The sequence below is a fragment of the Schistocerca gregaria genome, chromosome 7 (assembly GCF_023897955.1).
Source record: "Schistocerca gregaria isolate iqSchGreg1 chromosome 7, iqSchGreg1.2, whole genome shotgun sequence".
Taxonomy (NCBI): Eukaryota; Metazoa; Arthropoda; class Insecta; order Orthoptera; family Acrididae; genus Schistocerca; species Schistocerca gregaria.
This window is the reverse complement of record NC_064926.1, coordinates 147,082,707-147,226,885: the sequence shown is the minus strand read 5'-3', so window position 1 is coordinate 147,226,885 and position 144,179 is coordinate 147,082,707. Positions and strand designations below refer to the sequence as shown.

At 40.3% G+C, this 144,179-nt stretch overlaps 1 protein-coding gene across 1 annotated transcript; it reads right to left on the bottom strand.

The window, feature by feature from the left end:
• Positions 1-25,518: 25,518 nt before the first annotated feature.
• Positions 25,519-133,956, bottom strand: LOC126281924 (epoxide hydrolase 3-like). Its single transcript, XM_049981253.1, has 6 exons — positions 133,712-133,956; positions 75,657-75,781; positions 75,435-75,547; positions 47,741-47,897; positions 47,475-47,635; positions 25,519-25,921 (listed from the first exon to the last, which is right to left on the bottom strand). Exons 1-6 carry the CDS (start codon positions 133,898-133,900, stop codon positions 25,635-25,637), a joined length of 1,032 nt encoding a protein of 343 aa, XP_049837210.1. The 5' UTR covers positions 133,901-133,956; the 3' UTR covers positions 25,519-25,634.
• Between the last annotated feature and the right edge of the window lie 10,223 nt (positions 133,957-144,179).

Below are 144,179 nucleotides of genomic sequence, written 5' to 3'. Positions count from 1 at the left end.
GAGTAGTCCATGCGCAAGATAGGCAACCTCAAGGATACTGTGAGCTCCGGAGCACCGTGGTCCCGTGGTTAGCGTGAGCAACTGCGGAACAAGAGGTTCTTGGTTCAAGTCTTCCCTCGAGTGAGAAGTTTACTTTTTTTATTTTTGCAAAGTTATGATCTGTCCATTCGTTCCAATTTGGGTTTTCTTGTGGATGTGATAATCACACCCAAAAAAAAGTGATGAAAACATGAGTTTGTCACATAAACTGCAACAAATGAATGCAACAGTCTCACAGTCACACAGTTTTCCCAGTGCTCTGTCAAAACATCTGTTTTTAACGTTTTCAAATTTTTCCGTGTGTAGACCGTCAAATCCAGCATATGTCCAAGCAAATCTGAACATGTCCTGGAATTTTGGAGAGCGAAGTTGATTATGTGTGAGTGCCTGAACTTTGATAATTCTCTGAAAATAAAAAATTAAACTTTTCACTCAAGGGAAGAATTGAACCAAGGACCTCTTGTTCCACAGCTGCTCACACTAACCACGGGACCACGGTGCTCCTGAGCTCACATTATCCTGAATGATGCATATCTTGCACACGGACTACTCAGTTTGTATATTTTGCTTGTTTTTTTGCATAGTTCCACACAACTTCTTCCGGTTTTATCGAATGATCTGTGTTCAGTTTTTCAAGACCTATCCACTGTGCCTACTTATAACTAAATCTGAAGGGGGTGTAATGGGGAGGTTCCTTTGTAAGTAGAATTTTGTGATCCACACAATAAAATTCTTTGCCATGGCCACAGAATCTACCAACATGATAATTTTTCTTGTTTAGCTCCAGAGCATTTTAATAGTGATCTCTTGTATTGCTTTCTATGTGAAGACTCCTTTCCAAAAGACCAACTGAGAGCCAAGTCACAAGTTCTGTCCAGTTAAATGCATTAACATTCTATCTACACTACTTTCTCAAATAATTCTGAATAATCAGAGGTGATTATGCCCAGTTTTACCTCTACAGTGTATTGAAATCTGTCAGGAAATATTTCTAAAGTCATTTATTGATTACAAAGATAACTTAAGGATAATCCTGTCAACTAAGTGCAATATTTTAACATTATGCTAGAAACACCATTGTAGCTAGGAGAATTACTTCTTTTTAGTGATACAATGAATTCTGAATCCCCTTGGAGGGGGTATTTTTGAAACTAATGTCTGTTGATATACTACATCTGCATTTGGTTGTTTGCAACCACTCTGAGGAGGAAATCATTTAATCTGGTGCTCAATGATTTGAAAGTATCATAATTTCTAGGTGTTCAATTTTGCTGGTTATACTAGTTTGAATTGTTTATTTCTTATTTCATAATGTCCCAAATCATTTGTGCCTTATTCTTGGAGTATGAGACAAAGCAAGCTGGAATCTCCCATCTGCTCTAGTTTCATTCCTAATAATAATATATATACATAAAAACAAAGATGATGTGAATTACCAAACAAAAGTGCTGGCAGGTCGATAGACACACAAACAAACACAAATTGCGTGTATGTTTGTGTTTGTGTGTCTATCGACCTGCCAGCACTTTTGTTTGGTAAGTCACATCATCTTTGTTTTAGATATATTTTTCCCATGTGGAATGTTCTTTTCTGTCTCAGTGTTACTGGGTTCTGACTTCCATAACATACAAATGTGATGATGGCGTGAATCTGCCCATTTCTTATTTAGGTTGAATTCTATCCTATTTCATTATTATAGTTATAGTAGTGTTAAATAGTCTGATGTTACCTGCAATAGTCAGTCTGAAACCAGCTAGTAACCACATAATGTCTATGTGGAAGAGACCTGTTCAGGTGGCTAAACAAGTAATGGCTATGTCGAGTCTGCTTCCAGTGTTCACTCACACAACATCCACGTATTAGCATTTACAAGAATTCATTAATATTGGTGCCTAATAACTTACAAGTATTTTCAGGTTTGAGGATATTTTGAGTGAATAGTGTTGTGGCTGGTAGCAGGGTCGTACTTTCATTGTCATAGGAATGAGCAATTGTTGAGCATGTTGACTTTCATTAAGGACTGAACTAAGTGAACTGTTGCTGTAAGTTTTTTCTGATGAATTATTACAAGACAGCATGTGTATCGCATCATATAACGTAAGTATGGACTGTGTTCTGTGCTACAATTAATCATTTTGTTTATTGACTTGTTAGAGCTGCTGCTGATTCTTAGACAGTGTTTCTAAAACCTGTGCTTAAACAACTTTACAGTTTATCTGATGAATCCCGCCATTGGACTCTTGTTCATTTGTGAGCACAAACCTGATTTATGTGCTCTTTATCTACTGCTGGTCATCGACCCAGCAGTAGAACCTTGAGGATAATAAATGTGTGAAAAAGTAAAACCAAATTTGTGGTGTAGTGTATATTTTTGAGCAAACATCTTCTGATAATCATTAAAATTTTCAGCTTCGCAACTACAGACTGATGTACTGCTGAAGAGGCGACATAGAAGAGACTATGAAAATCAAGTTGGTTGACTTTCAATTGCTGTCCAGGTTTTGGAGCACTTTGTAGTACTCACATTGTGTTATAGACCTCATGCGGTGAAAGACAGTGACATGTAGCAAAATTAATGAACTGATTGACAGTGAAGTTAACATCAAAATTTCACAGCAGCAGTGAACTGTAAAATCATTTCAAGTACAAAATGCATGCGTAACTTGTGAACAAGACAGTGCAGTTAATACTGATACCAGAAAGAAAATTAATTACCCAGCCATTATTGAAGAATAATAACACTGCTACATTTTGAGGACTTCAGCCAAGCTGGGACGGAGAAATCAGCATCATTTGGGACAGCAGTCAATGAGAAACAAGCCAGGTGAGGGTTCAGGATGTTAACAATGCAACAAGTGGATGTGGGGACTATGAGCAGAAGCAGTAAGCAGATGGTAGTTGCAAGCAGAAGCAACAGCTGGCACTGGAATAATTTAACTGTAATTTGTTATTGCTGTTGAGTACAATTAACTGTTTGCCAAAATTAGTTACAAGGAAGGAGAAAACTATGTTTAGTGTTGAGGGACAGAAGGTAAAATTCAAAAGTGAACCTTGTAATAACAGTATGTTTGAAGATCAGGAGCAAGAACTAGAGTTTGGTGAATAAAAAGATGCAATAATTGAAATGAACTTGATGATGATAGTGAGGTAAAATTAGAAAAGTATACCTTTTAAGATGATCTTGGAAATTAGAAAACTACTTCAGCTGTATGAAAATCCTTTTTATTATCTACAATGAAAAGGCTTTTCAAACTGCTGAAGCAGTTTTCTAATTTCCGAGATACAGCTGTGGTTGCCCTGACTATGTTTATGATGAAGCTATTAGTAGTCAGATAATGAAATGAATGTTGAGGACTTCACCCACTGATTACAGTAGGAGGAAAAGAATAGTTCTAGGATAATGAGAGAAGTTAGGTTAAATGTGGGTTCTATGAGGGAAAATCAGAAGATACAAAGAAAAAATGACCTGGAAGACTTTCAGCTAGTAATGATAAAAGTTCATGGACAAGTTGAATTCAGGGATGGAAATACCAGAAAAGAACTTCTGTAGTAAAAGTGACATTAGTAAGTAGAGTTAAAAATGGATGAATGTCACAAAAAGATAGACTCTCTACAAAATTGTTCAGAAAATAAATTAGATGAAATGTGAAAGAGTTTGGAATCAACATTATATGCATGGATTCAGAATTTGCAAGATAGTACACACAAGCTTGAGAAACTATGTAATGAAGAAATGGAAGTTGAAGTTCTTGATTTTTGTCAGACTGAATTGACAAAAGAAATACAAAATTGTTCTTTTAATGACAGTAATGAAATTATTTTTGACCCAGGGAATGTACATACTGTTGATGTGCAGAATCTAGGGGTTGAGCAGGAAGTTGTTAATGTAAATACTGATCCACTGGATGGTTTTGAAACAGTGTGTATGAGTGTTAGTTGGAGAGGAACACCAAAGTTTTGTGAATAACAGTAGTGTAAATGATCTGCCGATAACTGAACATAATAAAAGTGAGGTTGATAGAGAATGCTTACTGGTACTAAATGAAAGTTTTGACAATGTTAGTGATATTGTTGATAACAAATGCAAAGCTTTGGTAATCAATAATAAAGCAAATAAAAAGCAACTAGTGAAAGTTGATGTAAGTGATGTTGTGATGAAGTGTTGTACCATTGAAAAGGAAAAGTTGGCAAAGTAAAGAAGTCTGTCATTGAGTTGTCAATAGCAACTGTGCCATGTTATTAGATGACAATGAGGTAAACAATGTGATGGATGTAGAAAGATTTTTGGGGTGGACAGTAAAGAAAACAATTAAAAAAAATGATTTTCAATGTAAATATGAAAAAAGTAAATCTCACTGTATAAGTAATTTTCAATGCCTGCGTCTTTAATGGTTGTCAGAGGTTCAAAATTTTTGTTGTGCTTTGCGGTGGAATGGCAAACATTCTGAAAAATAAATGTGGAATTTCACCCAGTATTACAAATTAGATGGAAGGGCAGTGGGACAATGTAATTGTGAACCTATCAACAGTTAGGGGGTTCACTGCTCTTTAATGAATACATTACATGGCGAGTAATATTTCTCCAGCTGACTAATTCTGTTCTTTCTTTCATATATCACTCATCTCCTCTAATTACCCTATCAATGGATTAAGAGGAATTGTATTCACATACATAAAAGTTTACTGTTTCAATGATTGTTTTTTTGTGTGACAGTAAATGGAAGTAGTGTATTGGAAGCATATGATGATTGAATATTGTGTCAGCTAAACTGTACGGAAAAAAATATCTATGCCATATTTGAATGCAGTAATGTTGAATAATTTGTGTAATTAATTCTAAATTTTTCCCAGCTTAATAATATATAAACTTGGTAATGCAATCAGCCAGTAAGGATAGTCTGTTATCAAATTCCTCAGTTCAAAATGGAAATAAAATTATTTTGTCATCGTAATGTGCCAATGGTCACAGGAGTATGTCAACATCTTGTCCACCAGGCTGAATAAATAATTGTAGGATAAAAAAAATAATGTTGCCTACAGTAATAATTAAGAAAGAGAAATGCTTGTCACAAGGAAGTCCTTCAAGCAGGTTAAGAAACAAATAAGTGTTTTTGAAGTGAAATAAGATCCTCATATAATATAAAAGAACAAGCTTTTATCTGGTGAGTAACAGAGAATAAAGTTTTATTAAATTATAATGGTCTGTTGTTGCAAACTGTTATTTTTAGTGTCATTTTTGTCAAAGAGAACAGAGGATGGATTTTCATGATTAAGTGAATATATGATGATGTATCAGGTGGTTGTAATTAAACTAATGGTGTTCCAAATGCTGAAGTGCAGGCTGTATACATCACAGGGTAGTGGAACATTGTAGGCATGTTCATTAATCAGTGTGGTCACAAAGTATGCTCAAAAAAATAATAGTACAACTTTGTGACACCAGGTGAAAATATAGCACAATAAGCAGTCAGAATGTTTGCTGTTTTGACAACAGTATGATGTTTATCGCTTTGCGACACTTGTTGACTGCTTTTGTGAAGTGATTGTTGGTGTAAAGGGTTAAAAAAAGTTGAAGTTGTGAATACAAAATGCAATAGCTGTTGAGAAGAAAGATTGCGCAAAGCTGGTAAAGTTGTTTTATCAGAACGGCACATAGTGGTGCTTGATTGCGGGAATATCGTAAACAGAATATAGTAAACAATAGTGAAAATACACTTTAAATCTTAACAACAAATAATCCTGAGCTAATAACAAGTATCAAATTGGATACATGGATTAGTGAACAGAGGGTTGTCGTTGCGAATCTGAATATTGTAACTCCCAAATCCAAAAATAATTGAAAACTATACCTATTCAAAACAGAAGATAAAAATTCACTTGACACCTTCCTGGAGACAAAGTACACTCCTTCAAAATTAACAGTGTACCAGTAAGTATAGACCAGATGTGGCTTGAACTCAAATAAATATTGTCGACAGCAATTGAGAGTTTTATACCAAATAAATTGACAAACAATGGAGTTGATCCCCCTTGGTTCACAAGCATGACAGCAAAATACAGGGTGTATCAAAAATAATCATCCGATTTAAACTAAATCAGAACTATAATGTTATTTGAGATATGTGCGTGAACAATGTACACTTAGAAAAAGCAAACTCACAAGTTTTACATGGATCCCACTAGGTAGCAACCGTGTGCTCCCAGTTCAGTTCTAGTAAAAATGGTGTCTGGACAACAGAAAGCATTTTGTGTTCCATGTTTTGTGCAGTGTTGGTCAGTAATAACTGTTAAACATGACTTTCATACTAGGTATGATGTGGATCCTCCTACAGCACAGAGCATCAGATGCTGGCATGAAGAATTCTGAGATACAGGTTATTTGTGTAAAGGCAATTTGCCGGGCTGTCCTAGAGTGTCTGACACAGACATAAAAAGCCATGCACCATAGCTACACAAGGAGTCCTCTGAAATCCACTCGCCGTGCAGTTCAACATGGCCCCGATGTCCATCTGGCATGTCTTGCATTGACATTAACACACAAATCCATACAAAATTCAGCTACTGCATGCTGTTCGTGAAGATGGAGGATGACAGTTTTCTTCCACAGTTTGTTGTTTAGTGATGAGAAAACATTCCATTTAAGTGGAAAGATGAACTATCATAATGTGAGAGTGTGGAGTACGGAAAAACCACATGAAGTTGTACAACATGAGAGGGATTCTCCATAATTTAATGTGTTTTATGCAGTTTCACAAGAGAAGGTGTATAGTTCATGTTTTTAGCCAGAAACAGTTACAGGAAGCACCCATCTCAATATGTTTGAGAACTTTTTTTTCTCACAGTTGGAGACTGATTCAAACGTCTTTATTTACCTATAGGATGGGGCACCACCACACTGGCATCTGGAAGTGCGGGAATTTTTAAATCAAAGGATTGCTGAATGATGGATTGGTTGCATTGGACCAAATGATTCAGCCTTCAAGGTCATCGGACCTGACTGTATTTGATTATTTCTTGTGGGGGTTTATAAAAGACTCTGTTTATGTGCCTCCTTTACGAAGAACAATGAATGAACTGAAACACTGCATAACAGCAGTTGTGGAAGCTGTAATACAAGACATGGTCGCTGCACTCTGGGAATAATTTGAATACTGCACTGACATATTTCAGGCATCTCAAGGGAGGGATATTGAAAACCGATGAAAAGGTATGAAAAATACTTTTGAGTTTCCCATTCATCAAATTCAGTGTATATGTTCATTAGTTTCAGAAATATAGATGTGGCAAATTAGATGATTCTTTTTGTTGCACCCTGTATTATTGTATATAAATATTCCAGAATTCAAATCAAGAATGGCTGCCAACATGAGTACCAGTAACTTAGAAGCAGATAATCCAAAGATTAATGAAGCCACTTAAATCGCTTAAAAAACGGAAGTCTTCCAGTCCAGGCTGTATACTAATTAGTTTCCTTTCAGAGTATGCTGATGCAATACAGGTAGCTCCATACTTAAAAATAATACACAACTCCTCGCTTGACGAAAGATCCATACCCAAAGACTGGAATTTTGCACAGGTGATGCCAATATTCAAGAAAGGCAGTAGGAGTAATCCACTAAATTACTGGCCCATATCGTTAATGTCGACTTGCAGCAGGTTGCATGCTTATAGAATATTGTCTCAGTTATGAGAATGGACTCATGATTTCAAGTAAGAGAGGTTCGTAGTAACTGATGGAAAGTCATTGAGTAAAACAGAAGTGATTTCTGGTCTTTGCCAAGGTAGTGTTACAAGCCTTCTGCTGTTCCTTATCTATATAAACGATTAAGGAGACAATCTGAGGAGCCATCTTAGATTGTTTGCAGATGCTGCTGACATTTATTGTCTAGTAAAGTTATCAGAAGATCAAAGCAAATTGCACAAAATGATTTAGAAAAGCTGTCCTTATGGCACAAAAATTGGGAGCTGACCCTAAATAATGAAAAGTGTGAGGTCATTCACAAGAGTACTAAAAAGAATCCATTAAACTTTGGTTACACAATAAATTAGTCAAATCTAAAGGCTGTGAATTCAACTAATACCTAGGAATTACAATTACAAACTTAAACTGGAAAGAACACATAGAAAATGTTGTAAATATGATGAACCAGAGATTGCATTTTATTCACAGAACACTTAGAAACTGTAACACGTCTACTAAAAAGACTGCCTACACTATGCTTGTCATACTCTTTTGGAGTACTGCTACATGGTCTGGGAACTTTACAAAATAGGATTAACTGAGTACATCAAGGAAGTTCAAAGAAGAGCAGCATGTTTTGTATTATCGAGAAATAGGGGAGAGTGTGTCACTGACATGATACAGGAATCGGGGTGGACACCATTAAAACAAAGGCATTTTTCGTTGCCGTGGAATCTTCTCATGATTTTTCAATCACCAACTTTCTCCTCTGAATCCAAAAATATTTTGTTGATGCTGACCTATACAGAAAAAAACAATCGTAATAAAAGAAAGGAAATCAGAGCTCACACAGAAAGATATAGGTGTTCATTTTTTCTCCTTGTTGTTCAAGATTGGGATAATAGAGAATTATTGTGAAGGTGGTTCAATGAATCCTTGCCAGGGACTTAAATGTGATTTCCAGAGTATCCATGCAGAGATAGGTGTAGGTGTAGAAACAACTGCGAAGAGGTCCCATGTCAATAAATAGGTTAAAGAACATGATTAAGAAATTTGAAGAAACCGGTGAAGTAGGCAGTGCAGCAGGGAGAGAGAGGCAGGCCATTCTCTAGGCAAATGTTGATGAAGTTGCAGTAGCTCAGCCGACTGTGCAGCACATGCCTCAAAGTCTGCAGCCAGTGCTGAAGCGGTGTCATGAGAATTGTCTCTCCCCAGTCAACAGTTCAAAAGATTTTTGCTGCACATTTTATGCTGCTATTGTTACAAGATTCAGATTGTACACCAAATGAAGCCCCAAACAGGCTACAATACTGTGACTTGGCGCTTCATTTTTGGTGCACATGGAAATGACATGTGGCCAGGGAACTAACGCCCTCCGTCACCCTTGCTCATCCAATCTCAGATGCTGAACTCTTCATCACCATCGATGCCAGTGACTCCACAGTAGGCGCAGTTCTACAACAATGTCACAACAACATGGTCATGCCACTTCAGTTCTTTTTGAAGGAACTTTCATGCCCAACAAAAACACTCAGCCCTCGACTGAGAACTTTTAACAGTTTATGAGGTGGTGAAACAACTTCTGTCATTACATTGAGGGCCAACATGTCCACATCCTGACTGATTATAAACCAGTACAGATGCCATACGCATCCCTCCTAACAACCCTCTCCTCGTCGCTTTCGGCATTTTGATTTCATCACTCAGTTATCTACTGACGTTCGTCATATCAAAGGTGCCGACAACATCTTTGCAGATTTCTTTTCCTGCATTAGCACCATCTCAATGGTCATTGACCTTTCTGACCTAGCGTCCCTACAGAACCAGGACAAGGATACACAGCAATTTCTCAACCACACCGCCACTTCATTGACTTTTACCAAAGCCAAATTCGCAGGCATCTGAGAGGAAGTCTGGTTTGACTCCTCCACTGGCACCCTCCAACCCCTCATCCCTACCCACCTCCGCAGTCCACTGTTTGTCACACTACATTCTCTATCTCACCCCAGAATTAAGTCATCAACATACCTGTCGCCAAATGATCCATGTGGCAAGACATGAAGTGCAATTGTCAGACCTGGGCCTGGAATTGCATCACCTGCCAGTGCAATAAAGTCACCAGGCACACTGTTCCACCTCTCTGCAAATTCGGCATTCCATCTGGCCCATTCTTCATGTACACGTGGACCTCGTCAGCCTCCGTCCGCCCTCAGAGGGTGTCCGTTATGTTCTTTTGCGCATCGATCATTTATCTTAGTGGGTAGAGACCGTACCTCTCATCAACATAAACACCAAAACTGTAGCTAAGGCTTTTGTTTCTTTCTGGATTTCCCACCCTGGTTGCCCCACAGCCATCACCACCAACCAGGGCCAGCAGTTTAAATTAGCACTCTTTGCCCAACTCAGCCAGATGTGTGGTATCAACAAATGTCACATGACTGCCTACCACCCCAAAGCAAAGGGACTGGCAGAACAGTGGCATCACACTTTTAAGACAGCACTCCAGTGTCACCACAGTCTTCAGACCAAGGCCCTTCCGTGTATACTCAACAGCCTATGGTCATCGTACAAACCTGATATTGAGTGCACCACAAGTGAGTTCATCTTGGTGAAAACCCTGTCCTCCCTGGGGAGCTGTTACAACCTACCTCCCTCGACAATCCCACCTCCCTACCCGACTTCGTAAGCCAGATCCGAATGCATTTTGCAAACACTTTCCTGGCCCTCCCATCTTGTCATACTCCCCCTTGCTCCTACATGCCCTCTGATCTCCTTTCATGCAAGTTTGTTTTCCCCCACGATGACATCATCCGGGCCTCACTTGCTTCACCAAATTCGAGCCCATACAATGTCACAAACGGCACTGCTGACACGATCGACATCTGGGTTAAAGGTTTGCCACTCACTCTTTCTCTCCAGCGAGTGAAACCGACACATCTTGACCCAGTGTCTTTCATGCCCAACAATGTTATGCAGCCTCCCAGTACTGAGGACTTGCGCTCGAGCTATGACCCTTCAGAGATGCTGAAGTAGCCCTCACCCGAACATACATCTGCATCCCCACCAACGCCGTTCCTCAGGTTCTACCCCTCTCTCTCTACCTCCTCTCCCCTACGCCCTCTAGTGGTTCTGCAGACCGACATCCTACCCGAAGGTGTGAAGGACGTCATTATCCTCATTGACAACAACCACAGCTTCATCCTGCTGTAAGACAACTCATCCCATCCGACTGGGGACCCAGTTCATCAGTCGAACACTGGCTGCTGCCTGCTACCGCACAGGGTTGACCACATGCTCCTCTTACCTATGGTAACCCCCTAGGGACGGTTACAGTTCGAACCTTGCCAGCTGATCATGTGAGGGACACAGTCACTCCCCACACAGTTCCATCCTCATGCGCAGACCAACACCTCATCCACGCACACCGTGTACAAGAGTTTCACATTGGTCTCCCAGCGTGGTCCCTGCTACACCTACCTCCAGAGATGGACATCCCCATGACATCACTGCCATCTCCCTCTCTGCTTTCACCACTGAACATGCCCCCCCTTTCACTACACTCTAGAACCGTGCTCCACACTGTGGGGGAGCCCCCCCCCCCCCCTCGACTCTGTGGCATTGACAAGTATGAATTATATATCTCCACTCTGTAACCTAATGGCCCACACCATCTTGCTTGTTCAGTTGGCTGTACGACTTATTGTAATGTGGACTCCTGTAATGAAACACACCGAGTCTTACAGGAATGAGTGTGTTTCCTTGGGCTGCAGCCCAACCCAAAATCCCACAAACTAAACACCTGGGCCGCTGGAGGTTGTGAACAGATCTTCTTTTGAAAGTACTTGTACTGCATGCAAAGTGTACTGTGAGTGTAAAATGCAAAATAACACTATTATTACCTGTACAGTTTTGTAGTAAAAGTACTTGTTGCAGCCAACAAACAAAAAATAAACTATATAAAGTGTAAAACTGCAACCATGAAGCATTTGTAAAAATTCTTCTTATCCAAGAAATTTGTTGGCTATGCACAGTGCCAGAAGGCACCTTTTCAACCATTTTTCCTTTCTGGCTCTAAGTGTAATTTGGCTCTGATTTCATTCTGTTTCATTATTACAGTTGTTCTCTCATATTATCTGACTACAAAAATGTAATCAATTTTGTTTAAAACCTTGTTTACTATAAACTATTTCTAATTAAAACTTCTGGTACAGTCTGAAATGGTGAAAACATCTTGTGCTAATTACAATATTATGAAAAGGATATAGTGGAGATGTTGAGTTGCACACAGCCACAACAGAAAGACTTGATACGTAAGCTTTCAGCCAAAAAAGCTTCTTTTGAATTACAGAAAACACACACACACACACACACACACACACACACACACACACACACACACACACCTACTGTCTCTGGCTACTGAGGTCAGACTCAATAGATAAAAAATTGATTTGATAGTGATGACACCATTCATTGCAAAGACTAGCCTCCAACTTTCCAATAACATAGTAAAATACCAGTGAACTACTTACCTTATGAAATAATTAACACTGAATATAAGAACATAGGCTTCCGTGGCCGGTGTCATAGTGATTAAAATTCTTCTAGGTATTATGCCACGTCATTGCTAAAAACTACCAACAATAATAAACTAAAATCGATGTTTCGGCCGAATTGCAATGGCCTTCCTCAGGGCACAATTAACACTGAAGTTCAGAAGTAGCCACATTTTCCATCCCAGATTCTGCATTAGTGGTTTTTTGATTCAAACCTTTTACAGTATATTTTTGTTAACCTAATTTTTGTGCACTTCATTAATTGATCATGCTATTAATTATGAAATATGCATGACTGATCATTATTTTCAGTATGGAAGCTTTGCTCGTAAACAGGTTATTCCTAATGTAGATGGATAAAATCGCTTCGTAAACTTTTCTGAATGTATAGATCATAAATATTCTGTAACCAAATTTATTGTCAACACTTATAGTCCATCCTGGGTGGCAAAATCTAACCTTGCAATTTTTCAAATAATCATGTAGTTTGTGAAGTAACAATTTGTTCATACTCCAGCCTTTTAATAGTCAGATGTCATCCAAAATATTAAGTTTTCTACTGGGAGGTAACTGCATAACATCATTGTGAAAGAGATTGTTGGTACAACCTCTTTGCCCAGCACTTTTCCCTACCTGTGGCATGCAGACATCTCTCGTCAGAAGACGATTTACTAATACCACAAGGCCGTTGCAAGTTATGGACACCATACTATATACAAACAGTCTGTCGACACACTGTTTGTTATTATTGGGGCCACTACAGGACACCAGCCACACTTCCGTGCAGTGAATGCATCAGGAAATCAGTGGTGTTGCTACTGAGAAAGGACCGCCCACATGTCACAAGGTCACAGGTATTCTTGTGCCTTCTGGATACTTAAGGTCAAGCACAGCCTCCAACAGGATTATTCAACTGGTTGCTCAGATCCAGGAGCCAGCTACACCCATAGATCATGAATCAGAACTCACTGAGACCAGCCAGGATGCTCTGCTGTACACTGCCCTTTCTCTGCACTGTGTCACAGTACTCCACATGATGTGGTCCCCTGGCTGTTCCACTCAGAATGAAGCTTCCCTCGGAGCTAGTATCTTGCAAGTGAACTCTGTTTCTATTACTTGCAAGCAATCACTAATGATCTGTCAGTTGTTGTTAGGACTTAACTTAAATATGAATATGGACTTTTCTACAATTTTATCCGATCATACAAAGGTACAGATGTCTGATTTGCAATTTGTAAGTGATATGAATGAATTTTTGTGCTGAAGGGCCTGTAGCTATGTTATTTCATTTAACAGCAAGCTTTGCAACAAAAATACAGTATTTATGTGTAGTCTATTGGTTATGGAGTACCTCAAGGTTATGCATTACTCCATCTCCTGTTCTTGAATTTTATAAATGATTTACAATAACTCTTGCCAACAGTAGAGGCAATGAAAGTACTCTCTGTGATTTCTCTCTTTCTCTGTTGTATCTCCCCTCTCTACCTACATCTCCACTTCATTGTGTGCAACACATCTCTTACTTCCCTGCGCCAAGGAGGGACTGAATGTGCCTTATTCCTATCCTGTTTTCTTCCTTCCAACATGTGCCAGTAATTATTCCCCCCTCCCACTCTCTCTCTCTCTCTCTCTCTCTCTCTCTCTCTCTCTCTCTCTCTCTCTGTGTGTGTGTGTGTGTGTGTGTGTGTGTGTGTGTGTGTGTGTGTGTGTGTGTGAGGGGGTTGTTTTTATTTTTTATTTATTTTCCTTCTTTCCCATAGGCTCTCTCCAAATGCTCAGCAATGATTTTAGCCTTATTTGTGTGGCTGTCAACTGGTCAACACATCAACTATACAGCATGTGGCTTACATTACTGTTTTGATTATCTGTATCCAGTTTAGATATATAGTGTGTTAAAAAAAATATTATTGTGGGCTAAATAAGTTGTTGAGTTTTTTACTCGATACAGGCATAAAGTCCTCAGTGTCATATAGATCTCTCACTTTTGTTGTTTCAAAATGTAACTTAAGGACACTAGAAAAGGCTCCATAAATGTCAAGGGATTTCCAAGTGCTTCAGAACTTTTTATTGATCTGTAATGGTGCAAACCTTTGTAAGAGGGCATTATGTAGTAAAACGACACTTGCCACAATCTGCTGGTACAGCATTATGATATGGCACCCACTGGGCGCCACCACTGTCTGCTAATCTGTGCCCAGCTAGTTATCAAAATGAAGAACACTTTGGAATGTGATGTACATGACGTTTATAGCAGCAGTACCACAACAAACCCCTTTTGGCGTGTAAATACTGGCCGTCCAGTCACGCAGGCCATCAAATCAGTCAGTTATTGGGTCATCATCTGTTGAATTGTTAATTTCCACCATGAGGTCACTACCACTCAACCATCATCCTGACAGAGTCTATCTGTGGGGGATCTAGCTCAGCCAGTAGAGCAGTTGCCTGCAAACGGAAAAGGTCCTTGGTTTGAGTTCCAGTGCAACAAACAGTTTTAATCTGCCAGAAAGTTTGGTATCAGTGCATTCCCTGATGCAGAGAAAAAATTCATTCTGGAAACATCCTCCAGGCTGTGGCTAACAAGGAGACACACAGCAATCTGACTTTCAGGCAGTTCTATGCAACTCTCAAAAATTCTCAACAAAATCAACTTTTTTATTTCTTGATTGTGTTTAATACCATAAGGTAGGGACACTTTTTAGACAGGCAGTGTGATATTCTGGTAGAACGCTCAACTGCGAACTGTCACATGGAAGACATGGGATCAATTCTCCTCAATTCTCAGCACATGTAAATTTATAAAGAAAGATAAGGGTTCCACGAGCATCTCCAAGAAGTGTAAAATATAAATTGGTACAGCCTGAAAGCCTAGTAATTGCTGGTCCAAGTCTCATGCCAGTCAATTTTTTTGTTCAGTTCAAATATCTACATCGTTTAAAAACAAAATTTGTCAAACATATGCTAACTAACACACATCAACGTAGGCAATGAAAACCTAACAACTCCATTTCATTGAATTTTACAGGTGGATGAAAAATGGTTTCTTAAAAAGTAATACAGTCAAACCTCTACAGATCGAACCTCGATATATCAAAGACCTGTCTATATGGAATTTTCCCACTCATTCCCTTCCCTTGGAAGTAAAAAATCTTGATATTTCAAAGAAAAACCGCCATTATATGGAAGTTTTTGGGAGGTTGAAGAAAGGCAGATTTTATCTCTATATATCGAAGTTCAGTGGACAAAAACTCTTTCTATTGAAGTCGCCTCTACATATCAAAGTCTTTTGTATGGAGCTCTCAATATTGAAGTGCATGCAAATAGGGGAATCCCAGCCCTCCCCTTTCTGCTTTGACATCTCAGTAAGATCTACATTGTATTGCAGTTCACGCACCTTCCATGTAGGTGTGATTTGAGGCACTGTTTGTTCTGAAAACAGAAATGTCTGACAGTTGCTGAAAAGCAAAAGCTAACTGATGAAGTGAAAGCAGCAGCAAAGATAAAGAAGGACACAGCTGCAGAGTATGGGAATCTGGCAAGAACACTGTCGACAATAATCAAGAATGAAGACTGCATGATTACCACGGATGAATGGGCAGATCGGAAATGACAACAAAAGGCTAAGTTTCCAGATTTAGAACAGTGTTTAGTGTTGTTGTTCCCACAACAGAGGAACAATAATATGAACATTGGTGGACTTATTTTTAAAGAAAAAGCAGATTATTTTGCAGCAGCATTGAGACATGTTTCGTAACAGATATTTATAAAATTTCAAGAAAAGACACAGTTTTGTTTTCCAAAACGTGGATGGGTAAAGTATCAGTGCACATAGCAAAATTTATTATGAGTGTAAGTCATAATTGCAGAGAATCTTTCAAGATTAGAAACATGTTTACATTTTTAATGCAGACGAACTTGGACTTTTGCACAAATGTCTTCCAGACAAACGTTTGACTTTCTGAGGATAAAAATGACACACGGGCAAGCTGTCAGCAGCAAATATGACTGGCACAGAACCATTATGCTTTTCCAGCTGGTAAAATGACTCTTGAAAATCGAAAAGTTGTGTTGGTTGTTGACAACTGCAGTTCACAAAATGCTATTCCCCTGTTAAAATCCATTACAGCACAATTTTTACAACCTAACAATACATCAAAATAGGCCAAGGAATAATCAAAAATGTCAAATAGCTATGAAGTGGTCTGTATGACAGTCCACAATATTGACGATGACAACTGTACAACTATCAACATTATAGATGCTACCAGAATGCTGGATAAAGCATGCAGAAACAGGAGGGAGAAAGGAATTGGCAAGTATTTCCAAATGTGGATTTTTGATGACAGATCAAAATGAGCAGTTGGTGGGTTCAATACTTAAGCATGTAAAATCTTAGATTGATTCTGACATTGGGAATTTGATTAGACATTTTATTATATACAGTGCTTGCAGAAGACACCCCATCAGTATCCTCTGGTCCAACTGGATGAAAGTGGTGAACATCGCTCACATTTGTTTTGAAGATTTCATGGATGTGGACAATGATGTCGCAATAGCAGGATCCGAACGAGAAAGAAGGCGGCCACAATGATGAAGACAAATGGGAAGAGGGGGAGGGGGCGGTGAGGATGCCTTGCAGGCCAAAGAGGCTCTCGAACACAATTGTAGGGTACATGGAGAAGTGTGAGGAGGTAAAGGACAGTGTGTTCTCAGACATTGTAATCATAGACAATAAAATAGATTCATGGGTGATCAAAAGTTTAAAGCAAGCCAAAATTATGGATAACTTTTAAAGCCAATGATTTCTGGTAATTTTTATGAATATACTGCATAATATTTACTGTATTTAATGTTTTTATGATGAAAGTATTTTAATTTAAACTTATAAATTGTTATCAATTTCAGAAGAAATAAAACAACATGTATAATAATCTAACTTGGTTTCTTTATTATATTGCCAAAACGAAACGTGGCCTTATATTGCACAAATGTGAAAAAAAAAACAGTACAATCATAAAAAAATGTAGGTTGTACTCTTCCCCCCCCCCCCCCCCCCAAATCCCCCTCCCTCCCCCCTACCCGGAAACTCCACCCCTCCACACATGGCAACAGCATATTATTGAACCCTCGATATATTGAATAAATTTTGCCTTCTCTACAAATTTGATATATTGAGGCTTGACAGTATAAAGTGATACGTTACTAGTTACAGGAATTATGAGTTTTCACAGACACATGGAGTTATATCCATTGCCTACCGTCAATATCTAATAGGCATTTTAAGAAAAACTCTCGTCTTTTAATTTCTAATTAAATATTACACACACAAATCTTGTTTTTGTTGCCAATATTATTTCTTAATATGTCGATTGCTGCTTACCTGGTGATGAGGCTCTTCTGTAGCTGCCAATGGCAACATGGCATCAGGCATGTAGTTCTGCTCTGATCCCAGCAGCCAGCAGCACTCATTGTGTTAATTATTGATTTTTTATTAAATGAGTCTTTAACTTAAAAAATTAAAATTAAAATTTTATTTCATCTTTATGTATTTCATACTTCCAGGAAATTTGCATATGAAGGTGTTGTTTAAAAATTTACATCACTGGATATCGAACCAAAGCCCCACCCCACATGGGAGTCAACCTTCCTACCACATAACCACGATGCCTGTCGAAAAATCAACAATATTTTAGAATATTAAAGCCACTCAGGAAACATCAAGGTCGATTTTCTTGAGGATTTTTGAGAGTTGCATTGAACTGCTCTGGGGGACTGATATCTGAGTTCTGAACTTCATGTACTACAAATATATTAAAGTACAAAAATATGATTGTCCTGTAAGCCATGTTTCCTCAGTATTCTTTCACAGGAGAACTTCCATGAAGCTTGGAATGTAGGAGCGGCAGAAGTAAAGCCATGAGGACGGGTTGTGAGCTGTGCTTGGTTAGCTCAAGCGGTAGAGCACTTGCGCACAAAAGGAAAAGGTTCTGGGTTTAAGTTTCAGTTTGACACAGTTTTTATATGCCAGAGGGTTGGGTTAGATTACACTACATGTACTTTTCATTCCAATAGATTCATAGTGAGGTGATCGTCTTGCATGTTGAACATGTCAGTAAAACAACAATACACAATAAATATTTACAAAGAGAAAAATGTGCTAATGTACCTTCCACAGGTCCCAGGTGAAATGAACTGCATGGCTGTGGAATCAGTAAACATATCTTAACATATTTGTAATGAACAGTTAAATAACTTGTCACAAAATACGTAAATGTTCAATGCACTGATTCTTTTTAAGCTGTCATAACCACACATTGATCAATAGAAAAATAATTTTAGAACAACGATTGCATTACTGAACAGAATTTGTACAGAAGTCAGATTGTATTAATACCCACCTTATTTGATATTATTAGCAACATATACACATCAGTTAGTTCTACTAAGAAATTCATTAACCAAGCAGAAAGAGTTGACCACCAATAAATCCTTTAAGCTCCTCTTAAACTGAACTTTATTAGTAGCTAAACATTTTATGGCTGGTGACAAGTTATTTAAAATGCATGCTCCTGAATAATGGACATCTTCTGGCCCAAAGTTAGTGGCTTCAAACCTTTGTGAAGATTATTCTTATTTCTAGTATTGGTCTGAAAGGGCTACATTTTTAATGAAAAATTTCATTAAGAAATAAATGTATGAAGAAGCAATATTTAGTATTCTTAGTTCCTTAAACAGGCCTCTGCAGGATGTTCTTGAGTTCACATTACAAATAATTATTATTAAATAATTTTGGACCTGGAGAACTTTAGCTTGTCTTTCCATTACACCAAAAAAGAATCCTGTATAACATTATGGAATAATGTTATAACATTTGCACTACAAATAGAGATTTGCTTAGGTGCTTCAGTGGTTCTGTCGTATGTTCCTCTGAGTTGAATTTATTATCAAACTGCAATCCCAAGAATATAACACTGTCAACTTCTTCTATCCATTTGTCCTTATATTTTAGGCATATACTGGAGGGAAAACTCTTACATGTCCTAAACGACATGCAAGTTTCAAGGTCTAGTGACAAAGAATTGGCTAGGAACCATTTATTAATCACCATGAATATTTCAGTAACTGATCTTTCTAGGACAAACAAGCTTCCAATTATATGATGTAGGAGTGAGTAATTTTGGGGTTCTAACATTTTCTTGAGAATTAGTTAACCTTATTCAGTTATCTGAGTGATGTAAGAGATAAGAGCTTAAAAGAATTTGTCTTCACAGTCATTCCAGTTCAGTTGTAGATACAATAAATAACAACTGGCTTTAATTTCTAGTGCTACCTTGACAGTCCTGTAGCTGTTCTCTTCAAGAGTTGATGACTCAATCTAAAAAAACACCAGCATTATTGTCTTCTGCGATACAGTTTTAGTTGTCTGTCAGTGTTCAAACCATGCTCTATCAAACATTGTGTTCAGGAAAAACACAAGTGTAAATTGCAGGGTGCACTGTTTTCACTTGGAATGAAATTAGAAGCAACAAAACTTATGGTAGGAAACTATTGAGTTGGTAGTATGTTTGCTGAAGCTATTCAAACTAATGGTTATGGAAAAAAATATAAATTTGTGGAACAGTTCTCATCCGTTTTCCATGATAAAAATTAATAGACAGCGGACTTGCCTGGAAACAGATAAGCCATTCACACTTGGTTTGGAAAGCAGTGTAATAGAAGTATGTGCACTTCAGATCCCATAATTATGAATAATGTGTAAGTGGCATCTGGAAAGTTTAGTGCTTCACAAAAATTATTGGCATGGTGAAAGGTGATGGGATATGGCAGTTAGAATTTCTGCAAAAACTTATCAGCAGACAACACAGCAGTTGTTCTGTTTAGTCAAAAATGCCACAATCTTGTAAAGAAAAAGGGTTACACACTCTATCATCCATACAGTGCACAACAAATAGGCTTAAATTTTAACACATTCCAGTCATTGCCTGTAGAAATTAAGGGCACGTTGTAATTTCCCTAACAGTCAGCACTCGAAGAATCTCTGAGTGCACCTTTCCTGGTTGCTATTTTGAAATGTACTATTTTTGAGCAGTGATGGCTTGAAGTCAGTTTTTGGGTCTTTTAGTACTTTTGGAGAGCTGGCAAATGGATGATCCTGCTTCCAAAAAGAGCTACGTGACTTGAAAAAATATATTACACACAAGGTCAGTTCCTGCACATTTGTTGCAGTGTGCTTCTGTAGTTGTCTTGACCGCAAAAGTTTGTCATAAAATGGGGGAAAGTTTGACTGATGAAAAAATTCTGAGGCTGCATGAAAAAATCTGTTTCCAAAATGGATGATAATCGTTTTGAAATCAATGACAGTATTTCTAAAACAGATCATAATATATTTTCCTCCTCCATCTAGTAAGTAGGAGCCACACAAGTGGAAAAAGTACTGCAGCAGTCACTGTGGCCCAACTGGAATGTGTTAAAATGTCGCTAGCAACATATTACTGTCATAAAATATCATGAGCATAGCAGGTGTTAAAGAACAAAGAGTGATTGACAGTAAAGGCATGCATTAATGCTTTGTGCAATCACTGTTTAGCACTTATGATAAGACATCTCTCAAGTCAAGTACATTCAAAAAAATTCCTCTGAAACTTTTCCTGTGTACTATAAAAATTATTGAAGTGTGAGGAAAAAATTACTAAGGTGTGAGGATGTGAGCAGATCTCTTTCATAATAGGTTTTACAACATATTTGTTCTTAAAGCTCAAAAATATCTTATGTCTAAGAGGTGTCCATAGATGGTTCGTCTATTGTTGGACAATGTTTAATCACACACACCAGAAACTTGCTTAAAAAGTGAGATGATAATTGAGAAGTACACCCCATGGACCAATGAGTAACTGAAACCATTAAATGACATTACTCAAAGCTGCTTGTGAATCACAGTGATGACATACCTTCACAAGAACAAATGTAGGTCACCAACACCAAGCATACTATACTCTGGGCTGCTGAAGCTTTGGGTATAGTTCAAGAAAATCCTTACGATGATGTCAAAACTGAGGATCTGACACAAGTGGATAACTCACTTTCAGGTTCAGTAAATTATATTTCTAAACTTGAAGAGTGAAGATATTAACCCTTTCACTGATACAGATACACTCCCTGCCTTCTATGCTGAGGCATCTTTTGTTATGGTTGTACTGCTCACCAAATGCTAGTGCATGTGCTGAGAGACACTGTTTTGGCTAATATGAAATACGTTTCATCCGATTTTTTGAAAAACATTACATGAAAAATTTGATTTTTGCACATCTCACATCTTCCCTCAATAAAGAACTCAATTTATTTTTGTTACCCACGATACTTACTGCAGTGCATAAAATTAAGCAAAACATAGTGTGAAATTTTAAAAATGTTGTAAAGGTTAAAACACATTGGGTAAACTTTGCATATGGTTGACTTTAGCTCATAAATTGCATGGAATGAAAAGTAGACGAGACACCAAAATTTCATTTAAAATTGAGAGGAGGGCAATATCTTACTTTGTTTTTGAGCTATGGTTTTTTATATCTGAAGGATGGTCGCACTGACAAGCCCATTCATGTACTTGAGCTTTATGAATCATGTGGTAATAATAAATGTCATATCTCAAATGACTCAAAATGTGGTCCTTTGCAAATAATAAATAATAATAATAATAATAATAATAATATTTATTCAACATTGAATAATCATATACAATCCCTAGAAATAATACAGTTTCAGGACATCATACAGATTATTCTTCTGAATGCATCAGTTTATATTTTACAAACTAAAGATTTGTTTGTATTAATAAATTTTACATTTTGATGCATTTTACATTTGATAGTATACAATCACAATATTACCAATACTGTTGTTATCAACATTATATTAGTTGTAGGCTACTTAAAATTATGACCTTGACATACTTACGAAGCACTTTTCATATAGATATAGTACTCATCTAGGGAATAAAAGGGGTTTTCACTTAGAATTCTTTTTAGTTAATCTTTTAATTTGTTAGTAGGAAGGGACTTTTTGGTAAGGCATTGGCTAGCTTGAGCCCAGCACGAAGTGCATTTTTTCCATATAAAGCTGTTCTGTGGCTATTTACATATCTGAACTTTTGTCTTGTATCATACTGGTGCAAGTCATAGTTGAAATTTGGATTTATTGCTTTCACGAGCAATATAACTTTCCATATGTATACACCTATAGTGGTAAGCACACCTAATTTTGGGAACAGATTCCAACACAATTCTCTAGGTTTGGCACCACAAATAATTCTGATAACTTTTTTCTGTAGTATTAATGATGTGCTTAGGTTGGCTTGAGTTGTTGCACCCCACATTTCTATGGCATAGTTTAAATTTGATGAGAATAGGGCATGATAAGCAGCTTTTAGTACACCCATATCCTTACAATATTTGCTAATCATATTTATAGCAAATACATTCTTCAACAGCTTACAGGCTAAGGAATCGATATGCAAGCCCCATCTGAGGTTGTCCCGGATTGTAATTCCAAAGAACTTTGTCCATTTTTCCTTTTTTACAATGTCATTTCCTATGTACAATTTCATGCCAAATACTATTTGTTTCCTTGTGTTTAATTTCATCATTGCAGTCTTTGAAGCACTTACATTTAGATGACTTTCGTTAAAATACTTGACTATTTCATTAGTTACACTGTTGCACAGCACCTCCAGACTGTCATAGTCTTCATGTTTACACACAATTGATGTATCATTTACATACAATATTTTTTTTTACAGTTAGGAGAACAATACTGTACCTCATTAACATAAATAAAGGAAAGAAGGGGTTCCAAGACAGAACCTTGAGGCACTCCATATTTGATATCAGTAATATAGATTTGAAAGATGCATTGTTTGTTTTAAGCAAGCCAAATTATTTTCTATTGCTCATATATGATTTTATTAGCTCATAGCCAGTTCCTCTAATACCCATGTTCCACAGCTTATCAAGTAATATGGTGATTTTGACACAATCAAAAGCTTTTTCCAGATCAAGGGACACTCCAGTTACATACTCCTTGTTCTCTATGGCAGTTATTGTTTTGTCTATTAATTGTGCTGCAGCTACTGAACTTGATTTGTTTTTCATATAGCCATTCTGAATTTCAAATATTAAATTGTGTTGACTCAGGAATGCCTTTAGTCTGGTATAAATAACTTTGTCAACTACATTAGAAAATGCAGGTAAGATTGAGATGGGACAGTAGTTTTAAATTTTAGATTTATCACCTTCCTTGTAAATCAGGGTTACTTGTACTATCTTTAGACTATCTGGGAAACAACTTGATGCTATTACATCATTTACTACTGTGACCATGGCATCAGATATGTTGTCTATGCATCTTTTCAGTGTACTGATAGACAATTCATCATAGCCTGCTGATTTTGTAATTTTTAATGACCTTACTATGTTTTCAATTTCCTTGCTATTGGTTGGAGCCAGGTATATGCTTTGTTTGATTGGAATGTCCTTATATCTATACTGAAGATTCTTAAAATGGTCGTTGACAGATTTTCCAACAGAAGAGAAGTACTCACTAAAAACATTTGCAATCTGACATTGACATTTCATGATATGCCCTTTACAGCTTATAGTAAAATCACTAGTTGATCTGTCTTTACAATCCCTAAAGCTATTTATTACTTTCCAAACAGCTAAACCAGTGTTAGTAGAGTTTCTTAACATTGTGGCTAGCAGCAGATCTTTATAATAATCACGATAGTTTTTAAATTCTACATTTATTCTATTATTATTGTTATTATTTACCATTGCATATTGGAAAAGTCTAACTTTCTCTTTTGCTGTTTTTGCTTCAGGATTTATCCAGTTATTTTTTTGTATCTTTTTGCAGTCATTTACTGTAAAGGTCATTTCTGGGCATGAGACATTGAAGCAATAATAAAAATTTGATGCAAATTCACTGAAAGTAATGCTGTTTTTTTTCACCCCATTGTAAGCTTTTCAGAAAATTGTTGAGATTTTTAACATTGTCATCACTGGTAATTTTTTTGTCACATATTGTTTCTCTTTGGTGGTCAGAGATGGCAAGCTTCAGAACTGATGCACTGCATGTAAAGTGGAACATGTTAGTTATAATGTTGTCAATGCATAATTTTATACTATTGACCTCTCTAGTGGGCTCGTTTATCAGAAATGTTAAGTTAAATTGAGCTAGTAGCATTAGTTTTTTAGATATAGAGTCATTGGACAGCAAGTCCATGTTTATATCACCAGTTAGTATTATGTTAACCCAGCCACTTTTATTTCAGTGTTTACTGTCAATGTCAATAAGCAGGTCATTAAAAACATCAAAGAAAATACCTAGGCTACCAGATGGAGGTCTGTATAGGCCTATAATAATTAAGTTCTCTTTCCCCCAATTGTAACTAACTGCTGCTAGTTCTATTACACCATCAATGGTGAAAGCACTTGCATCTATTACGTTATAATTACTACTGCTGGCTGCAAACATAGCTACCCCACCACCATGTTTCTCTTTTTTACTGAAGGCAGAGCAAAAGATCATGGAGAGTGGCTTACACACTGGTGCACAGATGAGCTCATAACTAAAACATCAGGGTTATCAATTGCTGCAGTGTTATCCGACTCATTGTGCTTATTGCTAAGTTCTGCTGAATTAATTTGAATGTGAATTTGAATTGTTGAACATTTGATGGACGTGTCACCCTACAAGACTGATTGTTTTTAAGACTACAAGGGTTCCGATGTATGATATTAGGGCTGAGTTTCTCCTGAGCACAATAAGGCACACAATAAGGCACATATATTGTATGGTAAATACTCAAAACGTTTTTATTCACTTGTCTGCAGCAATGAGGTCAGCAACTCAAGATGCATACAGACCTCCAGAACACAGTAGGATAACCAAAACAGCTCACTTATATATGTCCACAGCATCTGGCAAACAGTGTAGCGGGGCATGTACAGAGGCCTACAGCACCAAAATCATTAATAGGGTCCATTTTTTGTTGCCACAGCTATACCATTAATATATAACTCTCTCTTTATTTCTCCAAATATCTTTTCTTATTGTTTGTTTCATCTGTTACTTAGGAGTATGAAATGTGCACTTTATTAACCAACTTCATCTTAAGATAACATAACAGAGAAAGGGGAGAAGAACGTGGGACAGTTGGCATCCATAAGTTCAAACAGACAAGACACTATGTATTGCAACAACCAAGAATTTTTATTTTTTTTTACAAAAATAACAAGCTGAATACAACATATTCTCATGTAATATAAATCACTTGTCTCAAACTTAAAAGTATTTTTCCAATTAGTTTAAGAGGAACTTTTCAAGAACTCCCTCATAACATGATTGAGTTGTGTTGGTACTGACTGCTGGACAAAGTGGTTTCCTCCACTGACAATTTGAGTCTTCAGATTTGGAATCCATGACTTTGCAGTTTTGAGTAATGATTCTCCTTCCAAGTACCTGTCATTTTCTGCAAATAGAAATAGTCCAACAGGAAGATCAAACCTTGGTTCCGCTCGTTTTGGTTGGGGTTCACTGGTAGTTCTCTTCCGCATTGATGCTCTGTAATAGTTTATCGGAGCTGTGAAACCACCTGTAATGATAACAATCATAAAATTAATAATAATTTTGAAGCTTTTAGTAATGTTAAGACAGCAAATTCGGGGAGTTCTTGAGTTCTAATATCGAATATAAAAGTGTGACAACAACATTCAACTAACAAAAAGTCACAAAAGGCTTCATGCTTATCAAATATTAAAGTTTGCAATAGAAATGAAGAAGTTTATCAGTCATAACAGGAGTTATGGTTTCGTTCACATGCCTGCACAGAATTACGCATCACGTGTTTGATTTTTAGAAACGCATTCATTAATCTCTTCCTCTGGAGTTCATACTTTGCATAACATTAGCCTCCCTTGACTTTGTACACTTAAATACACCCTTTATTTCATTCTGTTTTGACTTAATTGCACCAATTTGCTGTTTCCTTTCAAGGACCTCCATTTTAAAATACTTATTAGTATAATTTTGGAAAAGGATTTCCTACAGACAATACCACTTATTACTTGACAAATACCTAATAGTACTAATCATGAAAAATTAATCTGTCATAGTAATATTGTATTCATGCAAGGTAATTCAGTTGTTTTCATGAGAAAATTATACTTGGGAAGCTATCATATTCTGCAATTAATAGACAGTCAAGGTAAACTGCCTGTTGCTACCAATAATAGAGATTAATAGTAATACATTAAATAAAATAGAATGCAATGCTGTATGTAAATTCCTTGTCGTTCAGTCAGTTAATTTGGAAGATTTTGTTCTTAAAGTATCACTCATTGTAACATTAAGTAAAGAGTGATAGCAAATTATAAATATTTATATCCCCTGTTGCGCTATGGAATCATCTGATGGAACAATCCCAGTATGTAAGTATTTATTCAGCAAATGTAAGAAATGTGTGCATTGAGTTAAATGTATAACTACACAGGCTGCACAGGCCTCTTAAACATTTCACATTCTTGAGCTTGCTTAGCAAGACCTTTACTCCCTAATGGGCTAATAACGAACATAATTTTGATTTAAACTGATTTATACACTATGAATATAAGACATAAAAATAAGTTTACCAAAGAAAATTAGCCCCCCACCTGCCGCCAAGGCATATCACACTAATACCATGTAAAATCGGTGCTTTCCCTGATAATGACCTTTATTCACTAACGAAGAGAGTACTTAAGTTTCAAACAATGGAAAATCCATTATGAAATAATGACCATTTGACCACAGTCTCTGGCTGTAGAGGCCACAATCTGGCAAGCGACCAGAGACTGTATTTTTTTTTTTTTAATGAGTGTGTGTTTTGTGTCAGATGATGGCCTTTCTGGTCTGATTATATCAAGTAAACCTACCATATTGCTGTGACATTGACTGCTATCACCCACTCCTCCAAATGTCCCAGTTATTTTATATGGAATTAAGATCACTTGGTTTAGTGGCATGGTCGAGGTGTGATAGTGTGCCTGAGTGTTTATGAAGCCAAGAATTTATGCATGCAGCATTATGGTGTCATATTGGAAGATGGAGAGTCCATAATGTACTCATCATTAAGATCCAAAACGAAGTAGAGTACTTGGTCACCGAGAATGGTGGCTTCTGTACACTATAATATTATGACAGTATATTCACTGTACATTTACCAAAGCATAATGGCGGTAAGGTCAAATGATAAACACCTTCTAAATAAAGATGTACACAAACACGGTACAAGAGGAAATGAAAATTACTACATGGGAAACAGAAATCTAAGGTTGTCTATAACTGCCCCTGAAGAAGCAAGCAAAAGTTTTTCAATAAAACTCCCCAAAATCATTAAAAAAGAAACAGACCTAAAATGTTTTAAAAATCATTTGAAACTACATGTTACAGAGAAATGTATATACAGTTTAAGTGAATGCTAAGATGGTGTTTAAATATGTTATATCATTACTGAAATATACCTTTAAAAAGTTTTATTTCTGTATGTTGTTTGCATTTGTGTGTATATATAATGTGAAACATGTAATACCTTTGTATGCTTATAGACTATTTCTGTTTAATTATTTGTTTCATTTATATATAATGAAATCAAGTCTGATGATAATAGCCTATTGTATGACACATCCAATACTCTCAGCTGGGGTCCATGGGCAAAGAATAAATAAATAAATAAATCTCAGACACTATAATAAGTTAAAATGTGCTACAGCAGAATAAAGATTCTGATGTGACTACAGTATCAGGTTCCAGTCTCTTAACTGTGGAGCAGAACATTGGGGGTTTAAAGGAACAAAAAGTCCAAGAAAAGACTGAATCATCTGTCAGTACAACATATTCATTAGCTGAGACAGATAGAATGGAGGTGGAGTTACAAAAGATCCAGGATGAATTTGCTAAAATGAAGGACAAGGTTAGTAAAAAGAGACTTAATCATAATTATGGATTTCCACTTGAACAGTATGGAATTGCACATAGAAAGCATAATCAATCTATCCACACAGTTTCCTAACTTTAAACCAGAAGATAGTGTTGATCCTAATTACATTTTAAGTGTATTTTCTAAATCCTTGCATAACTGTTGGGATAACTTCAAGAACATTGACATTATCCTCGATTATTTAAAAGGGGAACAGCTCATTTGGAAAAACTCTCTTCCTGGAGTGACTTTCTAGATAAATTTAAAAAGAAGTATTGGTCATCAAGAAGTCAGGAAAAGCTACTGCTTGAGTGACTAGACCTTAGATATTACAATAATAGTTGGGGTTAGCTATAAGATGTATAATGAATGACACCTAAGATTTAAATAGTTAGGTGATGCAATGAAGGGGTGTCATTTACTAAAAGTATCAGTTAGTTTAAATATGTGATAGCATTTGTAGATTTTAAAAAGGTGTACACTTTTATTGATAGAAATACACTACTCTAAATTTGAAAAAAGATTGGACTAAAGCAACTTTAACCAAGCCAACATCAAAAGTAAAATTTATGGGAGAATTGTTGGAAACTTTTGAAATAAAATCAGGAGTAAAACATGGCAATGGTCTTTGACCCCTACTTTTTAACAGTGCATTAAAAAAATAGTTAGAGAATGGAGGACGGCCATAAATATTAAGGGTATACAAGTAGGAAGTAGGACAAAAAAAATCTCTGTTGACTGTCTAGCATTTGCAGATGACATATCACTTTTTCAAACTCACCAAAAGTGCACAAGAAAAAATCACAGAATTACATCATACAGAAAAGGGGAACAAAAATATAGTCTGAAAAATCACAGTTCACCACAAATATCAGTAGTGTACTCAAAAGCATAAGGTAAATAACAATACAATAGCTGTAGTAGTCTGTTATGGATATTAAACAACATAAAGGAAGAGACAGCAATATATATTAGAATACATAAAATGGAGAGGGCCTTTCAAATAACAAGAAACATCTATACTAAAAAATCATTATACTGGGTCTCAAAACTGGAACATTATGAAACAGTGATCAGACCAGAAATACTGTATGCAACAGAAGCTCTTAATCTGGCTATGAAGGGAGTGCTCAAAAAACTAGAAAAAATTGAAAGAGGAATTGTAAGAATGATACTAGTGCCAAAAAGCAGCAGTGAGTCAGAATACAGATTAAGATCTAATACAGAACTGTGACTGAAAATTGAAAAGCTAACAGATATAGTGAGACAAAGGAGATTTAAATTCTGTGTGAACTTTCCTTTCTTCCAGCTCTTCATTTTTTTGCTGTCCTGGAAACCTGCCTGTGGCCACATAGGTAGGATGAATAATGACAGAATAACTAACCAAATCTTTGATGAAAATGGATACAAAGAGCGAAAAAACAACATTCTCAAAGAAAGAAGTACAGGCCTAAAGAAAACTGTAGTTGAAGTCAAGGAAGCAGAAAAATTACTGATACCCTCCAAAGGGCTATTCAGAAAAAATGTGTTGGTTCGTAGATTGCTGTAGCACATGACAAAAGACATATGGTATTGTGGTTGGTGAAGAGTAAATGAACTATTGACTTTCACAAAGGGATTAGACACTTTCCTCATCATTGTAAATCATTTGTTCATTTCCATTGTTTCATTCCCAGGTATTGAGGTTCCTGGGTATACAGTTTCAGGTAGTGGGTGGGGACCATAAAATTTTCTTTGTTTCTAGAATCATGTGAATGGACAAAATGGTTTCCCTCAAATAATTCACATCTGGTGTCCAAAAATACAATAATCTCATACATGTATAAGAATGGCAGAGGTTTCTAAATAATGGTTGACGTGGTTTTTTGTGGTTTGCAGTGTACATATTTCGAATGATTTCCCCCCCCCCCCCCCTCCCTGTGTTTGTAGTATCAACTCTATGTTTGTCGAGTTACCCCAAAAAAACAATACCATACCTAATAATGGATTCAAAGTAGCTTGTATATGCTACTTTTCATGTGTCCATGTCAGCTGCAGTTGATAATATTTGCACTGTGAATGTAAAGGTGCTCCATTTGTTTGCTAGGTATTTTTTCAATGTGTGCCTGCCAGCTCAAATTTTTATCTACATTTAAACCTAATAATCTGACTAAGTCAACTTCTTCTATATCTTGGATGTTGTGTACAATCTTAATATGCTCACATGTTGTCTGTATGGTTTTGAACTGCATCATGTGAGAGTTTAGATTCAACCCATTTAGCTGAATCAAGTTTCTAAGGTACTGAGTGCACTAATCACAAATTTGGGAATTTTTTCCAAATCATGATCTTCAACTAAGAGAGAAGTATCATCTACAAACACAACTGATGGGAAGCTGATATTTAATTGTAAGTAATTAAAATAGAAGAGAAATAGGACTGGCCCTAACATGGAGCCTTGAGGAACACCCTGAGATGATTTTTTTTTCCAGTAAGAAAAATAATATGCACCATTTGAAGAGATGCTTGCACCAATCATTGGAAAAGAAACATTCCAGAGCAAGAACAGGCAACAGGAAGTAACAACTTCACAGTAGGTTGTTAATGGGAAAAATTAGTAACTATCACTCATCCAATGTCTATGTGCAAATGATTACTTTAAGAGGGGAGTAGTAAAGATGAAAAAGAACAATTAACAGCAGCAGTGTCTAAAACATTTTTGGAACAAAATTGGAGATTCAGTTAGATTCTGATAGCAAAACATCTTTAATATCATGGTACTTAATGGTAACAATGAGAAACAAACATTTGTGTACAATACTACCTGCAAACGCAATTTAAGTTGTGAGCATAACAAGCAGTGAAGGGAAACAAATAAGGAAGAAATGAGGCTACCTATCACATTTGATAACATTGTGTTTTTTTTTCAAACATTTTCATTAGTCGCTAATCTAAACTTGATGTAGTTCTAGGTTTACAGTGGTTACTTGGCAGTGAAGTGTCACTCGATTTTACCAGGAATATAGTATTATGGGAAGGAGAGAATAGTTGACAGCATGTCTTTTAAAATAATTCAGTAAATTTTAAGCAAGAACAACTATTGGAAACACATGATTATTTGGTGTTTATGGCTAATATCATCACACTGGAGGAAAAGAACCAAGCAGGACAAGAGTTATTGGCGAGTATAAAATTAAAACCACAAGACTGTAGTATATTAAGTATGGAACAGAAGATACAATTACAAGGTATTTTATTAACATACAAGGGAATGTTCTTCAACAAACAAGGCATTATTAAGGTACACATGTTAAGGTATAGGTAAAGGAAGATAAACCTTTTGTTTTGTTCACCTTGCCTAACACCAAGGAGTCTCTGGCCTGCAGTAAAGGAAGAGATACATAAGATGATCAATAACAATATTACTGAAAATAGCTTAACTGATTGTACTAACACATTATAGGTAGTTAAAAAGCCTTGATGAGCTGTTCAATTAGTTCTAGATGCACAAACATTAAGTTTGATGCAGTTAACAGTTGGATACTGTGAAGCACTATTTCATACATAGTCAAGACGTTGCACAGCATTCTTATTTGAAGGTAAATCATATCAGCTTAAAGTACTGTCTTTTGGGTTGAACATATCTGTAGCTATTTCCATTTATGTTTGAGACAAATATTTGGGTAGTGAGTTAATTCAAGAACTAATAATGTACACATATGACCTATTACTAGTTTCTAATAGTTGGAAAGACCAGAGTGAACTACTGACATGAAAGCAAAAAGAATAACAATTAAGCTATCTAAGTAACATTTTGGGACACAAGAATTAATGTTTCTGGGCCATACGATGAGGATAAACAGGATACAACTTGATCTCGACATAATACTAGTTGCAAATGAATGCTCTGAATTGAGAAATGTAAAACAATTACATTTTCTTCTAGGACTAGCCGCTTTTTACTGATGGTTTATACACAGTCAAGCAATTAACAATCCACACTTATTGAGTTTACAGATCAAAGATCTAAGTGGATTTGGGATAAAGAAAACATTGATGTTTTTAATCATATTAAACCAGCACTCTTAATCCAAAAATTTTAGGTCATCCTAGGATGAAGGAAGTTGAAGTTATGAAGTACATGAAAGATGGTATATCCCATTGTACCCCCAATAATTTATTAAGGTTTTTTCCTATTACATTCATGTATGGAATGCGGGAAGAAATGATTGTATTAAAGCTTCAATACATGCTGAAATTAAACTAATATTGTCCTCACAATCCCTACAGAAGCAATATGTAGGTGGTTGTAGTATATTCATAGGTCATAATTTACAGCCAGCATCCTCATTATAGTTTATGTCTATCTTCAAGAATCTGCCTGTTCAGCTCTTTCAACATCTCTTTGACATCCTTCCAAGGTCAAACAAACCTGTGACAATTTGTGCTGCCTTTCTCTGTGTCTATGTTTAATATCCCCTGTTAGTCCTATTGGCACAAGTCCCACACACTTGAATAAGTTCTAGGATGTCTTAAATGGGTGAGCTGTAAGCAATTTCCTTTGTAGATGGATTTCATTTCTCCAGCATTCTTCCAGTAACCTAAAGCCTGCCACTTCCTTTACCTGTGATGGGTCTGTGTAATGATTTCATTTCACAATCCTACCAAGTATTACATCCACATATTTGTATGAGCTGACCTATTCCATCTGTGACACATTGACATTATCGTGAAAGGACACTACATTTTTTTCACTTTGTGACATTCACAATTTTATATCTCTGAACATTTAAAGCAAGTTGCCAGTCTTTCCACAACTTTGAAATCTTATCAAGACCTGAATGAATTATGCAGCTTGGTTCAGAAAGTACTTCATTATAACTGTATAACCTGCAAAAAGTTTGTGAGTACTATTGATATTGTTCACAAGATCATTAATATACAACATTAACAGCAAGGGTGCGACCCTTGATATCGGTTCCTGGCATGACTGTGAATGACTGAACACTAACTCTGGTGCCACTAACATCCTTTACATACAATCGGAATTTCTTTGGATTTCATGAATGCAGTAGTATCTGTTTCTTTAGAGGTTACTTCACAGTGACTGTACACCTTCCCATCACGAACCGTGCAACAAGGTCTGTGCAGGTCATGGTCAACTGTTCTTTTAAACCCAAGCCATATTTCTGCTACATGCTACTGTCCTGTGCTAAAAGTATATATTTCCTCATTGAGATATGACACTACTTTTTTTATCTGGTATACTGAACATACACATCTTTCTTCTTCTTGTAGTTGTCCTTTGTACTTTGGCAATTTTGTTGCCATAACCGTTGCATGGTCACTAATACCAGTTTTGATGTGAATATCCTCAAAGCGATCATTGTTGCCATTAGATCTAATATATTTCCATCATGATTGGAGTTACAAACTATATGTTCTGAACAGTTTTCAGGGAAGGTGTTTAGTAATGTTTCACAGGATGTCTTGTCACACCCACCACTCACAAACCTAATTTTTCAAGTTGATTGATGAATGATTGCAGTGTCCACTGTTGACTACAGTATGACTGGGGAACTTATGCACTAGCAAATTAAGGCTTTCTCTAAAGCTTTCAGTTACATCAGGAGGAGAATCTTGTGGCCAACAGGATCCAAATACATTTTTTTTCCCCACCCCTGATACTGAGACTTGTTAAACATTCTTGCATGCAGCTTCAATTTCTACTTTGGTGAAGTTAATATCTTGTCACAAAGCCTTAGCATTATTAACAGAGAGTAGGCCGTAATATAGTTGATTAATAACATGTTGTTGTTGTTGTTGCTGCTGATGTTTAAGTTGCGAATTAATTCCACTAAAGGTTCACTTAATGTAGTACCTAACACTTTCTTGATTACCATTAGATTAAAAGAGAGAGAGAGAGAGAGAGAGAGAGAGAGAGAGAGAGAGAGAGAGAGAGAGAGAGAAGAAGAAGAAGAAGAAGAAGAGTCCTTCAAGTAATCTTTAGAGATAACTTTATGTCTATGAATTATACTAATAATGAAGAACAATTATTAACTAAAACAGAAACAGAAGGATTTAAGTCTGATGAACAATTAAGTGATACTGTCACGTCTTGGGACCAAGGAACATTGTCAGAAAAAAAGAACAAGAAGCCGGTATGTGAAGACTCTTTCTGGAGGGTAAATGAGAATTTGAACAATTGGAAATTGTGTATTTCTCGTATAGACCTATAAGATCTAATCTGGTTTCTATACAAAGGTTATGAGGATTTTGGTATAAGAAAGTATTAAACATATTATTAAATTTTAAAACGAGTATTTCTGGAACATAGATATGGAAGTAACAAGGATCTTCTGAGCACATGACATATCAAAAGGTGATGGAACATAAGATTGCTGTAACTTATAAAATATATCTGGTAAATCCAATGGATTTAAATGATCTAACTGTTGCAGATTTATTTTGACCTCTACCTAAAGGTAAAAGTGGAGTATCTTCTGTATTTGTTGCAGATGGATACTGGTCAAAACACGTTAAGTTTATATCTTACAAAATTAGTGAACATGACCACTATAATTAACTGTTTAAGAGAATATATTGCAGATGTGGGAAAACTAGGGGCCGCTTACTGATAATGGTCCACAGTTTATAAGTTTTAAATAATTTCTGGTATGGGAAAGTGTACAACACCTTCCTATTTCCAAATACCATCCAATCCAACCTGTCTGGAACACAGAAAAGAAAGAGATTGGAAAACACTGTTGTACACATGAGTCAAGTAAAAATATCACTTGGTTCAGATGATACTGGAATTGCAACATTTATTAAATAAACTACTATATTTATTTACCAGACATTCTCTAATGGTAGCATCAAGCAGAAGATCTATCAGAGAATGGTTGTCAAGGTTGTTTAAGTGGCCTGATGGAGTAACTTGACAGTGATAATGTTCAGTAATTGTAAGAAAAGAAGGAATTAAATAGATGGAACAATGAATAAAGAAGCACAAGACAAATGCAGTAAGGCCAGGATCTGAGGTGGGCAACATGGTACTTATGAAGGCCTATTACACTATCTTAAATCTAAGGAAAGATATGAGTAAATTTTTTCATAAACATGAGTGTCCTTGCAAAGTGATAGACATACCACATCCAAAAGCAGTGTTCTTAATAGATCCAAATAATTAATGGAAAATCTCATATAAAGATGTAAAACAAATACTAACAAGAGATAGAGGGGCTGGCCAGTACTTACCTCAGCTCAGTACAGCCGATAGATACACAAAAAACAACCGAAAATTTACGTTCCTAGCTTTTGGAATAAATGTTCCTTCATCAGAGAGGAGAGAGGGGAAAGAAAGGGAAGAAGGGAAAGTGGATTTAGTTACTCACAATCGAGGTTATGAAGCGACAGGGAAAGGAAAACAGGGAGGGTAGCAAGGATGGAGGCATAGTTGTCAGAGGGAAGCCGAAGATATTCTACTGTAGGTACTGTGCCAGCTTCAAACCAAAGAGGATGCATACAAAAGTAAAGAGGTATATAGTATAAAGATGTAGGATGAAAAGATACATGAATGGCTAAAGAGGAAAGGGAAAGAGGAGAAGACTGAAGAGTAAATGGGAGTGAGGTTGTTTAACGTAGGTTCAGTCCAGGGGGATGGCGGGATGAAAGGATGTGTTGGAGTGCAAGTTCCCATCTCCGAAGTTCAGAGGGACTGGTGTTGGGTGGGAGAAGCCAAATGACACATACGGTGTAGCAGGTTCCTAGGTCCCTAGAATTATGCTGGAGGGCATGCTCTGCTACTGGGTATTGGACATCTCCTAGGCGGACAGTTCATCTGTGTCTGTTCACGCGCTCAGCCAGTTCAGTTGTTGTCATACCAATGTAAAAGGCTGTGCATTGCAGGCATGTTAGTTGACAAATGACATGTGTAGTTTCACACGTGGCCCTGCCTTGAATTGTGTATGTTTTACCAGTAGCGGGGCTGGAGTAGGTGGTTGTGGGGGGATGCATGGGGCAGGTTTTGCAGCGGGGTCGGTTACAGGGTTAGGAACCGCTGGGTAGAGAAGGTAGTCTGGGAATATTGTAGGGTTTAACAAGGATGTTACGGAGGTTAGAGGGGCGATGAAAGGCAACTCTGGGTGGTGTGGGGAGAATTTTGTCAAGGGATGATCTTATTTCAGGGGTTGACTTGAGAAAGTCATATCCCTGACGGAGTAATTTATTGGTGTATTCGAGGCCAGGATAATATTGGGTGACAAGGGGGATGCTTTTGTGTGGTCTGAGGGTAGGAACATTGTTGTTGCGAAAATTTACGTTCCTAGCTTTCGGAATAAATGTTCCTTCATCAGGGAGGAGAGAGGGGAAAGAAAGGGAAGAAGGGAAAGTGGATTTAGTTACTCACAACCCAGGTTATGAAGCAACAGGGAAAGGAAAACAGGGAGGGTAGCAAGGATGGAGGCATGACAACAATGTTCCAATGCATATAAAGAAATGTACTGAGAAAAGTTTCAGTATTGATTCAGTGATGTATATGTGCCATAATATATTTATTATAATGATTAAATGTCCAGGTAAACAGTATAAGGAAGTTAGCACACTCCATTAAAAAAAAAGGAAAAAAAAGAAAGAAAAGAAAAAGATCTCTTTGGTGAACACATGATCAACATGGTCCCAAGTAGCAGGGTGTTGACTACCACTTTTTGGAAACTGTGGAGGCACAGCTGGTGGTGTGTACTGTGTAGGGTCAATGACCGATAAATACTACCCTCTAACCCACTAGTGATGCACCTGCCAAAGAGGATATTCAGGGAGGGATTGGCAAGGGTGTCTGCCTTTGGGGCTGTCATTTTCCTTCTTAGGTCTCAACATTCCTGATCTTTAATTTCTTTCCTTATTTCCTTCTTTCAGGAATCAGTTTGATCCTCCATCTTTCCATATTCAATAGTCCTCATTGCTAGCGACCTATCTCTTTTCCTTGTGTTTGTTTCCAATCAAAATATGTTTATTCCTTTGGAGAAATTTTTCAGGGTTACAATTTCACAAACAGAGATGTTTACAAGAAGAAAGAATTGAAACACTACAATTAATACAAATTATTAAGAAGAACTAGTTAATTTTATCCATACCTATGAAGATATCTCTAAACAATCTATCACACACTTGAAAGACAATTAAAATGTTGACTATACATCAGAAGAACAACTGTATAATTTGAATATATTTATGCTATAGATTGCTGTGCACATGTTACCAACACTATGTCGAGGTGGGGAAGATGGGAAGAGTGAAAAGTATTGAATTTAAATTATGTTTGATGACTTGCTAACATCAAGCTTAAAGCCCAAAGGTATCAGGAACATCCATAGCAAGGAGAATTGGAATCAGTAATGAATAACTTAATACAGATTCCTAATAAATAACTGAATGTTCATACAATCAAATAAAAATAGGGTACTGATAAACAGATTACTAGTTACAACTGGGTATGGAGGAGAATTTAGAAACCCAGACAATTGGGCATGGATTCATAATAAGATAGGAAGAAGATCATCTCAAAATACATGAAGAGAGAGGTGTTTATGCATAACCAAGATTCTGTACCCTTATATGTGAGGTATGGGGTAGGTGTATGAAGGAAGGCTGATCTACAACAGAGCTGAAGAAATGGAGAAATATACGGGGTGTTTGTTTCAAGTTGGAACAGGTAAATATCTTGAAAAGCATACATCAGATGAAAAAAATGTTCTACATGAAAAATTAATATTTTCAAAACGGATATCTGTCTGTACTAAAACAGGCTACCGCCTAAACACCCACCCTCTACACAAGACAGAAGCTTTTTATTTTCAAATGGGAACCACACTCCTTTTCATTAGAGATCCAGAGTCTAAGCTAAAAAATACCTAGGGGGTTATCTGTCACAATTTTTTCCCAAGAGTTATGGTGGTTAGATGAAAAAACACAATGAAATCAGTCACCATGATATTGATATTCAATGGGACTCACTGAAATCAAGCATTGTCATGGTCTAAGGGCTCGCCGGAATCAACCCCAAAAGGAACAGAACACTTTATTGGATTAAATGTAGCTTATATGGCAGACCTAAATGACTAAACGTAAAAGTTGTATTGTGAAATCAAATTTGCAAAACTTAATTAAGTCTTTATCAATTGTTCAGGTAAAAAATTGAATTTTGTCAAATACAGTGCGATCTATTTTGAATGGAGAAAAAAAGTAGTCAAGCTCATTTATCTTGACTTAAGAAATTTAAGATTAAGCAGGAGGTGTAACTGGCTAACCAATACTCTCTTTGTTATTTTTGTTGTTGTTGTTGTTGTTGTTGTTGTTGTTGTGGTGGTCTTAAGTCCAAACACTGATTTGATGCAGCTCTCCATGCCACTCTATCCTGTGCGAGCCTCTTAAGCTCCAAATAACTACTGCAGTTTACATCCTCTCAGAATGTGTCCTATCAACTAATCCTCCTTTTGATCAAGTTGTGCCATAAATTTCTTGTCTCTCCAATTCTATTCTTTATTTCCTCATTAGTTATGTGAACAACCCATCTACCTTAAACACTCTTCTGTAGCACTACATTTTGAAAGTTTCTATTCACTTAGTTGTCTGAACTGTTTATCGTCCACATTTCACTTTCATAAATGGCTACACTTCAGGCAAATGCCTTCAGAAAAGACTTCCCAGCACTTAAATTTACATTCAGTGTTAACAAATGTCTCTTCGTCAGAAATGCTTTCCTTGTCATTGCCAGACTACATTTTATATCCTCTCTTCTCTGGCCATCAACAGTTACTTTGCTGTCCAAATAGCAAAACTCATCTACTACTTTAAGTACCTGTTTCTTAATATAATGCCCTTAGCATCACCTGATTTTGTTCAACTAGATTTCTTTACACTTGTTTTGCAATTGTTGATGTTCATCTTATATCTTCCTTTCAAGATACTGTCCATTCCATTCAACCGATCTTCCAAGTCCTTTGCTATATCTGACAGAATGACAATGTCATCAGCAAACCTCTAAGTTTCTATTTCTTCTCCTTGAGCTTAAATTCCTACTTCAAATTTTTCTTTGGTTTCATTTACTGCTTGATCATTGTACGTACAGACTGAAAATATCAGGGATAGGCTATAGCCCCATCTCGCTCCCTTCTCAACCACTGCTTTCTTTCCATGCCCCTCGACTCTTATTACTGCAATCTGGTTTCTGTAGAAGTTGTAAATACCCTTTTGCTTCCTGTATTTTACCCATACAACCTTCAGAATTTCAAAGAGAGTATTACAGTCAGCATTGTTGAAAGCTTTCTCGAAGTTTACATATGCTATTAATGTAGGTTTTTCTTTCCTTATCCTAACTTCTAAGATAAGTCTTAGGGTGATTATTGCCTCACATGTTGCCACATTTCTTCAGAATATAAACCGATCTTCCCCAGGGTTGGCTGCTATCAGTTTTTCCATCCGTCTACAAAGAATTTTTGTTAGTATTTCGCAACCATGACTTATTAAACTGATTGTTCAGTAATTTTCACAGCTGTCATCAACTGTTTTCTTTGGAATTGGAATTACTGCATTCTTCTTGAAGTGTGTGGGTATTTTGCCTGTCTCATACATCTTGCACACCAAATGGAAGAGTTTTGTCATAGATGGCTTTCCCAATGCTATCATTAGTTCTGATGAAATATTATCTACCCTCGGGGTCTTGTTTCAACTTAGAACTTTCAGAGCTCTAATAAATTCATCTCACAGTGTCATACTTCCCATCTCATCTTCATATATGTCTACGTCCCTTTCTATAATATTTCCTTTAATTTCATATCCTTTGTTAGACCCTTTACATACTCCTTCCACCTTTAAACTTTCCCTTCTTTGCTTAAGATTGGTTTTCCATCTGAGCTTCTGATATTCATACAGCTGCTCTCCTATCTCCAAAGGCCTCTTTAATTCTCCTATAGGTGTTATCTGTCTTTTCCCTAGTGAAATATCCTTCTAAACCCTTACATTTGTCCTCTAGCCATTCCAGCTGAACCATTTTGCACTGGTCAATCTCATTTTTAAATGTTTGTATTCCCTTTTGTCTGCTTCATTTGCTTCAGTTTTGTATTTTCTACTTTCAGCAATTAAATTCAACATCTCTTGTGTTATCTAAGGCCTTGCCTTCTGCAAGGCCTTGACTTTTTACCTGTTTGATCCTCTGCTGCAATCACTATTCATCTCTCAATGTTACTCATTCATCTTCTACTGTATTCCTTTCCCCTGTTCTAGTCATCTGTTGCCTAATGCTACCTCTGAAACTCTCAGCAACCACTGTTTCTTTCAACTTATCCAGGTCCATCTCCTTAATTTCCTACCTTTTTGCAATTTCTTCAGTTTTAATCTACAGTTCATAACCAATAAAATGTGATCAGAGTCCACATCTGCCCCTGGAACTGTCTTACAATTGAAATCTGGTTCCTACATTTCTTTCTAACCATTATACACTCAATCTGAAACCTTCGGGTATCTCCAGGTCTCTTCCACATGCACAACCTTCTTTTATGATTCTTAAACCAAGGGTTATCAATGATTAAATTATGCTCTGTGCTACCAGATGGCTTCCTTTTTCATTCCTTCCCCCCACTTCGTATTCACCAATTTCCCTTAATTTTTTTCTTCCTACTATTAAATTCCAGTCTCCCATCACAATAAAATTTCCACCTTCTTTAACTACCTCAATAATTTCGTTTATATCATCAAACATTTCTTCAATCTCTTCACTTTCTGCGGAGCTAGTTGGCACATGAACTTGTACTATTGTGGTAGACAGGGGCCTCATGTCTATATTGGCTATGATAGTTAGTTGTGCTAACACACATGAATAGTTCAAGTAACAAACAGATTCTTTTTTTGTTAAAATATTCTATGATTTTGCCACACTTAATGGATTTAAGAGTGGTTTACATGAGCAGCAATATTCAAGTGGCTTCTGGATGAAGCACTCCATGTTGGGATCACAAAAGAAAATAAGATTTTTCAATTCCATTTAAAATCAATAATAAACAGTATGGAAGATGTAGTAATAGAAAGGAAAAGAGTTAACTGCAGGAATTGCTGAATAATTATTTACATTTATGTAATGGTGGTAACATCATTCCTCTGAGCAGGTGGATACATGGTGTAATATATCACTCCAGCAGAGCAATGTGTAACTCATCTAGCCACTGAATGATGGTCAGATGGTTGAAAACACATATTAGTTAAATACTTAAGAAAAGAAAGCTCTTTGTGTGATATTTTTTTCATGTGTTTAAACAATGGAAACTCCATGTAGGAGTATCAGCAATGTAGGAGAAAATGCCACTCAGGCCTGAGCTGCTGGAACTGGTGGTCGCGTACGTGATGTTGCTTTATTGTGTGCCTGTTTGCAGCTTAAAATGTCTTCTTTATGGTAAATAGCAGTCTATCTTTCCCTACATTGTTGTTTTTCCATCTGTTTTGCACATGTTGCTTATACAGATGGATGCCACGTATCTTCAAAAAATGTCATTAATCTATGTGTGATCTCACATTGTACATATGAGCAATGTTCCCTGTAACTAAATATTGTCATACAATAAAAGATTCTTTCTTGGTATGCAATATAAATAGTTATTAAAAGAAAAAGGCTATCTTACTCCTTCTTATAAAGTTGAAAATTGGTGAGGTTTATTAAACACCAGGAACAGTAGAACTGCAGTGGTAACCAAATCCCTGAAGCTGCTACGGTACAGTCCAAGAAGAAAGTTTAATTACAAGTGCAGCAGTTCACAACTTCATGATGAAGACAAATTTGAATTTAATTGGGAAGACTGTGAGCTATATATCTGTGGTCTCCCTTGACCACTGCCAGCTAATGTCATTTGTGTCTTGCAAGCTACATACTCAACACATGCAGATTGAACACCTCGCTGGGATGTCGCACACTCAAAGGTTTTCATCACTGAAAATTGTGACTATTTGGATCACACTACATACTTCCAGTCAGCTACTGTGCAGTTTCCGTATTTGATACACTGAATATGAGCAGCTTTATGTGCCTGTCTCATGATCAATGATACTTCATAAGTTACCACACTCCAAATGTCCACTGCGTGGAGTTTCCTTCGCAATGTTTGATCAAAAACTCATTGAGATGAGTCTACATTCACTGACAGCAGCAGTTCCTGTTGGATTTGAAACCAATTGTCACTGACAAGTTGTGACACTCATGTCTGGTCCCTGTCAGTTGATATCATTTGAGACCATTATTCTTAAGGCACCATACATGACTGAATAATACACCATTCCTCATATGCAAATTGGGCAGTCCACACTGATATTCCCCCCCCCCCCCCCCCCTCCATGAAGCATGGACCTTGCTGTTGGTGGGGAGGCTTGCGTGCCTCAGCGATACAGATGGCCGTACCGTAGGTGCAACCACTACAGAGGGGTATCTGTTGAGAGGCCAGACAAATGTGTGGTTCCTGAAGAGGGGCAGCAGTCTTTTCAGTAGTTGCAGGGGCAACAGTCTGGATGATTGACTGATCTGGCCTTTTAACATTAACCAAAACAGCCTTGCTCTGCTGGTACTGCGAACGGCTGAAAGCAAGGGGAAACTACAGCCGTAATTTTTCCCGAGGGCATGCAGCTTTACTGTATGATTAAATGATGATGGCGTCCTCTTGGGTAAAATATTCCGGAGGTAAAATAGTCCCCCATTTGGATCTCAGGGCGGGGACTACTCAGGAGGACGTCGGTATCAGGAAAAAGAAAACTGGCGTTCTGCAGATCGGAGCGTGGAATGTCAGATCCCTTAATCGGGCAGGTAGGTTAGAAAATTTAAAAAGGGAAATGGATAGGTTAAAGTTAGATATAGTGAGAATTAGTGAAGTTCAGTGGCAGGCGGAACAAGACTTTTGGTCAGGTGAATACAGGGTTATAAATACGAAATCAAATAGGGGTAATGCAGGAGTAGCTTTAATAATGAATAGGAAAATAGGAGTAAGCTACTACAAACAGCATAGTGAACACATTATTGTGGCTAAGATAGACACGAAGCCCACACCTACTACAATAGTGAAAGTTTATATGCCAACTAGCTCTGCAGATGATGATGAAATTGATGCAGGGTATGATGAGATAAAAGAAATTATTCAGGTAGTGAAGGGAGAAGAAAATTTAATAGTCATGGGTGACTGGAATTCGAGAGTAGGAAAAGGGAGAGAAGGAAACATAGTAGGTGAATATGAATTGGGGGAAAGAAATGAAATAGGAAGCCGTCTGGTAGAATTTTGCACAGAGCACAACTTAATCATAGCTAACACTTGGTTCAAGAATCATAAAAGAAGGTTGTACACATGGAAGAATCCTGGAAATACTAGAAGGTATCAGATAGATTATATAATGGTAAGACAGAGATTTAGGAACCAGGTTTTAAATTGTAAGACATTTCCAGGGGCAGATGTGGACTCCGACCACAATCTATTGGTTATGAACTGTAGATTAAAACTGAAGAAACTGCAAAAAGGTGGGAATTTAAGGAGATGGGATCTGGGCATTTGAATTATGGTATCACATTTTCTAAGATTTAGCCATATAATATCTTCATTTTGAACAGAACAACTGTTTTTAGCCCCAGATTACAAACTGCACCAAAAGAGAATCAGTTAGCTGATCTTTCATCACTAACATATTTATCATTATGTTCATAATTTTTATTTTATGGTCACTTAAATTCCACAGACTCCAAATTCATTACTAATGTGAACACACTACATTAACTGCCAGACTTTTCACCTGGGACTCAGTTATCCATAAATAATAAATACATTTATCAACTGCCATTTATCAGTGTTTTTGTAATCTTTCACATTACTTCTTTGTTACATTTGTTTTTTTCTAGGAAAGCATACAGTATGATTTAGTATGAGTTAAACTATTAATTATCTATCAGTAATAGCTTCTAATGTTCCAGTTCCAACTAACCAATAGTTCTAGATGGCTCGCTAGATGGACTACTACTGAAATTAAAAATGCATGCCCCAAATAAGAAACTGACAATTCTTGTGGGAGATATGTTAACTGTTACTTCAAGGACAGTGCTAGACAAAAACAGCATCCGTGATTTACCATAAAAAATGAGCTTCCCCAATGATCAGTCCTAGCACTCTTGCTCTTCAACCTGTACACCAGTGACATTCCACACACTGCTAGCAAAATATCTTGCTATGCAGATGACCTAGCCATAGGCATGAAAAACAGCACACTAGAGGAAGGAGAAACTCTATTGTCTAGATACTTAGAAACCCATTAGCTGAATCTATGCTCCAGTGTGACATCACAGTACTCATACAAGGAAACTAGACATCCATCTGAATGAATCTATGAAAATTATTATGCTTGCACTAAAACCCACAACAATCCCTTGACTGCACACTGCCAGAAACATTCCATCATCTGAATTGCAATGCCTGAAGGCTACCAGTTGAAACTGGAGGAAGCTACATCACCTCAACTACTGCCAAGACCTAATTCTTACAGTCTTAAGTGACCCTCATCCAGATCACTTGATATCATGCTATGTACTGTGGCATAATGGAAGACACAACAAGAAGTTTAACAGTAAAAAGAGTGGTGTAAGGCAACTTGAATGCTGCAACAATAAAACATCAAGTGTTCAAGAAACATCTGCCAGCCTACCAGGATTTGACCTGACGATAAGTGAGTAGATGAGACTGAACAAGATAAAGAGCCTGGTGCAATGCTATAATGCACAAGTGGGGACTCCCAAACTCTACAGCCTGCAATTGTGGGGTCCAACAACAAACCACTGTCCTCTGAGAAAGTATCAGGAGCATTCAGTGACTGCTCCCTCTGTTATCAACTATCATCATTCACTAAATGCTGAACTCTGATTAAATGTATCTATTTTTAATTAAGCACTAATCTTATAGCTAAATGTTCTCCTTGTTACTAGTATTAAATTATTAATTTTCAGAATTTAAACATATTAGTTTTGTGTCTAAATTCTTAACTGTATTACTACAAATGATATGTATTTCATCATATAAAATAAATAAATAGTTCCAGAAAGCTATTAATTATTTACTAGGTCCGCTAGAGGCTGAAACCAGCAAAATAGTTTGAACTACTGTAGAAACGATTTTTCTAAGTATTTTATATGGTTCATTCTCAATTTTCATTTATTTAAGCTTCAAAACAGAGTATTCATATACCTTATGACAGAGCTAGAATGTCTTTGTTTCTTATCACTACAGTTTTTAATCCCTCAGTTTCTTTTTTTTTCTTTTGGGGCATTCAAGCATATAACAAGCAGAGTTCCACTTTGTTGGGATATACTGAATGAGCATTTTGGACTTAATCCCAGGCTTCTCTGAGCTGTTTTTCCACACACTACTTGTAGTAAGCACCTGATGTTTTTATGTTTTCTGTCAACAATTTCACCTTTTCAGTGCATCACCTGAGTTCATTTACTACTGCATTTTTCATGTTTGCCACATCATCAGTGATTACAGCCTAAATCTTATCTCAAAGACTGAACTACTAGTACTCTCTCTCTCTCTCTCCTCTCTCTCTCTCTCTCTCTCTCTCTCTCTCTCTCTCTCTCTCTCTCTCTCTCTCTCTCTCTCTCATGAGAATCCTCCATTTATGAACACTGTAGCAATACTCACTGGAGTTGAAAATCATATGTTATTAAATGTGTTGTCACAGCCACATAGCTTTCATCATCTTTAAACATTCATGTAGTATCAGTTTTCAAGGAGTTTCTTTCAGTTGTAATAAGGAGTTCTTGTGCAGCATCTATGCAATTTTTGTGTTCTGCTGCCGGAAGCATACTTCCACAAAATTGCCTTTCATCTTGGCAAACAATGTACTGGATTCAAACCTTTGACAACAGCAATAAAACCTTTGTCTTCAACAACTGAGAAAGACTGAAAATCTTCAGTGGATAATATGGAAGGAGATTAGCTAGTTTCTTTCTCGGTGTTTTGCACCTAACATCCCCCCCTGAAATGAAGTCACTAGAGTGTTTGCCAGACTTTCATATTACCTTTATAATTTGAATTTTTGAGGAATATGCCATAGGTTCATGTGACATAATCAACAATGTGTATAGATTAACTTTATGGCTGTTCATTATCTTGTCCATTTGACATCATCAATATTGTCATAAACAGCACTTCATTTAGTTGATGATGAATCCAGCACACTTTGCCGCTGAAATGATAACCTTATTGTTGGATGTTTCATTCTGTAAGTTTTCTCATGTTACTCACAGTTGTTTTGAAACATATTGTTTGACTACAAATACCACACTGTGCTATTATTTTACTGGCAGGTCTCAGAGAAAAAATTCCTCATAAATAATCAGGTTTTTATATTTTATTCATTGTTGACAACTGCAAGCAACTGAATATGAAATTTCTATACTTCAGTTTCCAACAGTATGTCATGTCTGCATAATATAACAGCAAAGGAAGGTCATGAATGCACAATACCCTTGTAGCTGTAAATGAGTCATGGATTTCAGGTTGGAAGTGCAGTGGAATGACTGAATTCTACAGTTGGGTCTCCCCCATTAAATGTTATAATGAAGGAACGAAAATGTTCCACTCCGGAGTTTAGACCATGCCCCTGTATACTTATTAATGAAATCATGACTAATGAAATGTTCCAACAGAACAAATATGTTACAGGTGTGCAAATAATATCTTGACCATATGTCGATATCTGTGCATAATCAGTTGCAAGTTAGTACCATATAACCTATTATAGAAACAAGGCATCAGTGGTACTGATTTGTTTAAAATTACTGAAATTTTACCAGCAAGAAGATAACTAGTTTTATCATTACCATCCAAAACCAAGTGAATGGTAGAAACTCACTTCTGTTGGTGACTCTTAATTTATTAAGAATTTAACTGGGTTCAGCAAAGAATGTATTATTTGCTAGACATCTACAATTCAGTTACACTGTTATTTTAATACTTACGTTAAATATTACCCAAACCCTCTACGACTATAAAAAATTATGACAGAAGAAAGTCACTAAAAGTATGCAAAAAATGTTGAGCAACAGACAGAATACACAGGCATGTTGGAAATTATAGCTCACTTTCTTAATTTGTGAAGATCTTCCAACCACATGTACATGAGACAAACCCAAACAAACACTTACCTTTATTTTGGAAAGTAAACTTATAAGCTTCAATATCTTCTTCAGTTATACCACCAGTCTCAACTGAACCATCATCTATAAATACTTTGGTGAAATTTTCCAGATCAAAAGATGAAGCAAACATCTCTGGAAGGTAAGGCATTTGGAAGAAAAATATGTACCTGTAAAAGAAAAGAAAAAATATATTTCAGAAAGAGCTACTTCTCCAAAATTTCTAATGACACCTTGAATATTAAGAAGATGATAAAAGAAGAAGATGAACATACCATGATTTAAAAAACTGTTTAAGTGAACTGAAGAACCCTTTTGGAAATCCAGTATCCATGATTATATATTTTTCAACCTTTTCTGGGTGTTTTAGCAAAAAGTGCCACGCTACCATGCCACCCCAATCATGGGCAACAAGAGTAATCTTTTGTTTTCCTAGAAACAAAAAAAGAGAACATAATATGGTGAAATTAAAAATACAGTAACAGTGACATAAATAATAACAATACTAACAAGTGAGCGAGTCATAAATGTTCAAAACATAGAAAATATTGCACTATAACATATCATAATTACAGGTATTTATAGAAAGAGCTGAAGAAATACAAAAACAACAGTTGCTTAGAGTCTGAATGTATTATTCATTGCACAACAAAAACATATTGTCCCTGAAAGAAGCTGCACAAATATTCAGTCAGCTCTTGATAACATTAAAAAGTGGTACCAAGAAGATGGTATCAGTGTTTCATCTCAACAACAAGATTGTCAAAAAAGAGTTTGTGGTCCATCTTGAAGGAAGATTTCTCAGACATTACATAAACCCAAAAAGAGAACAGCTGCCAAAGCCAAAACACAAAACAGCATCCTACAGAAACTCTGTGGCACATTGTGTGGATCAACTGCATCAACACTGTGTACTTCAGTCCTGGAATTGACTTACCTTGTTGTGGAACAATGTTCACCAGCCTGTATGAACAGTACTCACAGAAAGCTTGTTGATACATAGCTCATCCACACCACACATCTTAAAAATGGTACCATAAGACCTATAAATACTTTTTGTTACTCATACTCAACCACATATCACCTCCACCTCTGCAGTGGGAAAGTGCAATTGTACAGGAGTACAATAAACTACAGAAAAATCATAATCCTCCTGCTCATGCAGACATCCCAAGCATTAGCAAATGTAGGTTTTGCTCTCATAATCCATCCTTGGAAACAGAAAGAATGTTAGTTGAAAATGGCTTTAATACCAGTGTCACCTGATTTGAATCGCCACTCTAGATGTGGTCGGTTCTTAACTGAATAAGAACCAACACTGGAAGGTGTGCTGACTCTTTGCACCAGTGGAAGAAGATAACTTCACCATGTTGCAAATGTGGCACTCAAAGCAGACTGTTCACCGAATAGTTCAAGAATATCCTCAGAAAGCTTTCCCTAGCAATCCAACAGAGTTCCTTGTGATGAGAGAGTGATAACTACACTATATTCATGGCTTCAATATTAGTTGGCAATTTGAGCTAATTGTAATTTATTTTTTGTGATACAATAATATGCTAAATAAATAACATAAATAAGAGGTGCAAAGATTGGCAACTTGCTTAAATATTCAGAAACGTAAAATTATGCATTACACAAAATGAAAAACATAATATCTTATGACTATAACATCAATGAGTTACAGCTGATATCGATCAGCTCATACAAATACCTTGGTGTAAAGATCAGTAGGGAAATGAAATGGAATAATCACTTTGGAGAAAAATGAAATAGAATAATCACACAGACTGAGTCATAGAAAAAGCAGGTGGTAGACCTTGCTTTACTGGTAGAATATTAGAAAATTGCAATCAGTCTACAAAGGAGATAGATTTTCAAATCACTCATGCAATCCATATATAATTGCTCAGTTGTGTGTGACTTAAATCACATACAACTAACAGGGGATATTGAACTTATATAAAGGTAAGCATGAATGGTATCATATTTGTTTGGCCTATGGGAGTGTGTTGCAGAGATGCTGCAGCAACTGAAATGGCAGACTCTTGAAAACAAAGATACTCTATTCTGATAAAGCCTACTGCAAAGTTTCAAGATTTGGCTTTAAATAATGACTAGGAATTTACTACAACCTCCATAGTGATTGTGAGGACAGGACTACATTAACAGTGTGCACAGAGACATTTAAACATTATTTCTGTGCTCCATATGTGAATGAGATGGGAAAAAGCTCTTCTAACAGGTACAATGGGACATATTCTCTGCTGCACACTTCACAGTGGTTTGCAGGAGTGTAGATGCAGAACCAATAAATCTCAAGAGAAATATATATTAATTTTCCCAAAGTCCTTCTTAAAAGTTCATTTGATTGAAGACACGTACTACTCTTTTGTTGGGCATTGTATTGTATTGCATTGTATTTATTGGTCCAGTAAATCTTACATGTACAGTACAGCACATCAGATATTGGACAGGTCAAAGTATATCTTATAATTAAAACACTTTAGAAAATAGAAAATTATGTTCACAAAATTTTACAGCACTTCATATATTGGGCAAGTCAATGTGTAAGTTATAATTAAACCACATTAGAAACTTGAAGTTTACAACTGAACACATGTATAAGCCAATATTAACGATTACAGTATTTGCATGATCCTCACAAGCTCTAAGGATTTTTGAGGAACTCTTCTACACAATGAATTGACATGTACACTAGAGAATTACATTCAAAGAATTTTACTTCATATACTGGGCAAGTCGGTATACAACTTATACTTGGACCCCATTAGAAACTTGAGAATTACATCTGAATGTATTTATAGGCCAGTATTAATGGTTACAGTATTTGCATAATCATCACTTAGACTCTCGAGGATTTTGGAGGAACTCTTCCACGCTATAAAAGCAATGTGTCAACAGATATTCTTTTAATGCTGCTTTAAAATTTTTTACATCAGTCTTTACTTTAAATTCTCTTGGCAACTGATTGTAGATAATTTTTCCATGGTGTAATGTTCCTTTTTGGCACAAACTGGTTTTTGTATGGAGTACATGAAAGTCAGTTTTCTGTCTTGTATTATGATGAACATTTTCAGTTTTGGGGAGGATACTAGGATTTGTTATTGTATATTTCTTTACAAACATTGCCCTTTCAAACAGGAATGTATATTAGAATAGTAAACTGTCATTAGACAGTCCTTATGACAGCAGTTTTCTAGCACTCTCATTAAATAACACATGGTACTTAGCTTCTTTAATATTTTGTCAATTTGAGTTTCCCATCTAAGATTATCCTGTAGCCAGACCCCCAGAAATTTTGTATTAGGCACACTTGCAATATCTATGTCTGACATCTGAATTCTTATATCCTCTTCAGTGTTTCTCTTGACATTACGAAAATTTAATGCTACTGTTTTACTTTTATTTATTATTAGTTTGTTTTGGTTGAACCAGTTTACAATTCATCGTTGAGTAGAAAAGTATTCATTGCACAAAAACGTGTAATCAGAATAATTGCTGGAGCCCACCCACGGTCATCCTGCAGACATCTATTTAAGGATCTAGGGATCCTCACAGTAACCTCACAGTATATATATTCCCTTATGAAATTTGTTGATAATAATCCAACCCAATTCAAAAGTAATAGCAGTGTGCATACCTATAACACCAGGAGAAAGGATGATCTTCACTATGCAGGGTTAAATCTGACTTTGGCACAGAAAGGGGTAAATTATGCTGCCACAAAAGTCTTTGGGCACCTACCAAACAGCATCAAAAGCCTGACAGATAGCCAACTAACATTTAAAAATAAATTAAAAGAATTTCTGGATGACAACTCCTACTCATTGGCTGAATTTTTAGATATAAAGTAAGTAAAAAAAAAAAAAAAAAAAAAAAAAAAAAAAAAAAAAAAAAAAAAAAAAAAAAAACCCCTTAATCATTAGTGTCATGCAATATTTTGTGTAATGTAATTTCTTGTACAGACATCTTTTATTAACCTGACACGTTCCACATCATTACGAAGTGTCGTATTCATGATCTATGGAACAAGTATTAATCTAATCTAATCTAATCTAATCAACATTTGTTAATGCCTCAGACAGTCTTATCTGTAGTACCTCTGCAGTCTTTGCACTGACTAATATGGTTGTGTCATCTGCAAACTGGATAGTGCTATGGTACTGGTTGGTTGATGTTAGGTCATTTATATATATCAAAAATAGGATGGGGCCCAGTACCGAGCCCTGCAGTACTCCATATTTTACTGCTTTATAATCAGAATAGTGTCTTGTTGATTTATTTTCTTTGTGAAAATGTATTTCTACTACTTGCTTGCGGTCAGTAAGATATGATCTAAGCCAGCTGTTAGGCATACCTCTGATACCAATTCTTTCAAGCTTCTGCAGCAATAGGGTGTGGTCTATGATGTCGAAAGCCTTATACAGATCAAGGCATATGCCAGTTACTTTTTGTCCACTATCAATATTTTTCGAGTACTTCACCCAGAAATTCATATATTGCCGTTTCTGTTGATCGACCTTTCTGGAAGCCATGTTGGGTTGTGGATAATATTTTGCACTTTTCTAGAAAATCTAGCAACCTCTTATGAAAATTTTTTTCTAGTATTTTCGAAAATTTAGATAGCAAGGCAATAGGTCTATAATTGGCTATGTCTTCTTTCTTACCCTTTTTGAACAATGGTTTGAGTTTTACTGTCTTTAAGCAGGAAGGAAAGACTCCATTTGTTAATGAACTGTTGAAAATGTGGGCTAATGGTATTGCAATGAGGTCACCCATATTTTTAATGACATAATCTGGAATCTCATCCACACCTGTTGAAAATTTTGTTTTTAACTCTCTAACTGATAGTATACTTTCCTTAGGATTGGGTGGACTAAGAAATAGGGAGTTGCAGTTTCCATTTTGATTTGATGGTGTTGTAGCAGGATTTTTATTTGAAGAGTTTATGTCAGAGAGTAATTTTTCACTAATATTTGCAAAGTATGTATTAAAAGCATTGGATACTACTTCTGGATTTGTAATTTTTTTGCAATCTTGGATTACCTGGAGATTTACATTTCGGGAGGTCTCATTTCCTACTTGTACTCTGACTATCTTCCACATGGCTTTCATTTTGTTCCTGGCCATTTTTATATGGTGATCACTTGTTTTTTAGCTTCTTTTATGACTTTGTGAAGCACTCTCTTATAATTCTTGAAATACACTAGAAATTCTTCTGTAACATTGTTTTTTTTGAGATTTCATAAAGTCTCCTCTTTTCAGCACATGATATTTTAATGCCTTTTGACAGCCATGTAACATTTCTTTTTTTAGTTTTTAATGTTTGGTTTTTAACTGGAAAAGAAATATTGAAATAATGGGAGAATATTTCCATGAACATGTCAAACTTTTTACATGTGTCCTCATAGTTGTCTATATCATTCCATGTTTCTTTTTTTTAGTAAGTGCCTGAAGTGTTCTAGGTTGTGCTAGCTAAAATTTCTACCTTTCCTTGTCATTTGTTGTTCAGTTTTTCCTGCAGTCTCTACTGGAAATTCAATAAACTGTGCATAATGATCACTGAAACCTGTATTCAGATTTCCAGATTTGTATAAATATTTATCTGTGTTTATTAGTATCTGATCTATAGCACTGCTCGACGATTTGGTGACTCTGGTGGGGGATTTGATAGTTGTATGTATATTATAGGTTTTTAATAAGGCCTCAAGGTTTAATCTGTCTTTTGAGTTCTTGTTGAAATCTATATTAAAGTCACCACATATGATGGTTGTTTTACTAACTATTTTTATAAGAATAAGAATCTTTATTAGCCGTTCAGTATTTTCTTATACAATGGGCTTCGTCAATAAGTTCAATTACAGTATAAAGATCGTTATATTCTCATAACAATGTATAAATAAATCGTGAAATTTAGTGTAGTACAATAGCACACATTTGGAATTTTATATATTATTAATTTTACAATAAAAAGGAAAACATTATACAGATTTATATTAAGCAGGGAGTATTCACGTTGATGACACTATGTCATTGTCATATACATGTTGGTAACACTATGTCACTATCCTAAGCTGTTGATACTAATTTATACTGTTAAGTGCCTTCTCGAGATTTTCAATGAAAGTACTTACATTTTCATCTGGGCTTCTATATATGCAAATAACAATTATATTTAAATTTGTCAGTTGTGTAGCAGAAATTTTGAAGTTTTGCTCTTCCCCTAGCTGGTTAGTGAACTATAAATTTTCGTGTTTGACGTCCTCTCTAACATATATGCATGTTCCTCCATGCATGGAGGTTTTTCTAAAAAAAAAAAAAAAAAAAAAAAAAAAAAAAGAAAGGGTAAAGCCCTCTATCCTTGTGTGGTGTAACATATTTTCTGATAACCAGTGCTCACTAACACATATCACAGACACTTCTTTTAGTTCATCTGATAATATTTCTATCTCACTAACTTTATTTGATAAGAATTGTACATTTTGGCACAGGAGCATAAATTTCGACGATGACTTATTTACTAGGTTGTTTTGGCCTACCTTATGTTCGACAGCTGCACATGACATATCATTTTTAACACTTTTACAATTGAAGTTTTCTTTCCAGAGCGATGTTTTAGAAGATGAAATCAACATTTCACTGGAATCACTTGCCATAAAAAACGTTGTGGCTCTTTCCTGTTTCGTGTTGGGCGAGTTAACTCTTAGTGTTGGCATTTCTGCTGTAATTTTTGGAGTTGTAATTTGAGGAACTGCAACTAGGCTAGATGGGGATCCTCTTCTTGCCGCTTCAACACTACCTGAAGTCACTGAAGTAATATGCTCTTCATTTGAAATTGGTGATTCCATTGCTGCTGCTGCTACAATTGGAGGCTGCACTAAGCCTGGCTGATTTCGGTTTAATTGTTCCATGATTGCATCGCACAGTGCTACTTTCCTTTTCATGTTTCTATGCAATCCATGGGTAGTGAAAGCATCTATTTATTTTGAACCAGAACCACAGAGATCTTTACAGCACTCACAATGTGGATGGTCATTAACCCATTGTTAATAAAATTACCACCTTGTTGGATACTGTATCTGCTTACATAAGTAGCATTAAAATTAATTTTATGCCAGCCATAGTAGCTATTCTTGGCAAAATTGAGGCAGTGAAATGAATGGAAAACTTGATAATAATGTCTGTCCACTAACTTTTCAGTAGTGTTTTACTTTTCCAATGTACATTTCAAACACAGCTTCAATATCAGCACTTCAATTGCTATCAAAGAACCTTCAATGTAATGTCAAAACAGCAGAAATGCATGTTAGTGTGTATTACAGATTTCTACAACGTAGGAAAAGATAGATGGATCATTAAGTTACAGAAAAGCACAATTAAAATACACTTACACATAAACATTCACCAACAGCCTTTGTCAGAAAAAGAGAAACACACACCATTCATTTACACAAGCAAGCATATCACACACACATGATCACGAACTCTGGCAGCTCAGGCCAGAACTCAACTCAGTGTAGGGGTGGAGGGAGAGATGAGAGCTGTCTGGCAGACTATGCATGGACTAGAATGCCAACAGGCACAACATCAGGGGGGTTGTGGAGCTGCGATTGGAAGCTGCCCCTTGCCACATGGATCATATCTCTGTGGAAGATCCAGGTACAAGACCTGCCCAATCCACCCATCCAGCACTTCCTACTCCAATCCTGTCACAGATTTATCCTACCCCATCAGGGGCCAGATCACTTAAGAAAGCAGTTCTGCTGCAATCATTGCACAGCTTTTTATATTGGTAAGGCAACCATCTGTCTGTCCACCGGGATGAATAGCCACCACCAAACTAGCCAGGAGCAAAACAGACCACCCTGTGGCATAACATGCTGCTGAACATAAAATGCTCAATTTCAATGGCTGCTTCACTACCCAAGCCATCTGGATCCTCCATTCTGCTACCAGGTTTTCTGAAGTGTACAGATGGGAGTTATCCTTACAATATATTCTCCGCTCCCATAATTACTCCGGCCTCAACCTACAGTAACATACAGTTCCCACATCCTGCACCCAACAGCTTACACCCCCTCTGTCCTATCACTTCCTTGCCATTCTTGTCTCCCAAACTATGTTTGTTGCTCTGTCCAAGTATTTGTCCATTTTTCTCTGCTCCTCTCCTTTTTATATCTTTTTTTCCCTATCTCTCTGCCCCACAACCTCCTGATGTTGCAAACTGTTGGCATTCTAGTCCCTGCACACTCCATGAGACAGTGCTCCTCTCTCCCACCACCCCTACACCAGTATACCTCCCTGTCCCTTCCAGACTGCTGCTTCCATCCCATGTGATGGTTGCATTCTGGTCCAAATTGCTAGAGTTGGTGGTTATGTGTGTGTGAGGTGTGTTTGCTTGTGTGAATGAATGGTATGTTTCTCTCTTTCTGATAAAGGCAGTGACCAAAAGCTTTTTTAACAGTGCCTGTCTGAAACTTAACATGCTATCTTTATGGTAAGTAGCATTATATCTTTCCCTACATTGTAGATATACCAGCTGGAGTTTCCATTACTACTGGTGTCTGTTGAGTATGACATCATAATGAAGTAACACCCACAAAGTGTTTACACAGTTACATTGAAATACATAGTTTTAAAAGATGATGCTATTAGTTTAAAAAAGTTGCAATTTGCAATGTTCTTTAAAATGTTTGGTGTTATCTGTGAAAACTGTGGCAACTTCATGAAGATCTTCTGATAAAAACTGAAGCCCTGATGATGAAGCTGTGTTTGAAAGTAAAACTGCTACTATAAAGATTTTAATAATTACACAACTTAATAATAAACTGAAGTTTAAGAAAATCTATTACTCTAGGAATAAAGATATCTTGCAGAACCAACTGGAAACTACATTTGTCAATATGAATAACTCAGATATTTCATGCTGGAGCAGTATATGGTGTTTCTGCATACACACATGGCATTCTGCAGGCAGTAAAGCTAATAGATTAATTATGTACATTATGAAAGTAAAATGGACATAGAAGGAAAAATAAATAAATATCAACATTGCTGAACACGGTAAAAATTTAAAGGATGTATGGCACTGTTGGCTGGGTATACCACAGTGTGGGTTCAAACAGCATAATCAGAAAGTTTTCTTCCTCTGGGCACATTGGTCCTCTTCCTTTGCAGGTATATGAGAGTAGTGTCAGTTGACTATTTGTAGAGTGTAGATAAGTGTAATGGATGTTTGTATAGTGCAGTGTTATGTGTTGCATAATGATGATGATGACACAAGAAAGGAGAAGGTGAAACCTGATGTGAGCACGTAGTGTACTCCTTTCAAATAGCACCAACAGAACTGCCAAGCTTAATGTCCCCATCTGACAGAAGATCACTATCAACAGTGTTGCATACCTTCACTTCATGAGGCACTGTGGAAAGATTTGGAATTTAACCAAAACATTGTTGCAAAGACAGGTGATCAGTAACACCTCTCCTCCCTTTGCTGACCAAATACTAGCAGTGAAAATTTCATCCACCACCACAATTTGAACCGGCTTACCTCCAGGTTGAGCACCACCTCATAGGCATGCATCATTGATCTCATGTATGGAAGTGGGTTGGAATATGGTGTTGCAGGAGAAAGGAAGGTAAAATTGGAGATGGTTAGCAGATAACTAATCTAAATCTCTTTAGCAAGCACATTACACCTGTTACCAAAACATAAAGTTGTCAGTTTAAATAAATGCTGTCCTGGAATACATCAGACCCACCATAACCAATGACTTCAGAACATGAATACAACACCTCACCAAAAATTAGTATCATCCTCCACAAAATCTTCAAATTAAATTATAATAATGACATTCTAGTAGTCACAGTCAAATAACAAATCAGTTTGAAAAAGTAAAACCATTCTTGTTCAATAACTTCTTACATTACTCAGATAATAACTCATTGATCACTAGAACATATCCCCTGTTCACTAAAGTATGCTGAAATTAAGGGAATCCAGACATCATAAATATTTCTTCATTCTCAAAAAATTTAGAAAATGTTCATGTACACAGTTTGTTACCCATCTGACACATACATTGACAAAAAAAGGAAAGCATCACACCATGACCAATCTAATATTCAAACTTTGTGGAAATGTTCATCACATAAAAGATATTAAATGATTAAACTTCCATTCCATTACGAATTGATGTTCATCACCAACATCAGTATATGGTGTAACTCTCAAAGGCACAAATACACCCCTGTGTTTGTTGTGCCATGCAAGCAAACAGCCTCTGAATATCATTTTTAAGAATTTCTTGCCATGCCTGAAACACCTGCAGTGACAGTTCATGAAGACTGGCAGCTACAGGCTGTTATGGAAGTACACATCCTACCATCACATCCTAGACATGCCCTATGGGTGATTTTGTAGAAGTTGATCTATGTACACTACCCAAAGAGACTTGTACCAGTCATTCACAACAAGAGATACATATAGATTGTTCCTCAGAAATAGTGCAAGCTAACTGAAGTCCACATTGCAAATCGAAGTCCAGTCCACAATGTATTAGAATTCTGCTAATAACAAATGGAGACCAGAATATAAACATCTTAACCAAACTGATGGCATACTCATTATGCATTCCTTGGGTCATAGTACAACTAACTCGGACTGGCAAGAGTCTGGTGTGGTCCCACTGGAGGGCAATCCTAAATATACCACCTGGGTAATGGCACCATGGTGGTTGACAGTAATGTTGTGCCAACTACACAGTTTCTACTGGACACTGGGTGGGAACATTACATCCCTTACTCTTCCTCAGCAGCAATCACTTTGGGAGAAAAATACAGGTGGTGCGTCATCCAGAGGAGCAGCTGTCAGGAGGGATTGCAGTTCATTGACCATGAGAACCACTGCGAAATGCTGGGGAAGGGTCAGGTTTGTGGAAGTTGCACGAGTCACCCTGGACCTAGAGGGTCCACTAGGGGGTGGAGAAACAGGCAGCTGCTCACTAGGATGGCAGAGGCAACATTTATTTTGTTGGTCTCACTGAAGTCCATGTGTGGAGCCCATTGTACACTCCTGGAAATGGAAAAAAGAACATATTGACACCGGTGTGTCAGACCCACCATACTTGCTCCGGACACTGCGAGAGGGCTGTACAAGCAATGATCACATGCACGGCGCAGCGGACACACCAGGAACCGCAGTGTTGGCCGTCGAATGGCGCTAGCTGCGCAGCATTTGTGCACCGCCGCCGTCAGTGTCAGCCAGTTTGCCGTGGCATATGGAGCTCCAGCGCAGTCTTTAACACTGGTAGCATGCCGCGACAGCGTGGACGTGAACCGTATGTGCAGTTGAAGGACTTTGAGCGAGGGCGTATAGTGGGCATGCGGGAGGCCGGGTGGACGTACCGCCGAATTGCTCAACATGTGGGGCGTGAGGTCTCCACGGTACATCGATGTTGTCGCCAGTGGTCGGCGGAAGGTGCACGTGCCCGTCGACCTGGGACCGGACCGCAGCGACGCACGGATGCACGCCAAGACCGTAGGATCCTACGCAGTGCCGTAGGGGACCGCACCGCCACTTCCCAGCAAATTAGGGACACTGTTGCTCCTGGGATATCGGCGAGGACCATTCGCAACCGTCTCCATGAAGCTGGGCTACGGTCCCGCACACCGTTAGGCCGTCTTCCACTCACGCCCCAACATCATGCAGCCCGCCTCCAGTGGTGTCGCGACAGGCGTGAATGGAGGGACGAATGGAGACGTGTCGTTTTCAGCAACGAGAGTCGCTTCTGCCTTGGTGCCAATGATGGTCGTATGCATGTTTGGCGCCATGTAGGTGAGCGCCACAATCAGTACTGCATACGACCGAGGCACACAGGGCCAACACCCGGCATCATGGTGTGGGGAGCGATCTCCTACACTGGCCGTACACCTCTGGTGATCGTCGAGGGGACACTGAATAGTGCACGGTACATCCAAACCGTCATCGAACCCATCGATCTACCATTCCTAGACCGGCAAGGGAACTTGCTGTTCCAACAGGACAATGCACGTCCGCATGTATCCCGTGCCACTCAACGTGCTCTAGAAGGTGTAAGTCCACTACCCTGGCCAGCAAGATCTCCGGATCTGTCCCCCATTGAGCATGTTTGGGACTGGATGAAGCGTCGTCTCACGCGGTCTGCACGTCCAGCACGAACGCTGGTCCAAGTGAGGCGCCAGGTGGAAATGGCATGGCAAGCCGTTCCACACGACTACATCCAGCATCTCTACGATCGTCTCCATAGGAGAATAGCAGCCTGCATTGCTGCGAAAGGTGGATATACACTGTACTAGTGCCGACATTGTGCATGCTCTGTTGCCTGTGTCTATGTGCCTGTGGTTCTGTCAGTGTGATCATGTGATGTATCTGACCCCAGGAATGTGTCAATAAAGTTTCCCCTTTCTGGGACAATGAATTCACGGTGTTCTTATTTCAATTTCCAGGAGTGTATATATCATGGATCTGTGATCAACGGAAATCATCCCACGGCTCCAGGTTGAGAGGCATCTGAACTTGTAGGACCATGCTTGGGATGCACACCTAGTAAGAAGAGGTCTCGACAATGACATGTGCTGGATGCAACACATCTGAGTGGGTGTGCGGAAGATAGTCACATGAAACTACTTTGCCGGGCAGTGGCTTTCGATCTGGGTAGTCATAAGTGCAGTGTTGGACAGCATTTCCTTGCAAGTGGAAGCTGTGACATAATCTTCTGTCTGTTCGAGTTTATTGCCCGAGAGATTGAACCCCAACCCTACCCCAGATGGTTGCATGAAAAAAACACTTATGCAGGTTGCATTTTAGTCCTTTTGCCGACAGCCTGTGGAACAGGAACTCTGGTAGTGGCAGTATAGAATATCCTGTAGTGAATCAGCAATTAAAAATTGTTATATGGCAGGGACTGAACAGATTTCAAAAGGTATTTAATGGCACTTATCATATGGCACACTGACACCTAGGTAACTTCATGATGCAGCATCCTAGGGAGTTTGAAAATATGCCTCTGCAAGATCAATTTTACAAATAAGACGCTGAGGCTTAATCTTGCAAAGATTTAATTCATGTTTCCAATTTAGCTTGGATGCTTATCATTACTTAAAGTTCACCACAAAATCCTACAATACTGTAGGGTTTCTGTGACTGTTCCGAGAAACATTGTCCTTTTTGGGCCAAGCTACCATCAGAAAATTTATTCAGTGAGTGACTTGGTTGTGAGTACGTAAAACTGAAACCCTCCCACAAAAACTAAAACATAACTCCTGCTGTGTATGTGGCAAAGGAAACAATGGTTGGTTGGGTGTGGGATTGAAGGGACCAGACTGCTAAGGTCATCGGTCCCTTGTTCCACGATAAAATCACACGAAATAAAAACTGTCAGTCGTTAAAAACGGAGAACTGAGAGAAGGGACGACACAATACAAGAAAGGCAGACAAAGACCAGACAAACGGAACTAAAATCGCACCGATAGTGAAGGTGGTTGGCCGACCATGAAAATAAGGAAAAGCCAACCACCAAATGACATTAAAACCCACAGTTTAAAACCACAGGCCAAAGGCCCAAGTCAATACAGGAAATAAAAGGACAAACACTCAAATCATACGATAAAAACCCCCTGCCCGAATAAAACTCAACACGAGGTCCGCCATAGCATCGTCATCACATAAAAGGGCAGGGAGGGTATCAGGCAGCGCAAACGTCTGCCTGAGTCCTGTTAAAAGCGGGCAGTCCACCAAAATGTGGACCACCGTCAGAGCTGCCCCGCAGCGACATAGCGGTGGGTCCTCCCGGCGCAACAAATGGCCGTGCGTCAGCCACGTGTGGCCAACGCGCAGCCGGCAGAGGACGACAGAGTCCTTCCGAGAGGCACGCATGGAGGAGCGCCACACACGGGTTGTCTCCTTCACCGCCCGAAGTTTGTTGGGCGTGGGCAGGGTGCGCCACTCGTCACCCCAGGCACCAAGCACTTTCTGGCGCAAAAGCGACAGGAGATCACACTCCATAAGGCCGAGTTCCAGAGCCGGTGAACTCACTGCCTGTTTAGCCAGCGTGTCAACCCGCTCATTGCCCGGGATGCCGACATGACCTGGGGTCCAAACAAAGACCACGGAGCGGCCGCAACGGGCAAGAGCATGGAGCGACTCGTGGATGGCCATCACCAGACGGGAACGAGGAAAGCACTGGTCAAGAGCTCGTAAACCACTCAGGGAGTCACTACAGATGACAAAGGACTCACCTGAGCGGGAGCGGATATACTCTAGGGCGCGATAGATGGCAACCAACTCGGCAGTGTATACACTGTTCCCAGGTGCCAGCGACCGTTGCTCACAATGATCCTCTAGAGTAAGAGCGTAACCAGTGCGACCAGAGACCATCGAACCGTCGGTATAGGTCACGGCAGATCCGGGAAACTCGGCAAGGAGAGCAACAAAGCGGCGGCGGAGGGCCGGAGGAGGGACCGAGTCTTTCGGACCCTGTGCCAAATCCAGCCGAATGCATGGTCGGCGCACACACCAAGGGGGCAGACGGAGATTGGCCCGGAAAACAGGCGGGAGAGGAAAAAACTCAATCCCACACAGTAGAGCCCGGATGCGAACCGCGATCGTACACCCTGACCGGGGCCGCCTGTCTGGAAGATGGACGATCGAGTGCGGGAACAGGAGACGGTAGTTGGGATGTCCTGGCAAGCTACAAACGTGGGCAGCATAAGCGGCCAGAAGTCGGTCGCGCCGGATCCGCAATGGAGGAACACCAGCCTCCACAAGTAAGCTGTCAACAGGGCTTGTCCGAAATGCTCCTGTGGCGAGTCGGATCCCGCAGTGATGGATGGGATCCAGCAATTGCAACGCTGATGGCGACGCCTAACCATAAGCCACACACCCATAATCAAGGCGGGACTGGATCAGCGCTTGATACAGCCGGAGAAGGGTGGACCGATCGGCACCCCATCCGGTGTGGCTAAGGCAACGGAGAGCGTTTAAATGCCGCCAGCATGTTTGTTTAAGCTGCCTAATATGAGGCAGCCAAGTCAACCGGGCATCAAATACCAGTCCCAAGAACCGATGCGTCTCTACCACAGCAAGAGGTTCACCGTCAAGGTAAAGGCGTGGCTCAGGGTGAACCGTGCGACGCCGGCAGAAATGCACAACGCAGGTCTTAGCGGCCGAAAACTGGAAGCCGTGCGCTACAGCCCACGACTGCGCCTTGCGGATAGCGCCCTGCAGCTGGCGCTCAGCAACTGCAATGCTAGCGGAGCTGTAGTAGAGGCAGAAATCGTCTGCATACAACGAAGCTGCGACGGACGATCCCACCGCCTCAGCGAGCCCATTGATCGCAATTAAAAACAGGGAGACACTGAGGACAGACCCCTGTGGGACCCCGTTCTCCTGGACCCGGGAGGAACTATGGGACGCAGCAACTTGCACGCGGAAGGAACGAGACGACAGAAAATTCTGAATAAAAATCGGGAGCGGGCCCCTAAGACCCCACCCATGAAGTGTGGCCAGGATGTGATATCGCCAAGTCGTATCGTACGCCTTCCGCATGTCGAAGAAGACGGCAACCAGATGTTGGCGGCGTGCAAAGGCTGTACGGACGGCAGACTCTAGGGAGACCAGATTATCGACGGCAGAGCGGCCTTTGCGGAACCCACCCTGAGACGGAGCCAGAAGGCCTCGAGACTCGAGGAGCCAACTCAACCTCCGGCTCACCATACGTTCTAGCAACTTGCAAAGAACGTTGGTGAGGATTATGCGGCGGTAGCTGTCCACCTCCAGCGGGTTCTTGCCAGGTTTCAACACGGGGAGGACGATGCTTTCTCGCCATCGAGACGGGAACACACCCTCAACCCAGATGCGGTTGAAAACATCTAGGAGGCGTCGCTTGCAATTCACAGAGAGGTGTTTCAGCATCTGGCTGTGGATGCGGTCTGGCCCAGGAGCCGTATCAGGGCAAGCAGATAGGGCACTCTGGAATTCCCAGTCGCTGAAAGGAGCATTGTACGACTCCGCGTGGCGCGTGTGAAAGGAAAGCCTCCAACTTTCCAACCGCTCTTTCCGGGAGCGGAAGGCCAGTGGGTAATTCGTAGATGCGGAACACTGAGCAAAATGCGCTGCTAACCGGTCCGCAATCATGTCGGAGTCAGTACACACCACTCCATTCAGCGAAAGCCCAGGGACAGAGACAGGCGGCCGATAGCCATGGAGTCGCCTAATCTTAGCCCAAACCTGCGATGCAGAGGTACGGACGCCAATGGTGGAAACATACCGTTCCCAGCACTCCTGCTTCCGTTGGCGAATAAGGCGTCGGGCACGGGCATGGAGCTGTTTAAAAACGATGAGGTTCTCCAAGGACGGGTGCCACTTATGGCGTTGAAGAGCCCGCCGGCGATCTCTAATCGCCTCTGCGATCTCGGGCGCCCACCAAGGCACAGTCCTCCTCCGAGGGGACCCGGATGAACAGGGAATCGCAGATGCCGCCGCAGAAACGATGCCGGTGGTGACCGACTGAACCACCGCATCAATGGTGTCAGGGGAAGGAGGTGTGATAGTGGCGAGAGAGGAGAACAAGCCCCAATCAGCCTTATTCAGAGCCCATCTGGAGGGGCGTTCAGAAGAGTGACGCTGTGGTAGTGACAGAAAGATGGGGAAATGGTCACTACCACATAAGTCGTCATGGACACTCCAGTGGATGGATGGTGAAAGTCCGGGGCTGCAGATAGAAAGGTCGATGGCCGAAAATGTGCCATGGACGACGCTGAAATGTGTCGGCTCTCCCGTGTTTAAGAGGCAGAGGTCAAGCTGCGAGAGAAGAGTCTCGACATCTCTACCCCGGCCAGTAATCGCGGCGCTACCCCACAGGGGGTTATGGGCGTTAAAGTCGCCCAGTAACACAAAAGGAGGAGGCAGTTGTGCTATCAATGCAGCCAACACATGACGCGAGACATCACCATCTGGCGGAAGATACAAACTGCAGACAGTAATAGGCTGAGGCGTCCACATCCTTACAGCGACAGCCTCTAAAGGTGTGTGAAGAGGTACACATTCGCTGTAGACAGAGTTAAGGATGTAGACGCAGACTCCACCAGATACCCTCTCATAAGCTGCCCGGTTCTTGTAATAACCCCGATACCCACGTAGGGCAGGGGTCCGCATTGCCGGAAACCAAGTTTCCTGTAGGGCAATGCAGAGGAAAGGGTGACTGCTGATGAGTTGGCGAAGCTCAGCAAGGTGGTGGAAAAAAGCGCTGCAGTTCCACTGGAGTATTGCTTTGTCCATGTCCGAAAAAGGCGTGAAGGGGCCGAGGAGGCAGATCACGCCACTGGGTCACCTGCTGCCACTGATGGAGGACCAGTACAATCTGCTTCCATGGCGTCTGAGGGTCCGGCGAGATCCAGGTCCTCAGCGGACGCCCGGATCTCCACCTTATCCCCGGACGCAGAGCCTGTAGGGAGCAGTGGGGTGGATGCCACCGCGTGGTCCTTGGCCTTAGAGGTCTTCTTCTTCGTCTTGTCTCTCTGGTCCTTGGGTTTCATTGGCTGGGAGGGCTCCAGCGAGTCAGTCTCCGGGACGGAGGAGGAGCGGGAAGCCCTGCGATCAGCCGCTGGTCTGCTTTTCTTCCATTGGCTGACGTCACCCTTCCCAGAGGCGGAAACCTGGGAAGGAAGGGACCCAAGGGACCCTTTCCGTGCTATTCGAGCAGGGGAAGTTTGAGGCTTCCCCAGCTTAGAAGTGGGGACTGATGTCCCCGATGGTTGGGGGGTTGCTGCTCCTGAGGCAGGTAGTGCAGGAGCAGCAGGGAGTGAAGTGCCCCCCACCATCAAGGGGGCAGGCGTAGCATTCCGGCTCTGAGAAGTGGCAGTCTGAGGGAGAGCTAATGGGGCCATAACAGTAGTAGCCGCGGCGTAAGAGGCAGGCATTCGAACAGGATGGAGGCGTTCGAACTTCTGCCTGGCCTCAGTGTATGTCAGGTGGTCCAGGGTCTTATACTCCATGATTTTGCGCTCTTTCTGGTAGATCCTGCAGTCCGGCAAGCAAGGTGAGTGGTGCTCTCCGCAGTTTACACAGATGGGAGGCGGAGCACATGGAGTATCGGGATGTGATGGGCGTCCACAATCTCGACATGTGAGGCCGGAAGTACAGCGGGAAGACATATGCCAGAACTTCCAGCACTTAAAGCACCGCATCGGGGGAGGGATATATGGCTTGACGTCACAACGATAGACCATCACCTTGACCTTCTCAGGTAAAGTATCACCCTCGAAGGCCAAGATGAAGGCACCGGTGGCAACCTGCTTATCCCTTGGACCACGATGTACACGCCGGACGAAGTGAACACCTCGCCGCTCTAAATTGGCGCGAAGCTCGTCATCGGACTGCAATAGAAGGTCCCGATGGAATATTATGCCCTGGACCATATTAAGACTCTTATGGGGCGTGATTGTAACCGGAACATCCCCCAGCTTGTTACAATCGAGTAACCGGCGGGACTGGGCGGAGGACGCCGATTTGATCAAAACCGAGCCCGAGCGCATTTTGGACAAGCCCTCCACCTCCCCGAACTTGTCCTCTAAGTGCTCGACGAAGAACTGAGGCTTCATGGATGTAAAGGATTCACCATCAGCTCTCGTACACACCAGGTAGCGGGGCGAGTATGGTTCGCTGGCATCCTTAGTCTTTCGTTCCTCCCATGGTGTAGCCAGGGAGGGGAACGATTTGGGGTCATATGTAGTTGCGTTGTATTGAGCCCTGGAACGCTTAGAGACTGCTGGCGGCTGGCCACCAGCAAGAGATGATGTACCACGCTTCATTGCGGGTCATCCGCCCTGATGCCACCTACTCCGACCAAGGGCCCTCCCCACGGGCACCACCCAGCCTCAGCAATGACCACCTGGCAGGATGGCCATTGCCGGGAGTCCCAATGCCCCAAGGAGATAGGCATCTACTCCTTGGCATACGTGGGGAGTTAACGGCGCTGGCATCAGCAGAGCGATCCCTGTGTAGTCAGGGGGCTACAACCAACAGGGTACATGGCGGCCCCACCACAACGGACTGGCTACCGTGCTGGATTTCAGGTGATGTAGTCCAATATCGTCATTGGCGCATAAAGCGGCACAGCACAGCAGACTGCAAGAAACCGCACCCAAGAACAAATCCACGCCCAAGAGATGGTAGGTGAGTGGGACTGCTAAGCGATGACGACAAACCTGGCTAGTGATGGTAATGCTGGATGGACACATCGCTCCTTGTAAGGCGCCCTTCCCCAATCGGCTCGCTCTTCGGAAAATTTAGAAGGATGGAGGTCAAACCCGTTAGGGGACCATCTCACAAGGCCAAAACGTTTGAGACTCCTTTTAGTCGCCTCTTACGACAGGCAGGAATACCGTGGGCCTATTCTTACCCCCGAACCCACAGGGGGCAAAGGAAACAATGCTTAATGGTGGGCAACAGTACTGTTGCTGATGTGACCCATAATTGCTGGTATATTTGTTCACAAAGTTATCCACATATATGTGAGGGCCCCACCCAGAGTGATGTGTAGAGAGCTGCAACATCATATTTCATTGTAAACAAACTTTGCGCTGTGTGGGCAGTTTTGTGGGATTGAGCAATTCACATTACTTTTATTAAAGAAAGATCAGATTTCCTCAATAATGTGGTTTCTTTCTTCTAAGTTATGTGTAAACTGCACTATAATGACCCTGAGTAAAGAGTTCACATAACTATGCCCAAACAAAAATTCTTTCTTAACCCTTGTAAGTCAGTCGCTCAGTGCGTATAAGCCTTTTTTAGCTGCCAAAATTCTACCTGGAGTGCAATAACTTGTCCTTTTGTTGAGAAATGTCCCTTTAATTAAGGGAAATATTTAAGATGACTCAAGTTCTGCTAGATTTGTTAATGGCTCCAATTTCTGAGTTAGGTGATACAGTTCAGGATTTCCTGGCAATAACATCACCTTTTGTCTTTGCAAGTCAAACATTTGCCAAAACCACAAAACATAATTTTGTCAGTGCTGAGAGTCCCAATCTTCAAGTTGTTCATTAAGTGGTGGGAAATCATAATCACAGGTGCTATGGGAGACATTTCTGCTAAATTCACTAGTGCTTGCAATGCCTGTAATATAGCTGTCATCAGCTTCGGACAACCCTGTGCTATTTGCATTTTAATGGTTGTAAATGATCCATCATTGAAAACTCACATTACCAGCTAATTACAAAAATGCTGAATATTCAATCTGCATGTGCCAGTCCTCATCAGCATTTTTATAAAAGGCAATTTCTGCTGGAGGTGGGATATCCACATATACTAAGGCTGCAGGCAAAGAGCATTTTGATGTGGATTGGGAACAAATATCAAAATGGAGGTTCTGCAATTTTTTAGTGGCTTTGATATGGATAAATGTTTTTAGGCATACTTCAGACACATGGAGGGCAACGTTCAGCTACTTTAATTGCAAATGTCATTTATCTAGGCTACCTTCAGCTGTTCAGTTTTATTTCTCTTAAGATGAAGTCTTTATTGAAAGTTATGCAGGAATAGATCATTTTATGTATCACTGAAAGTAGCTAGATTTACAAGCCAAGTATCAATACATATTTCAGCACCCTGTCATAAGGAATTTCACTGTGGGATATAAAAGGCAACAGCTGGATATCAGTCATTACTATCTGACATGAAATCAACACTGAAATCTTGACACATCTATTCCAAAGCGTCATGGTACTAGAGCAAGGAGCCTGGTATTGGATGAAGTGACAACTGTCATTTGATAATCACAAAACAAGCAAATACCACTTTGAGGGGTACAGTGCATACTGTCAACAGTAAACTTCAATAACAGTCAAGGTTGCAAGACCAGTAGCTCACTATTCAATCGAAGAAAGCAAGTGTTCCTTAGTTCTCTTAACTAATCAGATGCTGCCACATGATCAATGTAGATATTACAGTTATCTCTGAGAAGGTCTTACCATGAATGCACAAAATACTTTTTTCATAATACACAATGACAACAATGATTTCACATTTCACTATTGAATACTGCAAAAATAAACTGTAATGCTACAGTGGTATACAACTGCAATTTTCTCATTTGAGAATTCAAAGCAGTTCTGATCATGTTTAATGATTCAGTGTACATAAGATGATTCAGAATTACATGATGTGACAAATGAATGTCAAATATAGAGTGAGCTTTGTTAGATATAAGTTAAGTGTACATGTAGAATTTTCACAGGTTTATGGAGGTTGATTATGATGATCAACTTTCTGCCAACAGAAGGATTGTGACTCTGCCAGTTGTTTGTTTGTTTTTTTTTAATCCCAAATGAAATACTTTTCCATTAAGATGCTAATTTACAGATTCTTTAACAGAAAATGAAAAAAGACAAGTGCCTTTGACAAACAATATAGTTTCTTGCACTTGATAACAGCTGCTGGTGCTGCCTCCAGAAGTTGTTGCTCACAGTTGCATCTTTATGGTATTTTGTACTGAATACATTTACCATATCCCTGAAAGTTCTCCTTTATAATGGACACTACATAAAATTATGTAAGAAGACTGAGTGAAACCCTCAAGGTCTTGCTTGGATGTCAGGTCACAGTTAAGTGTGATTTTTAAAACAAGAATGTTGTTATTTTTTCACTAGGATAAAAAAGTGTTTTAAAGCTTTTGACAATGTTACTCTCGTAGATGCCTTTCTGTCCAATCACCAAGTTATAGCGTATTCTTTAACATGACAAAATCCAGTTTTGCCTCCACATTTTGGACAAAAATTTTGATCAGTTACCAAACTGAATATTAGAGCAATTAACTTTTCCGTTCATTCTAATTTGGAAAATAGCTTCTGCAGACAATAAATATTCCTTTCAAGTGCCCAAAAATGTAACTAGGAGGGAACAGTTGAGCTTCAGTTCCCTCAGCCAGTATTGGAACACTTCCCTATGGACCAACTATTACGTCTTTTCAGCATGATAATTATTGGCTTTGTCAATATTAGCGGTAGAGTGCAGCCACATTCCCTTCCTGTGCCCCCAAACCCCCATCTGCCCAGGACAGAATTTCGTAACTGGTGTACCTCATCTTTCTGAATTACTGTTATCCCATGTGAAAGTGTGTGCAAGTTTTCTAAATGTTTGAGAACTGTGTAACTGATATAGGATATGGGTTATATGTGGGAAATACTCTATAATTCACATCCAGGCTGGCCAGCACACTGGTCATCATTAATCCACCTGGTGGATTCGATGTGGGACTGACATATTTTCCCAAATCCCAGAAGAGGCATGTTAATGCATGTAGCCATCTGAGCAAGCCATGGAGCATATCTTATGTCACTTATAATAATGGGGCAAAGAGGAGTTTTGAGGAGTATATGCTGTCAAACTAGACATAATTTTCCCTGGAAATGTAATTCCTAAAGCAAATGTTTGAAGAACAATCATTGTGTGACTTGACAAAGAAGGAAAATTTAAAGTTACATTGATAATGGGGTATCAGAGTGAGCATGGAGATTAGGGAAGGAAATCAATCATGTTCTTTTCAAAGGAACTATTCTTGGAGCTGCCATTCACAGAAACCACGGAGAATCTGTATCTGCATGGCGTTTCTGATTCACTGCAAATGTATCAGAGTTTAAAAACTTAATGATCTTCCTGCACCTTGTATTGGACGAATCAGTTAAGTAATACAAGTGAAGGACCTTAAATAGACTTAAAGGTACCAAACATATGTAAATACATTATTAAAAGGTTTAGTATTTTGCATATTTGATGAGCAAGGTTTTATGATTTATTTCCTTTACCTGGAGAAAGTGCATAAAATACAATGAAATGATAAAACATGGACACTCAAGTCTTAAATTCACCAATTTGTCTGGTGCCTTCTTAGTAAGTCTAATCTTCTTCCAGTGATTGTTAAGCTACATGGAGTGGCTGCGCGGTCTGAGGTGCCATGCCACAAATTGCACAGCCCCTCCCGCCGGAGATTCAAGTCCTCCCTTGGGGATGGGTGTGTGTGTTGTTCTTAGCATAAGTTAATTTAAGTAGTATGTAAGTCTAGGGACTGATGATCTCAGCACTTTGGCCCCTTAGAAATTCACACACTTTTGAACATTTAATTATTAAGTTATACAAACAATTAATGATGAAGCAATACATCACAGGCTATTTTGATTTTTTGATTCTTTTCTTATTTATAGTTACTCAATACTTAACATGAACAGCTTGCCAGTAATATGATGTAGATTTCACACCACAGATCAGTTAAGTTACTTATATTACCAATTGTTTGACAGGATTTTTACATAGTAAATACACAGAGCTGCCATAGAAGTTTGCAAGTTTACAGCTGGATCTAGAGCAATTAACATAGATATTCATATTTCCACTGCCTGTTACTGACTAACTGACATTTTAATTAACAGGATCATCACCACTCAATAACAGACTGAAATTTATATGATGAAACATTAAACACAGAAGTTTTTGAGTTCACTATTGAGCCTGTATAGAGGTGCAAGCAGTACATATATTACAAATTGGTAAGAATTTACATTTTAGATATTAACATAAAAGATAGAAAAAGTAAAAACTATAGTAGGCATTAAACTAAATTTGCTCCACCAAATTTCCGAGACATCACAGTATAAAAATGAGAGGCGTCTTGAAATCCTATCTTGATACTTTTGAATTACAGAAATTTAAGATAATTTAATTACATTCTCTGAATCAAGAACAACCATTCTACAAAACTAAGTTCTTGATTCAAGAGGTTGTTAGTTCTTAAGCTTCAGTTTTATCACATATATTTTTGCATAGTAATGAATTTATGATGTCTTCAATTATGATACCTCCTGACCTAATTAGTTTTATGTGAAAACTGCCCCCAATGTTCTGGGTCAGTAAATCATATACATAATAATAGTAGTAGTAGTAATAATAATAATAATAATAATAATAATAATAATAATAATAATAATATGAAATCCTTCACCAATTTGTGAAGTTGATAAATGTGTGTACACTTATGGTGCAATCATGATTCTATTAGTTATGATAACGAGATAATGATGGTTGGCTGTAGCTTGTTAAATGGTGGAATTAAAATGTTACATTTCAGAGGCAAATGATCAGATGAATTTCACTTTTGCACACGAAAGTGTCCTGTAGAAAATTTGATGACAATATAAAAGTGCGAAGGCAGAGTTGGGCAAATGGGTAAAAAAACAGCAGCCTATATTCTCTCTAAAATTTGCTACGAGTTCATTACCAACAGATCAGTCGTAGAATGCACAAATTTGAAATTTTCCCGGCGAATCAATTGTTCAAATAGATTTCGGGCTTGCAGCCGGTCGTTGTAAACTTCTTCACCCGATATTTCGGCTGGACAGCCATCTTCAGGTGAGCCGAACGAGGACTGACACCAAGTGCAGTACCTCTTATTAGTTTTGTAAGTGGTGTTGAACAAGCTGTACGTCGCCTTCCTTTGGACACTGCTGAAGAAATAAGAAGGGAAACTAGTCAGGTTCTTCTGAAAGCGCCTCCCCAACGCAGTAATATAACCGCTCAAGAAAGGGCTGCACTACGGAACCTTCGAGAAGATCTGGAAGTAGTGGTGCTGAAGGCTGATAAAGGTAATTCTACCATTTTGTTACCTCGTGGGTTGTATTTAGAGAAGATGTATAGTCTACTGAGTGATACCATGTACAGGAAGATTGATCACGACCCAACAGCACGTGTGCAACGGAAGACGTGTGCACTTTTAAACTCTTCATCGTTGGCTCCAGAGGCCATCAAGTGGTTAAGACCACATGGCAGCGTACCACCGAGACTGTATGGTCTTTCTAAAGTGCATAAAGAAGGTCTGCCTTTACGACCTATAGTGAGTAATATTGATGCACCCACGTATGATTTAGCCAAACATCTAGCTTCCTTGCTGAGACCATTTGCGGGCAAATGTTCACATCATATACGGAACTCTGCTGATTTTATCGATAGACTGGGGTCTCTCCACTTAAGTAGTTCGGATCTTCTAGTGAGTTTTGATGTAGTTTCCCTTTTCACAAAAGTACCTCTTGGGGATTCCTTGTTTCTAATTGGTCAACAGTTTGAATCGGACATCACTGCTTTGTTTCGACATGCTCTTTCCTCAACTTATTTTTTGTTTAACCAGGAATTTTTTGAACAGTCTGACGGTGTCGCCATGGGCCGCCCTCTGTCCCCTCTGGTGGCTAACCTTTTCATGGAGGATTTTGAAGAGAGAGCACTTGAATCAGCGGTTTGTAAACCAACTGTTTTCTGGAGGTACGTCGATGATACTTTCATAGTCTGGCCCCACGGAGAAGAAAAGTTAATGGAGTTTTTTCATCATCTTAACTCCATCCATCAGAATATTTACCTTGGAACTAGAGAAAGATGGTGTCCTTCCATTCCTGGATGTTCTGGTTAAACGGAAGAGTGACGGCTCGTTGGGACACTCTGTTTACCGTAAGCCGACTCACACTGATTTGTACCTGCATTCTTCCAGTTGCCATCACCCATCCCAAACCATGAGTGTACTTAAAACCCTTGTGCACAGAGCACACATGGTGTCGGATGCAGAAAATTTGCCTAAGGAACTTGCACATTTAAGAATGGTGTTCAGGGACAATGGTTACTCGACCCGGCAAATTAACAGGGCCTTCGCAACTAGAGCCAGGAACCGGGAAGTGGATAAAGAAGAGAGTGCGCCAGCCAAGTCTCTAGCATTTCTTCCCTTCGTTGGTAATATCTCTTTTAAAATAGCAAGGATTCTAAATACTTTTCATGTGAAAGTTGTTTTTCATCCGCCTTCTAAGATTTCAGATTTGCTGGGTTCGGTGAAGGATGATCTGTTGCTGCAGAAGGCGGGAATTTACAAAATACCGTGTCAATGTCGTATGGCCTATATAGGACAGACAACATGTACTGTGGAAGAGCGTTGTACAGAACATCAACGTTGCACCCGTCTACTGCAACCCAGTAAATCTGCAGTTGCGGAACATTGTATTTCTAACGGACATTCAATGGAGTACGACAAAACTTCGATTTTGGCCACAGCAACAACTTTTTGGGACTCCACAGTGGTTACCAATTGAATAATGCATGGAATCCCGTCATCACAGAAATTTTCTCGAGACGAAGACGCCAGAAGACATCGATACCTGCAGCCAGCGACAATACCGACGGCACCTGAGTTTCGCATTTCCACTAGCGAGGGCGCTGTTGCTGGGCAGTGTGGTTCTTCTGTCTCCGCGACTGCAACGCATGCGCGGCAGTACTATCAGCGCACTATATAAGACGGAACGGAGAACATCTTCGTCAGTCCTCGTTCGGCTCACTTGAAGATGGCTGGCAGTTGTCCAGCCGAAATATCGTGCGAAGAAGTTTACGATGACCGGCTGCAACCCCGAAATCGATTTGAACAATGCATAAATTAACCAATCTCTCGTGACTTATTCCTTTTCACATCTGACAAGCACTGCAGCCCAACTGCAGTGAAGATCTTACTAAGGCTATAAAGGAATAAATTGTCAACAATAAAAGTTCTATCAATTACCTCTTCTCCCCCCATAAGCATGACATCTCTACTGCTCACTCAGTCTACACAATTTGTGAAAAAGGTGTGAAAGAACCAAATATGGTAATTGAAGTAACATCACCACAAAAGATCTACATTTACATCCACACTCTGCAAGCCACCTGAAGGTGTGTCGCAGAGGGTGGCTTGAGCACCTCTATTGGTTCTCCCTTCTATTCCAGCCTTGTATTGTTTGTGTAAAGAAGGATTGTCGATATGCCTCTGTGTGGGCTCTAATCTCTCTGATTTTATCCTCATGGTCTCTTTGTGAGATATACGTAGGAGAGAGCAATATACTGTTTGAATTCTCGGTGAAGGTATGTTCTCAAAACTTCAACAAAAGCCCGTACCGAGCTACTGAGCATCTCTCCTGCAGAGTCTTCCACTGGACTTTATCTGTCATCTCCGTAGATGTCCTAGTAACTTCAAACCATTTCTTCCTTTTCTCAGCTAGGCACCTGCATGCACGCCATTAATTTATACCCTTCCCCTGACACATACACCATTTCTCTGCTATTGCTCTTGAAATTACTAGGCATACACATTTCATTTCAAGTTTTGTCAGCCTCAACTTAAATTATGTTCAAATAAGTCTTCCTGTAGCTGTTTCAGGGACAAATCTGGAATCATTCTTGAAAGACATATACCTGATTGCTGTAAGGAAAAATTTCTTTCTCCCATGTTAAATTCCTGCGATACTCAAAGCAGCTCTGCCTCTAGTGTTACATAGTTTACTGATTTTTGATGAGTTCTTTCTGAAAATAGTTACTTTAAAATTACTTTTTTCTATTTCCTTAAGTCTTTAGTATTGTTTCCATTTTGCCTCCTTTAGTAATCTACTTTTGATCTTCTTTGCTTCTACAACAGATTGGGTGTACTGATTTTTTTATCAACCTTCTGAAATATTCATATACTGTGCCTCAATGCATTCACTTCCATCTTCAATATTGTCATCGCGTCTAGTACAGTATATATATTTCACTTTATCAATGAGATACCACTCCATTCTTGCTTATTTATTTATTTTGTCCTTGTATTTTTAGCACACAGGTGTAACATCCTGAAGCCTTCCCAATTATTCAAAACTTACTTGTCGCCAATAACATTACTTGCCCCAAAATGGAGAAATTATTCAAAAAACACACCCTCATTTTTAAAAAATTGAAGCTGCAGGGTGAACAACTTATCTACTTACCTTGTAATTTGGTCCCTGCTAATTGTAAAATATTTGCAAGTAAAAGACACACACAAGGATAAGCAATTACACTGAGAGACATGTGTCATAAATTTTAAGGAATAATACGTCAAAACATACCAAAATATTCTACAAGCTGTTTCACATCATCTACAAGTAAATCCATTGAATAACTGCTTACAGACTCAGGTTTTTCTGAGTCCCCATATCCCCGCATATCGTATGCAACAACCCTGTAATAGAATATATAGTAAATTTTTTAAGCTGAGCTTTAATAGCTTGTTTGTTCTATTACTTCTGTATATAGATCTAATTCATATACCAATGTTTTTAAGTTCATACCAGTAATCCTTTGAAAATTCCTTTATTTGATGCCGCCAAGAATACCAAAATTCAGGGAAACCATGGATGAAGAGCATAAGAGGTTTCGAGTGATCGCCTTTCTCGACATAATGCAGTTGGATTCCCTGAAAATATTACTACATGTTACTACTTGAGAAATTTCTCCAGCACTGAGAGCCAAGAAGCACTGCAATAAAAACATTAAAAAAGAAACACATTTTAAATTATTTTTAACTGGTGTACAATGACAATTTTTTGAGCTGCACAATGCTAAAATCAGTATATATGCTTTTGTTGTCTGTGTTTTCACTCCTGCATAAATCATGTTTCATGTGCATGAGAAGACAACAATTTTGGCACTAATTGTCATTGTGTGAAACAGTAATACTGATGATTCCACATTTCAAAATGTACCTTCTTCACTGTTATATCACTGCAGTAGATCTGTAACTCCATCTGAGATGTTCTATTTTCACAAAGAGAGTGAAAAGAATGGCAAGTCTGTCAATATGAAGAAGTATATATGAAATCATGTAGAAAGTTATTTTTGTTAGAAGTTATGAACTGCAGTGAGAAAGGTGAGCATGCTGGTGAAATTTGCACAATCTGTAACATTTTGAATAAACTATGAAAACCACTGACGGCAATGTACAATCAGTTCAAAAAACAAGAAAGTTGATTATGAAGTAGATGGCAGAGGTCCTGCGGATATTAGACACAGAAGTAGCAATTTCTGAACACTATGATTCTGACAGGCAGAGAGGCATGAAGATGAAGAGATATGCTTGACATGCTCTAAAATGCTGCAAAAACTTGCACAGAAATTAAAGAAAAAATAATAGTTTATTTAAAGTTTCTACAGACAAGAAAATCAGAGCTGGTAAACATACAAAATAAAAAGGAATGTTACAAAACAAATAGTACACAATGCACACCAAGAGTCATGGGTGTCATTCGTAAGCATCTTAGAACACAATACACATGGTAGGCAGCAACGTGTGTACAAAGTCAGGAAAGCCCTCAACAAAGGAGAAAAAGTGACTGACTGACTGAACATTATGCCCCATAAACAACAGGTAAGTCATTGTACAGGCTTGTGGTATATACAGAAGACCAAAGATAATGCTTGAGGAAACATGTACAATGAAACAGTAGATCCAGTTCTTATGGAGAATCTATAAGTACAAGAGGTTTCGAAAGGCATGAAGAATAGAAAACCTACTGGGATGGATGGAATAAATGCAGAACTAATTAAATATGGAGGATTACCACTAGATAAAAGATTTTACAATTAATAAATGATTATTGGATGACCTGCAAGATCACAGACCCTTGGTATACAGCACAAGAAAACTCAATTCCAAAAAGGGAAATGTCATGATTGTAAAAATTATTGTGGCATGCGTCTTATAAATACTGGATGCAAACTATACTCAAATATAATCAATAACTGCATGAAGAATATCATAGAAGCTGTTATTTCTGAAGAGCAAAACGGATGTAGATCAGGTCATTCATTCACAGACAATGTGGTTGGAATTAAAAACATTATAGAAAAACACAGAATTTAATATAGAAACCCATATGCCCTTTATTGACATTGAGAAGGCTTTTGGCCATGTGAGCCATGTTAGTCTGTAGAAGATTATGTCTGAATGTGGATATTCATATTATGTAAAAGAGGTAGTGCAAAGTCTTTACAAAACTACATGCATTGTTATAAAGACATGTAGAAATTGATTAGAAGAATACACTGACTTCATTCTTTGCAAATGGAAATGTGAGGTATGTAAAGGAATTAAGGTAACAAATGAGGAATACCTGAAGTTTTTTTGTTTGTTTTGTTTGTTTGATGATGACATCATTATTATTCAAAAGAATGAATATGACCTCCAAAGATTGTAATATTAGCTGCATGAAATTTGCAAATTTCTAGTAACAAAACAAAAATAATGGCAATCTGAGGAAAATTTACCGTCAGATCAAAAACTGTTTTCTATGATTCACTTTTAGAACAATTGTATCAAATCTGTTATTTAGGCTGTGCTATAAGTTTTGATTCCAAGCTGTCTGTGGTACCATTAGCAGAACATTGGCTGTAAAGAACAAAAACAGACTATCACGAAATTCTATAAACTAATGGTGGTTCCTGTGTTATCCTAAGGAGGCAAAATCCGGGTTAAAAAAAAAAAAAAAAAAAAAAAAAAAAAAAAAAAAAAAAAAAAAAAAAGCACAAGGAAATAAAATATAAAATTCAAACAACAGACACGAGGTTCCCAAAAAGAAAAAGGACTGTGCACAAGAAGAGAGATGATGAGAAATGAAGACATTAGAAAATAAATATTTCGTAATACGAAAAAATTCGAAAATATCATGAAGAATGGAGATAACATCTCATGAGAATGCCAGGTCACACAATTCCGCAGAAGATGCTGAACTACAAGCTGAATGGGAAAACAGATATTGGAAGACCTCGTAAAAGAGGAAGACGGTGGCGTAATTTCCTTCCTCTATGTGACAATAATCCTTAGTCATGAATAGTGGATGTAATCTTTATTCTACATGTTTTAATTATAGTTAAAAGGCAAACTTTGCAAGGAAGTAAATAAATTGTGACAGTAGTGGTAGTATGCCCAGCTGCTTGAACAGATGCCAACAGTGAGATGTAACAGATATAACATGGTGCTAATGAACTGCCTAATACGTATTGTGAAATGTGCGATACCTGAGCGTGCAAAATCTGAAACACTGCTTTTTCTTAAATAACTAAGTAATGTAGTAGTCAGGATTAATGAGTGCTAGATGGTTGATCAATGTGGATATAAAAGGGTACATAACTTTGATTTGAAATTTGAAAACACAATTTTTTGTATTGTATGTGAACAATGATGATACTTTGATGATGTATGGTTCATTGTTCTATGTCATAATATTCTCTATGCTTTATGCAAAATGTGATGTTTAGCAAAGCTGAGACGTACCAAGATAAATTTTGTTACATTATGTATAAATGAAGGCAAGTGCTAGAGCTAAATACCAGTAGCAAAATGTGTAAAAGAATACCGGAGTGTGATAAATAAGGGAAAAAGACTTCTGACAAGAATAAGAATTTTTCATTAATGGTTGTAATATTATTGATTATAGATAAATTGATTTGCAAAGTGAAAAACTTTGTAAAATAATTATGATGTACTGAAATTAATTATGAGTGATTTTGCAATAAAGAAATATACAGTGTTGAATGTAATAAAGCTATAAATGTACACATGGCAGAGGCAGTGAAGGAATGTTTTTGTGGATACTGATTTTATGAGTAAACTACACTTTTTGTCTTACATATTTATTGAATAAAGGAAAATTACCAGTTACGTTAATTTTATGTATAGTAAATCCTGCACTAGTTCATCCTGCATAAAAGATGTGTATCTAGATCTAATTGTAACTTTGCAATTTAACAACTACCACTTTCACTAACATGTGTTGCTGGGATATTGATAACAGTTAAATATAGACAAGGCACAGGAGTACGGCCAACAGAGATTTTGACCATGGAAGACAACAAAAGGGGTTATTATGGAGGCTGAGATGTGGGACAGATCCAGGGTTGGTTCAAGAACATTTTTCCACACAAATGACTTATTATTTGGCATGCCCCCTACCCCCTTTTACCTCATACACTCTCACTCCTATCAGTTTTGGCTACTAATTGTGATACACACTATACACAAATTTTATACTTTAGTGCCCCTCTCAGCTTGGCACACCAAGTGGCAGCTTGTGTTGCTTGGGCTTTATAGCAGCCCTGGGAGTGGCAGGAGCTATAGAATTCCCATCAACATTCTCTTCTAGTCCCTGTCCTCCACTTGTCACTACATCCCTTTTCCTGCTTGGCTTCCAGCGTCATACACATTTTCAACCACCCCAGTGCACCAGCAAAGCCCTTCATGTTTTCTTGCTGCACCACCCCCCCCCCCCCTCCCCAAAGTGCAGCCTCCTGTGCAGCACCCAGCAGCCCAACCCACTGTCCTATCCTCAGCATGCCCCTGAATACTCCTATAGGCGGCACTACAGCATATTCCCCGCAGCTACACTGCTATCTCTTCCCATACACTCCCACACCTGTTCTGTGCCCCAGTACCTATCCCAGAACAGATCATATATGTGGGGGGGGGGGGGGGGGTGCGCACATGTTTACACATGGATGTGTGTGGGTGCATACGCGAGTGCACGCATGTCTGCTCTCTGATGCCATTGAGAAGCAATCCCTGGGATAATGGGATAGGCAGTGGGGGTACAGAAGAGGTGTGTGTGGAGGAGAGAGAGAGAGAGAGAGAGAGAGAGAGAGAGAGAGAGAGAGAGAGAGAGCATGGTAGGGGGGGGGAGATGCTGTAGTGTGCAGGGTCACGGCGGGACAGGATGGTGGGTGTTCTTGGGTGGGGTAGGGAGGGGGGATGAGGCTGCAGTGGAATTAGGGAAAGGGGATATAGCATATAGTTCTAAACTGTGGCTCACTATTGCATTTTCAGCTATCTCTGTGCAAAATTTTTTTAATATGGTTATTCTTGTGTTTCCTGCAAGAGCGTTTGAATTCATTTTTCACTTTTTTCATAAGCGGTTCTTGTTGTTCTGAATCTGTGTCTGTGTTGGATATTGTCTTTCAATCAAAGCCAAAGTTTCATTAGACATACAGTATTATCGCTTCACCATGGTGTTCGTGTTTGGGATATTGCTTACTGCATCTGTGAGCCATTTTCCTATCGTCAACCAAGCTATGTCGCAATTTCCCTCTAGGTAAGGTGTTCCAGTGCTTCAAAGTACTTCTTGGAAGATAATTCATTCAAAGGCTGTCAGCCTTTTTCACTTTATTTTTCCCATGGGTTTACTCAGCTTAATTTTAATGTAGGCCCACAGTAGACAGTGATCATATTCACATTTGGGACTCTGTTTTCTTTCCGCATTGCAGAAAGAGGTTCTATATCTCTTACCAACAATGATGTAGCCAATGTGGTTCTTGCAATGTCTCTCTCGGGAAATCCATGTAAAGAGATGATGTTTGTGATGTTTGAATATGGTATTCATAATGGAAAAGTTGTTGTCAGATGCATACTGTAGCAACTGTTTACCTTGCCCATTGCTTATTACACGGCCATATTGTTCCACAATCTCTAACAAGTCGTCGTTCTTCGAAGTGGTTGCAACTGTCACACTGAAATCTCCCAATATGGCCATAATTTCTCTTGGTTTTAGGGCTGTAATGGTATCCTTTAAGTTTGCATAGAAGTCTTCAATTTCTTGGTCATCTGCAACAATGGTGGGTAGATATATCTGGATATGATGTAATTTATATTCTTTGGTCTTTAGTGTGAATATCAATATTGTCTCCTTGATAGATCTGTATACCTCAACATATTGGGCTGTATGCTTGCTGATAAATAACACCTCTTTATGCCTCAACATATTGGCCGTACACTTGTTGACAAGAAACATGACACCATTCCTACCCGTAACATCTACCCTGGCGATGCATGTTACATGGTTATCAGTATCAAAATGTCCACAGCCTTTCCAGAGTGTTTCTTATAAGTTGTAAATGTCAATTTGATGTTTCTTTAATTCTCGTTCCCCAATGTGAAGTTTCCTGGTCTGAAGTAAATCTCTTACATTCCATGTACGTATTGTTTTATCTTTATGTAGTTGGTCTGGCTTTGGCTGATCAGTAGCAAATTAACCACGCAAAGCCTGATCGTTCACCTTTGCACACCTGGCTACACATTTCACATCATTTGGCCCAGGCCCAAATAAAGCTATGAAAGATAGCTTGCCAACACTTCCAACTTCGAACTTTATGCTGGGATGAGATCACTGGGGAGTTTCTTCAGAAACTGATTAAGAGCAACCACACCATGTGGCCAGACCACTGGAGTGTCATCCACATATCTCCCAAAATGGATTAGTTTCAAAGCTGACGTCCTCAGAAACCTGTCATCAAATCTCTCAAAATAAGTTGTAGACTACTGCTGCTGCTGTTTTTGTTGTTGTTGTCTACAGTCCAAAGACTGGTTTGATGCTGCTCTCCACACTACTCTAACCTGTGCAAGCTTCTTCATCTCTGTGCAACTGCTGCGACCTATATCCATCTGCTTCTCATTTTACAATCCCACCCAACTCCCATACTTTTCTCCAATACCAAATAAATGATTTCTTGATGTCTCAGAACATGTCCTATCAAATGATCCCTTCTTATAGTCATGCTGTTCCACAGGGTTCTTCCATCCCCAATTCCACACAGTATTTCCTCATTAGTTATACATTCAACACATCCTATTTTCAATATTTTTCAGTGGCACCACATTTCAAAAGCTTATATTCTCTTCTTGTCTGAACTGCTTATCGTCCATGTTTTACTTCTGCATAACGTCATGTGTCACACTCCAGACAAGAACCTTCAGAAACGATTCCCAAACATCCCTAATATTTGATGTTAACAGATCTCTCTTCTTCGGAAAACCTTTTTTGTCCATTGTCAGTCTACATTTTGTATCCTCTCTATTTCGGCTATCATCACTTATTTTACTGCTTAAATAGCAAAACTCATCTGCTCCTTTTGGTGTCTCATTTCCTAATATAACTGCCTCAGAATCGCCTGATTTAATTCGATTACAGCACCCTTGTTTTGCTTTTTTTTTTATTTTCACCTTATATCCTCCTTTCAAGACGCTGTCCATTCCATTCAACTGCTTTTCCAAGTTTTTGCTATCTCTGACAGAATTAAAATGTCCTCAGCAAACCTTAAAGTTTTCATTTCTTTCTCCCTGATCTGTAATTTCTTCTCCAAATTTTTCTTTGGATTCCTTTATTGCTTGCTTAGTGTACAGGTTGAATACACTGTGGATAGGCTACAACCCTATCTCACTCTCTTTTTGAATATGGGTGATAAATGACAAATCATAGCCACTCCATCAGTCTGTACAAAAACTGGTCTTTGAATAAAATATGCGTTGAAAACAGTACTTGACAGGAGAGCTTCTTCGTTTCCAGATCCAGCTCTTCACTGATTAAGTTCAAGGACTCTTCAGATGGAATCAACGTAAGGACTCATGAATTCTACAGAGTTAGAAACACACTCTACCACAGAAAATAAATGATTACAATATCAGAAAAATTGGATGATTTATTCAAGAGAAACAATTTCATAAATTGAGCAAGTCAGTAATGTGTTGGTCTACCTCTAGCCGTTAAGCAAGCAATTATTTGTCTTGGCATTGATTCACCGAGTTGTTGGATGTCCTCCTGAGGGATATCATGCCAAATTCTACCAAACTGGCGCGCGTTACATAATCAAAGTACCGAGACAATAGAAGCGCACTACTTATAATACTCCAAATGTTCTCAATTGGGGAGAGATCCGATGATCTAGCTCGCGAAGGTGGTGTCTGACAAGCACGAAAACAAGCAGTAGGAACTCTAGCCATGTGCGGGCAGGCATAATCTTCCTGAAATATAAGACAGTATGGTCTCATGAAGGGCAACAAAATGGGGCGTAGAATATTGTCGAAGTACAGCTGTGCTGTGAGGGTGCTGTGAATGGAAACCAAAGCGGTCCTGCTATGAAAAGAAATGGGGCCCTAGACCACCATGCTACGGTCGCAGGTTCGAATCCTGCCTCGGACATGGATGTGTGTTATGTCCTTAGGTTAGTTAGGTTTAAGTAGTTCTAAGTTCTAGGGGACTGATGACCTCAGATGTTAAGTCCCATAGTGCTCAGAGCCATTTTGAACCTAGAACATCACTCCTGGTTGTCGTACCATATGACCAGCGACATTCAGCTTTGTATTCCACCGCCATTCGGCGCTTCTCCAGACACGTCTACGACCTGTAACTCATTGACTAGTGTCCAGTTGCCTTTAGTGACGAGTCCCGCTTCAAACTGTGCCCGATTACCTGGGAAGACCTGTGTGAAGATGCCCTGGACAGTGGTGGGATACCAGTCTGACTGTAGCCCACCATATGGCCTAACAAGCAGCTGTGGTGGTCTGAGGTGCCATTTCATTTCATAGTAGAATCCGTTTGGTTGTCATCCGCGGCAACCTTACAACACAGCGTTACACCGACGATATTCTACGCCCTGTGTTCTTGCCCTTCGTGGCAAGCCATCCTGGGCTTACATTTCAGCAAGACAATGTCCGCTCACAAACGGCGAGAGTTTCTACTGCTTATCTTAATGCTTACCAAACCACATTATGGCCAGCAAGGTCGCCGTATGTCACCCCAACTGATAACGTTTGGAGCGTTATGGGGACCTCCTATCATCTCGGAATTTCGACAATTTAATGTGCCAATAGGACAGAATTTGGCACGATATCACTCAGGAGGACATCCAACAACTATCAATCAATGCCAATCCGAATAACTACTTGCAAAGCTCTTTCTTTTGAATAAATCATCCAATTTTTCTGAAGTTGTAATCATTTGTTTGCCTGTACATGGATATAACTTCCGAGACAAGGGTATCGTCAGGATAGCCCCAGGGAAGTGCGATAGGGCCGCTATTATTCTCTATACAGGGCGGACCATTGATAGTGACCGGGCCAAATATCTACGGAATAAGCGTCAAACGAAAAAACTACAAAGAACGAAAATCGTCTACCTTGAAGGAGGAAACCAAGTGGCGCTACGGTTGGCCCGCTAGATGGCGCTGCCATAGGTCAAACGGATATCAACTGCGTTTTTTTAAAAAATAGGAACCCTCATTTTTTATTACATATTTGTGTAGTACGTAAAGATATATGAATGTTTTAGTTGGAACACTTTTTTTGCTTTGTGATAGATGGCGCTGTAATTGTCATAAAAATATGGCTCATAGTTTTAGACGAACAGTTGGTAACAGGCAGGTTCAAACTAAAATACAGAACGTAGGTACGTTTGAATATTTTATTTCGGTTGTTCCAATGTGATACATGTACCTTCGTGAGCTTATCATTTATGAGAATGCATGCTGTTACAGCGTGATTAGCTGTAAATAACACAGTAATGCAATAAATGCTCAAAATGATGTCCGTCAACCTCAATGCATTTGGCAATACGTGTAACGACATTCCTTTCAACAGCGAGTAGTTCGCCTTCCGTAATGTTCGAATATGCATTGACAATGCGCTGACGCATGTTGTCAGGCGTTGTCGGTGGATCACGATAGCAAATATCCTCTAACTTTCCCCACAGACAGAAATTCTGGGACGTCAGATCCGGTGAACGTGCGGGTCATGGTGTGGTGCTTTGAGGACCAATCCACCTGTCATGAAATATGCTATTCAATACCGCTTCAACCGCACGCGAGTTATGTGCTGGACATCCATCATGTTGGAAGTACATCGCCATTCTGTCATGCACTGAAACATCTTGTAGAAACATCGGTAGAACATTACGTAGGAAATCAGCATACATTGCACCATTTAAGTTGCCACAGATAAAATGGGGGCCAATTATCCTTCCTCTCATAATGCCGCACCACACATTAACCCGCCAAGGTCACTAATGTTCCACTTGTCGCAGCCATCGTGTATTTTCCGTTGCCCAATAGTGCATATTATGCCGGTTTACGTTACGGCTGTTGGTGAATGATGCTTCGTCGCTAAATAGAACGCGTCCAAAAAGTCTGTCATCGTCCCGTAATTTCTCTTGTGCCCAGTGGCAGAACTGTACACGACGTTCAGAGTCGTCGCCATGCAATTCCTGGTGCATATAAATATGGTACGGGTGCAATCGATGATGATGTAGCATTCTCAACACGGACGTTTTTGAGATTCCCGATTCTCGCGCAATTTGTCTGCTACTGATGTGCTGATTAGCCGTGACAGCAGCTGAAACGCCTACTTGGGCATCATTTGTTGCAGGTCGTGGACGTTTTTGAGATTCCCGATTCTCGCGCAATTTGTCTGCTACTGATGTGCTGATTAGCCGTGACAGCAGCTGAAACGCCTACTTGGGCATCATTTGTTGCAGGTCGTGGACGTTTCACATGTGGCTGAATACTTCCTGTTTCCTTAAATAACGTAACTATCCGGCGAACGGGTCGCACACTTGGATGACGTCGTCCAGGATACCGAGCAGCATACATAGCACACGCTCGTTGGGCATTTTGATCACAATAGCCACACATCAACACGATATCGACCTTTTCCGCAATTGGTAAACGGTCCATTTTAATACGAATAATGTTTCACGAAGCAAATACCGTCCGCACTGGCTGAATGTTACGTGATACCAGGTTTGTGACTATTACAGCGCCATCTATCACAAAGCGAAAAAACTGGTCCAACTACTTTATGTACTACACGAATATTTAAAAAAACGTAGCCGATATCCGTTTGACCTATGGCAGCGCCATCTAGCGGGGCAACCATAGAGCAATTTGGTTTCCCCTTCAAGCTAGACAAGTTTCGTTCTTTGTAGTTTTTTCGTTTGATGCTTATTTCGTGAGATGTTTGGCCCGGTCACGATCAATGGACCACCCTGTATATGCCAACGACCTGACGTGCAGGGTGAGTAGCAATTTACAATTGATTGCTGATGACGCTGTGGTGTACGCGAACGTTTCATCGTTGTAGGAGGATACGATATGACTTAGAAATTCTAGTTGGTATGATGAATGGCAGCTAGCTCTAAATGTAGAAAAGTTAATGCGGATGAGTGGAGAAAATAATCCTGTAGCGTTCGAACACAGCCTGTGCTTCTTGGTACAGTCAAATCGATTAAATATACTAGCGTAACGTTGCAAAGCGATATGAAATCGTACGGGCACGTCAGGTTGGCAGTAGGGAAGGCGAATGCTCGACTTCGTTTTATTGGGAAAGTATAGCTCAACTACAAAGAGGCGGGGTATAGAAAGCTAGTGCGACCAATTCTTGGTTACTGTTGGAGTGTTGACCCCACCCAGATTGGATTAAAGCAAGGCATGGCAGCAACTTATTGGCGTGCTGCTCGATTTGTTACTGGTAGGTTCGACCAGCACCCAAGTACTATGGAGACATTCCGTGAACTCAAATGGGAATTCCCGGAAGGAAAAGTCACTCTTTTCGCGTAGCAATATTGGGGAAATTTAGATAATCGACATTTGAGGCCGAGCGCAGAACGATTCAACTGCCGTTAACGTACATTTCACTTAAGGACCATGAAAATTTGTGAGTGGAACACGAAAGGAAATGATTAGTAATGGTACTTGGTACTGCTTGTGGAGTATATAACTAGATGTACAGTAGACGTGTTACAATGAGGATGCGTGATTGGGGCTCGTTTGTCTATGCACAGCGCGGTTGTGTAGTTTTGTTTTGTTTCGTTTCCCTTCGTCCACAGTGATTTATAACTTTACGTTAAATTTTATAATTATTATTCAGGGAGTACTAATCACTCTCACAAATGAAACCGAGCCCGGAGTTGCCATTTATATTAAGAATGGATACTAATATAATGACTTTGACACCTTCCGATTTTGCTGTCAGCTGTATCCTGAAGCTTGTGCTGTAGACACAGAATTTATAGGGAATTCATGGAAATAGAGACGATCTACTTGGGCCCCATCACTGCCTCATACACTTTATAACTAGAGTTATGGAAATCAGTAGTATTACTATTTCTAACATCTCGTATTCGGACGACGACTTTTCAAGTCACCGTCCAGCCATTCATATCTAGGTTTTCCGTAATTTCCCTAAATCTCTCCAGGCAAATGCCGGGATGGCTCTCTTGAAAAAGACACGGCCTACTTCCTTCCTCATTTTTTTTTTTTTTTTCCGTAATCTGAGCTTTAGCGCCGTCTCTAATGACCTCGCTGTCGTCGAGACGTTACACTATAACCTTCCTTCCTTTCTTCGTTTTTATTTACCACATTTCTATAGACACACCGAGAGGGCATAGTGCAAATACTTTCGATTAACTTACAATACTAATGAATGAAAAGGAGTGAGGATTAATAAGCAAAAAACCAAATGTATTAGCGCACTGGAAACATGTGCCCAATCATCTTGGCGTCAATGAATAAAAATTCTATGAAGTAATACACAGTTGCCAAGAGATATGTTTCAAAACAAGTTATTAAATTACGATTTTAGTTTTTTATTAACTTTTTGAATGTATTCCTGTAGATACGGAGATCAACTGCCATAGCTGCTAAACATAGTAGTTCATTTAGCATAGCAGAACTTCGACACAACTGCGTTTTTAATACTGGTTGAAATTGCTTGGTAAATCGCTCGTGTGTGGCGAGGTCGAAGCGAGGACCGATTGCAGCCGATATCACAGGCAATATCGCCAGATATCCGTCGAAAGTGTGTGCGGTCCTTAAGCGGCAGATGGGATACAGCACTTTAGTTATCACTATCCGCCTTCTCCGGCAGAATCAGGAAACCTCGAACGGGCGAGTTTCACGGAATAGCGGAAAATGCTGAAAAAAAAAAAAACCTCCATGAACACTGGAACTCTTGAAAAATCTGTAAATTCTGCTATAAACAGAGACTCAAAAACAAGCAGTATCGATGACTGATACTATCCACACAGGCACGTATCGACAAGCCATTAAGTTCACACTGATTTTCTCTCTCTCTCTCTCTCTCTCTCTCTCTCTCTCTCTCTCTCTCTCTCTCTGTGTGTGTGTGTGTGTGTGTGTGTGTGTGTGTGTGTGTGTGTGTGTGTGTGGAAGCTCTTATGATGCGTGCTTCCCAGGTGACGTGACAAAAAATCGTAACAATGTTATACATCCTCCTCAGGCCCACCTCGACGTATTTGCAGAAGTCAGAGCTTCTCCTGCTAGCTCGTGCAGAGCGCGGGTGACACGAATTTGCCTGCGCGAGAGCGCGTTTTCTCCCAGCATCTGGGACACTTCCCGCTTAAAGGCAGATTCACACTGGGCGTCAGCGGAGAGGAAAGCGACGTCAGCGTCAAATAGTGTTGTGTTCACACTAGACGGAACGCCAACGTAGTCTCAGTTTGGACCAGTATTGCAAGGTGAAAGTGAGGTTATAAAATACTACTCGTAATGTACTAGGTCGGAATGTAGTTTAAGAATTAACGAATCGGCAATTATTTATTAACCCTCCGTAGCTCGCACGGATGACGCTAATCATCCACATGACTTTCCCGCTCAGTTTTGTCTGACAGGGCTGGACTGTAGAGTTGTGACGATTCGTAAATGAGTCGTTCATTTGAACGACTCTAAATAAAAAACCATAAGAATCGAATCGTGATACGGACGAATCGTCGTTCAAAAGAATCGTAAGAACGATTGCATGTTTCCGAGTCGTGACGATTCCAACGATTCATCGATTCTTACTACGGTATACTTCGAAGGCAACTTCCGAATCATACCGAGTCGTGCCGAATGTTTACGACCGCCAAATGACAGTCAAGTGGAGGATGCGTGTGAACAAAGGAAGCTCGGAACGAACAAACGAAGTTTGTAATATTACTCGTGAAAACAATAGATGCAATCAAATCAAATGTGACCTTTCATCAATCATATCTTATGACACAGTTCGATTCTAACCCCACTGACAATTTCAGACATGTCCTGCCATCTATGAGTAAGATGTAGAACTTTTTGCATCCCGTAAGAATAGTGCCATCGCAAACTAGAAATGAATGAATCGTGGGAATCGATTCGCAATGTGAGATTGAATCGTAGGAATCAAATCGGGAAAGAGAATCGTGTTGCCCAACTACTGGACTGAGTTAGCGCCATTTTCAGTACCTTTCTGTTAACTCTCCAGCTGTTAGCTCTGATCATTGTTGGCTTTCAGTTGTTTATGAAACATTATTATAGTCTAGAGGACACATGTCTTCCGCGCGAGCTTTGCTGCCACAATCTGAAACAAAGTAGGCCTGTATTACTTTATTGCTTTCCTAGATTCAATCGATCTTTCACGTGCGTAAATTTAGACGTATTGAAACTGATAGCAGTTACCTTCCATGTTACCTAGTATTCTCTTTATTTTTAAATTGTGGAAGAAATGTCAAAGGGAAGAAACCTCGGGCAGAGTTTAGTATAGATCCTAATGTATGGTTAGAATGGTTCAATGAGCTAGTGATGAAGATGTTCACAGTGATAACGCTGACTCAGAGACTGAGGATTCTGTTCATGAAAGCTGTCATAATTAAGGAACAGAACAAGAAGTGTCAGAAAATTATGAAGATTAATCACAGGAAGAAGTAACTCAACAGGATGCATTTTTTTTTCTTTTAGGGAAAGATAAGTTGGCAGCTATCAGAGAGGTACTTGAACTATTCACGAACAATTGCCCAAAAATATTTTTCATCTAATGAACATCTTACCGTTGACAAACAGCTTTTGGCATTTAGAGGAAACTGTCCGTTCAGTCAATATATTCCTAGCAAACCAGCAAAGTATAGGTTAAAAGTGTTTGCTTTGGTTGGTGTAAAAACAGCATACACTTTGAATTTAGAACCGTAGATCAGTAAGAAACAGGAGGGACCACTTACTGCCAGTAATTCAGCTGAAGATATTGTTCTTCGAATGGTCAAACTGTTTCAATCGTTAGAATATATTATACTGTGTGCAAATATTAAATGTGTTATATTTAGATTTAATAAAAAAATCATCAAACCAGCCATAAAGATCGTTGCAAGTACACAAATAGACCGCTTGCTTTGTGGATGACACCAGTCATCCGCGCGATTAACGTAGGGTTAACAGCCAAAACAGAATTCATAACGCAAGTTGCTGAGAAGTGAAACAACAGGAAAGACGTCGTCTAAACTTTTCAAAACTTCGACATTTATTTGCCACTGTGCCTTATCAGTGTTTTCTTCTTTCTTTCGAACAAGGGAATTACCAGAGCTCGAACAGCTACATCGGAATTGAAATGATTTTAAAATATGGACATGTGTTTGTTCTATCACTCATCACCGTATTTCATCTGTAAAACTCAGAATTTTTATTTAATCAAAATTTGAAGTTCGACAAATCTAAAAACTAGAAAAGCCAAAGTCAATGAAGAAACAATACCATTTAGCAGACTATTATAGCCAGCAGTCACAAGCCGTAAATTAGGTATTATCTGGCAAAATATAAACATCTGCTTGAAACAATATATATTAACTCAACTAGTACATAGAGAGTCATATTTCCAAAAATAGAAGTTTCTGTGTAATGGTGTGCTCTCCCCCTTTCCGTCAGCCTGGTGGAAAGGCAGAGTATCAAAGTGAATTGAAGCACAGCAGAACAGAACAGCTTGTGGTAAAGATGTGTATAATGTTATCATTGTGGCTTTTGATAAAGCAGTGTTGCACTGCAGGAAACGACAAAGTATATCTCTTGGTTTCCCTTGTTAAGTATGCATATTGTACCATATATTTTAACCACTTCACGGGAACTCTACATCTGCGTTTTGGTGGCGAATAAGGGAAAACTTCTATTTTGAGAAAAGTGAACCTGCATGTACGAGATGTGTTCAAAGCGTATGGTGATTATATAAAGTGGTTCAAATGGCTTTGAGCACTATGAGACTTAACTTCTGAGGTCATCAGTCCCATAGAACTTGGAACTACTTAAACCTAACTAACCTAAGGACATCACACACATCCATGCCCGAAGCAGGATTCGAACCTGCGACCGCCGCGGTCGCGCGGCTTCAGACTGTAGCGCCTAGAACCGCTCGACCAGGTGATTTTATATTTTTGTGTAAAAATATTTATTTATTGATCAATATTCATGTTGTCCCCTTCAGAGTAATCCCCCTCAGATACAACACACTTGTGCCAACGCTTCTTCCAATCCTCCAAACACTTTTTATTAGCGCTTTTTGGTGTAGCCTTCAGTAATTCCAGCGAAAAAAGTCGCAGTGAGCCAAACCCGGTGAATATGGTGGCTGAGACATGACATTCGTGTGTTTTTGGCCAAAAAATCTGCCACAAGCAACGAAGAGTGAGCACTTGCATTATCGTGATGAAAAAGCCATGAATTGTTTTTACACAAATCTGGGAGTTTTTTGAGTATTGCTTTCCGCAAACGGCGCATAACCTCACGTTAATACTCCTTATTGACCGTACGATCTTGAGGAAAAAATTCAAGATGCACTACGCCACAGTAATTAAAAAGAACAGTGAGCAAAACTCTGAGATTTGATCGAAGCTGGCTTGGTTTTTCGGTCTTGGCTCTCTGGCATGCTTTCATTGGGACGATTGAGCTTTGGTGTCGACGCCATAACTGTAAACTCATGTTTCGTCACCAGTTATGACCCTTTTGACCAATTCAGGATCATCATTGACGCCATTCAAGAGCTCCTGAGCGATGCTCATGTGACTGTGGTTCTGATTAAAACTGAGAAGTTTTGGAACAAACTTCGTTGACAAACGTCTCATGCCCAAAACATCCGAAAAAAATTACATGACACGAGCTGAACGATATGCCAACATCCTCAGCAACTTCTCTTACAGTAATTCGACGATTTTTGAAAATAGTTTTCTTCACTGCTTCGACGTTATTATCTGCTGTTATTGTGCTGGGGCGTCCAGAGTGAGGTTCGTCACTGGCATCTTCTCGGCCATCTTGGAAGAGCTTGTACAACTTGTAAACTTTTTTTTTCCTAGAGCAGACTCACCGTTTGCCACTGTCAACATTTCAAGCGTTTAAGAGCACTTTATTCCATTTCTCACACAAAATTTGATGCAAATTCTTTGCTAAATTTTTTGATTGTGTGAATCATGAAATTCTTCTAGATAAGCTTACGTATTGTGGTATGAGTGGGACAGTGCACAAATGATTTAATTCATTTGTAACTGTAAGAATGCAGAAGGTTGAAATTAGCAGTACAGATACTCTACAAAAACCAGCAGAGTCCTCTAACTGGGGAGGTATCAAGAATGGTGTCCCACAGGGTTCAATCTTGGGTCCCTTATTGTTCTTAATATATATTAACGACTTGCCACTCTATATTCAAGAAGATGCAAAGTTAGTTCTTTTTACTGATGATAAAAGTATAGTAATTACACCCAAGAAGCAAGAATCAGCTGAGAAAATTGCAAATAATGGCTTCCAGAAAATTATTAAGTGGTTCTCTGCAAATGGACTCTCACTAAAGTTAGAGAAAGCACAGTTTATACAATTCTGTACAGTAAATGGCATAACACCATTCATAAATACAGACTATGAACAGAAGTCCGTTGCTAAGGCAGAATACTCAACATTTCTGGGCATGTGCACTGATGAGTAATTGAATTGGAAAAAACACATCGATGATCTGCTGAAACGGTTAGGTTCAGCTACTTATGCTATTAGGGTTATTGCAAATTTTGGTGATAAACATATCAGTAAATTAGCCTACTATGCCTATTTTCATTCAGTGCTTTCATATGGCATCATATTTTGGGGCAATTCGTCATTATGAGAGAAAGTATTCATTGCACAAAAGCATGTAATCAGAATAATAGCTGAAGCCCACCCAAGACCACCTTGCAGGCATTTATTTAAGGAACTCGGGATATTTACAATACCTTCGCAATACATATATTCACTTATGTAATTTGTCATTAATAACCCATCCCAATTCAAAAATAACAGCAAAGCGCATAGCTACAACACTAGAAGAAAGGATGATATTCACTATTCTTGATTAAATCGCACTTTGGCGCAGAAAAGCGTGAATTATGCTGCCACAAAAATCTTTGGTCATCTGCCAAATACTATTGAAAGTCGGACAGATATCGAACGAACACTGAAAAGCAAATTAAAAGAATTTCTGAATGACAACTCTTTCTACTCAATAGATGAATTCTTAGATATGAAGTAGTAACTGTAAAAAAAATTAATTTGTGTAAAGAAAACTTACGTTAAAGTGACACGTTCCACATCATGTATTATGTTCTATGGAACAAGAATTAATGTATGTATGTGTGTATGTATGTATGTATGTATGTATGTATGTATGTATGTATGTATAATAGTCGAAAATCGCCAAGCACACTAAAACACGTCTAACCTTCCTGTCTATCAAAAACAAATGTTCAGGACATGCGTACCATCAGAACACAAAAAATGATCGGTTGTCGAATGTACGTTGCCTGTGAAATTTGAAAAGTCATCTTACTTTTTGAACAGCGCTTGTATTCCATATTATCATGTATGTTGTTTCAGGCTAATGCTTAGCTTTTTGCCAAATGATATCTTATTTATCGCTCATGTGAATCTGGTGCTCATATACCATTAATGTCTTTTAGACAGTAATGTTTCTTCTGCGACTTACGCTTCTCTAGTCTTTAGTTAACCATCAAACATCGATCGTATACAGATGTTGCGTTTTCCAGATGAATGATCTTGATAGTTGATAGAACAGATACATCTATGTATTTAAAATAATTTTTTTCTCAGTTTCAAACGTCCGAGTTTGGGTACTTTCCTAGTAAGTACTAAATAACGTCAAAAGCAATTTATTTTGCTGCTTCAATAGACGTTCTCTGAGTTAAAAAATGTTATTTAATGAAAACTGTTTCTACCAGTTTCAAACGGCAGGCTTTTTCTTGTTCAGTTACTACATAACCTAAATTAAGTAGTGACGGGACCTTTGCAATATGTCACGAAAACAAAGCAAAGACTACGAAGACACAAACTCCTATGAGCGCGGCAAGAATGGGCAAACTTTCGATGTTGGAAATCGATAGCACCGCTGCCCCACCAACGTCAAAACTTTCTTCGCGTAACCTTGACTTTGACGCCTCGTCCTGGTGACGGTCTGCGTGAAAGCAGGCATTTGAGACGCAATGTTTTGACGTTCCGTTCCGTCAAGTGTTAATCGACCTTAAGCTGTAAGAGGCGCCGTGGGTCCACTTCAGAGAACACGCGCCGCACGTACTGATAGTTGAAATTGTTATTCTTTCTGTATGCAGCCACGATACCTTTATCGTTTAAAAATGCAGTGGCAGTTTGGAGCGCTGACACTGACGAAGAAACTACAACTTACGTACAACCAGCTTCGTCTTGCAAGAGGTCAGAAATCCTAAAAAAAATCTCCATATCTTATAAAAATGTATGTATCTAGGACAAGGAGGGGGAATGGCACGTACTTAACTTTGAACCTCAGTTAAAGCTGTCCGTTTGCGACGGAATGATACAACATCAAGGTTACATTTAAGTAATAAAGCACAAATCATACCGTAGTGAAAACCAGTACAAAGGTAGGGATTCTACAAATGTAATTTACAATCTCTGAAGCACATTTTATCGAATTTATTATGAAAGTAGTAGATACATATGAAAGAAGCTATGTAAATTTGCCATGACTGTTCGTGTCTTATAACACGTGTAAATAAGGCGTTCGCACTTCCTGGACGGAGACTGGTATAGAGGCACTCAGTGTCCTTTTGCATTATTATATTGTAAGTTGTGAAAATTACCGAACTCTAGTAAGTCACGTTTGCAAAATAGTAACACGGATTCTTTACAGAGGAATCGAAAAACTGGTAGAATCAGACCTTCGGGAAGATCAGTTTGGATTCCGCAGTAATGTAGAAACACACGAGGCAGTACTGGCCCTACGACTTCTCATAGAAGATAGATTAAGGAAAGGCAGACCTACGTTTATAGCATTTGCAGACTTAGAGAAAGCTTTTGGCACTGTTGACTAGAATAAGTTCTTTCAAATTCTAAACGTGGTAGGGTTCAAATACAGGGAGCGAAAGGCTATTTTTGCAGATGACAGTTATAAGATGCGAAAGCCACGAAAGGAAAGCAGTGATTGACAAGTGTGTGACACAGGGTTTTAGCATGTCTCTGATATTATCTGTATACTGAGCCAGCAGTGAAGGAAACCAAAGAAAAATTTGGAGTAGGAATTAAAGTCCAGAGAGAAGAAACAAAAGTTTGAGATTTGCCGATGACATTGTAATTCTGTCAGAGACAGCAAATGACATAGAAGAGCAGTTGAACGAACGGAGAGTATCTGAGAAGAATATAAGATGAACGTCAACAAAAGCAAAACGAGATCAGTGGAATGTAGGCGAGTTAAATCAGGCGATGCTGAGGAAATTACATTAGGGAATAAGACACTTAAAGCAGTAGATGAGTTTTGCTATTTGATGATGGTCGAAGTAGAGAGGATATAAAATGTAGAGTGACTATGCCAAGAAACGCATATCTGAAGAATTGTGTCAGGAAGTCGTTCCTGCATGTATTTGTATGGAGTGTAGCCATGTATGGAAGTGAAACATACACGATAAACAGTTTAGACAAGCTTTTGAAATGTGGTGCTACAGAAAGCAGAAGCTTAGGTGGGTATATCACGTAACTAATGAGGAGGTGCTGAACAGAATTGGCGATAAGAGAAATTTGTGACAACTTGACTAGGTTGGACACATTCTGAGATATCAAGGGATCCATTTAGTACTGGAGGGAAGCGTGAGGGGTGATAAACGTAGAGGGAGACCAAGAGATGAACACAGTAAGCTGATTCAGAAGGATGTAGGTTGCAGCAGTTACCCGTACATTAAGAGGTTTGCACAGGATACAGTAGCCTGGAGAGCTGTTCAAACCAGTCTTTGGACTGAAAACCACAACAACGGTACTTTTTCCAACCTCCGTTCCTCCAATTACTCAAAAATTTTAATCAGTATTGATTTTGTTAGGTTTTGTACTTCTTTCGTCCACTCTTCTCGTACCTTTTTTTTCAGTTCACACACGGTTTCAAACTGCCTTCCATTGTAATAAACTCGCCTTGGAAGTATTCCTCATAGGTTTTCCTCTGGGTTCGAATCCGGGCGACGTGCAGGCCTTTATAGAGTTCGCTGTACAGTTCATTGAAGCAATGAGTGATTTACCTCGCGCAGAAGGCTAGCAAAATCATAACTCTTCCACCACCATAAATTCTGCTCGTTCTTACCTGCTGCTCTTTATCAGGTCATGCCAGTAATATTGAAGTCCATCCACCCACCCCAATTAAACTTCTTCTTATCATTGAAGATACCTCTATCTCATTCTGAAGTAAATGACATACCTTTTTCAGCAAACTCCAATATACCCTGTTTATGTTCGAATGTTAGAGCAGGTTTCTGCAGCCGTTTCTTGAATGCCAGATATTTGTCACGTGACAAAATCTGTCTTACATGTCTGGCAGTAACTGGCAGCTGTAAATCAGCAACAAGTCTGTGGTCCCTGCATTGCGGGAAAGTAACCGTTTCCATTCATTAGATAATTTTCTGCGTTGCCCACATTTTACTTTCTGCCCATATCGTGCTCCCAATCTAACGAAATTATTAACCACTGTAGCTGAATGGTTCAGCTTCTTGACGATTTGATGATTAGAGAATCCTATTTCCTTGTACGTACCGGTTTTTGCTTTTTCGTCACATGAAAACTGTTTACCGAGTGGCATTGTCAGAATCGTGGTATATATACACAACATACTCCGTCTTCAGGCCACGAGTGGCCTACCGGGACCATCCGACCGCCATGTCATCCTCAGCGGAGGATGCAGATAGGAGGGCTGTGGGGTCAGCACACCGATCTCCCGGTCGTTATGATGGTATTCTTGACCGAAGCCGCTACTATTCGGTCGAGTAGCTCCTCAACTGGCATCACGAGGCTGAGTGCACCCAGAAAAATGGCAACAGCGCATTGCGGCCAGGATGGTCACCCATCCAAGTGACGACCACGCCCGACAGAGCTTAACTTCGGTGATCTCACGCGAACCGGTGTATCCACTGCGGCAAGGCCGTTGCCCATACCCAACATACACTGTCACTAATGGTGTCTGTTTCGTGTCTGCAGTACAGACAAATACGCACACACTAAACATCGCACACAGCCGACTGCCTTTATACCGATCTCCAACCTCTACCACCTGAATCGTTGATGACTCGTTATATACTGCACTACTAACATCAAACGTGATACCATTTGACTGCATTTGTCGCTGTACTGGATCTCATACTACTGCATATACACTGTGCAGAAGTACTGCAACCGACAAACCCGTGCCTTTATACTGATTTCGACTACTGCATACGTGCCTCTCAGTACAATTACAGCGCTATACACAGGTTGGCCGTGCGGTCTAACGTACGGTTTTTCGGGCGGGAAGGAGCGCCGGTCCCCGGCACGAATGCGCCCGGCGGATTTGTGTCGAGGTCCGGTGAACCGGCCAGTCTGTGGATGGTTTTTAGGCGGTTTTCCATCTGCCTCGGCGAATGCGGGCTGGTTCCCCTTATTCCGCCTCAGCTACACTATATCGGCGACTGCTGCGCAAACAGGTTCACGTACGCGTACACCACCATTACTCTACCGCGCAAACATAGGGGTACATTTGTCTGGTGTGAGACGTTCCCTGGGGGGTCCATCGGGGGCCGAACTGCGCTATAACCCTGGGTTCGGTGTGGGGAGGCGAATAGGTGAGGAGGACTCCGGTAGTCGTCGTGGGGTTGTGGGCCACTGCGGCTGCGGCGGGGGCGGAGCCTCTCCATCGTTTCTAGGTCCCCGTTAACTTAACATAACATAAATCATTCTTCCCCCGTGTGGGGTGAGAATTATTTTCAGTTAATTATTTTATGATCCACATATCACACACTGAAATCATACATAAATGCAATGCTGGAAGAACAGAATCCAAGAAAATCCTATCTATGACACCAACGAAAACTTATTAATAACTTGAGCTTATATAAAATACGGTTTTCATAAATGAAATGCAATGCAATGCTAGTTAGAAATCCTGAATATATTTTCAAATTTAATTATTACTAAGGTAACAGTCACATTTGACGTTTGCTGCGGAGTTGACTGCACAACAGTCTGCATGAATCCATTCAGAAAACAGGATGCATTGATGTCACAGTTCTCTTTCATGACTAAATTGTCCACAGAAAAGGCACACCTCCGATGTGTCATTTGTCTGGGACACAATGGTGACTAATCCATGAGTGTCAACACCGCCCAAATCACCATCTTGATACAGTTCCGCTTCGTTATCCATTACATGCGACGAACTGCTATCGAAAAAGAAGTCTTTCTTCGTATTCTGTTTGCTGCATTAGCAGAACTTTATTGTCCTTCTTCACTTGCGCTTCTTCCCAAATCCTTTTCCTTGTAGTGGACATTACAATTTCTGAACGATGTTTAGGACTTGGTTTACTTGATCCTAACCAGCTCATCATCTTAGGTATTAGAGAAATGTTTAGAATAGACACCATTGCTCTGCTACGACAAGGTTCACCATCTGCGTTTGATTCGGCTCCTCTTTCAGCCGTCTATACATTTCATTGAAATGAAGTCCTCTGAGAACACATCTGGATTGAGAGGAAAGATTCCTGTCTTTTTTTATCAGCTGTTTCTACCTTTGTGTAAGCAGCATTAAATAACACAGAGACATCTGCCTTGCAGATCCTTTGATATGGATGACTTCCCATAAACAGTGGTCCATAGCAACAAATATCTAACGGCTGCAATCGACGGGAAGTGTGCGGTGGCAAGGAGACCACTACAGTGCCATTTTCTTTGCAAAAATTGTAACTCATTAGGGATTTGTGATAAGAATGACTGTCCGTGAACAGAACGGTCTGACATGCAAGTGAAACCTGTGTACGATCTGCGACATGTATCTAATTACTAAAATTATCCTTTTTGATATAAAAGAGTAGGTTAAATTCGAGATATGCAGTGCAACAAGAACTTAATTTTATATGTGACACAAAAAACTTCTTATACCCCAGGGAACTGATTGTTATACACTCACTTTCAGAAGTGTACAATAATTCTGGAACTATGTACTTCAGATTCCATGAAGGAAGAGGGGGGTCGGTAGGAAGTGGCCTCTCTTACCCCCCCTCCTTTCCCCTTGCGCTATTAAGAACTATGAAGATGGTAATAATGTTCCAGCTCATCAGTGTATGTTAAGGCACGCAGGAAAACTTCTGTGACGCAAGAGGGGAAGACAGAGATTCGAATATATCCAACAAATAATTAAGGATATTGAATGTGTGTGCTATGAAACGAGGGCGCAGAAGAGGAACTCGTGGCGGATAGCTTCCCCAGATGGCAGATACAAAAACACATTTGGTCTGTATTATCGCATTGGTGCTTCAAGTCTCAACGGCGGTACGTTCAAGACCAAATTATCATTCCATTCGAGACGGTGTAGAAAGAACTTAATCCGTGCTTTGCTAAAACTGTTCACATTCACGTACAGGAAACTGTTACGCCTAAGAAAGCAAGCCACCTTCCAGCAGCAAAAGGTGACTGCAGTTTAGTATCCGCCGTGTAATGGTAACGAAATTTCGTCTACAGTTATATAGGCATAACAAGCCACAAATACTTTGGGTTGCATGTCTGCTGTTACAAACACTGGTACTTTTAAGTCTGTGACCCTTACACGGTTGGATCAACAAAAGATCAAACGAAGAGTTGCGTTTTGCCACGCGTGCGTTTAGTAACCCCTTGTGCGTCAAAGCGATTAAAAAAATGGCTCTGAGCACTATGGGACTTAACATCTGACGTCATCAGTCCCCTAGACTTAGAACTACTTAAACCTAACTAACTTAAGGACATCACACACATCCATGCGCGAGGCAGGATTCGAACCCGCGACCGTAGCAGCAGCGCGGTTCCGGACTGAAGCGCCTAGAACCGCACGGCTATAGCGGCCGGCAAAACGATTAAAAAATCGAGTCAAATTTACGGAGAATTTGTCAGTATGATCCCAATTATCAGTATGATTTTGCACTCGCCTTGGGTTGGATGCATGCACTGATTCGATAGGAAAGGTGTTATAAAAGCCGTTATATCCTCTCCTGAGAAAAGCTGGCGTGCAACTGGTCCTTGGTATCACGGATATTACGATGAGACGGAGTCGATGTCCGAGTTGGTTCCAACGATGTTCTATCAGGGACAGATCTGGGGATTTCATTGGCCACAGGAGTACCTCAACACCACGCAGGCTGTTCACAGAGACATCTGCCGCGTGTGGAGGAACACTGTTCTATTAAAAACAGCGCCATGACAGTCGCATGAGAAGTAAGACAGGAGACAAAGGTGTCTGTGACGTTGTGCCGTCAGAGTTCCCTTAGTCCCTACTAGCCATGATCTAAACTCATGTCCAATGGCTCCCCACACCATGACTCGAGGAGTAACATCTTTGTGCATCTCCAGAGCATTGGAAGAATGGGACGTCTCTGCAGATCGCTGCCATATTCGTCGACGATGGTCATCCAGCGTAGTTCGGAACCACTATGCACTCCTGAAAACGATGCGATGTCTTTCATCAACAGTCCATGCTTCCCAGTTATGGCACCATTGTAGACGCAATCTATTGTGTTGTATTGTTCACAGAAGTCTGCGCACTGGATGGTAGTTCCCTATCCCGGCTGCTGCTAATCACCTACCAATGGGGCAGGACGCCACTGAATGTCGGAAGGAATCCGTTACTTGTTCTCCGATTCCAGCCACTTTTGTGAAAGGGTTACAATTGGTGTACAATACGGCGATCCTCACTTCTGGTGGTGAAACAAGATCGACCTGAACCTTGATGGTGAGTACGCATGCCCTCATGTTCCCATGCAACCCAACATTGGGCACTGTTACATCAGAGTGCCCTACAACTCTGGATATTGCATGATTCGACTGGCCAGCGTTGTCAGTTGCTGACAACGCTGTCTCAGATGAGTATGCCATATCTTTTTGTCATTCGCAATGGTCACTCAACATCTGACACTTCACTCTCATTGCATACCCTACTAGGATTGGTAGCAACACTAAAAATGAACAACGCTAATGCAGTCTGGTGGCATTATACCTGTCTGAGTGAATTGTAGCTATAATGATTTACATACCTGCTAATGATGCAAACGTGTATGAAGTTACATTTTCTTCTGTCCATTCTTCTGGGTGCTACACTTGTTTTGTCATGCAGTGTGTACCTTGAGAAATGACCGTGACGTGATCAGAGAAATTAGAGCTCATCCGGAAGTTTTTTAACGCTCGTTGTTACAACATTTACATTCACACTCTGCCAACAATTGTGAAGTAATGTTTGCGTGTTATGACATGTCTGGAGATCGAAAATCTCCTTGTAGGATCAACGATCGTGTGAAAGTCAGCCTACTCCGTTCATTCACGAGACCCAGAAGGCTGTAGATACCAACGTCCAGGTGTATCCTGTGTGTGCCACAAAAGAGTCTCATACGAGCTGTGCGAGAAAAGCAATGAGACTAACAACACTGCGACCGATCTGGCAACGCCGTGCTGTTTTACTTGTGGAGTGTTCATCCATTCCAGATGAGCTCCGTACAGCCATAACGCGATTTTTGAGAGCACCATCAGTGAAGTTGTGTTTTTGTTGTGTGTTACGAAAATGAAACAGTGGAATTTAGAGCAACGTTATGCCGTTAGGTTTAGTGTTAAACTTGTGGAATCCGCAAGTGTGACCTTTGAAAAGCAGAAAAAACTCTACGGGGAATATTTATTATCAAGAGCACAAGCTTTTTGCTGGCACAAATCATTTTGGGAAGGTCCAGAACAACTTCAAAAACCTTCGAAAAAGTCGAATGTGTGTATGCTCTTGTGAGATCAGATAAAGTTTAACAATAGGGATGTTGGATGACTTGTTAAACACTTTCACTCTATATTAAATTTTGACCAGAGTAGTTTTGCACATGCGTAAGGTTTGCGCCAAGAGGGTGCCGAAAAACCTCACAAAAGAGCAGAAGGGCAATTTAAGAAACGTGTGCATTGATCTTGAGGGAGACTGCCAATAAGCATGAATGGTTCAAACTTTATGTGACGGTAGTATCTGTTCCCGAAAGAACAGTTACCGTAGATGACCATGCAGCTTTGCTAGAAATGAAATGCTAACTAAATGGCCACCCTAGCTGCAAACAGGCGTTGATGCACTTCATTGGGGACATGTTGAAAATGTGTGCCCCGACCGGGACTCGAACCCCAATGAAGTACACCAACGCCTGTTTACAACTAGGATGGCCATTTAATTATCATTTCATTTCTATCAAAGCTGCATGGTCATCTACGGTAACTGTTCTTTCGGGAACAGATGCTACCGTCACATATAGTTAAAATATGGCTTCCCGGCCATTGACCTTGTGCAAACGCACACACTGTGCCCGATCTCGTACGGGACTTGGTAGATTAATCTGCCACGAGTAATGAGTATGATGGGCAAACATCTCTTAGGCGCACTACGAATGTAGTGGTGTGGACTTTTTGGGAATGTGGGTCTCACGGGGAGCGTGCAAGGGATAAGTCCGTGCAGGCGCACTACCCTTTGTGTCCTCGGTAGCTCGGATGGACAGAGCGTCTGCGATGCAAGCAGGAGACGCCGGGTTCGAGTCCCGGTCGGGGCACACATTTTCAACATGTCCCCAATGAAGTAGATCAACGCCTGTTTACAGACAGGGTGTCCATTTAATTATCATTTCACGAAATGGTTTAGTCGTGTGATCACAGGTGATGAATGCTGGATTTTATAGTACAATCCTGAGAAACAGACAATGGAAGGAGTAGCACACTGAGACATCCTCTCAACCGAAAAAAGCTCAAATAAGCAAATCAGGGCAAACAACTCCAGCGGTAGAAGCTACAAGACAGGCGTTCTGGGTCATGGTGTGGTTCGTTGTTAAAGTTCCGAGAGCGTGCCTCTCTAAAAAGACAACAAATACACTGATCAGCTAGAACATTATGACAACCGAGCTACTACCGATATAAACAAGTCCAGGCGATAGCAGCGTCACCTAGCGAGGAATGACACACACACACACACACACACACACACAAACACGGCCCATCTCGTATCAGTGAGCGTGCTTTCCGTGTGTAGAATGGGGAAGGCACGCGCTTTGAGTTTGACCAAGGGCAGAGTGTGATGGCCTGGACGCTCGGCACGAGCATTTCGGAAACTGCACAACTTGTCAGGTGTGTGAGAAGGGCTGTGGTGAGTGTCTCGTGGCGAAACCAAGGTGAAACTACGTCCAGACGTCGCGGGGTTAGGCGGGCCATCACTCATTACAGAGATCGGACATGGCTGGGAGACTGGTAAAACAGAACAGGCGACGAACTGTGGCGGAACTAACATCAGACTTGAATGCGTCGAGTACAAATGTGTCTCAACACACAGTGCACTGAGCACTTCTCTAACTGTGGGCATCCGCAGCCGACGACCCATACGTGTATCATTGTTGACACCACGACACTGGCAGCTACGACAGAAATGGGCACTGGACGTTGACAAAGCGTCGAATGGTCTGATGAATCCAGGTACCTTCTTCATCATGCCGATGGGAGTGAGCGAATCCGTCGTCTTCCTGGGGAACAGCCCCTTGACACCCGCACGGCTGGACGGAGACAAGCTGGTAGCGGCTCCGTTATGCTCTGGGGAACATTCATTTGGGCATCCATGGATCCACTGGAGCTCGTGCAAGGCACCATGACGTCGAAGGCGTATCGTACATCGGTTGCAGCCCACGTACACCCCTTCATATCGATTATGTTTCTCGACGGCTGTAGCATTTTTCAACAGGATACCGCGCCTTGTCACAAGGCCAGGGTGTGATGGAATACACAGTGGCGAGTTCCAGTTGATGTACTGGTCCCAAATCGCCACATTTGAAACGGAATGAACATACATGCGGTGTGACTGAACGTGGCGACAGAGCTCATCGTCCCCTCCCTGGAATTTATGAGAATGAGGTGCCTTCTTTATACAGATGTGATGCCAACGCCCTCCAGCTGCTAAGGCCTCACTGCTTCCACGCTACGACGCGTCGCCACTTTTATCCGTGCCAAATGTGGACATACCGGCTATTAGGTAGGTGGTCATATAATGTTCTGGTTAATCTGCGTATATTGCTTCCTCCTATGTGTACCTCGCGGAAAGACCAAGAAGATAAAAGCAGAGATACTAGAATCCACAGGAAGGCTTAGCGGCTACCGTTTCTACCCGCGAACCATTCGCGACCGAGACTGGAAGGGTAGGAAGTTACAGTGGTACACAAACTACCCTCCGCCACACACCGCAAGGTGGTTTGCTGATTATGTACGTAGATATGTAGAGCACGGGAAGAATTATTACTTAAACGGTTGTGTGCACGTTGTAATTAGTCTAAACTAGTCTTAGCGATCCCTGCGGGAGTGGTATGTAAGGAGGTTGTAGTACAGTCCTAGACTCATCACTTGAAGCTGATTCATGAAACTTTGTAAGCAGGCTTTCACAGGATTCACGAACAGTACACGGAAAGCGGTAAATGTTGCACCGCACATCATAACGTGGCTTGCTGAACATACAGGGTGATTAACGTTTAAAAACCTCCGAAGCGATGTGAATGTCGCTGAGACAAGTAATTTAATATAAGACACATAGGGACGCAAATATCGGGAAATACTCCCAAAGTGGGTGTCAGATGTTGAACATGTGACGTTACCAGATAACGTACCTCGCCGCATGCGCAGCGGCTGAACCTATTGGTCTGTCGCAGCCGATCATCCCAACGCAAGTTGGTGTGGCTCTGGGCCCACATGTGCGACTTTAGCGCGTGCGACCCAGGGTTCGAGTCATGTGCCGAGAAGGCAGTATTTTTTTCACTGTATTAGACAACTATGTGTTAATTTAAGGTAAGATTTATTATTTTATTTAGCGGTCTCGCGGGTCTCCCCTGGTTTATCGCAAAATACAGTACCAGACAACAGAAACCTACCGTATTACATTACAAGTAATCGAGTATGAGCTCCCGAATTGCGTCATTATAAGTAGATGACCCACGTTTTCTTTACTAAATAATGCCTCTAAACAAAAAAAGTAAGAGACGAAAACAAAAGAACGCAAAATAAAGACAGCCTACACTAGGTTACATCGAGGACAATAACAGCAGATTCCATTTACGAAAACTTTTCGAAATTCGTACCTCCTGCTCGAATGCAAGTATGGCATCACTATCATCCCTTAACTCCTAAGCCCTGTCCGCCCTCCGCCCCATTAGCCGAATGGTCAGCGCGTTGGATTGCCACGCATGAGGGATCGGCTTCGATTCCTGGGGAGGGAGATTTTCTCCCCTTGAGGACTGGGTGTTGTGCTGTCGTCATCATTTCACCCCATTGTCGATGTGCAGGTGTCGCAATTAATAAGACCTGCACTTGGCGGTCGCACGTCCCGACTGTGAAGTCCCGACCACTGACGCCATGCGCTCATTTCCATTTCCCAAGCCCAGCCGCTTCACGTGAGGCGAGGTACATCGTCAGGTGATATCACAAGTTCAACATTTCTCATCTACACTCCTGGAAATGGAAAAAAGAACACATTGACAACGGTGTGTCAGACCCACCATACTTGCTCCGGACACTGCGAGAGGGCTGTACAAGCAATGATCACACGCACGGCACAGCGGACACACCAGGAACCGCGGTGTTGGCCGTCGAATGGCGCTAGCTGCGCAGCATTTGTGCACCGCCGCCGTCAGTGTCAGCCAGTTTGCCGTGGCATACGGAGCTCCATCGCAGTCTTTAACACTGGTAGCATGCCGCGACAGCGTGGACGTGAACCGTATGTGCAGTTGACGGACTTTGAGCGAGGGCGTATAGTGGGCATGCGGGAGGCCGGGTGGACGTACGCCGAATTACTCAACACGTGGGGCGTGAGGTCTCCACTGTACATCGATGTTGTCGCCAGTGGTCGGCGGAAGGTGCACGTGCCCGTTGACCTGGGACCGGACCGCAGCGACGCACGGATGAACGCCAAGACCGTAGGATCCTACGCAGTGCCGTAGGGCACCGCACTGCCACTTCCCAACAAATTAGGGACACTGTTGCTCCTGGGGTATCGGCGAGGACCATTCGCAACCGTCTCCATGAAGCTGGGCTACGGTCCCGCACACCGTTAGGCCGTCTTCCGCTCACGCCCCAACATCGTGTAGCCCGCCTCCAGTGGTGTCGCGACAGGCGTGAATGGAGGGACGAATGGAGACGTGTCGTCTTCAGCGATGAGAGTCGCTTCTGCCTTGGTGCCAATGATGGTCGTATGCGTGTTTAGCACCGTGCAGGTGAGCGCCACAATCAGGTCTGCATACGACCGAGGCACACAGGGCCAACACCCGGCATCATGGTGTGGGGAGCGATCTCCTACACTGGCCGTACACCTCTGGTGATCGTCGAGGGGACACTGAATAGTGCACGGTACATCCAAACCGTCATCGAACCCATCGTTCTACCATTCCTAGACCGGCAAGGGAACTGTTCCAACAGGACAATGCACGTCCGCATGTATCCCGTGCCACCAACTACCTTGGCCAGCAAGATCTCCGGATCTGTCCCCCATTGAGCATGTTTGGGACTGGATGAAGCGTCGTCTCACGCGGTCTGCACGTCCAGCACGAACGCTGGTCCAACTGAGGCGCCAGGTGGAAATGGCATGGCAAGCCGTTCCACAGGACTACATCCAGCATCTCTACGATCGTCTCCATGGGAGAATAGCAGCCTGCATTGCTGCGAAAGGTGGATATACACTGTACTAGTGCCGACACTGTGCATGCTCTGTTGCCTGTGTCTATGTGCCTGTGGTTCTGTCAGTGTGATCATATGATGTATCTGACCCCAGGAATGTGTCAATAAAGTTTCCCCTTCCTGGGACAATGAATTCACGGTGTTCTTATTTCAATTTCCAGGAGTGTATTTTAGGGATATCTTCCGGCATTTGCGACCACATGTGTCTTATCTCAAATTATTTGTCTCAGCGTCGTCATCTAGGTCGATTCGAGGGGTTTAAAATGTTAATAAGTGTCACCCTGTATATAGTATGAGATACAGACAAAGAGAGGTTGTTGTTGTTGTTATTGTGGTCTTCATTCCTGATACTGGTTTGATGCAACTCTCCATGCTACTCTATCCTCTGCAAGTTTCTTCATGTCCCAGTACCTACTGCAGCCTACATCCTTCTGAATCCGCTTAGTGTATTCATCTCTTTGTCTCCCTCTACGATTTTTACCTTCCACGCTGCCCTCAAACACTAAATTGGTGATTCCTCGATGTCTCAGAATATGTCCTACCAACCGATCCCTTCTTCTAGTCAAGTTGTGCCACAAGCTCCTCTTCTCCCCAATTCTATTCAATACCTCATTATTGGTTATGTGATCTACCCATCTAATCTTCAGCATTCTTCTGTAGCACCAGATTTCGAAAGCTTCTATTCTCTTCTTGTCTAAACTATTTATCTTCCACGTTTCACTTCCATACATGGCTACACTCCATACAAATACTTTCAGGAACGACTTCCTGACATTTAAATCTATATTAAATGTTAACAAATTTTTCTTCTTCAGAAACGCTTTCCTTGCCATTGCCAGACTAAATTTTATATCCTCTCTACTTCGTCCATCATTAGTTATTTTGCTCCCGAAATAGCAAAACTCCTTTACTACTTCAAGTGTCTCATTTCCTAATCTAATTCCCTCAGCATCACCCGACTTAATTCGACTACATTCTATTATCATTGTTTTGCTTTTGTTGGTGCTCATCTTATCCCCTCCTTTCAAGACACTGTCCTTTCCGTTCAACTGCTCTTCCAAGTCCTTTGCTGTCTCTGACAGAATTACAATGTCATCGGCGAGCCTCAAAGTTTTTATTTCTTCTCCATGGATTTTAAATCCTACTTCGAATTTTTATTTTGTTTTCTTCACTGCTTGCTCAATATACAGATTGAATAACATCGGGGAGAGGCTACAACCCTGTCTCACTCCCTTCCCAACCACTGATTCCCTTTCATGCCCCTCGACTCAAATAACTGCCATCTGGTTTCTGTACAAATTGTAAATAGCCTTTCGCTCCCTGTATTTTACTCCTGCCACCTTCAGAACTTGAAAAAGAGTATTCCAATCAACATTGTCAAAAGCTTTCTCTAAGTCTACAAATGATAGAAACGTAGGTTTGCCTTTCCTTAATCTTTCTTCTAAGATAAGTCGTAGGGGCAGTATTGCCTCACGTGTTCCAACATTTCTACGCAAACCAAACTGATCTTACCCGAGGTCGGCTTCTATCAGTTTTTCCATTCGTCTGTAAAGAATTCGCGTTAGTATTTTGCAGCTATGACTTATTAAACTGATAGTTCGGTAATTTTCACATCTGTCGAAACCTGCTTTCTTTGGGATTGGAATTATTATATTCTTCTTGAAGTCTGAGGGAATTTCGTCTGTCCCATACATCTTGCTCACCAGATGGTAGAGTTTTGTCACGACTGGCTCTCCCAAGGTTGTCTGTAGTTCTAATGGAATGTTGTCTACTCCGAGGGCCTTTCAGTGCTGTGTCAAACTCGTCATGCAGTATCATATCTCCCATTTCATCTTCATTTACATCCTCTTCCATTATCGGATAGAAAATATATAGAAGCAGTTTTTCTTCTTCCTTGTAGTTAAAGTATGGTATTATGAAATGGCAGAATATCTGGAACTACTTTGTATGTGGACAAGATTGCGCCAGAGACTTTAACATTACAAAACGTTTCATAGAGAGCACGCAGGCCTGCGTGTTATAGGCAACTATTAATATCATCATTGTTTGCCTTGATGTTGTAACCTGTATGTGTCCTAAGATCCGATGATGGCGGCTTTAGTTTCGCCGATGGCGGCTTTAGTTTCGCCGAAACCGGTAATCAGGGAATAAAAAGAATTCCTGCGATTTTGGCTGCCAGTTCATTGTGTTATTACAAAACGTACCGCCGGGAGCTGTTGTAGCACGGAAGGCAGTGTGGAACACAGAGTACAAGCATCACGGAGCCTCGCGTTCCCTGTGGGCAATACGCCAGTGAGATGTTTGCCGAGCACTTAGGGGAATGATGGAGATTTTTTGCGCCTCAGCTGCAGACAGCTGCATGCAGCAGAAAAAAGGCGACTGTCTCATCTCCTGAGAGCCTCATAACGTGACAAAGAAACGATAATAACTGGTGCAATGGGCCATACCCTCTGCGATGCACTTCACGGTGGTCTGCAGAGTAAGGATGTACTCGCAGATATAGATGTAATGTATATATAGATAAATGCTCGCAGATGAAATAATGGGTCACGAATTTATACACGTAACAAATGTTTTTCAGTTTCTCACTTTCTCACATCAAACCGATCTTCCTCTTGTCTTCCGTACGACATGCTTGGTCATTCACTTCCTTACTGCATAGGAAACTGACCCCTATGAAATTAAATGTTGTCGCAGTCGGGATAATTTTACGACTAAGGCTAAAATTTGATACTGACGGATTTTTCCCTCCATTTTACCGATACTGTCTTGCATCTATTAAGATTTAGGCACAGATGCCTTTCAGTATACCAACTGATAATAATGTCGAAACCTATCCGCATTTCCTTACAATCATCCAGGCATCTTTCTCCCTGTAGACAACAGAGCCATCGGCGAACAGTCTGAGCGATGCTGTCCCTGTTGAATAGTTTACGTGTATTCAAAATATTACCACCTCCATTGCTCTTGCTTCAGATACATTCCAGCATGCGTCCGCTTCTGTTGAACATTCACTGTCCAGTTAAACATAGTGTCCTATGAGTAAAAAATTATTTGATTCAATCAGAAACCTGAAAAGACATTTCATACCATCCCATCGGTCAACAGTGTAGTACAGTTTTACCTTGGTATCAGCACAGGGACCTATTTCTACATCTACATAACTACTCTGGAATTCACATTTAAGTGCTTGGCAGAGGGTTCATCGAACCACAATCATACTATCTCTCTACCATTCCACTCCTAAACAGCGCGCGGGAAAAACGAAGACCAAAACCTTTCTGTTCGAGCTCTGATTTCTCGTATTTTATGTTCATGATCATTCCTACCTATGTAGGTTGGGCTCAACAAAATATTTTCGCATTCGGCAGAGAAAGTTGGTGACAAATTTCGTAAAAAGATCTCGCCGCGACGAAAAACGTCTTTGCTGTAATGACTTCCATCCCAATTCGCGTATCAGATCTGCCACACTCTCTCCCCTATTACGTGATAATACAAAACGAGCTGCCATTTTTTGCACCCTTTCGATGTCCTCCGTCAATCCCACCTGGTAAGGATCCCACACCGCGCAACAATATTCTAACAGAGGACGAACGAGTGTAGTGTAAGCTGTCTCTTTAGTGGACTTGTTGCATCTTCTAAGTGTCCTGCCAATGAAACGCAACCTTTGGCTCGCCTTCCCCACAATATTATCTATGTAGTCTTTCCAACTGAAGTTGTTCGTAATTTTAACACCCAGGTACTCAGTTGAATTGACAGCCCTGAGAATTGTACTATTTATCGAGTAATCGAATTCCAACGGATTTCTTTTGGAACTCATGTGGATCACCTCACACTTATCGTTATTTAGCGTCAACTGCCACCTGCCACACCATACAGCAATCTTTTCTAAATCGCTTTGCAACTGATACTGGTCTTCGGATGACCTTACTAGACGGTAAATTACAGCATCATCTGCGAACAACCTAAGAGAACTGCAAGGATTGTCACCCAGGTCATTTACATAGATCAGGAACAGCAGAGGTCCCAGGACGCTTCCCTGGGTAACACCTGATATCACTTCAGTTTTACTCGATGATTTGTCGTCTATTACTACGAACTGCGACCTTCCCGACAGGAAATAACGAATTCAGTCGCAAAACCGAGACGATACCCCATAGGCCCGCAGCTTGATTAGAAGTCGCTTGTGAGGAACGGTGTCAAAAGCCTATTTGCTATGAACGGATTAGTTTTCTTTGTTGAACGGATCGTAGTAGACTCACGATAGGAAGTGAATTACATGTTACAGATTTTGGTGGATGCCTTAGCCTTCCATGAGCAAAAAGTAAATACAAATGAGTAGCGCAGTTGATTTATTTGACTAGTGTGCTGTCGTCGACTATCGACAACTTCACCTCAGCAGTCGACCACCGCAGAGGTGCTGCATGCCAACGCAGCGGTTCGAGCCACGCCCCCACAGTTACTAGGCGCCACTGCTGCAAAGCCTGCTGTTAAATATGGCCGCAGGAGAGAAACGGAAAGGTTCTACCTCTATTTGCTGGAATCGTCGAGTCCTCGTTCGGCCGGGATCACGTCTGTCTAACGCAATGGTTCCCAACTTGGGATTATTATCCCCCCCCCCCCCACCTCCCCCACCCCATCCCCCGAGAGGTAAAATATAATTTTCTAAGTGGTAAAAACGAAAGAGTCCAGTTGCGTTTCGGTGGCGAAATTAACTTACTTTTAATATACAGGGTGTCTATACATTTTATTTCAACGACTGTTGAAATATCTTAACAAATTTCTTTTATTGTAGTCACTGTTTGCTCAAGTTTTTATATATGCTAAAATTTTCTGTTTCAGATAGTCTGTTCATCTACATTTATATTCCTCAAGCCACCCAACGGTGTGTGTCGGAGGGCACTTTACGTGCCACTGTCATTACCTCCCCTTTCTGTTCCAGTCGCGTAAGGTTCGCGGGAAGAACGACTACCGGAAAGCCTCCGTGCGCGCTCGAATCTCTCTAATTTTACATCCGTGATCTCCACGGGAGGTATAAGTAGGTGGAAGCAATATATTCGATACAAAATCCAGAAATACACCCTCTCGAAATCTGGACAGCAAGCTACACCGCGATGCAGAGCGCCTGTCTTGCAGAGTCTGCCACTTGAGTTTGCTATATATTTTCGTAACGCTATCACGTTTACCAAATAACCCTGTGACGGAACGCGTCGCTCTTCTTTGGATCTCTATCTCCTCCGTCAACCCGATCTGGTACGGATCCCACACTGATGAGCAATACTCAAGTATAGGTCGAACGAGTGTTTTGTAAGCCACCTCCTTTGTTGATGAACTACATTTTCTAAGGACTCTCCCAATGAATCTCAACCTGGTACCCGCCTTACCAACTATTAATTTTATATGATCACTCCACTTCAAATCGTTCCGCACGCATACTCCCACATATTTTACAGAAGTAACTGCTACCAGTGTTTGTTCCGCGACCATATAATCATACAATAAAGGGTCCTTCTTTCTATGTATTCGCAATTACATTTGTGTATGTTAAGAGTCAGTTGCCACTCCCTGCACCAAGTGCCTATCCGCTGCATATCTTCCTGCATTTCGCTACAATTTTCTAATGCCGCAACTTCTCTGTATACTACAGCATCATCCGTGAAAAACTGCATGGAACTTCCGACACTATCTACTAGGTCATTTATACCGTTGGTGGAGGGAACTGAACCTTCATAAACTGGCAAGTCCTCAAGAGAAGGCACAATGTGTGCCCTGGTTTATTGAGACAAAATCGGATGTTCAGACTCAACGAAACTTCAGAACTAAGTATGGAAGAGATCCACCAACGCACCCTTCAATCCGTGCATGGCACAAAAAATTTATGGAGACAGGGACAATGTTGGATAAAGGGAGGAGCGGGCGACCAAGAACATCCAATGAAAAGAGCGATCGCGTTTTAAACGTCTTCACTCGTTCACCTACGAAGTCCATCCGCACTGCTGCCCGACAGTTGCAACTACCACGTTCAGTTGTGCATAAGCTCCTCCACAAGACGTTACAGTTATACACTTACAAAGTGCAACTGTTACAGACACTTGAGCCAAATGACAAGCCAAAAGGGACAGAGTTTGCACTCAACATCCTGGAACACCTTTCGGAAGATGAAGCATTACTCAAGCGAGTTTGTTTCAGTGACGAGGCAACTTTTCATGTTTCTGGGACAACAAACAGACACAATGTGAGAATCTAGGGATATGAACACACCCATGTGACTAGGGAGCTTCACCGGGATAATCCAAAAGTGAATGTGTGCTTTGGAATCATGTGCAACCGAATAATTGGTCCATTTTTCTTCAACGAGTCAACAATTAACTGCAGGTGTTTACCTCGACCTTCTGACGGAATATATAGCACCACAATTGACAGACTTGCAACCAGCTATCATTTTCCAGCAAGATGGTGCACCACCACATTGGGAACTGCATGTTCGTCGGTTCCTCAATCAAACATTTCCAGGCAGATGGATTGGGAGGGATGGGCCAATTCCTTGGCCACCGCGTTCGATATCACTCCTATGGACTTTTTATGGGGGTATGTAAAAGATATCGTATATCAAACACGGATATGGGTCATTGCTGACTTGAAGCAAAGGATTCGTAATGCCATTGCCACTACTGATTACGCTATGCTACAGCGAACATGGCAAGAAATCGAGTACCGTCTTGATGTGCTTCGTGCAACTAAAGGCGCTCTTACACAGGTCTATTAAACAAAAAAAAAAAACTTTTATAAACACTGATCACAATGAAAGAAATGTTAAAATATTTCAACAACTCCTGTCGTAATAAAATTTTGCAGTTATAAAGGGACTTTATGGATACCTTGTATCATTACTATTTTCACTATTTCGTAAGTCTGTAATACTCATTTCAAAAGTTACCAAAAACAATTTTTTTTCAGATACTAGCATCAATGCACGACACAATTTGGACGACGTAACAGCTTGTGAACCGAATGCATGAAGAACATCTGTGTCACATAGTCCATCCACACATACTTTGCACCATGCATTTTTGATAGTAAAATTGAGACGTATACATCACATACGCTGTAACATATCATGAAAATACTTTCTCTCAGTTGGAGGTTGTTCCCGAAAAGAACAAAAATTGCTTCGTTATTCACTTCGCAACAGTAAATGGACAAATTAATAGCACAACGTAAGTTAACTATCTAATGGCTGCTATACTGCTGTGGGGCTTACAATGGAATTATTATTATTATTATTATTATTATTATTATTATTATTATTATTATTATTATTATTAGTGTCTGAATCGAGACACAAAGGATTGTCAGCCTAAATTCCTCCAATTTCTGTCAGTTCGTAATTAAAGTGTACAACAATCAAGTGATTTACAAACAACAGACCAAAGTATAGTACATACATTTCAATTAGGTTGATTTTAAATGGGGATGCAGGGTGTGGGTGAAGCAAGTGTCGTTCGTGAGAGGAATGCTGCAGAAGAAGCATGTTTTGTAAAAGGTTCCAACCCATAATGCGGACTGTTAGCTTTCTTTTCTGAGAAAGAGTCATAGGTAGCACTTGCGATGCAATGAGAATTGCTTCGTCAGTTATAAAAGAAAGTTGTTAGTAATAAGCAGAACCAATTGTTTCGTTGACTCATTACCTGCTGCAAAAACTAAATAACATCTTACGTCATTTTAAAAACAGAAGTGTTCAAAGAAAATTTGTTTTCATTCAAAAGTTTAGTTGGGCGCTTATGTTGTTGATAGTGGGGTAAAGGTGGGGCTACTATCTAATCTCTGACAGCACTAGGAGGTAATGGTATCAGTAAGTTTGGGAACTGGTGTAGTGAATACAGAGTTGCTGTCCAGCTCACAAGTGTAAAGCAACAGTGGCGGGTAGAATATTCAGAGTTCAAGTACTGCAGATTCTGAATGTCACCCAGAACAATGTTGGCGGCTCCTTCTTCATGTACTAGCAGCAACCTATAGTTATCTAATCCCACGCTTTTCATCTTCTGTCACAGAAAATTGGGCAGCTATAAAAGATAATTGTTCTTTCAGTGCTAAATAAAGTGTTGTGCTTATTTACTACGTGTGTAAAGTAATTGACTGTACTCGGCGGCCCTAGCCCAGATTTCAAACGCAAGTATGACAGAGGAACATAATTGGTTCCTGAAGAATGGTCTCATTCGGACACCTTCCAAATTTTCTGTGTTTCTCTTTATACGAAATCAACGGACATACCCAACGATTACAATAAACCTGCAACTCTCTAAACTGATCTAGCATCCTGGACCAAACACGTTAATCATGTTGTTACATAAACAGGACGTACTGGAAATCGAGTGGCGTGGGGAGCCCAATTGAACATTGTTAGCACTTTATACTGTGTACTGATACGGTCTATAATATGTTCTACCAAAATATCGGGCGACGAGGCAGCGCTTAGGTGTCATCCGATAGTCACCAGCTAATGCCCTTCCATACAAACCAAGGAAATGACTCCAGAGAAAACCACTAGCTAAATAGTTCTTGCATCTAACCGTAAAAGGAATAACTCATATTACCAGGGACATAGCTCGGCGTTTGGCAGAAAGAGGATATCCAGAGGAAAGCAAACTAAAAGGATTGTTAGTGAAGGGCTTCCTTTGACATGGAAGGACCTAACGTTACCTGTGCTTAGGAGAGATTATGAAACAGCTGCCTGTCAACCTGATATGTTTATCTACCAGTTAGTATGGGTCAACAGATAGGGTTTAATACTGGTGTAACGAATTACCTCAGAAGCATACAGTCAGATTTCTTAATCCAAAACCATGAGGGAGTTGGTAATGTATATTGCTGCTGTAGTGTCACCGCTAGACACCACACTTGCTAGGTGGTAGCCTTTAAATCGGACGCGGTCCGGTAGTATACGCCGGACCCGCGTGTTGCCACTATCAGTGATTGCAGACCGAGCGCCGCCACACGGCAGGTCCAGAGAGACTTCCTAGCACTCGCCCCAGTTGGACAGCCGACTTTGCTAGCGATGGTTCACTGACTTCTACGCTCTCATTTGCCGAGACGATAGTTAGCATAGCCTTCAGCTACGTTATTTGCTACGACCTAGCAAGGCGCCAGTATCCGTACTATTGATATTGTGAATCATGTACCATAAAGAGCGACGTTCTCCATGAATGGATTAAAGTTAAGTATTCCACCAGCTACGTCCGTTTTTCTCAATTCTAATTCCCTTGTCATGTTCCAGACCTCACGCCAGCCTGCGTGAGCTAAAAGGAGTGCATTTCGTTCTCCTTTACTAACACGGTTGGCTCTCCTGCCAACCACAACAGCTGCCCTGCGTCGGAATAAGTAATGTTTATACTGCAAAAGTACCGGATGATCAAAAAGTCAGTATAAATTTGAAAACTTAATAAACCACGGAATAATGTAGATAGAGAGGTAAAAACACATGATTGGAATATTGGAATGACATGGGGTTTTACTAGAACAAAAAGTTCACAAAATGTCCGACAGATGACGCTGGACAGCAAAATATCTGTTACCGTGACGGGTGAGAGGTACGCCGATATGTTACAGAATCGCATCATCCCCAGAGTGGCTGATAAACACCTGCTGGAACGTACGATGTTTATGCAGGATGGCGCTCCACCCCATATTGCTAGACGAGTAAAAGATCTCTTGCGCGCGTCGTTTGATTATGATCGTGTGCTCAGCCGCCACTTTCGTCATGCTTGGCCTCCCAGGTCCCCAGACCTCAGTCCGTGCGATTATTTGCTTTGGGGTTACCTGAAGTCGCAAGTGTATCGTGATCGACCGACTTCTCTAGGGATGCTGAAAGACAACATCAGACGCCAATGCGTCACCCTAACTCCGGACATGCTTTACAGTGCTGTTCACAACATTATTCCTCGACTACAGCTATTGTTGAGGAATGATGGTGGACATATTGAGCATTTCCTGTAAAGATCATCATCTTTGCTTTGTCTTACTTTGTTATGCTAATTATTGCTATTCTGACCAGACGATGCGCCATCTGTCGGACATTTTTTGAACTTTTTTTTTTAGTTCTAATAAAACTCCATGTCATTCCAAGCATGTGTGTCAATTTGTACCACACTATCTACATTATTCCGTGATTTATTCAGTTTTCATATCACCCAGTTTTGATCAGCCAGTATATCTACATCTAAATCTACATGACTGTTTTGCAAGTCACACTTAAGTGTTTGGCAGAGGGTTCATCGAACCACTTTCACACTGTACTGAGGTTACAAAAGTCATGAGATACCTCGCAATATAGCGTCGGATCTCCTCTTGCCCGGGAACTAGATGTGATATGGATCCAACAGGTCGTTGGAAGTCCTCCGCGAAAATAGCCATGCTGCCTCTATAGCCGTCCATAACTCCGAAAGTGTTGCCGCTGCAGGAGATAGGGCAGGAACTGACTTCTCGATTATGTCCCATTTTAAATGTTCACTAGGATTCATATCGGGATGTCAGGCTGGCCATATCATTCACTCGTGTTGTCCAGCATGTTTTTCAAACAAGTCACAAACAACTGTGACCCAGTGACATGTTTAGGAACATAAAGTCCAAGAATGGCTACAAATGGCCTCCAAGTTGCCGAACCTAACCATTTAGAGTCAATGATCGGTTCAGCTGGACCAGAGGACCCAACTCATTCCATGTAAACAAAGCCCACACCATCAGGAGCCACTACCAGCTTGCACAGTGCTTTTTTGACAACTTAGGTCCATGGATTTGTGGAGTGTGTGCTACACTCAACCCTACCATCAGCTGTTACCAAGTGAAATAGGAACACATCTGACTAGGCCACGGTTGAACAGCCGTCTAGCGCCCAGCCGATATGGTCTCGAGCCCAGGAGCGGCGCTGCAGGCGATGTCGTGCTGTTAGCAAAGACGCTCGCGTCGGTCGGCTGCTGCCATAGCCCATTAACGCTGAATTTCGCCGTGATGTCCTACCGAACACGTTAGTCGTACATCCCACATGGGTTTCTGCAGTTATATCGCACACTGTTGCTTGTCTATTAGCACTGACAACTGTGCGCAAACGCTGCTGCTGTCGATCGCTAAATGAAGTGGCATCTGCCACTTGCCTTACTGAGAGTGTGTGATCATTCCATTTCATATCCATACGTATTGTTACACACAGGTATTTGTTTGAGTTGACCAATTCTAGCTAAACTCAAAGGTATTTTATTCATAGCAGACTGGTTTTCGTTTTTCGTTCTGTGAAGCGCACAATTTTACGTTTCTGTACATTTAAAGTAAATTGTTAATCTTTGCACAAATTTGAAATCTGATCAAGATCTGCCGGCCGGGGCAGCCGAGAGGTTCTAGGCGCTACAGTCTGGAACTGCGCGACCGCTACGGTCCCAGGTTCGAATCCTGCCTCGGGCATGGATGTGTGTGATGTCCTTAGGTTTGTTAGGTTTAAGTAGTTCTAAGTTCTAGGCGACTGATCACCACAGCAGGTAAGTCCCATAGTGCTCAGAGCCATTATAACCATTTTTTATCAAGATCTGATTGAATATTTGTGCAGCAAATCAACAATTGTACTAGCCAAATATCTGTATTCGTAAAACTGTTTCAGTTGAATGTTGCCCATTCAGATGTTGGTTCCGAAATACTGATTTAGTTTCCGTGTCAACATGGTAACCGTTTTGTTTTTAATTTGTGTATTTTTCATTTTTTACTGGAAACAAAACAACCATTTAAAGGTTAAATATTGACTACAATTAGATATTTATACCAAATAAATTATTAAGAGACGAAATAGACCAGATATGGTACGCAAAACACGTCAGAACATTGTAATTCTTCAGGCTTTCCCGGTGATGCGTTGTCATGTTGATTAATCGGGCTTCTGCCGGTAATTCGCGTCTTTCCTGCACGATATTTCAACTGCGCGACTCGCAGTCTTGTTCAGGTGCCGTTAGATTCCAGTGTGGAACGAGTCCAGTATTTATGCCTACGCCTTGCACAACGTAAGCATAAATACTGGACTATTCCACACTGGAATCAATATCGGTCAGCATCTGAAGAAGGCTGCGAGTCACGCAGTTGAAATATCTTGCAGGAAAGACGCGATTACCGGCAAAAACCTGATTAATCAACATGACAACGTCAGAACACTGTTGCAGAAGCAATGAAAGAAGCATGCCGGATTTAAAAGGATACAAAAACCCCAAGACTGGCGACGTTTAACAGAAGTTCGAAATTTAGCGCGGACTTCAGTGCGAGATACTTCTAATAGTTACCACAGCGAAACTCAGTTCGAAATCTGACAGGAAATCCAATGAGATTCTGGTCGTATGTAATGTACGCAAGCGGCAAGAGACCATCAATATCTTCACTGTGCGACAGCAGTCATAATGTTACCAATGACAGCACCACTGATGCGGAATTAAACACGGTTTTCCGAAATTTCTTTACCAGAGATTCTTGAGGCAGTAAAAATTCCAGAACTCGAATTAAGAACCGCTGCTGCGAATAGGAGCACCTTGGAAATAGATCACCTTGGTGCTGCGAAGCAAATTAAATCACATAATTAAGGCAAGTCTACCGCACTATATTGTGTACCATTTAGGTTCCTTTCAGACTATGCTGATGTAATGCCTCTATATTTAGCGCGCTTGGCGAAAGATCCGTACCCAAAGACTGGAAGTTGAACAGGTTACATCAATACACAAGAAAAGAAATAGAAGTAATCTGCTAAATTGTAAAAAAAATGGAAATTTGTGGTAAGGTCTTATGGCACCAATCTGCAGAGGTCATCGGTCCCTAAGCCTAGACACTACTTAATCTAACTTAAAGTAACTTACGCTATGGACAACACACACACCCATGCCCGAGGGAGGACTCCAACCTCCGACGGGGGTAGGTGCACAGATTGTGACACGGCGCATTAGACCGCGCGGCCTGCTAAATTGTAGCCTCATATCACTGACGTCGATTTGCAGTAGGATTCATGAACATATACTGTGTTCGAACATAATGAATTATCTCTAAGAAAACGAGGTATTGCTAGCAAGGATTCGGAAAATATTCTTGTTGAATATACTGGCTCTTCATTCGCGCAAAGTAATGGGTGCTATTGACACGAGACTGCAATTTGATTCCGATTCCTAGATTTGGAGAAGGCTTTTAACACCTTCCTCACAAGCGGCTACTAATCAAATGGCGTGCTTGTGGAGTATCGTCTCAGATTGCCTGCAGACGATGCTGCCGTTTACCTTCTAGTAAAGTCATCAGGAGATCAAAACTCAGCGCTTATTGCGGAATGATTTATACAAGATATCTGTATGGAGGGAAAAGTGGCAACTGATACTAAAGAATGGAAAGTGTGAGGTTCATCCACATGAGTACTAAAAGGAATTTGTTAAATTTCCGTTACACGATAATTCGTACAAATGTAAAGACAGCCGGCCGGTGTGGCCGTGTGGTACTGGGCGCTTCAGTCTGGAACCGCGTGACCGCTACGGTCGCAGGTTCGAATCCTGCCTCGGGCATGGATGTGTGTGATGTCCGTAGGTTAGTTAGGTTTAAGTAGTTCTAAGTTCTAGGGGACTGATGACCACAGATGTTAAGTCCCATAGTGCTCAGAGCCATTTGAACATTTTTTTTTGTTTTGTAAAGACAGTTAATACAACTAAATGCCTAGGGATAACAATTACGAACAACTTAGATTGGAAGGATCACACAGACTGCGCCTTATTGGCGAAATACTTTGACGATATAACAGATCTACTAAAGAGACAGCCTACATTAAGCTTATCCGGTCTCTTCTGGAGTATCATGTAGGACTGGCAGTGAAGATCGAAAAAGTTAAAAAAAGGCAGCTCGTTTTATATCATCGCGAAATACGGGAGAGAGTGTCGTGGGTATGACACGCGAGTTGGGGTGACAGTCACTGAAACAAAGCCGTTTTTCGTTGGGCAAGATCTTTCCCCGAGATTCCAGTTACGATTTTCTCCAAATTCTAAAACACGTTGTTGACGTCCACCTACATAAGGGAAAATAATCATTGTGACAAAATAAGAGAAATCAGAACTGAAACGGAAAGGTTTCAGTGTTCGTTTTTCCCACGTGCTGTTCGAGGGTGGAACGGTAGAGAAGGACAGTCCACGGGACTCAGAGGGCCATAAACACGGGTTCCCAGGTAAATGCCGTATTTCTTGATCTCCGCAAGGCGTTCGATACAGTTCCCCACAGTCGTTTAATGAACAAAGTAAGAGCATATGCACTATCAGACCAATTGTGTGATTGGATTGAAGAGTTCCTAGATAACAGAACGCAGCATGTCATTCTCAATGGAGAGAGGTCTCCCGAAGTAAGAGTGATTTCAGGTCTGCCGCATGGTAGTGTCATAGGACCGTTGCTATTCACAATATACATAAATGACCTTGTGGATGACATCAGAAGTTCACTGATGCTTTTTGCAGATGATGCTGTGGTATATTGAGAGGTTGTAACAATGGGAAATTGTACTGAAATGCAGGAGGATCTGCAACGAATTGACGCATGGTGCAGGGAATGACAATTGAATCTCAATGTAGACAAGTGGAATGTGCTGCGAATACCTAGAAAGATAGATATCTTATCATTTAGCTACAAAATAGCTGGTCAGCAACTGTAAGCAGTTAATTCCATAAATTATCTGGGAGTAGGCATTAGGAGTGATTTAAAATGGAATGATCATATAAAGTTGATGGTCGGTAAAGCAGATGCCAGACAGATTCATTGGAGGAATCCTAAGGAAATGCAATCCGAAAACAAAGGAAGTAGATTACAGTACACTTGTTCGCCCACTGCTTGAATATTGCTCACCAGTGTGGGATTCGTACCAAATTGGGTTGATAGAGAGAGAGAAGATCCAACGGAGAGCAGCGCGCTTCGTTACAGGATCATTTAGTAATCGCGAAAGTGTTACGGAGATGACAGATAAACTCCAGTGGAAGACTTTCCAGGAGAGACGCTCATTGGCTCGGTACGGGCTTTTGTTGAAGTTTCGAGAACATACGTTCACCGTGGAATCAAGCGTATATTGCTCCCTCCTGCGTATATCTCGCGATAAAATCAGAGAGATTGGAGCCCACACAGAGGCATACCGACAATCTTTCTTTCCACGAACAATTCGAGGGTGGAATAGAAGGGAGAACCGATAGAGTTACTCAAAGTACCCTCCGCCACACACCGTCAGGTGGCTTGCGGAGTATGGATGTAGATGTGCACAGTGAGGTGCTAAAAATCATGGGATAGCGATATGCACATATTCAGTAGTATCGCGTAATTCAGGTATAAAAGGGCAGTGCATTGGCGGAGCAGGCTTTTGTACTCAAGTGGCTCATGTGAAAAGCTTTCCGACGTGATTATGACCGCATGACGGGAATTAACAGGATCTGGACGCGTAATGGTATTTGGAACTAGACCCGTGGGATATTACATTTCGGAAATCGTTGGGAAATTCAATATTCCGAGATCCACAATGTCAAGAGTGTGCCGAGAATACCGCATTTCAGACATTACCTCTCACCGCCGCTTTCTTGGTAGATTACGAGGGAAAATGTACGCAGTCTAGAAAGGACACAGCTTACGTATCACATGAGCACCCAATCTTACAATATTGGTCGAGCATGTTAGATCCATACCAAATAGGACTAATAGAGGATACTGAACGTATTCAAAGGAGGGCAGCTCAAATGGTCACAGGTTTCAGTTCAGGAAGAGCGTCACGGAAATGTTTAAAAACTTAAACTGGCAGACGTTTGAAGACAGACGTAAATCATTCCGCGAAAGCCTACGTATGAAATAGGAAGAACCATTATTAAGTATAGAATGTACAAATATTCTTCAGGCCTGTATGCATAGCTTCTGTAGGAATCGTAAAGACAACATGGGGACTAATATTATAGAACGCACGGAATCATTTCAGTAGTCATTCTTCCGATGCTCCATTCGCAATTGGTAACTAGAGGAAATCCAAACATATGAAAAAAACGCTAAATACCCTCTGCCACGAACTACACAGCGATCTTGCAGAGTTCAGACGTATAATGCAGCTTTCATGCTAGAGTAATTGTCACGTGCAATTTGTTGCCGATGGATAGTTGGCACACCAAGATGGACTACGATATAGTCTGGCGGCTTTCACTTCTACACCACTCACAGAAGGGTTGTCGCCGACAATACGTTTGCTCACGACGTTCCATGCAGCGTAACTCGTGAAAGACGACAACCGAATTTCGTTCTCCCGTTTAGATGTAAGGCTAGAATTGTGTTTGCTAGCTAGATCAAAACTGGGATTACTGAGTGTCAGCCGTTTCACATAAATGTACATCAGATCTTTCGATTTCGTCGACACGAAGAGGCGAGGTTATCAGTCTCTCTCTCTCTCTCTCTCTCTCTCTCTCTCTCTCTCTCTCTCTCTCTCTCACTCACTCTCTGGGGTGCCTACGGCTTGCGTTGCATCCCACATAGGATGATCAGCCAGAACGTTAGACCACTTACCTTAATAGGTTTGTATGTCCACCACTGGCACGGATAATAAGCGTCGTGGCATGGAAGGAATGAGGTTTGGAAGGTCGCTGGAGGGAGTTGGCAGCACATTTGCACACATATGTCAGCTAATTCCCGTAAATTCCGAGGAGGGGGGCTATGAGCTCTGACGCTGCGTTTAATCACATCCCAGATGTGTCCAATCGGTTTCAGACTTGGCGAGTCTACGAAAAAATGAGAACATGGATTTTCTTGAATTACACCGCCAACTACCAAGAATCAAACCAAATGTTTAAGAAAAAATGTACGTAGTTTTTTATGCAGAATCTGATTGTGCAATAAAAAATAGGGGTTCCTATTTGAAATTTTAAAGTTGCCTCCCGCCCCACCCCAGGGGGATGGGTGGCGTGCTAATTTTAGCACTATCAGATGTCCCCCTCGAAAATAATCAACATTGGATTCAACACGTTTTTTTCGTGTGAGGCTCATATTTCGAGCTATTCTGGTTTGTCAACTTAAAATTTACACTCTGTATTTTAGAACCAGTTCAAAGCCAGAAATTCCTCGGGGCTCAGGCTGCATCATTTCTGCGAAATTCGACCATTTTGTAATCGTGTGTTGAATAGCTGGAAGGAAATACTGAAACGTCTGAATGGGGAAAACGTAGTGGTCGAAACATTTTCCCCCGATCCTCTTCAGTACACAATGTAGAGGGTTAAACTCTCCTAGTCTGCTCCTTTTGGTTAGTATGGAAATGTCTCAGTACTCTTCGCTTTCGCTGATTTCTTCGTCTCACGTTGTATGCATCTCCTAGGAAGTACACTTAACTATCCATGGACTAGCGAAACAGTTCACATGACTAGTGGCCGATTGTGTACCCGTTGTTACTCGTCTGTAGTGGACGAAATTCAGCTTTCAATAGTTATCCGAATGAGGCCAGCCAAATACTGACCCAGTACACTACAGCAAATACTGTGCAGCAGTCTTAGTTGCACACGACGCGGATTTGTAGACGCAACGTAAGGTAACAACGTCAGAAAGGTGTGATCTTCAATCCGAAAACCAGTTTGATGCGGTTCTCCACGCTCCTTTACTTGTGCAGGCATCTTCATCTCAGCGTAACTATTACAACCTACACCAATCAGACTACTTACTGCAGTCATTCTTTAGTCTCCCTCTACAATCCCACCCCCCCTTTCCACCAAATACACACACACACACACACACACACACACACACACACACACACACACACACACACACACACTCCCCTCACTAGTTTTCCACTATACCCATCTACACTTCAGCAGCACCACATTTCAATAACTTTTATTCTCTCCCTATCTGAACTGTTAGCCGACCATGTTTCACGTCTGTAAACGGCTAGTCAAATTCCTACAGAAAGTACTTCCTAGCAATTAAATTTACATTCGATCCTAACGAATATCTCCTTTTCAGAAATGATTTTCTTGCTATTGCCAGTCTGCATTTTATACCTTCTTAATTTTGTCCGCCGTCAGTTATTTTGGTCCCAAATAGTAAAACTCATCGACCCCTCTCAGTGTCTCAAATAGCCCTGAGCACTATGCGACTTCTGAGAACTTAGAATTAATTAAACCTAACTAACCTAAGGACATCACACACATCCATGCCCGAGGCATGATTTGAACCTGCGACCGTAGCGGTCGCCCGGCTCCAGACTGTAGTGCCTATAACCGCACGGCCACTCCGGCCGGCTCAGTGTCTCAAAGCTCTTTTCAAGACACTATTCATTCTGTTCAACTGATCTCCCAAACATTTGCCATCACTTACGGAATTACAATGCCATCGTTAAACCTCAATGTTTTATTTCTCCTACCTGAATTCCTTTTCGAAACTTCTCCTTGCTTTCCTTTCCTTGCTCAATGTACAGACTGAATAACATCGAGGATCGGCAAAACCTCTTGTCTCACTCCCTTCGAAACTACTGCTTCCCTTTCATGACCTTCGGCTGTTGTAACTGAAGTCTCATTTCTATAAAAGTTCTGGACAACTTTTCCGCACCTGCATTTTACCTCTGCTACCTTCAGAATTTGAAAGAGTATATTCCAGTTAACTTTGCCACATCTTTTCTCCGAATCTACACGTAAGTTGGTAAGGTACGTCGTAGGGTGTTACTTCACGTTTTCTTACATTTATATTTCTCTTGAACACAAACTAACCTTCCCGAGGTCGGATTCTACCAATCTTTACATTCTGTAGTAAATAATTCGTGGTACATTTTGCAACTATGACTTATAAACTGAGGTTTTCAGTATCACGTGCCTTCTTTGAGAGATTAAATGAAAAACCCCTGCGCTTCCACTTTTCGTAGGCAACTTTTTTACCTCGCATTCGGCATTGTTTCTAAGACTTCTGATCTTTTTTATTTTTATTTTTTAATGCATCGTCAGGAGTGAACCTGAGCTCATCGGCAACAGCTTGCCAACTGCTTTTTTTTATTTTTTCAGATTGCGATCTTTGTATACACATAATTTTCGACATCCTATAGCTCTGGTCATAGATGCATCGCATGTATAAAATTCGCAGTTTTTTCGTTTGTCTACTTCTCCATTGCTGTGCACAACAAACTCATGACAGCAAACAACAACAAAACATTCGGCGGTACGTGCGTATCGAAACTCTGGAACAAAAGCGAACCGATATTCTTTTCGCTCAAACATGCGACTGCAGTGCTGTTGGTGTGAGAAGAAAGCAAAGGTGAGAGAAAGGGGAAACAATTTTCAATCAAGGGCAGATATAGATATTGTCCTACAATACGAAATATTCTCTACCCTTAATGGGCAACACCGGCAACCCCTCGGCAATACCTGGGCAACTATCTCCAACTGCTTGCACACTAGCAACGTTGTCCAGCCACACCGCAAAATTGCCGTCTACTGTAGCCACATTTCTCCAATGCTGGCAGCAATGCTGTTGCGGCCAAATATTTCCGTAAAATATGGCCCAACTTTTTAACTTCTACAATAAACCATGTTGCCATACTCTAGGGCTTGAGCAATGTCCTGGTATATGTCTACCGTAGATTTAACATCATTAAAGCCACCTGTACAGTTTGAAAAAAAAAAACAAAAAAAACTAAGAGCAACTGACAAGCTCGGCATGTACTGGCAGCGAGGTGCAAAAAACTGTTTCCACTAACTAGCGGAGGCTACTTAAGGAAGTTGACTAAACTTATGGAAGTCGACTTGTCAGGTGAGCGTTTCTATGTCTACATCTACATCTACATCCATACTCCGCAAGCCACCTGACGGTGCGTGGCGGAGGGTAAAGTCAAAGAACTTCAGGAGGTAACTTCTGCAAGCGAGTTGCGGAGGTCTAGTTGACAGTGGACGCTCGCCTTTACGCTTTGATTTGTCGAATGACGATGGTGGAGTGTTCTCAACCAGTAGTTTTTGAATATCTTCAGAAATTATTTGTTTGATGCAGATCTGTATACCTAGAGATACTCTCATGTTCTTCATGAATGGTTCAAAGAGTGACATAACTTCGAGAATTAGTTATTTTGAATTCTTGCAATTAGGATTAGTGTTGGTATAAAGCACTATACGTTCACCTCTGGTGATTCATCAATGCGGACCGAGCGAGGTGGCGCATTCGAGAGGACGAGTGTTCAAACCCGCGTCCGGCCACCCTGATTTAGGTTTCGTTTGAGTTGCCTAAACTGCTTCAGGCAAATTCCGGAATGGTTCCTTCACAAGGACACGGCCAGCTTCCTTTCCTAATCCGATGGGACCGATGTCATCGCTGTTTGGCCCCCACCTCCGAATCTGTCAACCAACCAACCATTAATGCGAAACACGAAATACGCACTACGTGTGTGTGGAACTGTCTTAAATAGTAACAAGATAATAGAGCCACAAACCACTGTCTTGCGTCGAAAGGTCTCCCACAAACGTCTGCTCTACTCCATCAAAGCACAACAACAATATGTAAACGTTAAGTTTCCGGTGCAGTGATACACTACGCAAACTGAAATGCTCCGATATGACGCTTCGTATCAATAAACCGCTAGGTCGTGACGCTGTCCTGAGTAAACACTGTATCGCTGTGTCATGCAGATTACATTGGGCCGACACGCTGAGAGAGCTTTGCCGTGCCACTTGCACGTCGTCTTTTTCAGCACGTAGCAGCTGATCCTGAGGTTCTTTCTAATTCATACATAGCTGCTTATGATAGAAGACAAATAGGTCACAGCTGTGTTATGCTCATGTAGGGTCGGTGACGCCCAAAAAGACAATACCTGCAGAAAATCACGTGCATTTACTACTTTGCAATTAGTATGTTACTCAGAAAGCGTGGATGATGCTACTACATAAAAAACTTATCTCTCACAAAATGGCATGACACATCCGGTCAACTGCAAAACTACCAGCCGCACAGTTCATGACAGCAGCGCCTGAGACCGCTCGGCTAATCCCGCGCGGCGACGAAGTCATTAGAGGCGAGACATTAGCCCGTGCTCTCTGGAATTTCTACGTTTCATACGTTCACGTTTGGAAACGTCGCGAGTTCGTGGTACTCTTCTTATTTTGGCAAAAATAATTGAGAAATGATTGATAAAGGCGAAAAGCACAATGCAAAGTGATTCACCACCAAATTTTGGCGTTACAGTGTCGTAAATTTAAATAGTGATTCGTAAAAACTGGGATGCAGTAGATTAGACTGTGGGAGTTCTTGGTTTGACGCGATATAGTGAATTGTGGCACCTTTATCTTGTTACTGTTTGAGCCAATTCCACATATGCTACTGCATATTTCGTGTTTCGCATGAATGTATCATCAGAGATGAACGAAGTGGTGCTTTGTACAATACTAATCCTAATAGTAAGAATTCAAAATGGCTAATACTGGAAGATTTTCATTCTTTGAACCATTCATGCAAGACCAAAAGAGTAACTCTTCGTATGCAAACCTATATCAAACAAATAATTTCTCAAGGTATTCAAAAATTAGTTGTTGAGAACCGTCCACCATTATCAGTCGTCATACCAAAGCGTAAAAGCGTGTATCCACTGTGAACTAGACGTCCACAACTACTACTGAAGTTCTTTGATGTGGAGACGCCCCGCCCATAAGTTTCGACAACTTCCTGATGTTCCCGCAAGTTAGTGGAAACAGGTTTTTGCTCCTTGTATAAGTACTTGCCGAGCTAGTCAGCTGCGTTAGTTTTTCTCAAACTGCAATCACAGGTGGCTATATTGATGTTAAGTCTTCGGTAGACATACACCTGGACATTGCTCAAGCCTTCGACAGAGTAGTATAACAACACAGTTTACTGTAAAAGCTACAAAAAATAAAAATAAAATGCCCGCGGTATACAGTCAGATTATCTGGTTCTTATCTTAAAGGTCGTACTTGTAGTATATCTTATCATTGGTACTTCTTATGTCTACACCACAAGTGCCGAGGTATCACAAAGTTCTCTTTTAGAATCTACTCTGTTCAAGAAACATTTATCTGACATACCAGACTTTCAACCAGTAATTATAGCTTCCTTCGCTAATGATACAGCGATACATTACACAGATGACAACATAACAAACATTCATGACTAATTCCAACGGTCTTTACTACCGCTTGAAAACATGATTTACAGAATGCCGCGTCAAAATAAACGTGGAAAACGTCTAGCTACGTATTATGCAGAAAAAGAATTTATTACCATCACTGCTATTAGTAGCCAAATGTCTGTTCACTTGGACAAAAACTTAAAGAAACACAACAGGAGTAGCGAATAAGCCTGTTAACTGCCCAATATCCCTTAACAAGTAAAGTCGTCTCTGAATAGGAAAACCAGTTTCCTACTTTACAAGTTGGTAATACAACCAGTAGTGAGTTATGCCTGCCCCTTTTGGGGCCGTGCTACGACTGCACATTTCAACAAACTTCAGTTCATCCAAAATGCGACATTGCGAATGATATTAAATGCTCCATGGTTCGCCATAAACGCAACAATTCACAATGACTTAAAAATTAAAACTGTTTCAGAAGCGATCCGCTCCATATCTGTAAGCTTTTACACCAAACTTCCTTTCTTAACCAATACAATAATTTATCAATTATCCACGTATAATATCCAAGACAAGCATAAAAATAGATGTTCAAAATTGGTACTGTTACCTTGTCAATAATACAAACAGAGGCTGACATAAAAAGTACAATACCACAAACATTTGCAATAGAAATTCATGTACGCTGCAGGTAAAACATCACTGTAAATAATGTTTCGTAATATTGTAAATCTTAACACTGTAAAATGAAATCTTGTAAACTGTAAATAATGTGCTGTTCTTTTTTATGATAATGATGTATAGTTTGTTCCCCAGTACTTATGTATAATCTACAACTGTAATTATGAACTAGTCATCGTAACACAAAAATCTGAGTGCATACAGAAGTATTGCGTATTCAGTACCGGTACTGTTATTGTCGAAAAGAAGAATGGCGCAAAGATAGATAGGTCGAAATAACCATTGGAAGTTTGGAACCCCAAATAATGTAATTGGATATTGTCAACCAAGAAAGCGCGAAATGAATTTACCAATTACTTTGTTTCACCAGAACGGAAAGTACACTTCGTTAAATTTCTGTTGATTTTTCAATGTTAGTCTAAAAAATACGATATCTGTAATAAAATAAATATTATTTGCAAATGTCGAAGAGTAATCAAATGGTGATATCTTGATTATATAGCGTGCCACATATTTGCATACTGTTTTGGCATATTTAATTGTATAACAGACAAAACATGCTCTGAACTTGTATACATTATCAGAAAGTTTTTAAGCTGGGTAACGTCCTCTGATTTTAATTTACTGAATAGTATCTCTTGATAAGTATGTGCACCTCTGTTTCAATTTTTTTCAGTCTAACATTTCTTTTTTTTCTTAACTTTTGTTTCGATATTTCTTCAATAATAATAGCAAAATAACAGTGGCGGCTGCTCTGGCACTGTAAACTTCTCATGATGAGACTTTAGCGGAAACAGTTCTGCATGTACTTGCATCGAGTTTCTGAAATTAACTTGCCCAAGCGAATTGCTGAAGTAAACTTGCGCAACTTTTTGTTCTAAGCAAACACTTCAGCAAGCTCTTGCCTGTTACTTGCTAGTGGCTGCACGCCTTTAAGATGGTTCGGAGCGATGTCGATGATTTAGAAGTGGTAACAGGCATTTATGTGAGCCTTTACCAGTGACATGTCACGGCCGAGATAGTTGTATAGAAACAGAGCAGTAAGACAGGTCGAAGACGAGAGTGACGTGACGGAACGGCAGAACGTAACTATCGTGCTTAGACGTGCCCTGATTACACAGCAAATGAAGTTGCTCAAACTGTCAATATACCAACGCAGTTTGTTCAATTTGCCTACAAAGAATGGTGTATGGCTCGCAGCCATGTAATAAGCCGTAAGAAGTGAGGACATACAGAGATCCTAACCCGTTGGTACTGGAGACGAATGTCACGCATTGTTAATGGCAATCGATTTCAGACCTGTGAGGAATCGCTGCTGCCAGTAAATATGGGTCCGTGTGTCAGTTTTCGAGCAAACACTGCGAAAGGAACTGGATGCATTGTAAAGTTGTAGTCGTGCCCCTCCCAAAAGACTATCGCTTTCTTGTGAACCGAGGTTTACATTCTCCCTATTTACCAGTCTCATCTCCGGCGACAATGCGCTTCCAAGGTGAAGGCCATCAGCTATGTTCAGCGCTAAATGATACGAGACACGAAGGAGGTCACAAACAAAAGACAGGCGATGGCAAAACCTCTCACTGAAGGTCAGTGTTGTCAAATCAGCTCTTTTTAGAGCTAACTCTGGTTTCTTTTTAATATCATTTATTGGGAAAATCCGTGATTTAGCTAGCGTTCTGCAGTATGGCATTTCTCACAATCATTTGGTTTCTTTTCTAGATTTCTTTCTAGACTATAGGAAAGCATTAAATCTATGTTTATTATAGAAAAATTATTTCCTTTGAACTAAGACGTGAAGACACGCTTAAACATTCCATGAAAATGTATTACTGGACTCAAAAAGCATGACAAAGCAAACAAAAGCTGTGCTGGTGTGTCTTCCAGTCATTGAACTGGAGACCTAGAAACGACGGAGAGGCTTCGTCCCCGCCGTAGCCCACAGTGGTACACAACCCCACAACAGGCTACAGCGGTCTACTCACCCCGCCGCCCCACACCGAACCCAGGGTTAACCCGCAACATACACATACAAGGTTAAAAGCGTTGCTGGAACGCTGTCGCAGCATAGCTTACAGGAGAAAAGTATCAAAGCTTCATAGTAATGAAGGAAGCTATTCTAAGCATCTACTCATTGTAGTAGTATAATAAGTATAAGAGTAATGTGAAATTAGAGTGCATATATTGTGAAGTTCGTCCTGTAAGTATACAGCAGAAACGTTATTTCTATATTTACTGTGAGAAAATGAAAATGGTTGTGAAAGAAATTGACATGAAGGTCTTTATTTCACCACATTTTTGCCTCAAAATATCGAGGTTCTAAAGATTGGCTAGTATTTTGAATTGACATCTCAGATTATTATATCTGCATTCGAAGTACAAGTGCGTCCAGAAATCATTTCTCTAACGAGATGCAGAGGATACACCTCTAAATTTGTATCCTTTTGCACTTTACGAATATCTATACATTTTCTCTTTAGCTGCTGAAGACATTAAAATGAAACGTCGCACACGATGCAAAATCCAGTGGAACGGTTATTTCTTGAAGTTGTTTAACACTGAATTACATATCTGATACGAGTAAAAATGAGAAAATTATATTTCAAGAACTTGATACCAAAGAAAAAAATCCATCAAAATATCAGCATTGATACAATTGTTCTTCATAAAGTTGGACTTAATTAAAAATATCTACTTACTGTATTTTCGTGTACACCCTTCCCCTCTTAAATACCTTACACAGTATAATCATCGCAAAAATGAAACTGCTCAGTTATACAACTTGTTTTATTTCAGCTTTTTTCTGACTTTTTTGTAGACACGTTTTGCTGCTTATTTAGGTTTGGGGAGTTGGCAGCACTGTTGAGGGCTTCGGCAAGAGTGCGAAACTGCAGTGCAAGCCGCCAGTAAACATCGTTCAAGATAATGTACCGCATTTGGAATAACCCGTATGTTTGTGTGAGCTCCTTTGAAAATTAAGTGTACTTAGTGACATACATTAGTGGACAATCGAAATGTATCCCAGCGGTTCAGAATTTCACTCTATTTCGACAAAAATTCGACTATGGATACAGCGAAAGCAAAAGAAACAAAAAAAGATGTGATGTGTTAAAACCACTATTAGTATATGTATGCTGAAACTTTTATCGTGAGCTGCACGTAAAAAACATATATTTTAATTAAAAATAGAGATACCGTAATCAAAAACACAAAATACGAAGTGATAAGAAAAGAATCTTGAGAAACATACATTTCTTGTCAGCAAAAATCGATCCTGAAAATCGGAAGCATTATGCAAAACTATGTAATAAAATTCAAGTACAGATTGCTCATATTACTTAAAAATTCAGCGGTATAGCAAGGTTCTCATTGAGGATGCATGATCCATTATTGAAGACAGTTTTCTCTAGGTTCGTTTTATTACCACATTGACGTCTCCAGCATTGCTACAAAGCTTGTAGCACAAACATCATTGTTACCTAGCTTGTCCGTTCCGGGCAATTTTTTGCGAAGGTAACAAAGCTGTATATGTTTTTTACTAAGGAAAGAAGTTCTTTTGTATACTCGGGGGCAGTTCTCTAAGATTATGCAGTTAAAAATCTATATAACATGTGAAACAAACGTTTATGAAAATTAAGCTTGGCGCAGTGATGAGTACCTAGCGCGGGGTCTTTAATAAAGCTGTTTATTGTTTTTACTACGGAAAGAGGTTTTTTTTTTGTAAACTTAGGAACAGTTCTCTAAGACTACACGGGCAAAAATTTGTGTGATATGTGAAACAAGAGCTTTACGAACCTTGAGCTTGGCGTAGTGGTGAGTACCTAGCGCGGGGTCTTGCAAACATTCCGGAGCTTTGTCGCGCTTCTTCCTGTACCAGAAGGGCTTGCTCGGGTTGAACAGCGACTTCACGACGAGAAATGTGAAAACGAGACAACTGTAGAAGGCGGAGAGCCCGTACATAACCAGGACGGAGAAGAGCCCCATGTTCCTACTTGCTCTTCGCTTGTTTCACTTCTGTCTGTCTAATCGGGAGGCCGGAGTTGTATCCGCGGCGCCGGTGCTGACATCTAGCGGCAGGCAGAGATTATTGCTCGCCAAACGGGCACAGGTAGCGTGTACAAAGGTCGAAAAACGAGGTTAGGAAGTACTCTATGGGTACGGGGCGCACCGGTTCGCCAGAAACATTGTCTCTCTGTGTGCGTGTGAGTGAGAAAGAGAGAGAGGAGAGAGAGACATATATTAAGAATGAAATTACAACGCACACTCATTGCTATCTCTACGCAGCACGGTCATGCAAAAAATTTTAGAACAACAGTCAGAGGCTTCAGTAGTTTATAAATAAGTCACATTGGCAGCAACAACGAAGAAACGAATCTTTACAAACGTGCAGCGGTCTCCTTAGACAGCCCGCAGAGCTACTACAATAGAACGCTATCGTCAATTAAAGTAACTCCAACAGCTCGTAATGAAACATGTAACGAGTCAACGATACATGTAACGAGTCAACGACCACTGCATTCATCCACAGATTTTAATTATTTTTTAGATGCTATCAGAAGATTTAATGTCGATTACACGTGAGGGAATGGAACTGGAAGAATCGTCAGAACATTCACTAATGCGTTACAAATGCGGCATTCACACAGACCGTCAGCGTAACGTAACAGGATGGGACGTGGACACCTACAACGTTTCTCCGGAAGAAAGTTTTGACGTCGACGTGCACAGGAAAACGGTGATGTCGGCTGCTAAAATCCGAAGCTAATCTATTATGACCGGACCCACACTTATGGTACAGATTTAGCGCTTTGTCTTCTTGGTTTTTATTTTATTGTATGTTTTTTGACACAATGGAAATATCCCATGGTGACTTGAATATTTTTCCTACGAGTATTCTTCCACAAAAGAGACCAGAGAACTGAAAGCCAAAAACCATCTAAGCTTTACAGTACCTAGGCAAATAAAAATGTTTTTGTTGTGGTCTTCAGCACAGAAACTGGTTAGATGCAGCCCTCCATGCTACTCTATCCTGCGCAAGCTTCTTCATCTCCAGGTAACTACTGCAACTTACATCCTTCTGAATCTGCTTAGTGTATTCATCTCTTGGTCTTCCTCTACGATACTAAATTGGTGATCCCTTGATGTCTCAGAACATGTCCTACCAACCGATCCCTTCTCCTAGTCAATACTCTACACTCAATGTTAACAAATTTCTCTTCTTCAGAAACGCTTCTGTTACCCAAGGATTTCTACTAGCCCTCGTCTTTTTACCTAGTTGGTCCTCTGCTGCCTTTACTATTTCATCCGTCAAAGCTATCCATTCTTCTTCTACTGTATTTCTTTCCCCATTCTTGTCAATCGTTCCCTAATGCCCTCTCTCAAACACTCTACGATCTCTGGTTTTTTCAGTTTATCCACAGCCTATCTCCTTAAATTCCCACCATTTCACAGTTTCTTCAGCTTTAATCTACAGTTCATAACCAACAGATTGTGGTCAGAGTCCACATCTGCCCATGGAAATGTCGTACAATTTAAAACCTGGTTCCTAAATCTCTGTTTTACCATTATAAGTATAATCTATCTGAAACCCTCCAGTGTCTCGAGGCCTCTTCCATCTTTTATGATTCTTAAACCAAGTGTTAGCCATGATTACGTTATGCTCAGTGCAAAATTCTTCCAGGCGGCTTCCCTTTTCATTCCTTACCCCAATTCCATATTCACCTATAACTTTTCCTTCTCTTCCTTTTCCTACTATCTAATTCCAGTCCCCGATGACTATTAAATTTTCGTCTCCCTTCACTACTTCAGTAATTTCTTTTATCCCATCATACATTTCTTCAATCTCTTCGTCGTCTGCCGAGCTAGTTGGCATGTCTGACAAGATATGAACAAAATTGATGAAACAGTTTTCAAGAAGAACCCTTTTTTAACAGAGAAAAGTTAACACCATTGAAGGAGAAATATGTAGTTATTTTTTATGTTATTTCGTACATCAAAGGGAAGAGGCGCAATAGTTAAGGTAATAAGACTCTATGTATAGTCTTCTAAATACTGTTTGATGTGGTTATATGCATATTTTTTTATCGTGTAACTTTGTCAAAAACATTTGTTATTAATACCACTTTGTCCATTAATAATCTTTATCTAATACCATATTCCGACTGCTTGTATTACGAATAGTATCTCGTAATCTCACTTTCGCCATTCAGTACTGGAGTAAGCTAGCGAGGTTGTACTGACGTTCTGTAGTGTCAACACCCCATCATTAGTCGATGACGTCGCCTGCCGTTCGGTATGTTCCGTTAACGTCCTTGGTGAACCAGCCGTTTTATTACACAGTACAGCAATATGGTTAACTACGTAATATACTTACTTGTGAAGCTACAGTCTACAGTGAAACAGGCAGACTCAAGACGTAAACTAGGTTCTGCTGTCATAGGAACAACATAAAATTTCTCTGTTTACAAATAAGTCCAGATTTATACACCCCCCACTCGCAGTTACTGCGAAATAAGGTCTTAACATCGAAATGTAACATTAGACACACTCGCTGCGGCACAAATAATCTCCACACGGGTGCGCCACTGTGGACGTACCGCAATTTACCTCTCTCTTTCTAGTTTCTTGTTGAAGTGTATGATATTGTTTCAAATATCTATTGCCGCAGATTACTTAAAGCCATTGTGACCAGCTATAAATCCATTACACACGAGCGATGGATCGCAGCGATCCGTCGCAAGGGCATGCGGTGACTTTGCAGATCATACTTGTGCGTGCAAATTGCAACGATCGATCGCTCGCTGATCGCACGGAAATCCAAGGCAATCTCATGAATCGTATGCGATGTGTGGCAATGTGGCTGACTGCCTGCGATTTGTTTGGTTATTAAATGTAATGTAGTTTTGTTTCCTTTCGCTTTGCCCACTATGAGAACTAGCTTCACGTTAACATTTGCTATTGGGGACCAAAAGCCACACCGAGAAGTGAAGGCGAGACAGGAGCTGACACTTGTATCAGGAAGTAAGCGAAAAATCAGCCTCCCTTTTGCAGCGATTACAAATTTGAATCCTCTTCTGTAGAACTGGAACTGATGGGAAGCTCACGGTAATAGTTTACGGTACACTAGGCTCCATCTGAGGAATGAGTTATTTATAAGACAACTACACGCATCATTGAAGTTTTTAGCTTCTAAGCACAATCAGGTGCCGTAACATGGAGTGGATATCTTAATTTAAATGTTTAGGGTAAGTGCATTACACAGCTATAACCATGTCCCCTGCAACTTTTGGTAATTTAACTCCTCCCTTATACAATTCATAGCCATAGTTGCAGTAATAAGCAATGCTGTTATTGACAACATTTCTGAATACACATAGAGACCGGAAAACGAACTGTGTAAATACTTGCAGTTAGACTATAAGACTAATGAATGGAAGAGGAGTTCAGGACTAAAAACCGAAAAATGAATTGTATTATAACACTGGAAAGACGTACGCAACGCACTTAGCGCCAGTGAAAAAGTAATATGATCTGTGAAGTACTCTACAGTTCACAAGGAAAAGAGTTTCAAAACAAGTTCAATAAATTGCGAACCCCGTTTTTTTTTTTTTAATTTAGTTTTTGCATCTATTCGTGGGGATACGGAGATCAGTTCAAATGTGTGTGAATTCCTAAGGGACCAAATTGCTGAGGTTATTGGTCCCTAGACGTACACACTACTTAAACAAACCTGAACTAACTTATGCTAAGAATAATACACACACCCAAGCCCAAGGGAAGACTCGAATCTCCGGCGGGAGGGTCCGCGCAATCCGTGACATGGCGCCTTAAACCGGCCACACCGAGCGCCGAAGTTCAATTGCCGCTACCGCTACACAGTAGTTAATTTTCTATTGCAGAACTTCTCGACACTGTGGCATTCGTAACACAAAACTTGAAATTGCTTAACAAATCGCTTATATTTGGTGGGGTCGAGACGAGCGACCGATTGCAGCGACATCGTACCAACATCACTAAAATGGAAACATTCCGTAACAATAATGCTACTAGATCTGATGATGCCAAAGCTATACTCACAATACAGCTTGGCACTATCGTGCAGGAAACTGAGATCGCTGCTGTGTGACGAGGAGGGATGTGGGAGGAACGATCCCCCCCCATAATAAAGCAGGTGCAAAACTAGGATCAAAACTGTATTCACAACGCTTACTATAATCCGTTCAGCATAAGACGAAACCTGATGTAATCATTGCACTATCTATTCTTCCGCGTTTGCTGGTACCTCACTGGATATCCGTTTCACGTGGGACTGCAGCGAAGCTGTCTCGAGTCCTGTCAAGTACAACAATAAAGGGTACGTTTTGTGCTGTGCGTCACACAAACATCTACTTCGGATTACAGCTTTACCGGCGCATTAACCTTGGCAGCACTGGCCGGTTAGATGCTACAACTAGCCTGCAGTGACGTGGCCAGCTGCAGTTCACACGTAAAAAGAGACGAGCAGAGGAGCAATACAGCTTCGAATGTCATTTAATTTTTAAGCAGACTGAAATAATACACTGCAAATCTCCCACAATACTCTCCTTTGACGACTAGATAAAAACCGCAACACGTTGTCGTTTTTAGCTAACGTGCTATTCCAATGAAAAACAAGAATGATGAAAATTCCTGACTTAACCACAGGGTAATTTTTCTACATAAGTTGTGTGTAACGTAAGAGAGTATTGAAGGATTTCACCGTACAGTTAAATATTCAAACCACTGAGGTATTACTTACAATCAGTCGTCTGACAATCTCATGGCTCCTTCATTATCCGACCACGAGAAAAACATTTCAGTTCTGGAAGTGTCTCGTGCTACGTTGATAATGAACCTGTCAGCAATAGAATCTACGAAGTCAACCAGGCGCAGCATTTTCTCTTCTTTTATGACGAGCCAGCGTTCGACAGTGACGTATGAAAATGCTGCGTTCCAGTACGTCTGGCAGCTTAACAGTCTTGTTACTTCACGGGCCAAATACCGCGGCTTGGCTCCAAATCAGTTTTATTTGGTTCATATTGTGATGGTAATACAGTAGCAAATGTAAAAATCCAGCATTTGTATGATGAGCTCGGTGCTGTGAAAACGATTGTTTTTCATGTTCCTACGATACTTACTGCCTGTGTGGTACAAAGCGGTTGCATAGCCCAAATATAGAGAATTTGGTTTTTCATTTTAGCCTTAAAAATTAAATTGTTATGTTTTCTTAATTTAAACAACATAAAACATCCATAATAAAAATAAATGTGAGTGACTAGGGCCTCCCGTCGGATAGACCGTTCGCCGGGTGCAAGAATTTCGATTTGACGCCACATTGGCGACTTGTGCGTCGATGGGGATGAAATGATGATGATTAGGACAACACAAGACCCAGTCCCTGAGCGGAGAAAATCTCCGACTCAGCTGGGAATCGAACCCGGGCCTTTAGGATTGAGTCTTATCTCGCTGACCACTCAGCTACCGGGGACGAACACATCCATAATTGTAATTAAGAATTTGTATTTGAAATGGAAGCATGAATATCAAGTCCATTATGTAATTAGAAACAGGAAGACGTGCATTATTCATAAAAAATGATGATGAATTTCATAATTACGAGATGTAAGTACTTCGAACTGAACGAAGAAAAAAAAAGGTATTGGGGAGATTTAAACCAACGCACTCAGTTGATACATATTCCATTGCGCTACCGACTGCGCTACATGTTCACTTACTATTCATTTATTAACTGCAACATATACAACGCTGCGAAAATTTCAGAGACGATTATCTCCGTAAATTTATGAAAAACATTAAGCACAGCATATTTCTCGGCACTTTTTAACCTTTAGCCAACTTCATACTGCGCATTAACAGCGCGACAGTCAGAGCACAACGCTGCAGCGGCTGTGACTGCACACGGTTTTTGAAATAAAAACTACGTACCTAAAGCGTGATTAAGAAGAGCGTTGATGGTTGTTAATATATCTGAATATCTTAAAGTTTCATTTAACGTAACTTAGTAATAATATATCTAAGACGTACGTAGGACCTACTACCAAGAACGCAATAACACCAGTGTACGTGTGCCATGGCTTCTGACCAATCATCACGTTTGTGTTTGTTTACATCAGGTTTATTCTTATGATGAAAGATTACACAAAGGTATATTCCTACGGTGCACTGTATGGTGTGCCTGTGTGTTACTGGCAGTGTTGCCAAATTAGCCATTTAAGAGTTAACATTGGCTTCTTTTCGATCCATTTAGCCGACAAATGAGTGATTTAGCTGGGGCCCGAAGTACGGCTTCTTTCACAGTCGGAAAATTAATCGCTTCCATAATCCTTGAAAAAATTAAAAAGCACAACAAAGAAAACAATAACCGGGTTACTGTTTGTTCTGGGCTCGAGACCAAAGATGCAACTACGAAAAATAAACAGCTGGGGCCTTACTGGAAACACTGTTCAGCACAGCTAATTTCAGCTTCTAACAAAGCAGACTTTAATTTATGCAGGGTCAATCATAAGTCATAAGGTTTCCAGTTCTAACAAACAATGGGCCAGCGAGTGAACTAAGCAGAGGAACACAAATCTTCTAATCAGTGCAGTAGTTTGCTAAGTGTATAGGGTTGCCGTTCGTCCTCATATATTGCGACCGTCAACGTTAGATTAGATTAGATTAATACTTGTTCCATAGATCATGAATACGACACTTCGTAATGATGTGGAACGTGTCAGGTTAATGAAAGATGTCTGTACAAGATATTACATTACACAAAATATTGCATGGCACTAATGTTTAAGTTAGTTTTTTTCCCCTCCCTTAATTTATATCTAAAAATTCAGCCAATGAGTAGAAGGAGTTGTCATCTAGAAATTCTTTTAATTTTTTTTAAATGTTGGTTGACTATCTGTCAGGCTTTTGATGCTGTTTGGTAGGTGACCAAAGACTTTTGTGGCAGCATAATTTACCCCTTTCTGTGCCAAAGTCAGATTTAACCCTGCATAGTGAAGATCATCCTTTCTCCTGGTGTTATAGCTATGCACACTGCTATTACTTTTGAACTGGGTTGGATTATTAACAACAAATTTCGTAAGTGAATATATATACTGTGAGGATCCCTAGATCCTTAAATAGACGTCTGCAGGATGACCGTGGGTGGGCTCCAGCAATTATTCTGATTACACGTTTCGGAGCAATGAATACTTTTCTACTCAACGATGAATTACCCCAGAATATGTTACCATACGAAAGCAGTGAATGAAAGTAGGCATAGTAAGCTGATTTACTGAGATTCTTATCACCAAAATTTGCAATAACCCTAATAGCATACGTAGCTGAACTCAGACGTTTCACCAGACCATCAATGCGTTGCTTCCAGTTTAGCCTCTCATCAATGGACACACCTAAAAATTTTGTAAATTCTACCTTAGCTACAGACTCCTGTTCAAAGTCTATATTTATTACTGGAGTTGTGCCATTTACTGTACGGAACTGTATGTACTGTGTTTTATCAAAATTTAAAGAGAGTCCGTTTGCTGAGACCCACTCAATAATTTTGTGAAAAACATCATTTACAATTACAACACTTAGTTCTTAATTTTTGGATGTTATTACTATACTTGTATCATCAGCAAAAAGAACTAACTTTGCATCTTCATCAATATGGAATGGTAAGTCATTAATGTATATCAAGAACAGTAAAGGACCTAAGACCGAACCCTGTGGGACCCCATACTTGATAGCCCCCCCCCCCCCCCCTAGTTTGAGGAATCAGCTGTTGTTTTAACATTACATGAACCACTTATTTCAACTTTCTATGGGCCTTCTCGTCCCGACAGACCCAATTTAGCCACACCCAATTTTGTGCCGATTTTGCAAAATACTGTTCCGGGCTTAGCTCAAGTGCAGAAGTAACGCCACTAGTTAACGCAACATACAAACGCAGCCTCAGCCAGCTTTATTTCTGTCAACAAGTTTATATTGACAAAATTGTCTGACAGATGGCGTTGCATGTTGCGTATCCTGTATCGACGTTGCAAGTACCTTGTAGATTTTCCGCCATCATTCGAGAAAAAATCTAGACTTCTCCAGTAGTACGAGGCTGGAACTATTTAAGCAGCCAAGTGGAAGAATTGGGCAGTTCCCATTTGAATAGCGATCTGATAAGAAGACTCTATCTAAATGTAATACGAACAACGGATGCAAGTTAGTAATGTTTGAAATGCTTATTGCGGGTGTATAGGGACATTTACTTCACTGACTGAAGCGTTACTGTCGACTGCTTACCTTCTAATAGACTTATCTAATTATAGCTTACGATAATGCCTAATGATGGAAAGAGCAGAGGTCACTTTTCGATTGCTGCCACAGAAGAGTGATCTTTTGTCAAGAAAAAACGTACGGATAATGAAGTGTTGTGTGAGATTTGTAGTGTTTCATCTCAGTAACTCACGGAGGTAAGGCAGATGAGATGCGTTACATTTCTGCGAAGAATCATGCAGAAAGATTGAAAGTCTATTTCTACAGCCATGATTAAAGAAGATATTCAGGAAGAATTGCTCGTTGCTGCTGTAGAACTAACAATGGCTTGTGAAGTCATCAAGCATCATCAATCCGTCAGTTCTCTTAACCTATACCCTGGATCTACGATTCCCTCCCCTCCTCGAGCGTTTGAGGTAAGAATAAATAATGTTTGAAAATCGATTTTTCAAACATATGTTCACTCTGTAACGCACGTCTTCCTGAAGAGGAAGTGTTAAGACATGTTATTTGGTCTTCACACAGCATTCTTCTATATCACGTCACTGTATTTCGAACTGCAGAATTCAAACGCGTGTATTTTGTAACTTCCCCCATGAACCATGGACCTTGCCGTTGGTGGGGAGGCTTGCGTGCCTCAGCGACACAGATAGCCGTACCGTAGGTGCAACCACAACGGTGGGGTATCTGATGAGAGGCCAGACAGACGTGTGGTTCCTGAAGAGGGGCAGCAGCCATTTCAGTAGTTGCAGGGGCAACAGTCTGGATGATTGACTGACCTGGCCTTGTAACAACAACCAAAACGGCCTTGCTGTGCTGGTACTGCGAACGGCTGAAACAAGGGGAAACTACAGACGTAATTTTTCCCGAGGGCATGCAGCTTTACTGTATGATTAAATGATGATGGCGTCCTCTTGGGTAAAATATTCCGAAAGTAAAATAGTCCCCCATTCGGATCTCCGGGCGGGGACTACTCAAGAGGATGTCGTTATCAGGAGAAAGACAACTGGCGTTCTACGGATCGGAGCGTGGAATGTCAGATCCCTTAATCGGGCAGGTAGGTTAGAAAATTTTAAAAGGGAAATGGATAGGTTAAAGTTAGATATAGTGGGAATTAGCGAAGTTCGGTGGCAGGAGGAACAAGACTTCTGGTCAGCTGACTACAGGGTTATAAACACAAAATCAAATAGGGGTAATGCAGGAGTAGGCTTAATAATGAATAGGAAAATAGGAATGCGGGTAAGCTACTACAAACAGCATAGTGAACGCATTATTGTGGCCAAGATAGATATGAAGCCCACACCTACTACAGTAGTACAAGTTTATATGCCAACTAGCTCTGCAGATGACGAAGAAATTGAAGAAATGTATGATGAAATAAAAAAATTACTCAGATAGTGAAGGAAGACGAAAATTTAATAGCCATGGGTGACTGGAATTCGAGTGTAGGAAAGGGGAGAGAAGAAAACGTAGTAGGTGAATATGGATTGGGGCTAAGAAATGAAAGAGGAAGCCGCCTGGTAGAATTTTGCACAGAGCATAACTTAATCATAGCTAACACTTGGTTTAAGAATCATGAAAGAAGGTTGTATACAGGGAAGAGCCCTGGAGATACTAAAAAGTATCAGGTAGATTATATAATGGTAAGACAGAGATTTAGGAACCAGGTTTTCAATTGTAAGACACTTCCAGGGGCAGATGTGGACTCTGACCACAATCTATTGGTCATGACCTGTAGATTAAAACTGAAGAAACTGCAAAAAGGTGGGAATTTAAGGAGATGGGACCTGGATAAACTGACAGAACCAGAGGTTGTACAGAGTTTCAGGGAGAGCATAAGGGAACAATTGACAGGAATGGGGAAAAGAAATACAGTAGTAGACGAATGGGTAGTTTTGAGGGATGAAGTAGTGAAGGCAGCAGAGGATCAAGTAGGTAAAAAGACGAGGGCTAGTAGAAATCCTTGGGTAACAGAAGAAATATT

Excerpts from the sequence above, each read along its gene's own strand:
- LOC126281924 (XM_049981253.1), bottom strand. The coding sequence starts at position 133,900 with ATGGGGCTCTTCTCCGTCCTGGTTATGTACGGGCTCTCCGCCTTCTAC. Across the intron at positions 75,782-133,711 it reads ACCACTACGCCAAGCTCAAG|GGAATCCAACTGCATTATGT; the intron begins GTTCGTAAAGCT and ends TAATATTTTCAG. Across the intron at positions 47,898-75,434 it reads ACAGCTTGTAGAATATTTTG|GAAAACAAAAGATTACTCTT; the intron begins GTATGTTTTGAC and ends TTTTGTTTCTAG.